Below are 112,184 nucleotides of genomic sequence, written 5' to 3'. Positions count from 1 at the left end.
GTGTCCGTCCGGCCCGGAACGACCGCGCCGCCCGCGGCGGGACCTCCGTCCGGCCGGCCCAGGTTACCGCGCTCCCACCCGTGCTCGCCCGGGCCCTGGCCGTCTCTGCCCCACGCCGCCACCCCGCATGGGCAGAGGATCCGGGCATCTTCCGAAGGGCAAGGGGAGGACGGGCCGAGCAGCGCACCGGGGCTCACCACCGTGACGCGCCGGGACAGGCGAGTCGAAACCAGCGAGCGGCCCCTTCACTGCCGCCTGGGCGCCCTGGGGGGGGGGGGCACGGCGCGGGTCGGGGGACGTGGACAGCCGCCGTGCGGACAGACGGACTCGGTCCCCGCGGCTGCCCGGCGGCCCGGGCGAGTCCCCTCCTGCGCGCCCGTCTGCCCGGGGAGCCGAAGCCGATGAAACGTCCGCACACGGAGGCCCAGAGCACGGGTCACAGTCACCAGCAGGGCAGACGGCGCGGGGGTCTGCTAGCGGGGGTCGCGCGGGCCGAGGGCCGCCTGTCCGCGTCGCGGCGCCCGGGCTGGCGGTGAGAAGGCGCTGGAAGGAAAGAAACAGGCCGTGGTACCCGGTTTCTGTGTGTTGGGTAGGAGACGGTGCGCTTCGGCGAGCGCCGGTGCCCGACTTCCCACACCGCGGGACCTAGCGTCCTCCAGTGAGCACAGCCCGAGCCGCAGAAGTGGTTTTTAAATTTCCCCGTTAGCCGCATTTCAAACATACAAAGAAACCAGTGTAACTAATTCTAATATGTTTAATTAACTTAATGTGTCCAAAGTAGTTACCTTTCAACGTTTTATCAAAATCAACAGTTACCAGCGAGATACCGTTTGTTCCTTTCCTCATAATGTCTTAAAACCCAGTCTGTGTGCGCTCGCAGCCCATCTCGGTTTGGTGCTAATTGTCATTGTTAAACCTTGATCTCTGCAACGTATAAAATTGACAGTGGGACACGTAAATTCACGTACAAGCGTGCTTCAGACGTTTCCAGTAACTGGATCAAGTATCAGATTTTTCCACCGCTATTTAAATTAAATTTTATTTATTTATTTATTTTTTTAAATATTGTATTTATTTGGGAGAGAGAGTGCACCCAAGCTGGGGGAGCAGCAGAGGGAGAGGGAGAAGCTGACTCCCCGCTGAGCAGGGAGCCCGATGCCGGACTCAGTCCTGGGACCCTGAGGTCATGACTTGAGCTGAAGGCAGACGCTTCACTGAGGTAGCCACCCAGTGCCTGGCACAGAACAGATCAATAAACGTCAGATGAGCCGGGCGCTTGGCCGGCTCAGTCGGTACAGCACAAAACTCCTGATCTTGGGGTCGTGAGTTTGAGCCCCATGTTGGGTGTGGAGATTACTTAGAAAATTTGTATAAAAGGGGCGCCTGGGTGGCTCAGTGGGTTGAGCCTCTCTGCCTTCGGCTCAGGTCATGATCTCAGGGTCCTGGGATCGAGCCCCGCATCGGGCTCTCTGCTCGGCAGGGAGCCTGCTTCCTCCTCTCTCTCTGCCTGCCTCTCTGCCTACTTGTGATCTCTGTCTGTCAAATAAATAAATAAAATCTTCAAAAAAAAAAATATGTATAAAATCTTTTAAAGAAAGTTTTAAAAAATCTTTAAAATCAAACAAATGTCAAGTGAAGCAACTTCTTGAATATCTACCCTTCCAGACAAGGTCCAATCATCTTTCCTCAGACCCACCACCAGATTCAGTAACCGTGTCTGGGGGCGCCGGGGTGGCTCAGTGGGTTAAGCCTCTGCCTTCGGCTCAGGTCATGGTCCTGGGGTCCTGGGATCGAGCCCCGCATCGGGCTCTCTGCTTAGTGGGGAGCCTGCTTCCCCCTCCCCCCCGCCTGCCTCTCTGCCTACTTGCGATCTCTGTCAAACAAATAAAATCTTTTTTTTTTTTTAATTTTTATTTATTTATTTATTTAATTGACAGAGAGAGGTCACAAGTAGGCAGAGAGGCAGGCAGAGAGAGAGGAGGAAGCAGGCTCCCTGCGGAGCAGAGAGCCCGATGCGGGGCTCGATCCCAGGACCCTGAGATCATGACCTGAGCCGAAGGCAGCGGCTTAATCCACTGAGCCACCCAGGCGCCCCCAAACAAATAAAATCTTTAAAGAAACAAAAAATAACCATGTCTGCTAGTTGCTGCTTCTCACTCCACACAGTCTGCATTCCAGCTCCAATGGAGCAGTGGAGCTAAAGGGAACAATTCAGATGCTGTATTTTCTTTTCTTTTTTTAAGATTTTATTTATTTTTTTAAAAGATTATTTATTTATTTATTTGACAGAATCACAAGTAGGCAGAGAGAGCGGAGGAGGCAGGCTTCCTGCTGAGCAGAGAGCCCGATGCGGGGCTCGATCCCAGGACTCTGAGATCATGACCTGAGCCGAAGGCAGAGGCTTTAACCCACTGAGCCACCCAGGTGCCCCAGGATTTTATTTATTTGACAGAGATCACAAGTAGGCAGAGAGGCAGGCAGAGAGAGGGAGAAGGCTGAGCTGAAGGCAGAGGCTTAACCCACTGAGCCACCCCGGCGCCCCTACACGTCGATTTTTAAAAAGAAAAAAAAAAAAATGCCTTAAAACATTGCTGATTTACGTGCTGAGGTTTGGGCCCCCCCTTTTTCTTAAAAGATTTTATTTATTATTTGACAAATCGCAAGCAGGCAGAGAAAGAGAAGGGAGGAAGCAGGCTCCCTGCTGAGCAGAGGGCCCAATGCGGGGCTCTATCCCAGGACCCTGAGATCATGACCTGAGCTGAAGGCAGAGGCTTTAACCCACTGAGCCACCCAGGCGCCCCCGGGGGCCCCCCTTTGATTTGGGGCTCACCTGCCCCACGAATGAACAAACCCTTTCTCTGGTTCCACTTGTGGAGGGCATCATGGAATTCCTACTTTATTCGAATATTTATTTATTTAAACAAGTATTTTGTTTTTATTTAGAGGGCACACACCCAAGCAGGGGGAGGCGTGAAGGGAGAGGGAGAAGCAGGCTCCCCCGATGAGCAGGGATCCTGATGATATGGGACTCGATCCCAGAACCCCGGGATCACAACTTGAGCCGAAGGCAGATGCTTTGCTGACTGAGCCACCCAGGGGCTCCCAATTTTTTTTTTTTTTTTTTTTTTTTAGCAGAGGTTTCTAGTTTTGACAAACTAGAAATCCAGAGGGGTGAGAGCCCGGGAAACATTCCCTGAGTCAGTGCTGAGTTCGGTCCTGGGCACTGAGAACTGGCCGTGCAGGAGCCCAGATGGATTCTCTCACTCAGCCTGTGTTGGGGGCGGTGCGGGGCCGACCCCCTGACCTGACATCAGAAGTATGACAAAGGCTTATGGGTTTCACTGTGTCCCCCCAGAACGGCGTGTTGAAGTCCAACCCCCCAGTCCCTGGGAATGGGCCCTTACTTGGAAAATAGGGTCTCTGCAGTCAGCAAGTTAGGACAAGGTTATATGCAAGAGGGGCATCTGGACACAGGCATAGCGGAAGAGGAGAAGGCCATGCGGGTACAAGGTGGACCCTGGAGAGGTGTGTGCACAAGCCAAGGAAGCGGGAGGAGACAGAGGGACCCTTCCCGAGGCTCGGGGGCGCAGGGCGCCGCTGACACTTTGGGCTTGGACTTGCTCCGGCGTACAGGAGCCGCAGCACGGAAGGTGTGGGGTGTCTGCGCTTCCCACAGATGCCCGACCTGATCTCGGCCTGTCACAGGTCTGTAGGTTCGAGATTCCAAGTGTCCTGACGTGTAAGTGTCTTGCTTTTGGGCGTGGCTTCCCATATCTGCTCCCGGCACCCTGGGTCTATCTCCTTCCCCCGGCACATCCTGGGGGCCAGTCACACCTGGCACTGTGCCTGGGAGCAGTCCAGGATCAACACCACGCCCGGCCCCTGGCGAGGCCGTGTGCAAATCTTAGCATGAGCCACAAAACAGGGTCGAGATGGTGTCCTTGCTGGCCAGCCAAGGTCACCGCAAAGTCAGTCTGGAGTCAACTCTCGAACACGAAGGAAGACAAGAAGAAAGTAATATTGGGGACGCCTGGCTGGCTCAGTTGGTAGACCATGTGATTCTTGAGCTCGGGGCTGTGAGTTCAAGCCCCACGTTGGGTGTGAAGAACACTTAAAACAATGTTTTAAAAGATTTTATGTATTTATTTAGTTGAGGGAGAGAGCGCACGAGCAGGGGGGACGGCAGAGGCAGAGGGAGAAGCAGACTCCCCGCTGAGCAGGAAGCCCGCCGCGGGGCTGGGTCCCAGGACCCTGGGATCACGACCTGAGTAGAAGGCAGACGCTTCCCTGACTGAGCCACCCAGGGACCCCACGCACGTCTCCTAAATAAGAGATGGTACGCCGAATCCATTGCTGTCTGTCTGCCTTTAAAAATGGGAACCTCCCGCCACACGGGCGCACCTGCCTCCTCCCCTGTGCTCTCCGCCTGGCCCAGGAAGCAAGAGGAAGCCAAGGGCAGGACCAGGGTGGCCGGGCGTAACCTGTCCCCTTGTGCAGGCTGTTTGCTCCCTCTGAAGGGGCCACCGTCCCCGACCCGAACAAGTGTCGAAGTAAATACCATGGTAAAACATCCCAAGTAGCCCAGGGAGGTACAGGATTGAAAGCACTTTGGGTAAATGCCCGCGTGTTTTTCAAACACGTCACCCGTATGTAATTTACAACATCGCTCCATTTGCACCAACGACATCACGTGATTCTGCTGCTCCGGTTCCTATTTGGAGGTCAGCCTTGGACTGCCCTCCCGTACCACAGGCGGGTCTTCCCGTCCGAGCGTCCCATGGCTAATGGATACGTGCACCCGTGCGGTCTAAGCTTCACCCCTGCGGACAGGTACTCCTCAGGTATTTACCTGCGGTGTCTCGGGGCTGGGGACCCACTTAGGCTGTGCGGGAGCCCGTGGGTGCTGACTACAGAAGTCACGGCCGGCAGCGGCACGTGCGGCGCTCGGGAGGGAGACTGACGCTACGGGAACAGCAGACGCTGTCGATGAGGGCTTCACCGTTATTTTCCGGATTGCCGCTGCACCACCACACCGCCGTGCCATCCCGGCGACAGCGCAGACAGAACCGCTGCTCTTATCCCAGTGGGGAAAACAGGCCATGAACTAATTAAGAAAAGGGTACAGGGAACTATGTAGATGCTATGGAGGAAAAGAAAACAGGGAACAGCATAAAGGGACATGGGGAGTGAGGTCATGATTTCAACACAAGCGCTCAGGCAAGCCTCGGTGAGGAGGTGAGGTACCTCGGGGGAAGAAGGTTCCAGGCTCCTGAGAGGCACATGCAAAAGTCCTGGGGCAGGACTGGGCCTGACCCTTGCAAGAACACTGAAGCGGCCTGATTGGCTGGAGCAGAGGGTGCCACTGGGAGGGACGGGCATGGCAGGTTGAGGGCCCTGGGGAGGACTTGGGCTCCCCACCCTCGGCCCACGCAGGGAGGGCAGCCCCGAGTGCTCCCCAGCCCCCTCTGGTGGCCTCTCCGGAGAGGCGGGACTCAGGGAAGGGAGATGGGGTTGGGGGGAGGTGCAGAGGGGATTGAGCGGGTCCAGGCAGGTGGTGATGGTGGCTGGGGGCACAGGAGGGAGATGTGGACAGATCTGGGGCCAATATTAAACGGATCCAACCCGGATGTTTTTAGGCTGAGCCCTTGAGTGATAGTTTCCACTTCCTGTGGAAACAGCTGTGGGGCGTAATGTGGGGAATCCTAAGGGCAGGCTATGTTTGGGGTGCCTTGCCACTATGCAAGAGGGCTGGGCTGGAGACAGGGCTGTGGGCATCACCTGGGGGTGGGGGAGGAGCCTGGTCCCCGATGAGCTCCCAGGAGGATGGGGGCTGGCCGGATGAGAGAGACCCCACGGGGAGGGGGAGGAGGACAGAGACTGTGACAGGTCTGGGGACAGGAGAGCCGAGCCTGGCTGGTGCAGGTAGAGGGGGAGGAGAGCCCTGGGAGGGAGGCAGGGTTGGCCTCTTCCAGGGGCTCTTGCTGGAGAGAAGCAGAAAGTGGGCGGGAGACAGAACCCGGGGATGCCACGAGGCCAGGAAGGCTGTGGGTCGACCTTCCCTTGTTTTTTGTTTTTTTTTTTAAGATTTTATTTTATTTATTTATTTATTTGACAGAGAGAGAGATCACAAGTAGGCAGAGAGGCAGGCAGAGAGAGAGGAGGAAGCAGGCTCCCTGCGGAGCAGAGAGCCCGATGCGGGGCTCGATCCCAGGACCCTGAGATCATGACCTGAGCCGAAGGCAGCGGCTTAATCCACTGAGCCACCCAGGCGCCCCCCTTCCCTTGTTTTTAAGAAATCCCCGCTGGTCTCTGCTGCTGGGCACAGGTACATCTGAGGAGAGCAGGGAGGGTGGCTGGTGGGCCCGTGGACAAGGTGCCCGTGACACCGAGGTAATGGGGAATGTGTGTCCCGGGCCCGGGCCCCGGCCCCTTTTAAAAGTCAGTAACTTCACAGGGAGCCTGGGTAGCTCAGTCGGTTGGGTGACTGACTTGGTTTCAGCTCAGGTCGTGATCTTGGGGTCGCGGGATCGACTAAGTGCCCAGCACGGCGTCGGCTTGGGGCTCTCTCTCTGCCCCTCCCCCTCGCTCTAAAACAAGTAAAAATAAGGTTTTGAAAAGCCTGTGACTTCCTGAGGGGCAGGGCCACAGGAAGGCCCTGCCACTGCACCTGTGTGAGCCAACCAGGCTGGGGGCCGCGGGCTCACAGGTGGCTTCAGAATTGGGGGCTGGAGGCACTTTCGGCCACATCCTTGACCCTGGAGGAGAGAGAATCACCAACGGCCACCGACTGAATCAACCTTGGGGGCACACGGAGCCGCCACAAAACCCGAGGGGCTCAGACAGCTGCGGGGTGGGTGAGTGCACCCAGTAGCGGAGGGAGCTGTGCCCCAAACTCCGCGGGAGGAAGCCCCCGGACCCAGGACCCTTCGCCTGGCTGCTCGTGACATTCTTTATACGGAACGGGCAAGTCAAGGGCTTTCCTGCGCTCTGGGAGCTGCGCCAGCAAATCATCACCAGTGGGGAGGGGACCCGGGGATCTGCGTGAATTCGGGCGGAGACCCCGTGCGCCTGGTGTCAGAAGGGCCGGGGACAGAAGGCATCGGTGTGGCAGACCCAGCTCACGGTCACAGTGCCCAAGGACCCCCACTCTGGGCGTCTACGCCCTCATGTGACCCGTCAGGGATGTCGCTGGCCGGCAGACAGCAGCAGGTGACTGTGTCCCATGTGAGCTTAGGCTCTATGGTCACGCCTGTTTTATGACCGTAAAACAGGGTGTTCCGCGCCGCACTGGACAACGAGGCAGGTAGCCGGGATGGGAACCCACGGCCTGGACTCTTAGCCATACCACTAAACCCCGACGGGGCTGGGTGAGAATGAGGGAGGGGGGAAGGCCAGGCTGGGGGCTGTTTCCCCCAGCCCCCCGGCAGTGGGCTGGCTGGAGAGGAAACCAGAGCCTGAGCCTGGAGCTCTGGGAACACCCCGACCCCCTCCCCGAGACGTTCCTTGACATGAGCCTGCTACAGAGCCCCCCACATTTTCTGAGAGTCCTGTCTTGGCCAAAATAATTTAATAGTTCATTTGGACCCTGGGGCCTGCTTGTCCCTCCCCAGCCCCCGAGCCCCTAACAACCTCCCCACCCTGCCTAGTCCCGGGCTAGGGAGTCAGAGGCCCCAGGCCCAGTGGGGTTGGGTTTGCCCACAGCGCCTTTTAGGGCACCCCTGGTTCCTCGAGAGGCTGGGTCAGGGTACCCCAACGCCCCCAACACCCCCTCAGACTCCCGCTCCCATGCGACACCCCAACCCCATAACCAGAAACTTGGGTGTGCAGCCCTGTGCCAGGCCCCCCTCTGTGGGGGACATGGGACATCTCAGGCTGGCCTTGGGGGAGTCAGGATGCAAAAGCAGCCAGATCGAGTCGAGCAGACAGCTGGGGGGACGGGGAAGCCAGACCCAATCACCCAAGCTCACGGGCCAAGCCCCGCAGGGCAGGCGCGCGGCTCTAGGAGGGGGTTGCGTGCAGCTGCTCCAGCCCGTCGGCGTACTGGAAGGCCGACCCGGTCTCATACTCGTACATGTCCAGCGCCACCTCGCAGCTCTCCCGCACCACGCGCTCAGGGTCGGACGTGTGGGCCCGCAGGGCGGCCAGACAGGCGGGCCGGGCGATGGCTCCCAGGGCCTCGGCGCATTCGTGCCGCACCATGGGGTTCTCGGCCTGCTGGGCCAGGGTCGCCATCAGCTGGGGCACGGCCGCCTCGTGCTGCAGCTGGCCCAGGACGTAGCCGATCTCGTGGCGGAAGAGGGCGCTGCCGCAGTGCAGGCCTGTGGGCACGAAGGACCAGGAGAGGTGGACAGGGGGCTCCCTGTGCCCAGGACACCCCGCCCCAGCCCCGGTGGTCAGTGCTGCTCGGGGGGAGGGACCGGCAGCCAGAGCGGCAGGAGAAGTCGGAGAGAGCAGAGCCCGGTAATAAGCTGCCCGCCAACAGGCACTGGGAACACAGCTCTGCCCTCCGCAAGGCCAGACGGGGCAGGTGTGGCCTTCCCGGGCCACGGTCCCCTGACAGCTGCTCCCACCTCTCCTCGAGCCCATGTTACGCTCTCGAGTGTTCAATGAGGAAACCGTCAGGGGCACAAGACAGGTCATGCTTTACACTGATGGGGAAACCACCACCAGGAGGGGCGCCGTGACTGCCCTGGACCAGAGGCCCCTGAGGCTGGGCCAGGGCTCAAGGCCACCTGCCTGCCTGTGGCCCCCACTCCCAAGCACCACCCAGCCCCACTGTGCTCCTGCCCAGCAACCCCGGGGACCCTCCGCCCCGCGGCCCAGGGGCCAGACGACCAGCCGGCATCTCCCTGCCAAACAGAAGTTCTGGGAGCGCAGAGAGGGCTCCAAGTCCTCTGGGGGCACAGCCCGGGCAGGGGGCACAGGGGACCATGACGGTCCGGGGAGAGGCCTGCAGAGAGCGCCCTGCAGAGCTGGGACGAGAGCGACTCAAGTCACAGTAGCGGAAAGGGGCCCAGGACACCGGGGCCGCGCTGCCAGGGATTGGCTCCCAAGTCCGCGGCTCGCCAACCCGCTGTCTGCCCAGGCAACCCCCCCTACCCAGCCTTCCCGGCCTCGGCTTCCCACGGAGAGCTGGGGGGAAGGCTGCCCACCCGCAGGGCCCGGGACGCACATTCCCCGGGTCACTCTGCGGCTCCGTTTTCGCAGATGCCGCTCCTGAGCAACCCCCGGCGCCCTGCCCGTGAGCCCCGCCCCCAACTCACCCTCGGCCAGCGCCAAGGCGGCCTCCTCGCCGCCGGCATCCCGCAGGGCGAACATGGCTCGGTAGCGCTCGAAGAGGGGCCGGGCCTCGTCCAGCAGCACCTCCCGCAGCCGCCCCACGTCGCGTTCCTCGGCGGCAGGAGCAGGGTCCACGGACAGGTAGGGCCCCGCGGCCGCCGGCTGCCCGCCGCGCTCCTGCAGCCACTCCAGCCGCCGGACGGCCAGCTGGCACGTCTCCGCCACCTGCGGGGACAGGGGTGCCCGGTGGACATGGGGACCCCCTTCCCCACCCTCGGGGGCTCTATCATTCTGGCCGGAGAGAGACCGCAGGGGCTTGTGCGACGAGGGAGCGACAGGAGGACAGAGGGCCAGGAGCGGAGCGGAGACCCGCCGGCGGCGGAGGGGGCGTCGGGTGGAGACGGCGGCGCGGAGTCCCTCCCGTGGGCCACATGGAGGGCGAGGCCAGGCCTGACCGCTCAGCCCCGCAAGAGGCGGCGAGAACCTGGGGCTCCGTCCTCGAGCTCATTAGGAAACGTGAGTGCTTTAGGTCTGAGAGGTCGGAGACCTCCGCTCTTGGGGCCGAGGCCGGGCGGCGAGAAGCAGCCGGTGGGACACACACACGCCCACCCGGAAACCCGCACGCAGCTCCCGGCAGCACGGTTCAGGGGGCCGGAAGGTGAGAACGACCCCAGTGTCTGTTGGCGGGACAAGACGTGGGCCCGGGAGTACCAGCCGGAGCAGGGGCGAGGCCCCCACGCAGCCCCGCGGCGGACCCCAAGCCCACGACGCGCAGGGAGGGAACCAGACACAGAAGGCCACAGGGGTGTGAGTCCACGCGTGTGACACGCCCAGACACTCCTCCACCGACAGAAAGGGGGCTCTGGGGGCCGGGGATGGGGAAGGGCATTCTTTTGCGGCGATGGAATGTTCTAGAACTAGGACAGGGTCGCACCTCTCCTAATGGTGGACCACACCTCCGTGGACGCTCTAGAAACCACCGAAGCGTACCCCTTCAGAGGGCGAAGTCTATGTTATGTGAATTCTATCTCAATAAAGCTGTCCCCTGAAGAATGAAGGGAGGCAGGCAGCGGGGAGACGGGCGAGGCGAGGTGGCTCAGCCGGGCAGGACATCGGTTTGGTTTTGCGGAGAAGGGCAGTGGCCCGTGACCACCCTGGCTGTCGCCCTGTCTCCCAGGACCCTGGCAGAGCGATGCCCTGGCAACCAGACACAGAGGGCGGCTGGTCCAGGCCGGGGGGAGGGGACTGTCAGGCCACGTACCTCGATGACAGGGTCGGAGGAGAACTGCTTCAGGACCTCCAGAACGCCGGGGTTCCCGATGGCCCCCAGGGCCTCGCCTGAGAAGAACCACACAGACAGCTCACGGTTGGTTGGAAAATGCCGCCAACAGGTTGGGGTGGGGATGGGGGGCACGGGGGGGGCATGACCAGCAACACCGCCTCCTTTGTGCCCTCCCCTGCCCCGCGCCCCACGGCTCTGCTTATATCTGTGACCCACACCCTGGAGCCGGAGCGTGGAACTGGGCTGGGACCCACCCCCACCCCCTGGCCCATGCCTCCCATGCTCCTGGTCTAGATGGGGAGAAAAAGACAAGCGTGACAACTTGGGGACATTGGTCACCATGGAGCCCCAAGAACACCCAGGGGAGTAGAGCTCGTTGGAGTGAGCCCTGGAGGAGGAGGTTTCATGCTGTGACATGGGAGAGGAAGGTCAGCAGAGCAAGGCAGGGCTTGGCGGGGGAGCCGGACCATCTCCCCGTGGGTCCCTGTGGGCCGACACCGGCACTGAGCGGGAACAGACCCGCAGCCAGCAAACACTCATGCCCACTCAATCCCTTTGCAAGCAGGTAGAGGACGCTGCTGCCCACAATCATGAACACCCTAAAGGACCTGAATCCGGGTCAGGCCTGCCCTCCTTGCCCACAGCCCTCAGAGTAAAAGCTGGAGTGCTCCCCGAGGCCCCCCAGGCCCCTCCTCTCCTCTTCTCTCCCTGTCACTCTCTTGGCTCCAGCCACAGGGGCCTCCTTGCCACTTCTCCGGGGAGCAGGCACGGTACAGCCCTAGGACCTTTGCACAGGCTGCATCCTCTGCCTGAAGCACCTTTCTCCAGATAACCGCCTGCCTTCATTCAGATCTCTGTCCGCCGACTAGAAAGGGTGAGCCTTCTGGTCCTCTCACCCTGCTCCCTGCTCGATGGCCTCCTCAGCACCCCACGTGTTTCCAACATCACCCAACAAGGCGTTCTGCAGTACTGGACGCTCAAAAATAGCGGAACTCACGGGAAAGGTGAGGTTTGGAGGATGTTCTTGGTGAGGACACCTCCAACAAAAACTATGCCTGGCACCCTGAGAGTTACGGGGGGCAGCCTGGGGACAGGGGGAGGCCCAGCAGAGCCGGGGACTACTTCAGAGGATATGAGAAATGTCTAAAATGAGTGAGATGGGAACAGAGCGCCCCCCCACCCCCGATCTGCCAAGGAGCTCACTGGTCACAGAGACGCAGCCTCAACAGCCCCGGATTGCCACGGAGTTTACTCCCTTCTCCTGTTTCCGGTGTCCCCCAAGGTCGCAGGGCCTGCTTCGCAGCAGGTACTCAAGAAACTGGCCCGGGGAGTGACGTGAGCAAATGAAATAGACACCAGGGGCTGGCAAACTCGCTGCCTGGCTTTGTGTGAGCAAAAAATGGTTTTTATCCTTTCATTTTTTATTTTCAAAGATTTTATTTGACAGAGAGTAAGTGCGCACAAGCAGGGGGAGCGGCAGCAGGAGAGAGGGAAGCAGGCTCCCCGCAGAGCAGAGAGCCCGATGCGGGGCTCGATCCCAGGACCGTGGGATCATCACCTGAGCCGAAGGCAGACACTTAACCCACTGAGCCCCCCAGGCGCCCGGTTTTCACATTGTTAAATGTCTTTTCTTTACAGGCGCCCAACTGGCTCAGTCAGGAGAGCATGTGACTCTTGGGGTCCTGAGCGCGAGCCCCAGGTCGGGTAAAGAAAAGACTTCAAAATAAAATCTTGAAAAAAAAACTATATATGTAAATTAATATTCATATATAGTATAAAATATATATTATATATAATACATATATTTATATATGTATATATATTTATATATGTATATATATTTATATATGTATTATATGTATATATACATAATATGTATATGTATACATACGTAATACATATATATACATATATATGTATATTATATATACATACATCTATACAAATATGTATATATTTATATATGTATAATATGTATATATATAATACAATATATGTATTGTACAATATTACAATGTATTGTACAGTAATACAATAAATATAAAATATAAATATCAGGTATATATATTTAATCAAAGGGATGCTATTTCCTGCCGTGTGAAACTTCCATGGAGTTCAAACCCGAGCGCCCACAGGGTCCCACCAGCACGTGGCCATGCCTCTCTGCAGACGGCAGTTTACGGCGGCTTAATCACGAGGGCAGAGGTGAGTCTTGGCAACAGAGACCGTCCGGCCCACGGGGCTGAACACTTCGCCACCCGCCCTTTCCGGGCAAAGGCCGCCAAGCCCTGCTCCAGCTCACGCGGGAGGGAGAGGGGGCACACGAGGCAGAAGGGACGGGGCAGGGGAGGGGGTGAAGGTCCGGCGCCCCCGGCCTGGCCACTCACCCGCCTCGTGGCGCACCATGGGCTCCTGCCGGGTGTCCCGCAGCACGTCCAGCAGCACGGGGATGGCCCGGGGGTCCTGCATCTGGCCCAGGCAGTACGCCAGCTCATGCTTGAGCAGCGCGGAGTCGTCGCCAAAGGCCCGGCTGATCCAGGCGACGGCTCCGGGGCCCCCGAGCCCGCGGAGGGTGAAGAGCGCCCGGAAGCGGGCCTGCAGGGGCTGCCGGGGGTCCGCCAGCGTCCGGCCGATGGCCTCCACGTCCTGCTCTGTCACCATGTCGCCGCCGCGCCCTCCTGCCCGCGGGCCTCGCGCAGCCCCACCTGAGCTGAAAGCGGGGGCTCCCGCGCGCCAGAACCTACGGGCAGAAAGCCAGAAGCCTGGGTGAGATGTTCTTTTTTTTTTTTTTTTTAAAGATTTATTTATTTATTGGACAGACAGATCACAAGTAGGCAGCGAGGCAGAGAGGAGGAAGCAGGCTCCCGGCTGAGCAGGGAGCCCGATGCGGGGCTCGATCCCAGGCCCCCGGGATCCTGACCCGAGCCGAGGGCTGAGGCTCAACCCACCGAGCCCCCCCGGCGCCCCCGGGTGAGGTGTTCTTCCCCCACCGGCGGAGTCGTTCATTTAAGAGCTCGGACCCGGGTGGGGCGGGCGTCTGGGCTGAAGGCCCGGCCTGGCCCCGCCACCTGCTGCGTGGCCTCCGACTTGCTGCGTCCCCTCCCTGGCCCTCTCGCCTGGGCGTCAGCAATGACTTCTGCTGTCCTGGCCTCCACAGGTCGCCAGGGACCCCACGACCCCCGCTCCCTGCGGCCCCTCCCGCACGGAAGAGGCTTGACTGGGGCAAGCCCCCGGGTATGGAAGCAGTGACGGGCCGGCTTCTGAGAGCGGGTCACGAGGGACGCCGTGGCGTCCTCCTCGCCCTATGGAGGGCCCCACGAGGCGAGGGACCGAGGCCTCTGGCCCCCAGCCGCGGGAGCGCGGGCAGCTCCCCCAGCCCCCGTCCAGCCTCCAGCCGAGGCAGCCCCAGCCGTGTCCCGACTGCCACCTCATGAGAGAGTGGACCCGGAAGCTCCCGGCGACCAGGCGCAGATCCCCGCACAGACTGTGGGAGAGCCGGTCTGCTGTTGCTCAGAGCTGCTAACCGTGGGGCAGTTTGCGACGTGACAGGTAACTGAGGCGCGAATGCTTTCAGCTCGTAAACTGGACCCTTGCACAATCCTCCTGCAGCACCTCGTTATTCCAAACTCCCTCACAGTCCCGAAGGCCCTGCCCTGACCCCTGCCAGCCCTCTCCTCTCTTCCCCCTCTACCCCTTGCTCATTCTGCTCCAGCCACATAGGCCTCCCGGCTGTTCCTCCAACATACCAGGCCTACCCCAGGACCTTTGCATGGGCTGTTCTTGTCCTCAGGAACACTCCTCCCCAAATGCCCCCCTCCCCCATGCTCACCCTCTCACTTTTTGGGTCTCAAATGTCACCTTCTCAGGGAAGCCTTCCCTGATTACAGTCGTCCCTATTATTCTTTTCCCTTGTTCTACTTTTCTTCAGAGCCCTTAGCCCTACGAGAAACCATACAGGACGTTTACCAGCTCAGCTGCCTACGGTGGGTCTTACCCCTCATCAGAACTCTGAAGGCAGGGACCGAGACTATCTTCGTCGCCACTATATTCCCAGCACTCAGTAGGCCCGCAATAAAAACCAATCCTACCGGTAACAGCGGCTGATGCTTACAGGGACCTACTATGTGCCAGGCCCCTCTGCTAAGCTCCTCACACTCATAAACTCATTTACCTCTCCCCAAAAACCTCTGAGATGGGCACAAGGCTCGTCACCCTTCTACAGGCGAGAATGCAGACACACAGGTTAGTGACTTGCTTACAAGCTGAGCGAGGAGTCATCAATCCAGGGAGCTGGGCTCCACAGTCAAGCTCTAAGCCACAAATGCTAGGTTGAGTGGACGGACAGAGACAAAATGACCAGCCTGGGCTGGGAGGAGGGGTGCCATCTCTGTCTTCTGGACCAGCGAAGACCTGGGGGACGCTTCGTAAAGCTTGCTGTGGCATGCCGGATCCCCTGGAGGGAGGGGAAGCTGCCTGAGCAATCCAGGGAGAGCACCAGAAACCAGGAGCGAGCGAGCCGGCCAGGCGTCAGGGGCCCCGAGCTTGGACTCTGCTACACGGACGAGCAGCAACTTGCGTGGGGTCACACGGCACGCCAAGGGCAAATAGGGCCCAGGACTCCTGACTCCTGGGCTCTGCAGGATCACCTTCAAGACACCCGGAAAAGGCCCTTCATCGCCTACCCAGCCCCAGAGTCCTTAGATTCCTGGGAATGAGGGGAATCTGGCCAACAGGGCAGCTCCAGCTCCAGGATCTGCGGCAGATCTCCAGGGCAAGACCCGAACTGGGGCAAGTCTCTGGGCTTGGTTTCTGCATTTGGAAGAAAACTACAAATAGCTCCCAAGTCGGGTTTCCCTCTAGTCTCTGCTCAGATATTCAATGTGCAGGCAGGAACTCTCTGAGCACCCGGCTATAGCCACGTAAGCCCTCTCTGTGCCGCACTCCCCTTCGGCTTCCCTGCGCATCTAACAGCACCTGGTATCCGGGGTATTTCACTGATCAGTTTCTTACTCTAGAAAATCGGTGCCTGGAGGACAGAACCTTATATGTATAAAAATAAAGAGAAATCTGGAGGCGCCTGGGTGGCTCAGTCGGTGAAGCGTTTGGCTTCGGCTCAGGTCTTGATCCCAGAGCCCTGGGATCGAGCCCTGTATGGGGCTCCCTGCTCAGTGGGGACCTGCTTCTCCCTCTCCCCCTGCTAGTGCATGTGTGCCCTCTCTGTCACATTAATAAACACAATTTTTTTTAAAAAATAAAGAAATCGCACACACACACACACACACACACACACACACAGAGGTATCTACGCTGCTTTGTGCACTGCTGTGTGCTCACTGCCTAGCCTGGGATCTGTCCCCATGGCAGGAAGTGCCCAAACTGTATTTGAGTGAACTGAACACCCACTGCATTCGCAAGGTGGGTAGAAGGGGCACCTGGACCTCACAGTTACTGCAAGTGAAGGTGTGCTCACGGAGGGGTGCCTGGCTGGCTCAGTCCATGGAGCATTGTGAGTTCGAGCCCCACATTGCATGTAAAGATTACTTAAAAACTAAAACCTTAAAAAAAAGAAAAAAAGGGAAAAAAAAGGTGTGGTCACGGAGCACCTAGTACGCACTTGACAAACCAGAGCTTAAATGTTCCTGCAGGGAGCCCCAAACCTACCTCTCTGTACCAAGGAGGGCTCCCCTAGCCTCCTGGAAGCCCCTGGCTCATACCTTCAGCACGTTCTTCAGTGGGAAGCAGGGCAAGGGTGTGGGCGTGGGGTTGAGGGGATCAGCCCCTAACCAAAGCAGAATCTGGAATCCGCTCAGCCCTATGGAAGCCTCTTGATGAGCTAGTAAGGGACGGAGAAAGGGGAGACCGGGCTCCTTGACCTCCCGCCCCCACCCGAGACCTGTCTAACTAACAATTCCCAACAAAAACATCTCTGGGAACCAACTCTCCCCCAGAAAGGGGTCGTCCCAACACAGGATTCCCCCAGGGATGCTCGCAGGATCCCTCCCCTCGGAAGAGACCCCGAGTTACCGGATGCCTCAAGATCTGTCTACGCGGGCCCCCAAGTACTGGCTCCCTCATACCGCTGGTTCTCCCAAAACTGGAGAAAGAGATCACCCCTCCCGACACGCGCTGGCTCCCAGGGTCCCCCAACCTGGGAATCCAATCCCCGGCGAAACAGGGTCCCCAGAACCTGGGGAAAGAGCTCGCCGGGACTCGAAACCCCTCAGGAGGATGCCCCCCGATCCCCCCAACCAGTCCATCCTAGAGACGGGACCTCCCCACGAGGCGTTCCCCGCTCCCGTACCTGCCCGCCTGGCCCGGGCCACGCACCGTGCTCCCTGCCGCCGAAACGCCCAAACGAGCTCCGGAGGACAAGACCGCCGAGTCCACCACCCGCTGTCACCGCCACCACCGGTGACTCACCAACCGCGACGCTCGCGGCTCCCTCTGGGGGCCGCCATCTTCCCGACCACGTGACCGGGCTGGCCGGCACCAACGCAGCGCTGGGGGGGGGGTCCAGCCAGAGACTCCGCGGCAGGAGGGCGGTCTGGAAGCACGAGTCGGCATCAGTGCCACAGCTCACACTCACACAGAAGACGGCGTCTAAGGGTGTCCCTCAGGGAAGGGAAGGGCAACGTCTACTCTTTCCGCGGAAGACATTCCCTCCCACTCTCTCCCCCCCAGGCACGTGCAAATGGTGTGTGCCAATCCAGTCCGGAGCCCGGCGCGGGGTAGCGACGGAGCAGGCGCCCAGGTCGTGGTCGAGCTCTGGGGGCGTGGCCGAGTTCGGGGGCGTGGCCGATGGCGTCAGGGGCCTGGACTCCCGCCGGAGAAGGGAGGACGCGGGTCTTTTTTTCCGACCCGATGGAGCCGTTCGTTCACGGTTCACTTAACAAATAGTTAATGGGGGCTGAGGACGAGACAGCCTGCCGTCCTTACCCTCGAAAACCTCACAGCCCGGTTGTCTGAGGGAGGCAGACAAGCAACAAAAACGGAAAATAATGGCAGGTGCTGACCCCTGTTAAGCCGCTGTGAGGTCTTAGGAGGCGTGGCCAGGGGCTCCGGTGGTGACGTGCGAGTAACACCTGGCAGGTGCGGGAAAGAGCCCTGGGGACGGTGGGGGAGAGACACCAGACGCAGAGAAGCCTGAAGCGCTCTCATCAGGGAAGCACACCTGAGAAGTGTCCTAACTTTGGAATGTGGAAAAGAAGTCCGGTTGCAACACTGTTTCTAATGGCAAGGGGAAAAATTGGAAAAACAGTAAAGTGCAGCCCCTCTTACGCCTCGGGGTGGGGGGTGTCCAGCCCCGCTCATTCACCGGGACCGGCGCCGTCCCTTTCAGCCTGCCTTCCTGGACGCTGTCCTCACCCCTCAGCGTCTGTCATCTCCGCAGCGGCCACCAGAGGCCACCTGTGGGCAAGTGAGCCAGGCCCCGCCCTCCTCTGCCCACAGCCCTCCAGGGATAAAAGCTCAAATTCTCCCCTGACCCCCAAGGCCCTGCATGACTTGCCAGGTTGTGAGTTCGAGCAGGAAGTGCCCAATCTGTGTTTGAGTGAACTGAACACCCGCGGCCACACCAGCCATGGTACGAAGCTCTTCATACACAGGGTAGATCCGCATCATTCCTAACGTGGTTGGATGCTGCTCACTCTGCTCCAGGCACACAGGCCTCCTTGCTCTTCTCCAACACACCAGGCGCAGTCCTTCCCCAGGGCCTTTGCACGTGCTGTGCCCTCTGCCTGGACTGTTCTTCCCCCTGGTACTCCCATACCCGCTTCCCTTCCTCCGCTGGGTCTCTGCTCACATGTATTTCCCTATGGCCTTGGTCACCCTATTTTAAGCTTGAACTCCCCTCTGAGTAGTCCCAACCCTTAGATCTTGGTACCGCCACCCCAATACCACTTTTTTTTAGATTTTATTTATTTATGTTAGAGAGTGCGCACACACATACACACAGGTGCGCAAGCAGGGTGGTGAGGGAGGGGCAGAGGGAAAGGGAGAGAAGTAGACTCCCTGCTGAGCGCAGAACCCGACTTCCTTCTTGATCCTACCACCCACGATCATGACCTGAGCTGAAATCACGAGTCAGAAGCCAAACCGACTGAGCCACCCCAGGAACACTCTTCACTTTCTAACCCAATACATCACTTACTCTAAGTGATTATCTTGAATGTCATCTCCATGAAGGCAGGGATTTTCCCAGGAGACGAACAGCTCAAGCAAAGGCCCTGGGGTGGGGATGGATATGCAAAGTAGCCAAATGGGGGGGCGCTGGGCGGAAGTGATTTGCGTTGTGATTAAGCCAGGCAGATGGTGGCCTTGGAGGAGCCCCAATCCTCTTACCCAAAGCCCCTAAATACTTCCGCAACGCGGGTCACCTCCGGGCCTCTCCTGCTCTGGGTGGCCATCATGTCAGGGCCGGCAGTCGAGGAGGGGACGGAGGGCTGGAGCCCGGCCCCTCCGCTGTATGAGGAGTACCGCCCACCACCTCTGGATACCATCCGCCTGCCCAGGTATGCGCTGTACCTGCTGCTGGCGGCGTTCCTGGTGGTGGCCGTGGCCTATGCCATTGTGGGGCATCTCATCAAGGACCTCGCCCACGACCTGGCCGGTGGGTGAGCTGCTGTCTGCCATGAGCCCAGCTTGGGACAGTGTCGGGCCCCTCTCGGGCAGGGGGAGGGCACTCCAGGGCCCCTCACTAGCAGGGGACGGGACGGAAGGTGGATGAGCCCCCGGGAGGTTCCTCACCCACGTCCTATTGCAGACTGGGCCTTCGGCCCGAAGCCAGATGAGGAGGACGCCCCCCGGGAGCTGCGCTCGAGCCTGGAGGGCGAGGATCTGGAGGAGCTCGAACTCCAGCTGGCCCTGGCCTGGCGGGGTGATGAGGACCCTGCCGGGGGGTGGCGACACGGCCCCTGCAGAAGCCCCCGCCCCGGCTCCCCGCCGCCCTTCCATTGCCTTCAAGGACCCGCCTGCTCGGAGCTCCTTCTGGAGGCTGGGCTGAGCCGGGCCCCGCCCTCTGGCCCCGGGACCTGGGTTTGGACCCCTTTGGGAGTTGTGTAGACCGGACTTGTGCACGCAGGATCCCTTGCTCCCCTGAGCAGCCAGACTTGGCAGAGAACATTGTCTTTCTTGGCTGGCGGGTTCCCATGGTTGATCGCTGGGACTCTCTGCACGCCTGCCCACCCCACCCGGTGGCCCCAGAGCCTGATTCCACCCAACCTCTGCTCGTGAGGTTCTTCAAAGAGTAACAGTGGTAACCGAGGCCTTAGTCTGTCCCTGCTCTTGTGCTCAGTGAGCCTTTTCCACGTATTACGCTGTTTAATCCCCACTGGCCGGATGGGAACGTGGAGGCGCAAAGCCTGGAGATGACTTGCTTGGAGCAGAGCAAACTTTTTGCACAAAGAGGCCAGTTCGGCGACCTGCCTCCGAAGGAAAGCCGAAGCCCCAGGCCGGGGTTCTGGCCCTGCTCCTCCGAATCTGCCCCAGCCGCACCCCCCCCCGCCTCCTCCCTTACACTCCCTGGCTCTGCGGCTCTGCCCACTGGACCTGTGGGTCTCTGGGGGGTCCCGGCTTCCCAGCTAACGTGAGAGCTCCTGGAGGACGGTGCCTGAGGCTTCCTCCCTCCCCTCTGAGCTGGGCACAGGACTGGGCACAGGGTCAGAGCTTCGCAGGTGCCACTTGGGGGGTTGAGATGGGCTCGCTTCGGGCAGCTGCCTGAGCTCGGCCGCTGCTGATGGCCCCCTGCGCGACGATGATTACCAGACCTCAGGGTGGCGGGAGTCTCCAGGGACGCACAGGTGCTCCTAAAGGTGTGTGCCATGGCGCCGGCACCCCTCCCAGCCCCCGAGGGCCCTGCAGAGCGGGGGGGGGGGGGGGGGAGGGGGAGGAGGAGTCCCCCTCTGGTGTAGGGGCTTCCAGCCACGTGCCTGGGCCGTGGCTGTCCGGTGGCAGCTGGGGTGGGGCACTCCTTCTGCTGGGCAGGGTCCCTATCTAATCAGCCAGGGACCAAGGTTGATGGACAGGAGAGCCTGGAGCCTGAGTCATCAGCTACCTGGGTGTCCCATTCTCCTGCCACCAAGGCGTGGCTGGGCTTGGAGATGGATAGTGGGCACGTGGCCGTCGCTTCTTGTCCCCGTGCTCATCCCAGTATTGGCTGTGGGTCCCCAGGGGTCCGGGAGCCAGGACATGGCCGTATAAGCTGGTGGCAGGGGGCAGACCCCAGCGCCAGCTGTTTCTGCGTGATGTCCATTCTCCTGGCCTCCTTGGGCTTCTCTGCAAAATGGGGACGGAGACACCTTGTGGGGGGTTCAGAGACGGAGACATAATGACGCCTGGCGGCCCGGAGCCCAGGCCCATCTCAGCCTGGCCGCTGCAGCACGGAGCCTGGGGGACCTGGAGGCTGGGTCCTGGGTCCAGGGTGGAGGGGCCGGACTCCCGCGTTAATTGTTATACCAGGTCCAGAGTCTGACCTGCAGGTCTGGACCGGCCCCGCCCCTAGGCCTGCCTGCTGCCATATCAGGGGCTGGGCAGGGCCTCACCCAGCCAACCTTGACCGTGCACCGCCGCGGCTCTTCCACGACCATGGAGACCCTGGAGGTCCTTCTCCTACTCAGTGCCCTGCTCCTGTCACCTGCAGAGGCTCAGCAGGGTAGGACCTGATCTGGACCTGGTGGGGGGGGTCGGCGGGGGACAGGGGTGGGGAGGGTCCTGGGAGGAGCTCACCCATAGGTTCACCATCTCCCCATTTTTCATGATGAGGAACCAAGACCTCTGGTAGGAGGGGCAGGCAGAGGAGGAATGGGCCAGACCCCTCTTGGAGCCCCCCCAATCCCCACACTCCCTCGGGGCCTCTCTCCCCATCCCTGAGATGCTCCCAGGCCCCTCCCGCTCTCTAGAACGCGTCTCTGACACCCAGCACCCCCATCAGCATTCCCCAGCACCCTTCCCCTCTCCCCTTCCGGGGTGGGGGGCAGACCCCTGGCCTGGCCCCACCTCTGAGTCCCACCCACTCTGCCTCTGGACAGCCTCGCAGTATCGCCCGAAGCCCTGGCTGGTGGGCCTGGCTGCCGTCGTGGGGTTCCTGTTTATCGTCTTCATCCTCATGCTGGTTAATCGTGTCTGGTGCTCCAAAAAGAGGTGGGAGCCCCTCTCCCCACTCCCCACAGCCACTGTCCCTGTCCTCGTCTTCTCCCCAAAGTGCTGGGCACCCATCCTGCTTCCTGACTCTCTCTGGTCCCCTCCCGCCTGTCTCCCCATTTCCCTGCTCCTGCTCAGGCAGGCCTCACAGCCTCATGGTGTGGGACAGCCATGCAGCCCAGCCCCCCTGCTTTGTGGGGTTCATGTGCCCCAGCCAGGGGAGACTCTGAAGGCGACCTCCTGCCCTTCGCTCACCTTCACCCCTCTGTCTCTTGCAGAGCTGAGGATGAGGAGTTCGCATTCGGTGTGGAGTCCAACCTCTATTATAACACAGCCCCGAGGTACTGCCTGTGTGAGCGTGTGTGGGTGTGTGCAGGGTTAGGGGGTTTGTGGGAGCCCCCTCGGGGAGGTGAGGAGAGATGGGTGTGCACAGATGACTTCTTTCTGTTCTTGAACTCCTCAAACACATTCCTGCCCCAGGACCTTTGTACACACTGTTCTCACTGATTGGAACAGCCTTTCCTGTATCTTCTGGCTGGCTCCTCCTTCAGTCCCTGTTCCGATATTTCCTCCTCGCAGAAGCCCACCCTGGCCACCAGCCTGCCTGACACTGTGCCCCACAGCTGTGCGTTCTTCTTTGTACTTACCACCAGCTGAAATTATCTTAGTCATTACACCCTTTCTTGACGCTAGCTGGTAGCTTCCTACCAATGAATAGAACCTAGCTTGGGTCCTAGCTGTGTTCCCAGGGCTCAGCATGGGGCTTGGCACACAGTAGGTCCGTTGAACAAGACCGTGGCGTCCGACTGGGTAGGACTCTGTGACGAGCATGTGATCTGGGATGGGTGATGCTCCTGGACTCCGTGTTTTCTATGGTCCCGACTGGTTCCAGACATGATTCTGGTGGAAGGCTCAGGGAGGTGGCAGGGCTGGGGGCCCTTTCAGTGTAATATCCCAGCTTGGGCAAAAGTCTGGGGTTGGGAATCGGAGTGCAGGAGATGGGAGGAAGCCAACCTGACCAGAAGATTCTCAGCCAAGCCCAAGATGTACTTTGAGGGAGAGATGTAGTCCCAATTGTTTGCTTTGTCTGAGACCCAGTGCAGTGCCTGTGAAATGTGATTCTCATTCCCAGGATGTGCTGGAGGTTCTCGAACCCACCCGAGCTCCCGTGTTGGTAGTTTTCTCCCTGCCCGTAGTTTTCTCCCTGCCCGTTCATTCCTCCACCCATCCATCCATCCACCCATCCATCCATCCATCCGTCCACCCACCCATCCATCCATCCACCCACCCACCCATCCATCCATCCACCCATCCATTCACCCACCCACCCATCCTTCCACCCATCCACCCGCCCACCCACCCACCCATCCATCCATTCATTCCCTTACCCACCCATCTACCTCCTCACCCACCCGTCCATCCACCTATCCACTTCTCCCACCCATGAGCCCAACGATCTATCTACCCATCCTCCCTTCTACGCTCCTATCCAACCATCCATTAGCCCATCATTCTTTCCCTCCTCTAATTAACCTCGCATGCTGTGTTTCTATTCGACCCTCCACTGCAACCTTCTGGTCACTTCTCTCCCTATCTACCTACTCATCCATCCTCCCACTCATCTCCATCCACCCGTCCATCCATGGGATGGTTGAGTCTTAGCTTCTGCCTTTGTGAAACGGAACTAGCAAGGATTCCTCTGTTTTGAGGACTGTTTTGAGAATTCAGCAAAGGTGCAGAACACCTGGCCCAGGTAGGTGCCAATTAAATGGGAGTGACTGTTTCTCATTGTGGTCTGGGCCCTTTGTATCCCTACAGTGAAGAAGGCAAGAGGAAGAGGAAAGGGGAGATAAAGGACCAGAAGGGCAAGACGGCTGAGAAAGAAGGAGAAACGAACTTAGGGCTGGAGCTGGAGCACAAGGAGGAGTCCAGAGGTGGTGGGAAGGTCGCGAACACGGCCATGTGAAGACTCGACACGCTTCCTCTAGGCAGCCGCCCAGAGATGCCCCTTCCACACCGTGTAAGCAGTGGCCCGGACGTGAAACCACCATAATAACTCCATGTAGAACCGAGAGCACCCAGTGAAGAGGCGTGGGACGTGCCCTGCCCCCTGCCAGGGAGGGCTCTGTGTGTGCACATGTGGGCTCTTTCTGCCCTCCGTCCTGACTTGTCCGCCTCGTGATTCTTCCTGAATTGGAGCGCGTTCTTGGTCGTGGAGAAACCCCCAAGCCGCTACCACCTCACGGCTCCCCCTACTTCTCCCCACTGCCTGATTTCTTTTCCCTCTCCCTGCTATCCGTTGGCCAGAACCTCCCCTTGTCCCACTCAGCCTCGGGGACCAACGCCGGGTAGGGCTTGCCTTTCTGAGACCTGATAAAGAATCATTAAAGATAAAGATAAAGATCATTAAAGAATTGATAAGAGCCGTTCAGAAGGGTTCCTGTTGTCTCTTGGACTCAGTTTCCCCCTGGGGGAGGCAGCTGTTGGGGTTGGGGTCAATGCTTGTGCAGGTATGGGAGAGCAGGCTGCACAGTGCCCAGATGCCCCCCACCCCCGCCGCCCTCTCCCTGCAATCTTGATTTTGCTCCCTGAGCCCTGGACTTTGAGCCCCGAGAGCACCATATGCTAGGAAATCCTCACTACCCCACCCCTCGTCTGGGGGTCACGTGACCCCATTCCCTGGAACTGGGTCGGGGAGGCTGCGTGCCCCAGGGCTCTGCCTTCCCCTGGGAAGGGGCAAGTACTTTCTCCTCCCAGTTTCCAGCCTCCCCTTTCACCTCACTTTCTCCGGGCCCTGGACCTTGCCCTGGATGTTAACTATTTCTTAATCAGGACCTTGACAGAGACTGGCATCGGGGCTTAGTTCTGGGGCTGGTCGCTGGGGTTGCTGGTCGGATGTAACCAAGGCTGCTAGAACACTTCCAGAATCGTCCAGCAGGGGGTGCAAAAAACATAAATAAAATCAAGATAATACAGGCCCTCAGAGATGCTCTGGGGGAGCCCGGGGCATCTCCGCCCTCCACCTCCATCAGAGCACGGTCAGTCCCGTTTCCCAGCTGGAAGTGGGGAGGCGCAGAAAGAGACGCCACCGGCCAGGTCTCGCCGGCTGCAGTTGGCAGAGCTGGGACGAAGGCCAGGCGGCCCCATCATGAGGGAGTTTATAGGCTCCGGCCAAGGTCGGATTTGGGTTTGGTGGTTAATGCCCTAGGATGGGAGAGGGTTGGAGCGTGTGTGTGTGTGTGGGGGGGGGGGGGGTTCCTGGCTGTGGTTCCTAGCTGTGTGTGTGTGTGTGTGTGTGTGTGTGTGTGTGTGTGTGTGTGTGTGGTTCCTGGCTGTGGTTCCTAGCTGGGAGCACGGTGTCCCTCTGGAATGCTGTGTGGCCCCGGCAAGGTGCCCTCTCGTCTGCACCCTGAGGACAAGAGTTAGGAGGCTTGAAGCAGTTTCCAGGGCCCAAGAGCCATGGCGAGGCCTGGCGCACAGTAGGAGCTTGGGAAATACGTTCCTCACCTTTCCTGAGCCTCTCTCGTAGCTCTGGCTGTGGGGAGTGAGGGGGCCAAGGGGGACCTTAGGGAGACAAGGTGCTGGGATGCCCTGGACGCTGGACCCCTCCCCAGCACACCGGGAACCGGGAAGGGGGCCCCATCCCCCCACTTCCTGCAGCACTGGCCACACCCTGCCCTGGGGTGTCTGGGGCAGGCCACTTCCTCTTCTAATGGGGTGGCATCCCCAGAACCCGCTGGCTGGAGGCGAGGACAGACGGACAAGGATGGACAGATTCCGGATGACCGCTGGCCCAGTCTCCCTTCTGGCGGCTCTGGTCCTGCCACCGGTTCAGGCCCAGCCCTGTTGTAAGGCCTCGGGAGGGAGAGGAGGTGGGAAGGGAGCTCCCCCCACCCCCCCACTCCCCCCCCATGGCCCAGCTGCTGACCCCGCCCCATCCTGCCCGCAGTGGCCCAGAGGAAACCGTGGCTGGTGGGGCTGGGGGTCGTGCTGGCCGCCCTCTTCCTCATCTTCATCCTCACAGTGGTCTACGCCATCTGGTGCAGCCAGTCCCGTGACAGGTGGGCCCCGTTCCTGCGTGAGTCCCTCCCCTGTGGAACCCACGGGGCTCAGAGCCCTCCCCCGCCCCGTCCTCGCAGAGCCTCCCAGGAGCCAGGGAAGGCCCCCGGGGGGAATTCTTTGATTCAGAACCCAGGGGACCTCATATAACCAAACTGTTTTCCCTTCTGACTCCCTCCCTGAAAAACAAGGGGGCTTCCCTGAGTCCCACGGCTCACGTGGGTGTCAGATGGGATCCGTGAGGTCCTCATCACCTCCCTTCAAACCCCGCGCATTTATCCGTCCCTCCGTCCATTCCTGTGAGTGTATCCATCCCGCTGTCTGCACCTCCGTCCACCTTCCCACCCACCCTCCGTCCGCGTGTCCATCTGTCCATCCGTCCACTCATCCACTCATTCCCCGAGCCGCCCGCCGATCGGCCCGTCTCCCCGGCTCTCTGCCGGTTCCCTCACCCATGGTCCTAAGACCCGGGAGGCCTGGGGCGGGGCAGATGTGAAGAGGCGGGTTCGGGCTCCCGCGTGGGCTCCCGCGTGGGCTCCCCCGCGTGCTGCTTGTTCGAACAGCACCGGTGCCCTAACCCGTCTGAGCTCAGCTGCTGACGGTGGGAGCCACAGGAGGGCCGGCTCAGAGGTTCCGGGGGGGTTGTGAGGCCTGGACACTAAATTCTTATGAAGTTGGGTTTTCTGGACCCTTCTTGTCTCCTCAGCAAGAAAGAGAAGGAAGAGGGGACCGCGAGAGAAGAGGAGAAAGAAGCAGAGGGCAACGGGGGGCTGGAGCTGGAGGACAAAGGGGGGCCTCCAAACCACGAGGGAGTGGAGAGCTCCTCTGAATGAAGGCTTCCCACCTGCCTCCTCCAGGCAGGCCTCCCAGGGATGCCCAATGCCTGTTCTGCACCCTATAAGCAAAGAGCTGGTCCTGGGGCCAGTGAAATGACCCCATGTGGGGTTCAGATGAAGGGTTCCTGAATGAGGAGGACTTAGGTCCCGCCCCACGTCCCCCCCCCCCGCTTTGCATTTACCTGGGCCTTTATACACCCCCTGCCCCAGTCCCCTTCTCAGGGGTAAGAGGGACGGTGGGAGGAAACTGCAAAGGCCCTGCAGTGTTTGCGGGTCCCAGATCAGGCCCAGCTGTCCCGCTGAGTGGGTCCAGCACATGGCGGTGTCCTGGGAGATGGGGGTGCCCCCTCTGGGCACTGATTTGCTGGTCACTGTCTGCAAGCTGTTCCCGGGTGCGGGTGCTGAGGTTGGGAGGGAACGCAGCGTCCTCCCCCCACCCCCCGGGCAGCTCCCCGTAAGGCTTGAACTCCCAGCGTCCTTGCTGTGCAGCCCTCAGCGTGTAACCTAACCTCTCTGTGCCTAAGCTTCTTGTCCAGTAAAAGGGCGGGGGGGGGGGGGGGGGGGTGTAACTTGATCCTTTATAAATTGTCCTGAGGATTAAACGAAACAGAGTCCATGAAAATCCGGAGCACGGAGCCCGGAACCCAGAAGGTGTCTAATAAACGTCAGCTTTTCGGGAGGCTGAGAGGGTGGGGATGCGGCCGGCGCGTGGGAGGCTCCCGCTCGGGGTGGGGGATCTGGAAGGGCACAGGGGCGCGTCCAGACCGCGTCCCCGCGCCTCTCCGCCTCTCGTCCCGCCGGGGGCGCGCGTTCGGTTCCGACGGGGGGGGGGGAGGGGGAAGGGGGGAGGGGCGGGGCGGGGGCGGCACCGCGGCCGCGGGGGCGGGGAGAAGGCGGGGCTGTGCGACTGCTCCCTCTCCGCGGGGGGGGGCAGACTTCTCCCCTGGGGCGTCTGGAAGTTGTGGGGGTCGTGTGGCTGTCGCAAGCCTGCACCCCTTTCCTGGCCTTGAGTCGGGGGCCCAGGGGCGGCGAGCGGCCTGCGGTGCGGGACAGGCCCCGAGCCCAGAGCTGCCTCACTCCGGGCGCCGGCGTCTGCGGAACACGGAGGCTTCCCGCGCGGTGGACGCCCCGCTGCCCCCCGCCCCGCGCCGGCCGAGCCCCGCCCGCCGGCTGCCCCTGCCCCCACCCCGGCCGAGCCGCGACCCCGAGCCCCCACGACAGGCTGGGCCTTCACCCCGCCAAACGAGCTCCTGCTGGCTCCCCCTTTCCGGCTGCGGGGAGCGGCTGGGCCGGGGGCGGGGGACGCGGCGCAGGTGGCTGCGGGCCCCTCCCCCCAGGACCCGGCTCCGGGTCGAGCCTCGCCCGTCCACCGGGGGGCGCCAGCACCTCGCTGCTGAGGCGGAAGCGCCCAGCCCTGTCGGGGTTGGGACGCGGGAAGGGGACGTGAGGGATCTGGGGGGCCTCGGACCGCCGCCCCCGGCCCGACGACTGTGTCTGTTCCTGCCTGGGCGGCGGCGTGGGGCCGCGCATCCGCGTGTGGTGGAGGGCGCTGTGCCTGCTGGTCCCTCTGTGTGTCTTGACTCCCCCGTCCCTGGGGTAAAAGCCCAAGACCTCCCTGAGGCCCCCGGGACCCTGCAGGACCGGCCCGTGCCCTCCCTGTCCTCCCCTCTTCCCCGGGCCCCTCACAGTGCTCCAGTCACGCCGGTCTCCTGGCTGCTCGTCCGACAAGCCAGGCAGCGTCCTGCCCCAGGGCCTTTGCACAGACTATGTCCGCTGCCTGAAACACTCCTCGGTCAGATTTCCAGGGGGCTGTGTCCCTCCTGCTCATCTCTGTTTAAATGTTAACTCCTCACGTGAGACCCACTCTCCTTTCCCTTACTTTGCTTTACTTCTTTGGCACTTACCTCCTCTGAAATAAATAAATATATATATATATACACACATATATATATTAAAGATTTTATTTATTTATTTATTTGACAGAGATCACAAGTAGGCAGAGAGGCAGGCAGAGAGAGGTGGGGGGGAAGCAGGTTCCCCACCAAGCAGAGAGCCCGATGGGGGGCTGGATCCCAGGACCCTGGACCATGACCTGAGCCGAAGGCAGAGGCTTAACCCATTGAGCCCCCCAGGCGCCCCTCTTCTGATACATATCTTACTTATTTTTATTTACCATGTGCCTTCCCAACTTGGAACTGTAAGGGCTATGAAGGCAGGTTATTTTGGGCGTTTTGTTCCCTGCTGTGTCCCCAATACTTGGTACTCAGCAGATGCTCAGGAAATCTTTGCTGAATGAATGGGAGTTTGCCAGGTGGAAAAGAGGGAAAGCGTTCTGTACATTTATGGAGCACTGACTGCGCGCCAGGTTTTGTCCTTGGAGCCGGGGAGGGGGGCGGGGTTTCCCAGCACAGAGCAGGTGCTGCACAGAGGCCCGTGGGGTTTGTTGACTGAAGAGCCTGGGGAGATCTGAGGCTGGTCCGGGAGGAAGCTAGACTGGGGAAAGGTGGGTGGGCCTCCTGGAGGAAGAGGATGTCCTTGTGGGGCCTGAAGGGTCTGCCTTGAGTTGGGACGCAGTGATGAGCAAAAGAACAGCAGGAGCCAAGGTTCAGGGGTGTGACACAGACCAGCGTAGGGGCAGGGAGACCACGGGCCACCGGGAGCATTGCAGGAAGGACCTGGACCCTGAGCTCAAAGACGTCAGCATGGAAAGGGTGTCCCTCCCATGGGCCCTGCGGACACGGATGTGGGGCCAGATCGCTCTCTGTGCGGGCGCCCTGGGTGCCTGGCCCCAGCCCTCAGTGCCAGGAGACCCCCTCCATCAACAAATGTCCCCAGCACCGTGGAGGGTCCCTGGAGGCTGCTGGACGGAGGTCAACCGCTGCCCGATCGCCCCGCGGTCCCAGCCCCTCCCTTCCCTCTCATACAGAACAACCCAAAAAGCACAGAAAGGAGGACCCAGGACAGTCAGCGAGAGTTGAAGCATAGCTTGTTTAATTTTTACACATTTTTTTTCTTCCTTTTGTCTTTTTTTTTTTTTTTTTGCTTTTTATTGAATCTTTTATGGAACCCCCCCTTGTTTCATTTTTTTTCATTTTTTGATTTTTTTTTTTTTTGCATAGGGAAACAAACAAACAAAATAATAACAGCCAGAGTCACTTTCTGTAAATGGTACGTAGGTAGGCGCATCCGCAAAACCCGAATGACTGCGTAATATACAAGGTTATGACCGGAATATGCTGCGGGGGGGGGGGGGGGGGGGCGGCGGCGGGCGGGCGAGGGGAAAGTCGGCCGGTCTGCCAGCCGTCCCGGGTCCCTGTCCCGGAGGGGAAGGGAGCCGCGGGCCGCAGACCCAGCCAGGACCTTCTCCCCACCTGGGTTCAGGAGCATGGGGTGTGTGCGTGTGTGTGTGTGTGTGTGTGTGTGTGTGTGATCCGGTGTGTGTGGCAAGCAGGAAGCAAGAGACAGAGTAAACTATCCTGGTAATATCAGTAAAATACAAAATGGGGGGGACCTCAAAAAATATCTCGGAGGGAAAAGAAAATGAAAATGAAAAGCAACACCACCAAAAAGTTGTTCAGAGAAAGTTAGGAAGGAAGGAAAGAAAAGGAAAAGGGAAAGAAGAGCAAATAACAAGGAAACTGGGAGGGGGGGGTGTCTCTGTCCTTCCTCCCTGCACTGTGCGCCCTTGTCCCTCAGACCGTCTAGTCTTCCCCCATGTAGGGTCCTGGGGGTAGGAGGGCAGGAAGCTGGGGGCAGAGGCCAGGACCCCCGGGATTTGAAAGGGACTTTGGTTTTGGAGGCCTGGCTGGGACCCAAAGCGGGCGGATGGGGTGGGGAGTGGACTTCAGGGGGGTCCCAACCGAAGGGGGCTGGGACAGCTCCCGTCCCCTTCCAGCCAGGAGGTGTGAATGGAGGGCTACGGGGAGGGCAGAAGCTTGGGGGTGCGTGACTCGCTTCCGGTCCGAGCCCCGACTCCTGTTGGATCCTACTGCCTCTTTCCTGAGGCCTGGGGGGGACCCCTGGGGAACAGGGGCGGAGAACCCCAAAACCACACCAGCAGACATGTGAGGCACTGCTTGGGAAAAGTCTTGTTTTGGTATCGCTGGCAACAAGTCCCGCTGGCGCAGCTTTGGGTCTGGTCCCCCTGCCTCGCCTGGGGGGTGGGGGGACGGATGGAGGGACGGACGGGGGAGGCCGGGTCAGTGCAGAGGTGGGGGCCTCAGGGGTCCGGAGGGGCAGAAGCGGGGAAAGATGGGGGCCCGCGGAGGAAGCTGGATGTAAGGACGGGTCTCTGGACCCCTTCTCCCAACACCCTCCACAAAGAAAAGGAGAAACCGGGGTCTCAGAGAGGGAATCCAGGTCAAAATAAAAAGTAGCCATTGTAGAACCTGTATTATGAGAAAAAACTCCAAAAATTATATATATTTATATATATGCGTGTGTGTGTACACAATAGCCCTAAACTGGGGGGGGGGGGGGGTCAGAGTACCATGGGAGGGGCCAGAGTGGGGAGAGGGTCCTCGAGCGGCGCCTTGCGGGAGACAGGAGCTGCTCCCGGCCCCAGACTCCCAACTAACTGGTCGCTGTCCCCGGGGACAGAAGGTTCCAGAGCGGAGACGGGGATGTGTGGGGCTGAGGCTGGACTTGTCTGCTGCTTGGGGGGTACAGACACCCCCCAGGTCTCCTTCGGGGTTCCTCTTGGGTCTGATTGTCTAGCTCAGGGCCAGGGGTTGGGGGTGGTCTGGGCTTCGAACTTGGCAGGAGCCCGGGGGCCCGGGACCCCCTTCTCCGCAGCGGGCCGGGGCTGGGTCTTCCCGCCCCTCCACACCTCCTTTTCCCCCCTCGTCAGGAGCCCGTGCCCTCATCCCAGCGACGTGCATACAGCCAGGAGGCCTCTCTGTTCTCTTCCTCGGCACAGCTGGAGCCCAAGGTCAGGCTGGGGGGCCTCCCACGGCGGGGAAGGAGCACGGATGGTGGGGGCCGCAGGCGCGGGAGGGGACGGGGTTTGAGAACACGTCAGTTTCACACCCGTGAAAATCCACGCAGGGCCCAGCGGCCCCTCCCCGTGGCTGCAGCACCAGCCCCACGGAGAGCTGGGGAAGGGGGTCTGGCTGGGTCCCCGTGTCTCCGCCTTATTCTGCCTTCGGCTTTCCTGGGGGCGGGGGTGGGGGACACATGGGCCCAGGACGGGACCACCGACTCAGCGAGGCACACAACTGGGGGCGGGCTGCGGAGGGACGTGGTCCCTGCGAAGACCCTCGGGGAGGGGGCCCGGGTGGGACCCATGCCCCCCCCCCCGGGTGTCTGCTCCCCGATTCTGGGGGAGAGGGGGAAGGGATAAAACCCAGAAATCTACCGCATGAAACATGACACGCAGGGCCTTGAGCTCTCGGACTAAAGGACAAATCACGGCCACGGCCACGGCCACTGAGAGTGCGACCTGCCCCCTGCCCCTGCCTTGTGGAGGCAACTTTTTAAAAGAAGGCATGGGATGAGTGTCTGATGGTGGATGGGAGTCGGGCTGGCCCGTGGGGCTCCTCCCTGCTCTGGGGGCGGCCATCGGCCTGCCCTGTCCCCACAGGAGATGGGGGGTGCCGGGGGGGCCGGAGCTTGAAGGGCCCGGCCCTCGGACACCCCGCTAACCGGCTGCTACTGTCTCAGCTTTGGTCGAGTAAAAAAGCAAAGGAAATCGGGAGAGAGAAGAAAAAAAAAAGAACAAGAGCCGAACCAACCAACAACGAAGAAAGGAAGGAAGAGAGGGTGTGGAGTGGAGGACGACCAACCGTGTGAGAGCCACCAGACGGAGCCGCCCGCGCCCAGGGGTCGTCCCCGCGCCCGCCGGCCGGGCCTGGGGTGGCCGAGCTAGGTCTACAGGGACAGACAGACAGATATTGCATATATTGGGTTTGGCTTCTGTTTTCTGTTTGTTTCATCCCAGATAACCACCCCTCAAAGCTGGAAGACAGAAGTGGGTGCTGGGGCAGGAAGGGAGGGCCGCCCCAGGCTGGTCTCCAGGGATGGGGGGGGGGGGTGGCTGGGGAATCCTTTGGCAAGAAGGGGGGTTGGGGGGAGAAGGAAGGGAGCCTGGGGGGGGGCGGCAATGGGACCCTGAGCCAGAGGGACGCCAGCCTGCGGGAAAGGGGAGGCAGGACGGCCACCCCGTGGGGCCAGGGCTCACCCCTGAGGTCCGTCCGCTGCGGTGGGCGGGGGCCTCGGAAGGGAACTCCTCTGGAGCCCAGGGGTGGGGCTGGGGGTGGAGAGCACCAGGGCGCGCCCCCACCGCAGCGGGAGGCGTGGCCAGGGGGGTGGGGGCCAGGGCTGGCCACGGAGCCACTGTTCTGTGGATAGCTTTTCTAAGCGTGGGATTTTCCTTTTTTTCTGTTTTTAATTCTTATTTTTTTTTTAATTTTAAATTTTTTTTTTTTTTTTTTTTTTTTTTTTTTTTACAAATAGAAATACATCCCCCTTCGGTTTGTATTTTTTATTTCATGTCACTGTTTCGTCTTTTCGTTGTGGGCGACGCGAGCAGGGCATGCAGCTGAGCGCGCTGATACTGTCTGAAGGTGATGCTTATTCCCGGAAGGCAAAAGGCACATCACGTGGTAGAAAATTTCGTGCAAATTAGGAAACATGGAGTTTTTTTAAGGTTTTTTTTTTTTTTGTATCTTTTTTTTTTTTTTTTGAAAGAGGAAGGGGGGTAGTGTTGGGGGGGGCAGGGCGGGGGGAGGGGGATAGAGCCAGGTACGATTTGCCATGCAGGGTCAGCCGCAGCGAGCTGGCCTCAGGAGCCAGGTCACAGGAATCCCCGACGAAGCACCATGCAAAGTTGGGTAGCTGGGGGCCGTCCGACGCCCTCCCCTACCCTGCCTACCCGCACCCGAAGGTTCCCGGCGGAGAAGCTTCCGGACACCCCAGCTGCACGACCCACCCCCTCCTGCCCTCCCAGAGAGCGGCCCAGGCTTTGGTTCCCCAACAGCTACCCCGTGGAGGGGGCCCCTGGGGACAGACGGACGGACCAAGGGTTCTCGAATGCCTCTGGACAATGGGAGGGGGCTTGGTGGGGAAGGGTCTTTCTCTTGATGGTTGAGTGGGTTTGCCAAGCCCCTTGGGCTGGTTTGGGAGGAAAGTCCAGTTTCTGGAGAGGCTGGCCAGGCCTGGGGTACCAGGAGAGGGCCAGGGGGGCCAGGCTGGGAGCAGATGAGGTGGAGGCCCAGCCCAGGGCGATGGCTTTGGCCCAGGCCAGGGGGTCGGGGGGCGTGGTGGGGAAGGTCTTCCCCAGCGCCAGGCGTGGAGGAGGCCGGTTGGGACTCAGATGGATAGGGTGGGAGGGGTCCCTGTGTTCGGGCCTCGTGACCCGAGAACACCTACCGCCCCCTCCCGGGCTCCCCCACCCAAGATGGCCATCCTGGGAGGGGGTGGGGATGGGGCCAGGGAGCCGGGGTTGGGGGGGCACCCGGGCTCCCCAGCTTAGTGTTTTTGGAGCAGCTCAACGGAAAACGTTTAGCAGATGGGAGGTCCCCCACATGGCCACAGGGGACCCCCTAGGTGCCGAACCCCCCCTGCCCCAGACAGAAGCCCCCGACCCCCCACCCGGGCTCATGCCCACCGTGGGTGCCCGGAGGCCCGGCTCTGATGCAACACCCGGGCTGTGCCCCACTTCGGCGGGGGGAGATGAAAGTGCAAACCGTGGCCCCCCTTTGGGCTGGGAGGCGCCAGGGAGGGGTCGCTCCAGGATGTAAGGCACTGGCAGGGGCGGCGAGGGAGGGCCGCTGGCTTCCCCGGGCCCCACCCCGCCCCGAGCGCCGCAGGGCTTGAGGAGTCTAGCTCTGCCCCTTGGACCACCTGTGGGGGGGCCCCCATCTCTCTAGCTCTGAGGGGAGCACAGCAATGAGGGTCAGCGACCGGAGGTGGCTGAGTCGGGGGAGGGAACGGAAGGGGCCCGCGGCCACTTCCCATTCCAGCTGGACAAAGGGGGGCGGACGGTGGGAATCAGGCACTTAAACCACTCGCTCCCACCTCCCACCTCCGTGGGCTAAGCAGGGGGGGGGGAGGGGGCAAGGGGGTCCTTCCGTCCCAGGGCTCGGGCAGATGGAGGCTCCAGACAGGGTGTCCCCTCCCCGGGAGCTCTGAGTCTCTCCACTCCGCCCCCCAGCCCCTTCCTCGGAAAGTGCATTTCTTACAGTGTGTGCAACGCGGGTCCCTTCCCGGGGCTGGGGTGCGGGGTACGGAGCAGGGCCGGCGGCGGGATGCGGGGTGGGGGGCCTCCTCTGCCGGGGGCGGAGCGGGGGGGCAATTGCATAGAGACTTTTCTTCCCAAACAGGGTAGGCGTGCGGCTGCGAGCCCAAGTCCGAGCCGGGCCGGCGGGGGCCGGGCGGAGGGTCCTCGGCCACGGGACGCTCCTGACGACGCTCCCGCCACGTGTCCCAGTGCCCTGGCGACGCCCAGGGTCTCCCCACAACCCTCTTTTGCCCGTGTTGTCTCCCCCCCCACCCGGGCCTCCACATCGGCCTTTGCTGTCTGCCACCCCACCCCAGGGCCCCCCCAGCACCGGCCTCCCCGCTCGGCAGACACCGCGGCAGAGGCCCGGTAGGCGTCCCGGCGGCGGGGGCACAGGGAGAGGCGGCCTTGCTGGGTGTCCTGCCCGGTGGGGCACTGGGCCTCGCTCACCTGGTCTGGGGCGGCGGCGGGGAGCGCGCGCCCGCCCTCGGAGAGCAGCAGCCGGAGATGAGTGAGGACGGAGGACGGCGCCCGGCGCGGCGAGCGACCTCGAACCAAACCGCACCGGTGGCAGGGCCTGGCCCTCGGGTCCGGCGGCGGCAGCCCGAGAGTTCTGAGAGGCGGCCGTCTTTACTGTTCGTCGTCTTGGATGGGTGGGTTTATTTTCATGGTGGTTTTTTTTTCCATTTGTCTTTTTTTTGTTGGTGGTGGGGTTGGTTTGTGGTTTTTTTTTGCCTTTTTTTCTTTTTGCTTGTTTCCCTCCTGCGTGTGTGTCTGTTCTGTCTTTCCGGCCAGGCTGGGAGTCGGCAGGGTCGTCTCGCTCGCTCTAACTTTCCACTGAAAACGTGGGCCGAGGCCGGCAGTGCGGCCCCCTGGGATTCCCGCGATGAAGGAGCAGGGCGTGGGAAGAAATCTTTCTTATCCCAGATACCAGGACTGGGTACCCAATGGGGGTGCACGGAGAGAGGAGAGAGAGAAAAATGGGGGTCAGGCTCCCACCATGGACCGCACTGGCCACTGCCCGCTGCCCCCGCCTCCCCGGGACCCCTGTCTCCCGTGTCCCAGACGTGTCATAACCTGCTAGGGGACCCCGGACAAGGCTGCTGGATGAAACGCGGGGGCCCGGTGACACCCGACTTCTGGAGAAACCGCAGGGAAAACACATTTGCGGTGCGACTTCTGGTCTATACTTAAAGCTGCACCAACTTTTGAAACTTATTTTTATCACTTGTTTGTCTGGGATTTAAACCTATCGGAGCCTCCTGGGGTTCTGCTTACAACTGGGTATCTGTGCCTCCGTGCCCTGAGTCTACAAAGTGGGGAACGGCTGTGGCTCCGGCCCGGTTTCCCTCTGCACCCCGACTCTGTACCAAGTACCACCCCGTCCAGGCAGCCGGAGCTGTTCACTTTGTTTCTGAACAAATGTTCTCCCATTTAAGGATCCCCCCCGCCAGATTCCCCGTGAAGGAAGGACTATGCCTCCCGCCATCCTGTTTCAAAGAAGAAAATATGGGTTCAGAGAAGTCAAGGAATTTGCCCGGGGCCACCAGCGCGGGGGCACCAAAGGGGATTCCAACTCGGGCCTGCGTGGCTCTGGCCCTTGCCTGGCCCTCACCCGGCCCTTGAGAGATCATGACCTCCACTTTCCACAGGGCGGAGGGGTGGGGGTGGGGGGGACTGGGGCACCGGCTCAGGGACGGCTCCAGCCTGGTCTCCACAGGGAAGCCACAGAACAGCCCTTTCCTGGAAAGGCATCTAATCCACCTTTGGGAGGCCGGCCCAGGGACCCCCCCCCCCCAACTGAGGCTGCCGCAGCGTCATCCCTCACCCCTGCTATCAATCAGTTGTGCCTCTCCATCCGGGCCGTCCCTGTGGGCCAGCCCAGTGACCTGGCGCCCTGGCTCCCAGCCCCCCACCTCCAGCCAAGTTCAAGTTCATCTTGGCCATTACCTCATGTCTGGTTTCTGTTGGCAACCAGACAGACTCTGGGCGTGACCCTCCCCCATGGTGGCCTCCCCTCAGCCCTTCCTCCTTCCTCCCTCCCAGGCCTCTGGTCCCTGTAACTTAACATCCTCCCCCTGGGCTGGGGTGTCCAGCCCCGGGCCCCCTGGCCCGGCTGGGGCCACCAGTGTGCCTCCAGCACGTGGCTTAGCCCCTGGCTTACTCATCTGCTGGGTGGGCGTCACGTGCTTCTGGGCAGAAAGGATCCTGGGACAAAATGTCAGCAGGGCCCCGGGGGGGTGGGGGGGTGGTCCCCAGCACAGTGGAGAGGGGGTGGAGGTGTATGGGCCCATGGAGCCCCACTCTGGGGACCAAAGTGATGGACGGCTCAGGACTTGGGGGGGCTTGGTGGGGGGAGATGAAGAAGGCAGATAACTGACCAGGGGGGAGGGGCCCTGATGGGGAGAAGGGGATGTGGATCAGGGGGAGGGGTACTAGTCTGGGAAGAGGATATATATATTTTTTAATATTTTATTTATTTGACAGAGAGAAATCACAACTAGGCAGAGAGGCAGGCAGAGGAGGAAGCAGACTCCCCGCGGAGCAGAGAGCCCGATGTGGGGCTCAATCCCAGGACCCTGAGATCATGACCCGAGCCGAAGGCAGAGGCTTTAACCCACTGAGCCACCCAGGCGCCCCTGGGAAGAGGATATTAACCAGGGTGTGGAGACACTGCCCCGGAGGCGACATTGAGGGGGGAGGGGCACTGTTGAGGGAGGGGCTGTTGATGGGGAGGAGGACATTGGCTGGGGATGGGCACTGATATGGGGGGAGAGGAAGACAGAAGACGGACGGGTGTTGGGGGGAAGAAGCCACTGGAAAGCAAACGTCCCAGGAATAATGACGGCGGAGGCAGAAGGGCTGACTGGGTCAGAAATGAAAGGCCTCGGGGCGCCTGGGCAACTCAGTGGGTTAAGCCTCTGCCTTCGGCTCAGGTCATGATCTCAGGGTCCTGGGATCGAGCCCCACGTCCGGTTCTCTGCTCAGCGGGGAGCCTGCTTCCCTTCCTCTCTCTCTGCCTGCCTCTCTGCCTGCCTCTCTGCCGGCTTGTGATTTCTCTGTCAAATAAATAAATAAAATCTTAAAAAAAAAAAAAAGAAAAAGAAATGAAAGGCCTCGAAGCTAAGAGCCCTTGGCATCAGGGCTCCAGGAGCGAAAAGCAGGGTCTCATGGTCTCCTCCCTTCCCTTAAGGGTATGCAGGGGGCAGGGGGCAGGCGCCTGACCCCACTAGGGAACTGAGGCGTCCTTAGTCCAGGGGTCAGGGGTGCAGCCGGCGGCAGGGACTCCCCTGGAGAGGCAGTCCCCGCTCACCCAGATCAGGGCCTCACCTTGCCCACGGCCCAGGCCCCCTCGGGAGCCTCTCACCCACCTGGCATCTCCCCTCCATGTCCTGTGTGCCCAGCACGCCAGCCCTAGAAAGTTCTTTCTCATTTCCAGACCTAGCTGTGCCCCCCCTCACTTAGAATCCTTCCATGGCTCCCCACGGTCCTGAGGACGAAGCCCACCTTCCGGATGTTTCTCCAGCATTTCCAGCCTTTGTCAGTGCCGAGCCCCTGCCTGGGCACCCCTGTTCTGCTCTCCTGCTGGCCAGCCTTGGTACCGGCTCCAATCCCTCCCTCCCCAGGCCGGGCGCTAGGTGCCCTCTCCTCGAGCTTCCTCCGCACCAGCTGGGGCCCACTGGCCAAGGGGCGGCCACGAGAAGCACAGAGAACCAAAGCACGCCCTGGCCTGCCTCGGTTTCCCTCCTCTTTCAGAACATCTGCTGGAAGGCAGAGGTTGAGCATGGGGCGGTGAGGGGCTGGGAGCCCGGAGAAGAGTTAAGCAGACAAGGCATCCCGCTGGCCACTTCGGTTTCTGAAGCAGGTGGGACATTCCCTGCCTCCCACTGGAGCCCTGGGGAACGGGGGTGTCCATGCTGGGACTGACAGAGGGTGGCCACGGGGTACCCAAAACCCAACGTGCGGAGTCCTGGAGTCGCCCCAGCTTGCTGAGGACCCCTGACCAAGGGGTCCCTGTCCGGATCCCGGCCAGAGCTCTGCCGAAGCAGAGTACTTAATACTCGGGAGGGGGCAAGGGTGTGTGGGGCAGTCTCTGCCCCCGGGTGCCCTTTCAAAGGAAACTGGTCCTGAAGGAGTGCTCCCTGGGAGGTGTCTGAGGCCAGAAGATGAGACAGAGGTTCAGAGTGGGTAAAGCAGAGCCAGGTGTGAGCTCTGGCCTCCCGACCCCAGCATCTCTGCTGAGGCCCCGGCAGGGAGGCAGGGCAACGGCTTTCCTGTACCCTCTAGTCCCTGCCAGCTGCCAGCTGCAGCCAGGTCTGCCCGGGAGGGTCCCCAGCTGACTCTGGTCTTAGCTAAGGACAGGTCGAAGCCACCTCTCCACCCCTTCCCAACCCCTGCCCATGCCCTGCGGCAGGAAACCCTCCCCCAGCGACTGGAGGGAGCACATGCGGCCTCGGGGTCCCACAAATGCGCAGGCTCTGGGACCCCGGCAATATGGAGATGCTGGGGAGCCCCGGCTGTTTGCCCTGCACATCTGGGCACTGGGGGGCCTGCGGAGCCTGGCTGTCTGACATCCTCCACCACCCTCCCCGACACATACTGGGGAACGGGGACTCCGGGCTCCAGACCCCAACCCCCAGAAGCTGAGCGCCACGAATCTTAGCTCTGGACCCATCAGGGCTCTGCCCTCCCCTCCTGTGTGGCCTCAGGCAACTCGCTCTTCCTCTCTGAGGGTTCGGGTCTGGTCTTCCGCTCCCCCCACCACCACCGCGCGGCACACTCGGCCCCATGGGGCACACTCAGCCTCGGCTCCCCTCTCCACATCAGAGACTGCAGCCCGGGGCGCGGGGTGCACAGGCTCTACTGGGGGGCCCCGTCCCCGGCTGCCTCCATTTCCCCGGCTGCCCCCGGAGTCCTCGAGTCCGCGGCTACCCTCGGCCCCCCTTTCACATGCCCCCTCTGGCCAGCAGCACGGAAGGGGACGAAGGCTGGGGGCTGCAAGCTTGGGCTGACGTGCTGTGTGATCCTGGGCAAATCCCCTCGCCTCTGCGGGCCTCGGGCTTCCCATCTGTACAAATGGGCCTGGGGTGGTACCAGCCCCGGCCTCGTGGCAGCTTGACCATGAAGGTCTCCCTGCTGGGAAGCGGCAAGCGGGGCTGGGGGCTGTGCCACGTCCCCGGGCGTGGGCTCGAGGCCCTGGAAGGTTACGGGCAGCTGGACCCCCTACCACACACAACGGCCACCGTGCCAGGGGTACAGCCGGAGTGGCGTGGAACCAGCAGGCCGGCCTGTCCCTGCGCCCCCAGGCGGGGCCCTCTGCCCTGCCCCGCCCTGCCCCCCCCCCCAGCTGGCCTCTCGGCCCCTACCTGTGCCTGATAAATGCCCGCTGGATCCCTTGGTCCTAATCCCACAAAGGAACGGTTTGCAGGGGACGTGCCGGGCGTAGAGTAGGCTGCGGGGAGGAGAGAGACCGAGAGCCCGTTAGCGAAGGGGGCTGTGCGGGAGCACCCAGAGAGAGTGGCCGCTGCCCAGGGTCACACAGCCGGGCCTCCGCACCCAGCACCCGGCGCCTCCAAACCTGCTGCCCTCCCCGGCCGCTCGGGGCTCCCCGGAGAGCCCACAGCGCCGGGCCCTGGGGTCCCGCAGGCGGGGCATCTGCTGACGGAAGGCGCGAGACGAGATCCAGAACCGGCGACCGCCCGTACGTTATTCAGGGGCGCCTGCTCCCGCGGCCTGCACCCCGCGCGGGGCGCGTGCGTAACAGAGGGCGCTTTACTGATTCCTCCTCCTCTCGGAGGCCGCACGGGGAAGGCTGGGTGTTTGCAGACACACGCGCACACACGTTTGTAGTTAGGCTCACGTTTACAGTTGCGTCTTCCTCCCCCCAGCTACGTTCCGCTGGCAAGCGAGTAACTCCCAGCCCGAGGCTGCCGGGAGGTTGGGGGCCTGGGAGAGGCTGGGCCCAGGGTGGCGGGAGGGTCCCTGCATGGGATCGGCCAGGCTGGGGTAAAGCGGGTGCATGGGGGGCAGGCTGCACGTGCCCCTCGAACCGGGTGCACAAGGAGGAGAGGGAGTTCACGGCCTGGTCCCGTGGACCTGCAGAGGCCTCCCCCTAGTGAGCGTGACGGCTGGTCCCATTGTACAGATGACAGGGGTCAGGGCAGGGGGTATCCGGGCCGGTGCTCTCCGCTCCCTGCCTGGCGTGGCGCTGAACGCTCTCCCTGGCCTCGCTCCTCCCCTCGCTCCCCCGCCGGCCGACTGGGTACCCCGTGACCTTGCTATTTTACGGCTGAGAAAAAGGGGCTCAGAGGGCGAGGACACTTCCGTGAAGACACACGGGGACTGAGCTGCAGGGACAGGATTCAAACCCGGTGCCCACACCACATGTGGCACAGAGAAAGCCTTCCACTCCTGCAGCTGCCCTGGGTCCCGGCTGGCCCCGGGTGGTGGGGTCAGGGCCGCGCCTGCGGGGGCCCCCCCACCCCCGGCCAGGTGTGCAGGTGTGGTGAGAGAGATGCCCGGAGTGCGACGGGCAGACAGAGAGGTCTGGGGTCTCGGAGATCACCTGCTCGGGACAGCAACTGAGACGGCGTGGGGGGACGGCCCAGCGTGAGGCGGCCTGGAGGAGGATGCATGGCCCCCCGAGCCTGCACTGGGGTTCAGGGAGGGCCACTGCTGACGGGGCTGGACTCCAGGGCTGAGATTTTCGGAGCCACTTCCCAGCCTGGAGCGGCCCCGGCCTGGGGGCTGCAGGAGGGGCCGGCGAATGGTCATCTGGAACCACATCCAGAGGACAGAAAGTTCTAGAAGGTGAGGCAGTCAGTCAACTCGGGGCCTTCTAAGGTCAGGTGGGCAGGTGGGGACTATCCCGTCTTAGAGGCATGGCCCAGCCTGGGTCACAGGCAGGAACAGGGCCCATCGGGGCTGCCCTTTTTTTGTCGAGAACCCACAACTCTGAAATTCTCACGTGAACTGTCCTGACTGCGACAAAAACAAATTCTCGTTTTCCACCAACAAAAGGCATCTGGGGCTACCTCTGCCCCCAAGGCCACCAGTCCGAGATCTTCACCTATGGCCACCTGCTTGCTGCACGGAGGAGGGCGGCGGGGCCGGGAGCAGGCACGCGGGGACCCCAGACGCCCCTCTGGTCCTCTCCTGCCACTCCCTAGGGCTGCCTTGGCCCCAAGTGGGCCCGACCACATGGCCCCCCCCCGGGCCTCTCTCCGGGGACCCACCAAACTCACCGGTACCCCGCGGGCTGGGCCCGAGCCCCTGACCCCAGCAGTCGGGGAGGGGGGGAGGGGGCCCCTCAGGGACGCCCGCCCTGCCACGGGCACCGCTTCCCGAGTGCTTACAGGGCGAGGTCGGCGACGTGCTTCCTCCCTCGGAGGTGGGTTTGGTGGCGGGGGGGAGCGCCAGCCGCGGGAGCCCGGGGGGCGGGGGTACCAGCATCTGAGCGGAAAGGCAGTGACTGGACATTTTGAGCTGACCACTTCCATTTAACTGGGAGGAACAGAGAGACAGGTGGTTAAGGCGGCAGGCGCCCCCTCTGCCTCGGGCGGCCGGCGGCGGCCCTGCCGGGGGAGGGCCGGGCTTGGCGTGACCAGGCGAGTTCGGTGGGTACTGCTGCCGCCCCCTCGCCTGGCCCCGTAGGCTTCTAGAAGCATCCTGGGACCCTGTGTCTCCTCCTGAAGCCAGTCTTTACCCGTCTGTCCCTTCCACGAGACGCCACCTAGACCTGACGGGGGTCTGACCCCACGGGCGGGGCTGTACACTCCCCTCGTCCACCTCGCCCACAGCTCCAAGATGCAGAGGGCTCCGAACCCCGAAAGCTAGTGTGGAGAAGGTGGCCTGCGCTGCGGCCCCGGGACCGTGTGTGACTGGGGAAAACCGTGTGCGGCCCCTTCCAGCACCTGGAACAGCCTTCGTGCTGACCTGGTCCGGCTCCGGGCACTTCGGGCAGGGGAACGCGGCCCCGCCGTCCACGAAACCATTTAAGACGGGGGCTGCCTGGCGGAGGGCCCCCCGGGGAGGTCCCCTGGAACCCCGTGTGGGGAGGTCCCCTGGAACCCCGTGTGGGCAGGCGGCCCCGTGGGGCGGAGGGGAGGCCCAAGCCCCCCAGACTCACCGGTCCAGGCTGCTGGCTGGCTGGGTCACAGGCCAGCGACACGAGATCTTTGAGTGGGTCCTGCGGGTTGAGGTGAGGCGGGTAGCGGATGGCCGTGTGCGGGAAGTAGGTGGAGGCCGTCTGGGGCAGGATGGAGGTCGTGGGGAAGTGCAGGGCGGAGGACGGGTGAGGGCTCCGGGCGATCCCTGCGGAGAGCAGGAGGGGCGGTCAGTGCAGACTCCGGCTGAGGACACGGTCTCTGTGCGACGACGGCACCGCAAATCCCAGCTTCACACGCTCGAGCCTGAGTACTTCTACCGTAAGCCCACGGGTTTCTGGTATCACCATTTTTTAAAGCAGACTCCACACCCAGCGCGGAGCCCCACGCGGGGCTTGAACTCATGACCCTGAGATCAAGGCCTGAGTTGAGATCAAGAGTCGGACGCTGAATCAGTGGAGCCCCCCGGGCACCCAGTTCCGTCTGGTTCTGAGACGGGACATGGTGGCTCTCTGAGGTTATGCTCCCCGCCCCAGACCACACCGCCGGCAGGTGGCAGACCCGGGGAAGCGCTGCCCCACAGCCCACCCCAGGGCTCAGCCAGCTCTCCGTAGACAGTGCACTGGTTTCTAGCACATTCTCTGGGCAACCAGTACGACAGTTCCTTTTAGGACACTCCCATCATCCTGAAAAGCAACCCCGTCCCCATCAGCGGTCACCCCCCTGTCCCTTCCCCAACAACCATGAGTCCCCACCGGCTCCCTTCCTGTCCATGGAGGAGCCTGGTCTGGGCGTGTCACATGCGTGGACTCACACCCCGTGTGGCATGGCGTTCTGTGTCTGGTTCCCTCCCCAAATGTCGTGGGCTCGGGTCCGCCCGTGGGGCACCTCACTCCTGCTCGCGAAGAGTAATGGGCCTGTGTCATACTTGCTCCCTTTTCTTTTCTTTCTTTTTTTTTTGTTTAAAAAGATTTTATTTTTTTGACAGACAGAGATCACAAGTAGGCAGAGAGGCAGGCAGAGAGAGAGGAGGAAGCAGGCTCCCCGCTGAGCAGAGGGCCCGATGCGGGGCTTGATCCCAGGACCCTGAGGATCATGACCTGAGCCAAAGGCAGAGGCTTTAACCCACTGAGCCACCCAGGCACCCCTCCCTTTTCTTTTCTTAAACCACCCAGTAACCCCTCGTACGTTCACTCTCTTTCTAGAACATTTCCACCCCCCACCACCCCCCCGCAATGGCAGCCCTGCTTCTGGGACCACTCCCTCCCCGTCCTCTCTCCAGCTGCCAGTGAACAGTGCGCACTTCTCGCTTCTCAGGCCCCAGGTTCTCCTGCCGCTCCCGGGCTCTGCCCACCACCGCCGGGAGCTGCCGCAGACGGCGTGTCCGCGGGTGGACATGGAACCCGTGTGCGCGTCCGCCCTCGGGCGCACCAGAGCATCCTCGTCGTGAAAACCGGCTCCCCGGCCACATTCAAGCCCTCCATCTAGCTCATTGGGTCCTGAACACAGTCCCCTGTATCCCCTGGGTGGCCTTCATGTGGCCTGGCCCGTGTCCACCCCCTCCCGGGATCTCCCGACCCTGTGCGGGCCGAGCATGAGATAAGGCGAGCAGGCGGAGGGGGCAAGCCCAGCCCAGAGCTCCTTCTGGTACAGACGGGGACACTGAGGCCCGAGAGACGGGTCAGGGCCAGGTGCCCCGAACCACGGCACCTCTGGGGGTGTTGCCTGGCCGGGAGGCGACAGCAACAGGACTGCAATGTTCAGAGGGCCGGAGGGACGTCCCTGGCTGAGGGACCTGGTCAGAAGGACCGCCGCGTGCTCACCGCTGTGCACGGCAATGACAGGCCGGTGGTGCTGGGTGAAGCTGGAGAGGCGAGGTGAGTCCTGGGGAGACGGGCTGTGGAAAGGTGACTTGTCCATCTCTGTCTTCTTTACCGGCGACGAGATGCCTGCATAGGGGGAGTCAGGAGGTCACAAGACCGCAGGCAGACAGAGCCCGGCCCTTTCTTCTCCCAGGAGCCCACAGGCCGAGGGAGGGGCCCGAAACCGGGGCTCCGAGCATAGGGCGGTGGGGGGGCTCCCGGGGTCACGTGGGCCGTGGAGCAAGGAGCCTGGTGCCCATGGAGGACTGCGGACATTAAGCCTGGCCCCCGCCTTCTCGCCTTCTGGACACAGGCCGGTCCGCTCGGGGCTGCCCCGATCCCCTGGGGGCCCCCAGGGCCCTGGATAGAAGGCCACAGGGTCCCTTGGGAAGGCCCAGTCGGCAGAGGTGAGCCGGCAGGACCTGTGCGGACCTCATCCTCCTGCGGTGAGGACAGAATTTCCGGTGGGGCCATCGTGAGGGGTAAGGGAGATGGGACACGACAGCTGTCGGACCAGGGTCTGGCACCCGCCCGGCCTGCAGGCCCAGCACGGGGGCCTCACCGCCTCCCCAGGGCCACCTGGGCGCCCCTGCCCCCAGCCCTCTGGGACCCCGACAGCCTCCTGCTCAGCCCCTGGCACCTCCCGCCACCAACAACCGCTGTCAGTCGGGCCTGCACAGACTCTGCAGAGACCCACGGGCACAGGCGTCCCCCTCGCCGCTGCTGGGCACCCGGCGGCCCTCCAGAAACAGGCGAGCCCCCTGCACCCCACTCCTGCCATGGCCCAGATGTGTAGATGGAAGGTGATAAGGGCAGAGTCCCAGGCCCGGCTCCACCCCTGCGACCAGAATCTCGGGGGGCAGGGTCTGTGGACAGATACGCTTAGAAATGATTTTTAAGGATGTTACTCAGAGCGACATGTACCCACAGAGACCCAGAGTGGACTCAGGCACGTTGGCGGTGCGCCTTCCCTCGCACCGAGCACGGCGGACTTAGGGGCCGGCCATCCCGGGGCGGGGGGCATCCTGCCTGCTGCAGGCCAGGGAGCATCCTTGCCCCCCCCCGCCGAGCAGCCCCCACAGTGCGACAAGCACACACTCGGTCCCCGGGCCGAGCTGCCCTGGTGGGAGCCACTTGGTTTCCAGGATATCCGGTCACACTGGCCCCCCAGTCCCCTCCTACGCTGTGTTCCCCCGGCCACGCCGCTGGGTCCTGCCTCTCGTGGTCCTTCCCACTGCCATGCTGGTGGTGACCAGATCTGGGAAGCAGCACCCCGCTCCACAGCCACGGGGGCAGCCAGCCGATTCTGCTGTTACGACCCCTCTCACTAGACCTGCACGCACACAGTGCGGGGAGCACGTGAGCCCTGAAACCTGGGTCGGTGGGCCCGGACGCTGGGCAGCCGAGCTTTCCCAGGGAACCACTCTGCCCCGAAAAGCCATCAGGTGCTAAGCGTATGTGATGCTGGGAACTTGACCAAGGGGACCTGGGGCCCCGTCACTCTCTGGGAGGGGCCAACGGGTGGGCTGAGCAGTGTCCCCAGCCCCAACACCTCGGAGCCAGGAGCCCCTTCCCAGAGCTGGAGCAGCGATGGCCCTGTCCTGTCATCAGCCTGGGGTCCCCGAGGGCAGAGCGGGCAGGCACGTCTGGGCCGGCTCCCAGCAGTCACCCTCACTCCACAGCTGCGGACCCTGGCTCAAGACCACAGAGCTGAGAAGCGGTGGACCTGACTCCGACCTCCACCAGCCACGCTCTGCACCCCTCCTGCCCCCGCCGCAGCTCGATGAGAGGAGGGAGAAGCCCCCCGACATGACAGAGAGAGCAGGGAGTCGCCCGCCTCACCCAGTACCATAACTGTATGTGGGGAGGCCCATGGCCCTGGCAGGACGGCCCCAGGAGCAGCAGGAACCAAGCAGTCTGGAGGGTGCCCCTTTCCGGCCCTCAGGGGTGTGTAATCAGGGAAGGCCTCGGGAGGGATTGGCCAGGAGGAGGAAAGGCACTCCTAACCTGGGCACAGACAGGGCAAAGGCCTGAGAGGTGGCGCTGTGGGGATGCTGCTGGGGGCAGGGGGGACATGACCCCTCCCCCACTCCCAGGCCTCTGCTGCCCAGGTAAGGGATGCTGGGGTGGGGGGGGTGCTGTTAGCTGAGCACTGCCCTTGTGGCCAGAGCAGAGGAAGGGGGAGAGTGCTCTAATCAGCTTAACCCTCTTAATGAGCAGCTAATTGGGGGCTGTCTAGACAGGAAGCTAGAGGAAGCCAGGAGGAGGAGAAAATGGGGGAGGGGGGAAGAGATGGGAAGAAGAGAAGGAGGAGGGGCAGAGGAGGGAGGAGAGAAAGGAAGAGGGTTGGGGGGAGGGCAGAAGGGGGAGGGAGGAGGAGGAAGGGGAAGAGGAGGGGGAGGATATGAATCTATCTTCCCCACCAGGCTGGGAGCATCTGCAGGGGCCCAGGCACCCACACAGCGGGGTTTATACTGAGGGCCTTGAAGGAGGGAACGAGTTTGCCATCACTGGAGGCAACCAACTGAGGCTAGAGGGGACAGATCCCCTCTGACATTCCCCTCCGGCCCTGTACACAGCAAAAGCGGGTGTGGGCTCCTCCCCGTCCTCCCCCACAGCTGCCACTTCATGCTCAAGGCAGGAAGTTCAGACCAAGCTCCAGTGACTCTCTCAAACATTTCCTTCCTTTTAATGTTTTTGGTTTTTTTGGAGCCTCCCGCATTGAAAGCTAGCTTTTTTACTTCCACCCCTTCTCTTTTTCTCACCCACAGACTCAAGGCTATAATTTTTCCTCTCGGGGCTGCGGTGGCTACATCACAGACCTCTGCCTCTAGACAGCATGTTCATACACAGACGTTCTCGCCAGTCAGAGCCAATGAAGAGTGCTTTCAGTTTCCAATCAGTAAATGCCGGGGCAGAAGTTAACAGTCTCCCCAGTATCTGCTCTAGCCTTCTTCCTTAGTACCAGAACCCTTACATTTGAGATGGGCACATACTTGCCGAAAATAAGATGATATCTCCTAGTCCCTTGGGGCACAGTGTGGCCATACGACCAACTCGGGGGCACAGAGATAAGCAAAGGAGGTTAAGTGCATTTTCTGAGCATTATTCTTAAAGGGCAAGGACATGCTCAGACTTGACCCTTCTTCTTTCCTGCTGGCTGGAAAGTAGACATGATGGCTGGAGCTCCAGCAGCTCTTGGACCATGAGGTGGGCACGAAAACCACATTCACTGGAGCCTAAGGCAGGAGCCCAAGTCCTGCACACGATACACGTCCAGGGTTGCTGATGGCTGAACATTTACTTTCGAGAGAAATCCCCCGGCCTTTTAGGTTTTCCATTTCTCACAATCAAACTTAAAGCCTATTAACCGCAGGATTTTAATAGAGGCAAACCTGTCAGAAACGGGGAATGCACAGAGCGAGTGAGCCACAAAGACACTCTGACCCATAAATCAGAGCGGAAAATAAGGAGATCCTCCCAAAGTTAGGTAGCTGCTCTGAGAGCCAACCCAAGGGCTCTCGGGGCTCGAATGCTACAACCAGATGTCTCAGAGACCGCTAGAGATGGGAATTTTATAAGGACACAAACAGTGAACTGTGCCCCGGGCACTTACCCTGTGCTTTAAGAAAGTTGCCTTAGGCACGCGCCTCCTTCCACCTCCAGGAGAGAACAGTTAGCTCATCGATCCCATTTGGGACATACGGAAACAGGGGGCTCAGAAGTCAAGTCACCTGCCCAAAGTTACACAGCCCATACAGCGAGCCAGCGGCCGAGCCGCATTTCAAATCCCGGTCTCTCTGCTGTCCAGATCTGCTCTCTCAACGGTAATGTGAACTACCTTCCAGGAATCCTGTGGGTACGACAGACACTCTGTAGAGACAGAGTTTTAGATTTTTTTTTTTTTTTAATTTATTTGACAGGCAGAGATCACAAGTAGGCAGAGAGGCAGGCAGAGAGAGAGGGGGAGGCAGGCTCCCCGCGGAGCAGAGAGCCCGATGCGGGGCTCGATCCCAGGACTCTGGGATCATGACCTGAGCTGAAGGCAGAGGCTTTAACCCACGGAGCCACCCAGGCGCCCCCAGACAGTTTTAAAGGCAAGCAGGCCCTCGGGGGACAGGGAGGAGGGACAGAGGGGGAGGAGCCAAGCAAACCACTCTTAGGGTTTCGTGGGCGCGCAGGCTGCACCAGGCTTGTTTTAGGGACACCAGATGCGTTAACTCGCGGAACCCCCCAACGACCGCAGGCGGGTACTGCAGGCACTAACAACCCCACTGCACAGAGCAGGACACCGAGGCTCAGCGCAGTGGGCTCCCCAGCGTGCAGGTGGGCAACCCCAGGCTAACCCGTGCCGTGAGCCCCCGTTAGGCCAAGGGTCGGGACGGGGCGGAGCTTCTGAGATCTGGGGCGCGGGCCCCGCGGAGGCTCTGCGCGTCGCCAGGGACGCCGCGCCCGGGGAAAGGCAAGCACAGGGGCCGCCCTGCGCCCCAGGTCGCGACCATCCCCGAGGCCGGCGCGCTGCAGAGCAGAAGGCCGGACTCCTCGGGGGACAGTCGCGGCGGAGACGGCGACCCCCGGGGAGGGAAAGCCGCGCAGGGGCCCCTGGGGAGCCGACGGACCCGCCGCCCCCCAGAACCGGACCCCGCTGCGGAGGGCCCACGCAGGCAGCAGCGCGACAGCGGACCCGAGTCCCGCGGGAAGAGCGACGGGGCCCGGAGGGCGCGGCACTCACTCGCGGGGATGCGAACTCCCCAGGAACACGAGGGCCCAGGCAGAGGGGACCCCCTTGACGACGGTCTGTGGCCGACCCCGGGGAGCGGCCCTGCTCATCGGAAGCGCTGCCGAGCCCACTCCGGAACCCGCGGAGACGGACCCCACGGGGATGAAGCCTCACCAGGCAGCGCGCAGGAAAGTCGCGCGAAGGACACGCTCCGCTCTCCCCGCCTCAGCGGAACCAAAGAGCTCGGGAACCACAGCCCGGACTACAATTCCCAGGAGGCTCCGCGGCTCCACACCCCGAGCCTCCCGCACCCAGAGGCCCGCGCAGTGCCTGCCGGAATATGTAGTCCCCGCCACCGTAAGGCCGACCCCGAGGCCGGCTCCGCCCCCACCGCCAGCCCCACCTCCTTCCATGTCCTCAGTCCAGTTGCGGCTGCTACTCGTGGGAGAGCTGGGCGAGGTGTAGTAGTCGCCGCCGGGGCTCGTGTCCACGTCTTCCTCCATCGAGCCCGATTTGTGCCGCTTGCTCCTAGAGGGGGAGGGAAGGAGAGAGCAAGCGGGTTACCACGGACACCCGAGGGTGCTGGGCGGGCGGCGCTGACTTCCGGGCCCTGGAGGGCAGGGCGAGCGGGGTGCTCTCGCGAGACGTCGCGGGAGCCGCGTGAACACCTGCCTCCACCTGCCCATTGCGCGGACGGGACGCGCGCGGCCGGGGGCGCTCAGGGGCTCGGGCGGAGCAGGGGGCAAGCTAGCGGGCTGCGGACGGAAACCCCGGAGGCCTGGCTCGTCACGGGGCCTGCCGCAGACCTCGGAACACCGCGGCCGGACCACGGTCCCCTTTTACAGATGGGGAAGCCCGCGCAGACGGTGTGACCTGCTCCAGGTTGCAGAGCGAGACCCGGTGTCTGCCTTCTGGGCTCACGGGACTCAAGGCCGGGGGAACGCTGCCTGGGGCGTCGGGGCTGGGGAAAGCAGCGCTTGGGGCTGGGTTTTGAAGGGTCAGTAGGAGTTTACCACGTGGCCCTTGAAAGCAGGCACTGCTGGGAGAGGAATGAACCAGCGGGGGTCAGGTGGGCGTGGGGGAGGGGTCGGTGAATGCCCCCGAGGCGGGGACCAGGCACGTACCCGCTGGAGGAAGTGCTGGGTAGGGTTCTTCTCATGCCTGTGCTGGCTGGATTCAGGTCGTAGGCCAGGTGCCCCTGGAGCTCCCCCAGGGAGAAGTTGGGTCCTGTCCCGGTCACCACGGGGGCTGCGGAGGGCAAGAGAGAGCAGATGAGAGAGGGCGCAAGGTCCAGGGTACCCAGAGCCATCTGGGGGCTGGCCAGTCCCAAAGGGAACCCCTTTCCTGATTGGCCTGGTTCCTAATTTGGCTGAAACTGTCCTTATCCTATGGATCAGAAGAGCAGAGCCGGCAAGAGAGGCCAGGTGCACACTGCGGGGCAGAGCCAGAGCTGGGGGCCAAGCTTCCCAGTGCTCTCCGAGGCCAGGCTCTGCTGATGGACAGGGAGGACGACGGTCAGGGTGAAGGCTGGACAGTGCCCAGGACTCCCTGGGGTGGAATTCAGTCGGGGTGTCACAGGAGTAGGTCCCCAGCAGGTCCATTAGGAAGGTAAGGGAACAGGAGGCAGACAGAGGAGGGGGGTGGGGCCCTTTGGGGTCTCCTGTAGCGGTCGGGAGGCCCCAGGAAAGGACACAGGGGCAGAAGGTTTTCCAGCACCCTCCATCCAGCATGTGGAGTCTGTTAATTGGGAAGGAGCGTGTCGCCCTGACCTTGGGCTCTAGGGAGGGCCTGGATGCCGCCCTTCTTAGGAACCCTGGCTTGGTGACGGGCGAGTGGGGCAGGGTGATGGGCTCCTCGCCTCTCCCTGAGACCCTTTCTCTCTCAGAGCCACCCCCCCCCAAAGCCCCTTCTCCTTCTCCAGTGCCCCTCCCCTGTGGGAGTCCCTCCCCCTCCCTATCCCAGCACAGGGTGGGCGGGGACACTCACTCCGGGACACTTGGATGAGCTCCGTGACACTGAACACACCAGAGGTGACAAAGCTCTCCTGGAAATCCGTGGTGTCTGGAACAGGGAAAGAACAGGGCTCACTGGATCTGTTTCCTTCTTCGACACGCCAGGTGCTGGAGAGGCCGCCTTGGATCCAGGTTCGAATCTCAGCTCTGCTGTCCAGATCTGATCTTGGGCAAGTCACCGCCCATCCCTGAGCCTCCCTGCTCCCTAATCTTGGAAGTGGAGGCCACACCCCCCGCCATCTAGGGAGGCTTAGACATAGAAATCAGCTGCTCAGGAGGGGCTGGCTGGCTTGCTTCCCGTCACTCCTTACACCACGTGATGCCCCATCTTCTTACCCCTCCCCCTCCAGACTGGGAGCTCTGTGATGTTCCGTGTGCCCAGGTCCCACAGTGTCCCTAGCGCCCAGACCAGAGCCTGGCCGGCAGCAGGAGCTCAGAACCAAAGGCTGAATGGAGGGTCCCCCTGCAGCAGATAAAAATCCCCAGTGTCCCCAGAACCACTTCTGCCTCATGTCAGAGGAAGAGGGACCTGCCTCTCTGGTGTGGGGTGGCCAGGACTCATTTTACGGGTTTGGAAACAGGTTGGCTCCGAGAGGGCGGGAGGCCTGTTGTGCCCCCAGAGGTCCACTCGGGCAGGACTCACTCACTGGACAAGCACTGACCAAGTGTCTTCAGGGTCCAGTTCCAAGCTAGGCGCTGTGGACACTGTGGGAACGAGGCAGACACAGTGGCCCGCTCTCCTGGGACTCACTGTCCAGTGTGGGCAGTGGACACCACGTGACATCAGTAAGGCACAAGACCCTGTACGTAAATGTGCACAGAGCCGTGGTTTACGACAGCCCCGACTGGAAACGATCCATCAGCATACTAATGGAGCCACAAAACGTGGTCCATCCACAGAGGGGGGCATCCCTTGGCCGCGAGCAGGAGTGAGGCGCCCCACATGCTGCATGGGGATGGACCCCAAGCCCATGCAGGGAGGGAACCACATGGGGTGTGAGTCCACGCGTGTGACACGTCCAGAACAGTCTCCTCCATGGACAGGAAGAGGGTTCGTGCGGGCTGGGGGTTGGGGAGGGGATGGGGTTGCTTTTCAGGTGATGGAATGTTCTGGAACTAGACGGTGATGGTTGCACAACAGCGCGAATGCACTTAATGCCACTAACTGTACATTTGCTGTTAACGTGAATTTAACCACAATAAAAATAAATTTAGGATCATGAAGCCCAAGGAGCCACGTGTCATGCGGTGGTAGGCAGGCAGGGCTGGGGGGCCTGCTGGAAAGGGGAGCTGCTTTACACAAAGGACTCTCAGGAGGCTTTGCTGTGGGTGACATTTTACCAAGACGTCCAGGTAGGGGTGGATAAGAGGAGCGGATGCACTAAAATCGAGGAGACAGCAAGGCTGGCAAGTGTTGGTTGCCATGACTGGAGTGATCTCAAACGTGCTGGTTTACTGCCTCCCCGGGTGCCACGGTATTCCCACCCGTGGCCCTTGCAAAGGCCCTGGGGTTGGAGGCCAACAGGGCTGGAGTGAAAGGAGCCAGGGAGGGTGGTCAGAGTGGGGACCAGACCCGCGGGTGGGCAGCTCTAAGCTTTTTGGGGTGGTGAGAGCAGTTCTTCTCCAGGCCCCTAGGGGGCAGCACGGGCCACAGGGAGCTGACCTTGGTGCCCAGTTTCCCCAGCTGTGGGAGACCCAAACCCGGCCCGTCCAGAAACTCCAGTCTCCCTGGTTAGGAGCTTTGTGAACACCATTTCTTATGCAATTACTATATTCCCAGCTCCGTGCTGGGGGGCTCAGGGCCACAACATCCCTGGGAGGACAGGGTGAAGGCCCCCCAGTGTCCAGGGGAAGTGGCCATGGCCATTTCCTGCCACCCAGCTGGCCAGCTGGTGTCAGCACGCCCCTCCGCCTTCCCCCCACCGGGGTTTCCTGTTTGTGCAGCACTCGCCCAGCTCCATCTCCTGGGGACTCCCTGGCGGGTGGGAGGAAGTGCTTTCCTCTGCCAGACGCTGGAGCTCCCCATGGGACCAGGCCAAGCGCCGCTGCCCCCGCCTGCCTTGAACATCTGGCTTGGAGGCAGGCGCCTGGAGATCACAGGAGGCCAAGGAGGACTCGGGGTCACAGACGCCCGGTGGTGAGCAGCCTGGGGGGCTGTGAACCTCCTGGAACCATCCGGCCTCCCTATGCTGGTCCTTCCTACTGGGATGTCCTCACCCACCGGCTCTTTCTTCCATTCTTCCTTCCTTCCTTTTCATCCCTCCTCCCTCCTCGTCCCCAGTATGCCATCTCTCTAGTTTCTCTTTCTCTCCGCTTCTTCCCTCCCTCTCTCTCCTTCTTTCTGCAAATAGTTATTGAACACCTGTTGTGCACCAGGTCCTATTCGAGGCGCTGAGGACACAACAGTGATCAGGACAGACAAAGCCTCTGCCCCAAGGAGGTGACATTGCATTAGGAGAGAGACACACGTGTGCCATCACTAGGCAACTAAGCAAATACATATGCAATCACTAACTTCCTCAGAAAGAAATAAAACAGAAGGTGGCCACAGAGAGCGGCTAAGGCTGCTTGAGATCAGATCTCTCTGGGAGGGGAGCATGTGAGGTGAGACTCGGGAGATTCAGAGAGAGAGAGAGAGCACAGTTAGCTGTCCAAATAGCAAGCAGAGCACATGTAAAGGCCCTGAGGCAGGGACTGGACCTGGACTGTTGGAGGAACAGCCAGGAGGCCCATGTGGCTGGGGCAGAAAGAGTGAGGGGGAGACAGGGTGGAGGGGAGGGCAGGGAGGGCACAGGGACAGGTCCTGCAGGTCCTTAGGGGTCAGGGAAGGTGAGAACCCTGGACGGCTGTGAGCAGAGGAAGGCAGGACCTGACTCAGGTGCTCACAGGTGCTCTCTGGCTGCTTTCAGGACAGATTGGGAGTGACAGGACAGAAGCCAGGTCCGGGGGCAATCATGGGAGCAGACCAGAGCAGACGCCGGGCCTCTGCAGCTTCCGAATCCTTTCTGTTCCCTGGGGCTCTGCTCCCAGCCCTGCCTGAGGCCCTCCCACTTCCCACCAACGCAGACATCTGTTAATGTCTCATGGGACTGCAGGGCCCCCCGGGGCCTCTCTTGTGGGGGGAGCACCTCAGGGACCAGACACTGGGAGCTGAGGGTCATGGGTCCCCACCCCATCTTCCTGGGTGCCCCAGGAAGGCCCTTTAACCTCTCTGAGCCTCAGCTTGTCCATCTACACAATGGATCAACAGTGGCACCTGTCCAGGGCATGGTTGCGGCAAATGAACCCAGGAATGTCTGTGAGGTGCCCGTGCAGGGCCACGCAGAGCACACAGAGGCCTCCCGCCCACCCTACGCCATCCCCAGACTCACCCAGTGTGATGGGCTTGCTGTCCTCCTGGTCGGAACCCATCCCTGCCCGGGGACTGCCGCTCTGCTCCGCGTCTGCAGAGAGAAGGGGGGGAGGTGGTAACATTGCAGGAAACCCCACCCCAGGGGGCAGGGGCTATGGTTATGCCCATTTTATAGATGGGGAAACCGAGGGCCAAAGAGATGAGTCCTTGAGCCCTCAGGCCCCCCCGTTCGGCCTCTGCCCTTGAGGTCCTGGGGGTCCAGCCCTTGGTCTTGGGTTGTCACGCAGGGGCCCCCAGGAGAGGGCAGAGGGGCGTCCCCCTGCAGCTACTCAACTCCCGCCCACCCCCCTGGCTTGGGGGCTCCCTCCCACCCTGGCGCCCGCCTCTCCATCTTATCTAAAAATAATCAGGCTCCTTGGCAGACGGGCGAAGCAGACAGACGCTGAGCTCAGCATTATCAGCTCCGGCGGACTGGATGGCGAGCAGCGCCAACCCCCCTCTGCACTCCCTCCACGTCCACCCAGGACCGATGCAAGGGTTGGGGGGGCCCCATGGTCAAGCCCAGCCAGACGGAACCCCCGGCCCTACCTAGTCGTCTGTCAGGTCAAAGACCAAGGTGGTGGGAATCACCATCGAAGGCCAAAGACAGAGAATCAGCCCCTTCCACCTGCTGCATCCCAAAGCCAGACCCAATTGCTGTGTGACCTCGGGCAAGTTGCCGAACTGTTCTGAGCCTCAGTTCTCTCTTTCAAATGGGTGCAAGCACCAAGAGGTGGGAAAGGGAGACTCCCGAGAACTGGCTACCTGGGGCTGTCCACACGTTGTTGTTATCCTTGGTGTCATGTTTCAGTCCCGAACACGACCGACCGCCAATGTGATGCTTCACTGTGCCCATTTCAGACGTGCCCTTAAATCCCTAAGAGCCACACAGCTGGCGACGTCACTGGACCCATCTTACAGACGGGAAAACTGAGGTTGAAACAACGAAGGAGCGCCCACTTCTCCCTCAGGAGGCTGATCTGCATCAGTCCGCACGCGCACCCAGACATCCCCATGCGGCCGTGCTGACGCGTCTGGCTTCTGGGCTCAGACGCTGGTGCCCATCCCAGCTCCGGGAGCCTCGGCGGTGAGGACGGGGCCCGCGGCAACCCCGGGGGCCGTGCTGATGCCTCCCAAAGCAGCCATGAGCCCTCACCCTTTGCCCTATGGCTTTGCACACACCGTGCATTGACACCTCCGGGCTGCCCAGACTGGCGGGGCCCTGAGCGGCCCCAGAGTGAGGACCCGTGCCTCGTTTTCCCACCCACGACAGGAACGGTCGAGGGCAGCCACAGTCGTGACCCACTGGGCGGGGCACGGCTGGGCGGCGGCTGAGGGGAGTGTGCCCGGCTCGGCCCCACGCCCTGTGGCTGCTCCCGGGCTGGGCAGCCAGTGGCCCCTTGGCGCTGGCCACTCCTGCTTGGACGGCCATGCGGCTGGGCACGGGTGACCCCTGCGTTGGGAAGAGCCCAGCCTGGGCAGCCGGCCGTCGGGCCGCGGGCCTCGGGCACAGGACCCTCTTGCGGAACTGGCGCCCACGTGGATTCAGCAGGCGGCAGTGCCTGCCTGGCACGCGGGTGCTGCCCCAGGAGGGGGGCGTGTTCCCCGAGCGCCGCCTGCAAGCCAACGCCGGGGAATCGGGGTGCTGGGGCTGGGGCTCACCACTCCCTGGGCCTCACTCTCCTCATCTGGCAAGTGGGCACAACTCCAGCTCCTCTCTCCGACGCCGCTCTGAACCAGAAGGGTGGTAATGGGGGCAACATGCTGGCCCACATGGTGGGGGGCTCACCGTCAGCACCCCAGCAATCGGAGGGGGCGTCTTATGACCACCAGTGCGATTTTCCCCGTTTACGTTCCGGGCGCTGGTACTTTGCACCCACCGAGAGCGATGGCCTGGGCTAAGGCTGGCTCCAGCTGGGAGCCCATATCCCTGTGCTCATTCACTCTGTGACCTCGACCGCAACCATGCGACCTCTCTGAGCCTCCGCTTCCTCAGAGTAAGATGGGGAAGACAGTGAAACCCACGCCCCGGCTTTGTCAGGGCGCCAAGTCAGCTAATAAGACATGCAAAAGGGCTGGCATGGACTGACATTCAAAAAATGGTAGTTTGGTGAGGCGCCTGGGTGGCTCAGTGGGTTACGCCTCTGCCTTCAGCTCAGGTCAGGATCCCAGGACCCTGGGATTAAGCCCTGCATCGGGCTCTCTGCTCAGCAGGGAGCCTGCTTCCTCCTCTCTCTCTGCCTGCCTCTCTGTCTACTTGTGATCTCTGTCTGTCAAATAAATAAACAGAATCTTTAAAAAACAAAAAATGGTAGTTTGGGGAGCGGCCGAAAACGACGGTGTTCTTAATTTTGGTCTCTAAGTGTTCGTTGCTGGCACGGAGAACGGGACCCAGTTTTGTGTGTCCATCTTGTATCCCGCAGCCGCGCTGGACACACTCGGTAGTTCTAGGAGATACTACGTTTGTACAGATTTCCTTGGAATTTTCTTAGCCCAGAGCCATCACATCCTTGACAAACACGTGCCGCTTTCTCTCTTCCTCTCATCTGTATGCCTCTGATTTCCTTTTCTTGCCTTATTGCTCTGGCGAGGACCTCCAGCACAGTACCCAACACAAGGGCTGAGAGCAAGGGTACCTTCTTGCTTCTGCTCTCAGCGGGGGGAGCTCCCTCAGCCTCTCACCACTGAGTGCGAAGGTAGGCGTGGCTCTCTGCTGACCCCCTTCAGTGGGCCGAAGGGGTTCTCTTCTCTTCCTAGAGTCCTGGGAGCTTTTTTTTTAATGAAGTAATTGTAGTTTCTAAACAATGATGCTGTAATTATATGCTATCTCATTAAATTTTTTTAATTTAGTTTTTAGATTGTGCTTAAAGATAAATAGCATACACTTTACCATTTAAACCATTTCTAAGGGCCGCCTGGGTGGCTCAGTCATTGAGCGTCTGCCTTCAGCTCGGGTCATGATCCCAGGGTCCTGGGATCGAGCCCCGCATGGGACTCCCTGCTCGGTGGGAAGCCTGCTTCTCCCTCTCCCACTCCCCCTGTTTGTGTTCCCTCTCTCACTGTCTCTCCCTCCCTGTCAAGTAAATGGATAAAAATCTTAAAAAAAAAAAAAAAAAAGAGAAAGGGAAAAAAATAAACCATTTCTAAGAGCACAGCTCAGCGGCATGAAGCGTGCTCATCCCATCCTGCAGCCACCCCCACCCTCCGTCTCCAGAACTTTCCATCTGTCCCCACAAAGCACGGACTCCCCATCCCTGCCCCAGCCCTGACGCCCACCCCCTCCTCCCTGTCTGTGGGGACGGGACTCCTCTGGGGACCTCCCGGGAGTGGGGTCCTGCGGGACAGATCCTTCTGGGTCTGGCTGCTCTCGCTGAGTCCCGTGTCCTCGGGGTCCCTCCACGTGTGGCAGGTGTCAGAATGTCCTTCCTTTTAATGACGCCGTCTTATGTTTAATGACCTCTCACCTTCAGAATCTTTCTCATCCATCGGCAGACCGTTTGCCTGTCATTCGGCTCCTGAGCGCCCCCACCTTCCGAAGCCATTCAGCATGGAGGCCACCAGCCACGTGTGACTTGAAATTCACTCCCGCTAAACTGAAACTGAGTTAGAACTTCCAGACTTCAGTGGCACGGGTCACCGCTCAATGCTCAACGGCTCACGAGCCTGCTGGTGACCGAGCCGGACGGCGCCGAATGTCGCCATCCGCACAGAAAGTTCTACTGGGCTGAGGGCCCCTGGAGGTTTCCTTGAAAACTCCAGAGCAAAGGGGCACAGATAAGCCCTCCTGTCCCGTCTCTGCACACAGCCGGCCCTAAAAACGCACTCTCCTCAGGTCTGAACAGATGTGCCCAGAGAGGACAATGTTGAAAGGACGGCTGGTGTCTGATGGCCCCACGACGCCCCAGGCCCCAGGCTAGGAGCGTTCATGAGCCGAGTTTCACTGGGTGAAAAATTTCCGGCACCATCAGATTCAAACCGCCTGGCCGGTGAGTTTGGTAAACTGAGGCCCACCTCAGAAAGTCTACTCCCCAAAGCTGATGTCAAGTTAAAGAAACTATGTACCTAGCACTGAGTACCTTCGCTGCTCAGGACAGTATCTGGGGACGTCCCTAGGTCGCCATGACGACGGGGGTTCTCCTGGCAGCAACTTAGTGGGGCAGGGATGCTGCTCAGTGCCCCTCCCCCCCAGAGCCCAGGACGCCCCTGCCCCTGAAGTACCAAGAGGGGAGACCCTGGTCTGGACACACCCATTTTCAGTGGGGGTGAAAGCGCTCTTGGCGGGGGGCGGGGGGGGGATGGAGGAGCTTGACAATTTTGCTCTTTTGTGTATAAAACATGAAAACATGAATATAAATACGGCACCAGAATAGATATGTACCTGTGATATGAAACCTTCACGGGGTGCGGGGATTAAAGGAAATAATGTCTACAAAGGATCTGCCGTGGCGGCAATGATGAAAAGAGGGGGTACGTTTTGTACCCTAGGGAATTTTTAAAGGACTATAAAAGGAGAAAGGAGAGTATGTGACAGAAACTGGATGAGACCTGCCAGGTCGTAGATATTGACCCTCTGGGCCTCTACTGAAAGTTGGTTGACTTCCCGCTGTGTGTCGTCCGGCAAGTTCTTGACATCTCTGAGCATCCTTTCCCTCACGCCTAAACTGGATGTGAACCACACGACACTTACTCCTTTCCTTTTGAAAGGAGCTGATTGCTGGGCACCTCCTGGGGGACACAGCAGTGACCAAGATGGACAAAAGGCCTTGCCCTCGTGGCACTCATGTCCTGATGGGGGAGCGACAGGCCGTGACTAAGTGAGCAAATACGCCAGGAGGAGAACCTCAGGCTGTGCCGAGTGCAAGGGAGGCCAAACCACCGGGAGGGAGAGGGGCCTAGGCCAGAGCTCCTGGGAGGGCTGATAAGGCCACTCCGCGTGAAATGGTCCATTCCGGTAGTTAATACTTAGTGAGTCATTTCTTTGACTACACTGGGCCGCCATGTTTCACCTCCGCTGACTTATTTAACCAGCAGAACTCCCCCAGGGGGACAACATGGATGGAGCTGGAGAGTAGGACGGTGAGGGAAGTAAGTCAGAGCAAGGGAAGCATCATAGGATCTCACCCATTCGTGCAATTAAGAAATAAACAAGCCGGGCGCCTGGGTGGCTCAGTGGGTTAAGCCACTGCCTTCGGCTCAGGTCATGATGCCGGGGTCCTGGGATGGAGTCCCGCATCGGGCTCTCTGCTCTGCAGGGAGCCTGCTTCTCCCCCTCCCCTCTCTGCCTGCCTCTCTGCCTACTTCTGATCTGTCTGTCAAATAAATAAATAAAATCTTTAAAAAAAAAAAAAAGAAAGAAATAAACAAGCCAGTGGTGGGGGTGGGGAAGAGAGAGAAAGCAGAAGACGGACTGTGGACTATAGAAGACGAACAGGTGGTCACCAGAGGGGACAGGGTGGGCGGCGGGGGACACAGGTGACGGGGATTAAGGACCGCACTTATCAGGACGAGCATGGGGTCACGTGCAGACTGCTGACTCACCGTATACTGTATCCCCGAAACTGGGTGAACTCCCCCAACACCGTGAGTTAACTATGTCAGAATTAAAATTAAAAACTTATTTTAAAAAGTTTACCCTGACTAAAAAAACAACAAACAAACAAAAACCCCAACTTCCCCGGGAGGGACATTCAATTCTCACCCCCATTTGCCAGAGAGGGAAACTGAGGCACAAGATAGCTTGGAAGCAGGCTCCTCGACGTTTCCCGTGCTGCTGACGAGGTGAGGCCTGGTGGGGGCCCAGGCCAGTGGTACCTGCCCTGCAGGGTCGGCTCCCCACGTGCCAGATGACCCCCCACATGCCAGACATCAGGTGATATGGCTGACACCCTAGAGCGGCAGTGGATGGAGTTACTCAGAGAGGGTGAGCAAGTTACCCAAGGCCACACAGCAAGACTGGTTTTATCTCTCTTCTCTTAGAAACACATATATGCAAACACCTTGTGGGGTTGAGACCACATCCACCACTAGCTTTAAAATGCCGTTTGCTTGTGTTGTGAGTTTCCTCGGGACCTGGTCGACTCCCCCACCGCCCTGAGCATGCCGTTCCTGCGGCCCACTTCCGACCCGGCCTTTCCACTTGGCACTCGGTGTTGCTCAGAAGGTCTTCTCCACATGAGGAAAACACAAAACCTGTCTCCTGTGTAAAAACTGAAGCAGGACATAGCCACCCGGGACCCGTGCTTGTGGTTCCAGACCTGACCGGGCATGGGCGTCACAGTCAAAAAGGAGGGCCTCTTGGCATCGGGGAGCCGCTGTGGGCTTTCCAGAGCTTTTAAAACACACTGGAGGCCCAAGGGAGGGTGGGCAGCTCCCAGGCTGGTCTCGGGCGCCTCATGGAGGCCGGAGACGCACGCATTCAGTCCTGGCCCCGGTGTGTGACCTGGAACTAGCCACATCTCCCCCCTCTGAGCCTCGGTTTCCCCATCTATAAAGGGAATATTCTCAAGGGGCTGCCTTCCTGCACCCGCACGCGGTGGGAGCCTGAGGCACTCTGGAAGAGGAAGGGCCCATCGCAGATAAGGGGTTTGGTGACAGTATTTTTCCAAACTCAGAATTTAAATGAACTGGGTCTTTGCTTTGCCAACCGCCCTCCAGGGGTCCCCTCTCCTGGGCCCCCCCCACCCCGTCCCCCAGGCTCTGCAAGACCTGCCCCGTCCCCTCCCTGCTCTTCCCTCCTCCTCCTTCTCCCCTCCCCTGTCGCCCACTCTGCCCCAGCCGCACGGCCTCTCTGGCTGGTCTTCCAACACACCAGGCAGCTACTGTCCCCAGGACCTTTGCACGGGCTGTACCCTCTGCCTGGAACTCTGTTCCTTCAGCATCTACATGGCCAACCCTCTCCCGTCATCCTGGGACCTTTCTCAAGGGCCTCCTTCTCCACGAGACACACGAGACGCTTCGGCTCCCACAGGAAACAGTTAACCACACTCATGCGTGTCGAAGGGACACTCTGGCCACCAACTACAGCCATATTGCAAGTGAGTCCCTGCGCCGGCCTGGGCCCAGTTCTCCCGACTTCCTGGGTCTGCAGGGCGTTCACGTGCGGCCAGAACGTCACCACCTCCTGGAGCCTTTCGCTCAAACAAGCACATGACCGCGGTGACAGCAGAAATGTACACTGGAACCCACTGACGGAGTGTACAAACTGTTCTTTCCTGCCCATGGCCGTGAGCCCAAATTTGGTCTGTCCCAGCTCAGGACAAAGGCGCCGCCGGGCCTCCGGTCCCGCCCTTCCCGCCCCGGGAGCACCCACCCCTTGGCACCAGATAACTCCCTTCAACCTGGTGGCTCCGACTTCCGCCGCTCCCAACTGGGAGATCACCGCACCGGGACGGTCCCCTCCCAGGCGTTTAGCGGTCCCCTCCCAGGCGTTTAGCGATCCCTTACGACTCGCCAGGCGTTGGCGGGGGGGGTGGGGGGGGGGGGGGGGGGGGGGGGGGGGGGGGATGGCAGTGCGCCAAGGGAGGGAGAGACAGGCAGGAAGTGAACACACAGAGGAAGATGGAGATCATTTGGCCCGGTTCTACGTTCCAGCGAGGCCAGAAAGCTGGGTGAGGGGACAGAGAGGGGCTCTGGGGGAGACTTTCGACACAGATGTCAGGCGGGGCCTCTAGGAGGGGCCTTAGCCACGGCGTCCTAGGAGCCAGGCAGAGGCACAGCAAGTGGCAAGGCCCTGGGGCAGGAATAAACTACTAGGATGTCTGAGGACCAGAGACAGGCCATGTGGCTCCAACATGGTGAGCCCAGGGGAGAGAGCTGGGCGCGCAGGCCACGTGGCTGCTGTGAGAGGCTCAGCCCGATGCTCGCGTGCTCGGCTCTGGTAGGTTCAACAGCACCACCGGCCAGGAGGCCAAGCAGAAGCCGGGAGCTTGACGCGTGGCAGCGGGAACGTGAGATGGGGCGGCGGCTCCCTCGGAAAGTTACAGAGTCCCCACACGACCCAGCAACACCACTGCTGCGTGTCTGCCCCCGAGAGGGGAAAGCAGGGACTCCCCGGGGATATTCACACCCCCCTGTGCACGGCAGAGGGGCTCACGGCCGCCACAGATGGACGTCACGCCAGTGTCCTCAGTGCGTGGACACGCACAGCTCGGTCCGTCCCCACGTGGGAACACGGTCCAGCCTCAGAAAGGAAGGGACCCTGACCTCTGCCATCACGCGGAGGGACCCCGAGGACACGGGGCTCGGCGAGAGCAGCCAGACCCAGAAGGACCCGTCCCGCAGGGCCCCATTCCCGGGAGGGCCCCAGAGGAGTCCCGTCCACACAGAGAGGAGGGGGTGGGAGCCAGGGCTGGGCCAGGGGGTGGGGAGTCCATGCTTCGTGGGGACGGAGTCTCCGTGTGGGGGATGGAAAGTTCTGGAGACAGAGGGTGGGGGTGTGAGCGTGCTTCAGGCGGCTGAGCTGTGCACTTAGAGACGGTTAAGATGGTACACTTTACGTTATATGTTTTTTTTAGCCACGAGAAAACACACACATTAAAAAAAAGTCTCTGGTGCTCGGCGAAGTCTAGAATCTGGGGGGCTGGGAGCCCAGGCAGGTGTCCTGGTGGACGTAAGAGCCCGGCCCAGGGTGATGGCTGGGGACGGACAGACGGGTCATTGGTAATTGGTCATCAGGACGTAGAAAGGACTGGACCTGATGAGATCAGAGCGACACGTCTCTCAAACCTGGCAGGACAGGACGGGGGAGAGCCCAGAGTTCCCGCCTGGGCCCCGTGGCGTGTCCGCCCGGCCGGCACGGGCTGCCCGGAGAGCGAGCCGGATTTACGTTCCAACCTTCGCGGGCTTCCAAACAGAGCTGGCTGGCTCTGGCGGCGGCCACGTCCGCTGCCCGACACCAGCCGGCGGGAGAGGAAGCCAAAGCCAGGCCCTGGAATTCCCAGCTCCCGGGAGTCACCAGCCATTTTTAAACATTAGCTCAGGTTCAACTTTCTCTGTCCTGGAAGGCCATGCGGCACACACGACCCTGGCCTTTGTCCTCCTCTCCGCTGCCCGCTGCCCGCTGCCTTCCCTGCCCCCTCCCCCTCGGGCAGGTGGGAGCTACCTTCCCTGGCCCCATTCTAAGAGCTCCTTCTCCGAACGCCCTCTCCCTTGGCCTCTTGTCCAAGCCCGTGCCCTGGTCCCCAGCACACCGGACTGAGTCTGGGCTATAAATATATGCAGTTTTCCAAAGTCCTCCCTCCCTGTGGCCCTCAAGGCCCTGCCTAAACTGCCCTTCCCCCCACTCCCCCATCCCCTCTCTGCCCTCCCCTCCTTCCTCTCTCCCCTTGCTCATTCTGCTATGGACACACACACACACACACACACACACACACACACACCCCCTCCCCACAGGTCCTTCAACATGCCAGGCCCGGTGCTGTCCCAGGGCCTTTGCACAGGTTGTGCCAGCTGCCTGGAATGCCTTTCCCGTAAATGCCTGGCTGGCTCATCCCCCTCAATTTACTCAAGTCTCTGCTCAAATGTGGTTTATGTGTCCACAGCCCCCGGGCACAGGATCTGGGCTTGACGTTAGTGAAGTTCGGGAATCTTCCACTTCCTCATGTCCCTCCCAAGAAGTGTGACAACAGACGCCCGTGTATGTCCAGTTATGTGACGACTGGCTTCATGCCCCTGCGCCTCCACCCCATCCCACACAAGGGTCCGCGTGAATCCCAGCACAAGACGAAACTGGGACCCTTTTATTCAACGCATGCACCGAACACTTACTGTGCGCCAGGCCCTGTTCTAGGCTCTGGGGACACAGCAACGAACAAAACAGACCCAAAGTCCTGCCCCACGAGGTTCATGGTCAAGGGTTTTGTGCCCAGCATCCCAAGGAGGGCCGGGGGTCGAGCGGCAGAAGGAGGGCTTCAGGCTAAACTTGGATTTCGCTGGGAGCCTGGCGCGGGAGCAGAGGCTAGACCGCCCTGGGCTGTAAGGAACTCCAGCCCGAATCCCCGCTCCCCCAGCAGGGCCCCGGGTGGAGGGGGGCTCAGAACACAGACTCCCAAACCCAGCAACGACAAAGTCGACCGGCTGTGTGACCTCCGCCGACGTGCTTTCCCTCTCTGAGCCCTCACATCTCCCTCCAGAGGATCCGAAACCCTTCTCCAGGGGCCACTTGGACAAATCGAAGGAAAAAAAGCGAGAAGCTGGACGTCCAAGGCCACTCGCTCATCGGCCCCCCGGGGAATCGTCTGGGAAACGCCGACAAGCAGGGGACCCGAGAGGCGAGGGAGGGCCCGGGCCGGGTGACCTCGGGGACGCCGGTCTCCGCCGGGGCCTCCCTCGCCTTGTGCTTCCTGACCCGCGTGTTCCTCGAGTCTGGACCACACTTTCCCTCTTCCTCTCCCTGCCGCCGGCCGCCTGGGCCCGAGCCAACCTGCTTCGGAGTCACTTTCAAAGAAAAGTTTCTGTTTTCTTCCCACCCAGCCCAGCTCCCCCGCCGCCCGGCCTGCTCCGTGGCCTGGCTCCGGCCCCGCCGGGCGCCCGTGGACACCGCGGGCCACCGGGTCAGGGTCACGGCCCTCCACCGCCACCCCCGGCCCCCGCTCCTCCCCAGCACCAGCCCGCGGCCCTGGGCTGCGCTTGGGGGTGCCGCCCCCGTCCCCGGACGCCCCGTGGGAGCTCCGGCCCGGCCGTTTCGGGGCGCCCGGCCTGAGGCCCTGGTCGGGAGGGTCCCCGCAGGCCCGAGGGCCCCCCCGGAGGCCTGCAGGCCGGGGCGAGTCCCACCCTGGGACGCTTCTGGCCGCCACGCCACCTCATGACATCATCCCTGGCGGCCATTTTCTCCCTCCCCCGGTTCCAGATGCTTCTGCCGGCCCGGCGGCCATTTTGTCCGCGCAGGAGGCCGCGGGCTGGCACGGGGCTGGGGCGGGGGGGGGCGGCCGGGGGGGGCCTCTCGGGGCTCCGAGGGGTGCAGCGCGCGCACCCGCCGGGCGGCCCTCGCTGCCACTCGCGCTCCGCGCTCCGGGTGGCACCGGGCCGGGAAAAACAGGTTAAAAATACCCACACGCTTGGCCTCCCCCCCCAGCCCGGTCCCCTCCAATGTCAAATGTGTCAACGCCACCGGGGAGGGGGCAGACTTAAAATAACTTGCTGTTTACATTTGGAGCAGATTCTTGGCTCCTCCAGCAGCCAAGCCAGGGCCTCCACCCGCCTCCCTCGCAGGCCCGCCTCGGCGGCCGCTGTGGAAGAACCAGGGGGCGAGCTGGGGGGGGGCTCGGGGGCCACATGGGCCCGGGCTGAGCACACATGTGCGGGCCCGGGAGGGGACATCTGTGACCGCAGGGTGGACGGCGCCGGCGGGAGCACCAGGGAGCACCCTCTTCCCAAAAACGGATGCCGGGGTGGGGGCCGCCTGGCCAGGCTGGGGGGCGTCCGAGGGGCCACGGCCCCTCCCAGCTCACCCCGGCTTCACACGTTTCTTGGGCCACGCACCCACTCAGCAGCCCCGGGGCAGTCAGGAGGCCGGAGGCCAGCAGCCTTGCCAGGGGAGGCGGGCACCGAGGGAGGGCTTCGGAGGGGGGCAGAGTCCTGTTCGGGGGGCTGTGTGGCCGCAGGCCAGTGCTGCCCCTCTCTGGGCCTCCCGGGAGAGCACTCTGGCCTTGGAGAGGGGTCGGTAGAATGGGCCTCATCCCAGCCTTGCCTGGGGGAGGCAGGGGGTCCCCGAAGGCTGCAGGCCCCTTCATGACTCTGTCCCTTCCTGCACAAAGTGAACATCAGGTGCAAACACCTAGGCCTTGGGCACTCCGTGTGACGGAGGGGCAAACCAAGCGCCAGAGACAGGCAGTGGCTTGGCCCAAATCTCACCACTGGTAAGCGGACAAGCAGATCCGAGCCCAGGGACCCTCGTTCCGGTGCCCACGCTGTAAACCCACTGCCTCGAATGCAGGCGGAGGTTGGAAACTCGAGGGCCCGAGCCCAGAGGGAGAGGCAGTGGAAAGACTCTCCTACTCTCCTGGCCTTCCTGAGACCACTCTTCGGGGAGCCTGGCACACAGTCGGTGCTCAATCAATGCTCACATGTAGTTGGCACTCGATTGATGCTTGCAGGCCAGTGATGACTATTCCAGCAGGGGCCAGCACACAGGAGGTACCTGATACACGCTTGCCGCATGAATGACTGCAAGTATCCTGATAGGGCTTGGCATACAGCAGGTGCAAACTAAATGCTTGTTAAAGGAATCAGAGGACTGCTGGGAAAACTGGGCGAATGTTCAGAGGGAGAGGCCAGATTGAGGGCGATACAGACTCGCATCGGTGTGACACAACAGGTTTCTGCCCAGGGCAGAGCGTGGGATGCCACCCAAACACTGCCCATCTCAGGCCCCTGGGTCCTCTGAGGAGCAGCAAAAATCCTCTCTTGAGTAGGTCCCCCAACTGCTCCAGGTCCTAAATATCAGAGGGGGGGACCTGCAGCTGGAGAAGCCCAAGGAAGTAACTGGAATCTGTCCCAGGAGGCCTAGGAAGGTTTCCTGGGGGGAGGGGACACTGCAGCCGGGGCTTTGATGCATGCGTAGGAGTTTGCCAGCCACAGAAGGGGCCTGCGGGGAGTGAGACTAGTGTACGAAGATAATCATCACGACTTCCATGGATCAAGTGCTTATACGCCAGGAGCCATGTACAGAAGGGCTGACGGTGCCTGGGAAGGTCAGGCAGCTAGGCCGGGCAGGAAGGATACAGGCCGCCCTCCAACCTGTGCAGGGAGGCTTAGCCTCACCACCCGCCGCCTCCCTCAATGCATCTGGCCCTTGTGGACTCACAGTGGCAAGATGGTCTTGCACCAGAGTGTCTCTACAGAGTGCATGAGGCCAGGTCAGCCCCCCCACTGCCCCCTGCCCCAGGGCCAGGCAGGGGCTGAGGTTCTCGGGCACGGGGAGCACAACAGCTCCCCCTCCATCAGCTAGAAAGCCTGAGCTACCTCGGGAGCCTCCAGGAATGTGCTCTCGCCTCTTCAGTTGGCACCAGAGGGGAACTGGCTGTGTGTGGCGGGGAGTGTTCTGGCATCCCCCGTGAGCCTCCCCAACACCCCAGGAGGGTGGGTCCAGAACCGCAGGCTGGCCACGTAAACCCTCGCAGCCTCTTCCCTGGGTGGCCGGTAATTCCTACGGAGCCCAGGAGTGTGCCCATTTCACAGATCTGCAGACGGAGGCGCGGTGAGTGGATTGGAGCAGGGGCTCTTGTTCCTGGGGCATCAGAGCCACACGATGAGACGACCCACGCCCCGTGTTGCCTCAGCTCAGCTGTGTGACTCCAGCCTCGCCCCCGGTTCACTCTGGGTCTCAGTTTCCCCAGCTGTCACATAGGGGCTGGGGAGCACACCATTAGCCTTGGCACCTTTTTCTGCTGGAATGTGGCCAGGCACCGTGGGGACTCTGGGTCTGTGGTCCCATTTTCTTGGAACAAAACAGGGCCTCAGAGAGGGCAAGTCAGTTACCCATCTGCGGGCCCATCTCAGTGACTATGGTGCGTCTCCACTTGCACACCTCCCGTGCCGGCGGGCTCTCTCCCTTCTGGGTCTCCTGCCTTACTGCTGCCGGTCACTGGTAAGGCGCCTGCTGAATGCTACGTGCTCACCGAACCCACCCGACAGTTACACGTCACCACTCCCATCTCACGGAGAAAGAAACGAGGCACTGAGCCAGGCAGGAGCTGGGCCGAGGTCCCCTACGGTGAGAATAGGGATGAAGACGGGCAGAATGCCTTCGTGCCACGGCTGGGCACCTGCGGCAGCTCCTCTGGCCCCCCAGAGCCCTGTGGGCCTCCTAGGATCATATCCAGCTTGTCTGACAGCAGCGCCCGGCTCCAGGAGAGCCCCTGAGCATGTCAGGGGCGCCCTGCCCTCACTTCAACCCTCTCTCCCCTGCATATGCCCAGGCAGGTGCCTCGTCGCAGGCAGGGGACAGGAGGCCCAGTGCCAGTCTCAGAAGGGCCACGTGATGCAGGTGACCAACTTGCATGGCCCCACTGAGCCCAGGCTGACAGCCAAGGGAACCGACTAGGAATAGGGCTCCTGCCTCTGCCTCCATTTTTCCTTTCCTGAACCCGTTGAGTGGCCTGGGTCTCTCAACTCTCAGCACCTCCCTTTCCCACCAGTGTGTGTGCTCCCCACAGTGGCCAGAGGGCGCCTGTGAGCCCTCCAGGGCTCCCACCTCCTTGGGGCAAAGGCCCAAGTCCTCCCAGAGGCCCCCAAGGCCCTGCCCATCACACCTGCCCCGTCCCCTCCTTCCCCTCCCCACCCCCTCCTCTCTCCCCTTCACCCACTCTCCTCCAGCCCTTGCTGCTCCTCAAACCACCAGGCCCAGTGCTGCCCCAGGACCTTTGCACAGGCGGTTCCTCGCACCTGCAGACAGCCCCCTATCTATTCTGTTGCCTTTATTTTTTGATAGTCCTCATCACCAACTGACATTTCGTTCTTGTCCTCTGTCTGTTTCTCCCGGGGACTGTGAGCCGCACACGGGCTGTGGTTCATCTGTCTGGTTCCCTGCGGGGCCCCAGGCCCCAGAGCTATGCTTGGCTCATCCTGAGCACTGAATCATATTTCCTGACTACCAACCGGCTGAGCGCGGAGCCTGTATGTGCTCCGTGCTGGCCTAGACCTCTCGCAGGTCTCAACGCATTGCTCCCTCGGCAACCCCACGAGGCAAGTGAATTTTACAGGTGGGGAAACTGAGGCCCAGGGAGAGACGGCGCTAAGCAACATCAGAAGCAGAGCAGGCCAAGCCAGGGCTCTGTGCCCCAGCCAGGGCTCTGTGCCCCAGCCGCTGACCTGCGGCAGCTGCGAGAGACGGGAGTCGACCGTAAACAACATCAACAGCAGTAATAATAATGAGGACAAGGTGGCAGCGACGAGCCCGGAATCAGCCTGTTGACGAGGTTCCCCCATGTGGGTTAGTGCAGGAGCCCCGGAGGGGAGACTGAGGGGACACCGGCCCCTTTAAGAGCTTCCCCCTCCCCAGCTGGGCGCTGGCCCGGCCTCCCCTTATGTAAGCAGGCCAGCTGCCCTTGCATAACCTGCTTACATAAGGAAGCAGGGAACAGGCTTGTCCATCCGGCAGCAACCTGTCCCGGGCCGTCTGTGGGGCCGGCCTGGGGCACAGGAGCGCCGAGGCCACCCAGAGTGGCCACCCGGTGCAGCCCCGTTCAAGGGCTCCTGGGGACGCCCCGGACCCGCAGACTCAGTGTCCTCTGTGCGGGCAAGTGAGAGGCTTCTAGTCCGCAGCAGACGGGGGCCGCTCCCATTGCTCTGGAGGGGAGACTGAGCCCCAGAGGGGGCAAGTGGGCAGCCCCACGCTTCCCAGTCCCGAGCAGAGGACGGAGGTGGCAGGCCTGTGGTGAGAGGCAGACGGTGTGGCCCCAGCCAGAACCTCTGCTTCTGAATTCCTCTGTGAAATGGGGCTGAAAATGGGAAGATTCTCCGCAGGGCCTGGTATGCAGCTGGTACTCCATAAATGCAGCCTTCAGCTCAGCACGGGGCAAGCTTTAAAAGCCTTTTAATTCTAGTCACCGGCTTGCCTCTTGAAAGTACACGTGGCCACCGGCCTTTCCACCCTGAAGCCACAGGCCAGGAGAGAGGCGAATGCCCGAGCCTCAGGTACCGCAGGACGGCCCCACGGGCTTGCGTAGAGTGCCAACTGTATACCAGATTCTGGCCCAGATGCTGTTCTGTCTGCCCAACAAGCCCTAGGGGGGACGCAAGGAGCCCCGGAGACAGACGGGGAAACTGACTGAGGCGCAGAGAGCCGGGATCTGTCTGATGTCAAACCCAGGCCCACCACACACGTACCGTCTCCATCCCCGGGCGGCCCCCGCCAGCCCCCAGCCCACCCGTCTGAGGACAAGAACCTGGGGATGTCTGGGTATGGAACCCCCCTCACATATCGGTTCTGCCATCTTTGGGAGGGGTGTGGCTTGCGAGCGGAGGCGGTCCCCTCCTTCCCCTTCTTGCTGGGCACTGGCCCTTTAAGGCAGCTGCTGCCAGGGCTTGTCCCGGGGTTACCCCAAGGGGCGGGTGTGGTCAGGAACAAGGGGCCCATTCAGCTGCTGCCGCCACCTCCGGGCAGCCCACAGGCTGGCCTGGGTGGGAGGCAGGGAGGAGATTGGCAAAGGCAGGGACAGACTCAGTGTGAGCAGAGACAGAGACAGGCACCAGGAGAGAGACAGAGAGACAGAGACGAGGAGAGAGGGACCCAGAAAGAGACACCCCAGCCTCGAGGCTGCGCTTCCTGCCTCCCTGGTTCCCCTGCACTGAGAGTTCGAGGCCGGTCCAACTCCCAGCCAGGAGCAGCCCCCAAAGTTGCTCCTTGATCCCACAGAAACTGGCACCCACTCACTAGCATCGAAGTCCTGTAAGCCCAAAGGGGGGATCCTGGGACATTCTGGGGAGGTCCCCGTCACACCTCGAACAGCCCCTTCCCAGGGGACCATTGTGGGCCCTCAGATCACCAGAGCTGGGTGTGAGTCCCGACTCAGTCTCTTAGCTATGTGACCTCAGGCCACTGGCTTTCCATCTCTGGGCCTCAATTTCCCCAACTGTTTTTTTTAAAGATTTTATTTATTTACTTATTAGAGAGATAGAGAGAGAGCACAAGTAGGCAGAGAGGCAGAGAGAGAGGGGGGGGGAAGCAGGCTCCCGGCGGAGCAGAGAGCCCAATGCGGGGCTGGATCCCAGAACCCTGGGATCATGACCTGAGCCGAAGGCAGAGGCTTTAACCCGCTGAGCCCCCCGCCCCCGGCGCCCTGATTTCCCCACCTGTTAAATGCAGTTCACGATCATCTCTACCTCGCCGGGATTATGATAAAACGAAACGGAGCTAACAGAACGGAACATCTGCTGAGATCCTAACTTGGTGAGCCCTCGGGCCACCCACAAGGGCCCCGTAGGTGCACTCCGCCGACCAACACACTCACTCCCATTGGGTGTCATGCTGCCTTCAACGGAGGACATACTGAGCACCCTTCCTGCTGCAGACAGGAGCTGCCCTGGTGCTGCCCTGGTGTCCCCTGGCTCCACAACGGCCTCCGGAAACACGCCCAGGGTTCCGTGTCCCCACATCCAATAACGACAGACACCTACCGGGGATCAAATGAAATCTCGATTCCTATTCCTGGGACGGCCTGGTTTTAGATGCTCACGGTCACACACCCCCACGAAATGCTCCCAAACATCCTGCCCGCAAATGGGGCCACCAGCCAGCCGGCTGCCCCGAAGAAGGCAGCTCCTGCCTCCACCAGTCTGGAGGGAACCTCAAAGAAATGAAAACCCGCCTCCTTCCCCTCCATACACATCTTTTCTGGAACATTCTGCTCAGTACCCTGGTCTTAGGACAGGCCTCCTCGACTGACCTGAGCGTTCCAGATCTTTGACACAGAGAATTCTAGAGCCTACCCGTGGGAGTTCTAGAACCCAGCTCAAGAAAATCCCAGAGCCCATCCTTGGGCATGCAAACACCCAATGTCAGGAATTCTGGGGCCGGGCCTCAACGCTCAAAAATATACTTAACAGGGGCGCCTGGGTTAAAGCCTCTGCCTTCGGCTCAGGTCATGATCCCAGAGTCCTGGGATCAAGCCCCACATCGGGCTCTCTGCTCAGCGGGAAGCCTGCTTCCCCCTCTCTCTCTGCCTGCCTCTCTGCCTACTTGTGATCTCTGTCTGTCAAATAAATAAATAAAATCTTTGAAAAAAAATTATATATATATACTTAACAGGTTTCTTGGGTATTGATGGAATCAGTACTTAATCGGAGAAGTGCTGCTGGGTTCACAGTTTGGGAGTCCTCATAATCCCGAGAACCCGGCTTGGGATATATGAGATCTGTTTCCAGATGCTGAAAAAATCCCCTCAGAGAATGCGAGAACCTGCCCCCCTAGTTGTTCCGGAACTCAACCTGCAGAATCCTAGAGCTCGTCCCTTGATTAGCAAAACCCAGCATAAAACATTCTGGATCCTGCCTGCTTCTTAGACACCCAGAAACCCCCCCTCAGGAAATTCCTGATCCTGCTCCCTGGCGGCCAAGAACACACTGGAGGAAGTTGATCAGGGTTCTAGATCTAGGCTCTAGAACGGTTTCCTGGGTCGTTAAATAACCCAACCTCAAAGAATTGTAAGGCTTCTCTTAGCACAGTGGTTCTCAACCGGGGTGATTCTGTCCCCAGGGACACCTGGTGATGTCTGGAGATATTTTTGGTTGTCACAACGGGGGGGCCGGTTAGGGATTGGGATGTCGATGACATCAGCGCTGATGAGGAGAGACCCTGCCTTTCTATAGTCAAAAGCCCCAAGGGGAGACCTTCTAGAACCTTCCCCTTGGATTTTCAAGAAACCAGCTGGGGAATTCTAGAATCCCTCCTTATATATTCTCATTTATCCAACTGGGGGCAGATTTGCGATCGGCCTTGAAATTGTCTAGACTTCAGACGCTCTGAAGCAGACCCCGAACCCCGACACGTGGCTGGTCAGAGTCGGGGCGTGAGTGTATCACCCGCTGAAAGTCAAAAACAGAGAACAAATAAAATCAGGTCAAACAGCTCAGTAACTTGTCCATACTGATTATGTGTCAAAACGACAACATTTTGGATGCCCCGAGCCAAATAGAGTATGTTCTTAAAACTCATTTCCCCTGTACATTTGTACTTTTAAGTGTGGGTACCAGGGAAAAAATGAAATTATCGATGTGGCCTCCACTATATTCTCCTGGAGGGAGCAATTCTGAAGCCCGCCTAGAAGAATTTTTTTTTCCTTAAGGAGTCTCTACGCCCAGCACGGAGCCCAACACGGGGCTTGAACTCACAGCCCTGAGATCAAGACCTGAGCTGAGATGAAGAGTCCGACGCTGAACCGACTGAGCTCCCCAGGCACCGCCCCGACCTAGGAGGACTGTAGAACTGCCTGGATGGTGAAGAGCCCAGCTTGGAAGATTCTAGAACTCCAGCCTTGGGAACTCCAGAATTGCCTCCTGGAGGATCTGGGAGCCACCTCAGCTATGGCATTCTAGAGTCCCCCTCCCCCAAGCGTTGAAAACCCCCTCCCCACATGCAAGGCATTTTCCCTGAGGCCCGAGAGTCCCCCCGACTCCCACCTCCCAACACCCTCCAAGTTAGCCTGGAGCACAAGACGGGTCAGGATGGACCGAACACAGGGCCCTTCCTGGGAAGCCCAGGGCCTTGCCCCCACCCCTCTCCGGGCCTCGGTTTCCCCATCCGGACAAGACACGCAGTGTCCCCGTGTGCCCCCTCCCTCATCCGTCACCAACTCTGACCATCTGTGACTTCCTGCCCACACCCAGCTGGAGGAAGAGGGGCTGGCCTGGCAGCTGGCTGGGGAAGGGGGGTGCCCGAGATGTCCCTAGCTGCCTTCGGCCTCCCCTGGGCTCCCTGGGCGGAGGGCCAAGGGGGCAACTGCAGCCTCGCCGTGCCAGAGAGGGCGGCCACAGGTGCCACGGGCTGGGCTGGCTCCCCCTCCTGCTGGCTCCTTGGGGAGCCCGGCCCTGCCCTGCCGTGTGGACACAGGAGCACTCTGCGGGAGGCCTGGGGAGCGTCCTCACCCCTGCCTGGGCCACAGGGGCGGTGCGCTCCCCCTCCCCTTCTGAGCGCCCAGCACCCGCCCGAGAGGTGGATGCTTCTCCGCTTCCACCGCTGACACTCCCTGCCCTCGTTGTGCAGAAAAACCGAAGCGCAAAGGTGGGCGCCGACTTGGCCCAGGGTGCCCGGCTGGCCAGAGCCGGGACCGGAGCCGCAAGCACATTGAGAGTAATAATCGCTGTTCCTAGAGGACGACGGCGGACGTTTTTACGACTTATTTATCGTGACAGATGCCCACAGAATACGCTATTATTTCTCGGGAACAGCAACACATCATTGCTTCCATGAGGGCAAAATACACACAGCACCATGTCCACCGTCCGACCGACCGTCTCTGAGCGCTCAGCCCGGCGGCGGGAAGCACGCTCACCCCGTTGTGCAGCCACCCCACCCTCCGTTTCTAGAACTTTCCATCTCCCCGCATGGAGACTCTGTCCCCACGAAGCACGGACTCCCCACCCCTGCCCTAGTCCCGGCTCCCACCCTCTCCTCTCCGTCTGTGTGGACGGGACTCCTCTGGGAGTGGGGTCCTGCGGGACGGGTCCCTCTGGGTCTGGCTGCTCTCGCGGAGCCCCGTGTCCTCGGGGGTCCCTCCATATGGTGGCAGGTGTCAGGGTCCCCTCCGTTCTAAGGCAACATATGACTCTGGAGTGCTTACTGTATGGTACCCCCGTGCTCTAGCACTCTGCACGCATTCCCCAAGTTAATCCCACAAGCCCTGCTCTTATCACGAGCACTTGAGAGGGAAGCAAACCAAGGCCCAGGCAGTGACGTCACTTACCAAGGTCATCCCCACTCTTCCAGACACTGCCAGCGGCCCCCTCGGGCTCCTGGCCTGCTCCGTGCGCACAGCCCTCACCTGCTGGCTGTCTCTCTGCTGCTGACCGTGAGCCCGGAGGCCGGCCATCCCTATAAATACACTGTCAGCTGGCGTCTGGGCCTCGGCCCCCGTGCAGGCACCTTCCCTGCACAGACAGACGGCCCGTACACCTGGCTGCCCGGCCCGGGAGGAATCCAGGCTGCCGGGAGCCCCTCACCCCTCCGCCGCCCAGACACCTAGAGCGGGTGACGCGGCCTGCTGCCAGTGGGGAGCCCGTCCTGAGTCACAGGTGCCCCCATGGGCTCTCTGGGAGGGGAGAACAAGGCCCAGGGTCCCGGAGCAGAACTGAGGTGCCCTCCCCGCCCCCCACTCTCTCCTGGAGCTGGGGAAGAAGACCCAAGAAAGGACTGAGCATTTATGTAGTGCTTCCTGTATGCGTTTTGAGGTCACTGACTCGGGTCCTCAGTGTGGTAGACACAGTTCTCACACTCCCCATTTACAGATGGGAAACCGAGGCTTGAGACCAGAATCCGTCCCACGGGGCCTGCAGCAAGCATGGGCATAAACGGTGTCCGTCACCCACATAAATGGGGGCCCTCCCACCCTCCTGCCTACCCTCCGTCTCCCAAGGACCCAGGGCTGGGATGAAGATTAAGAGGAGAGGTGGAGGAGGCAGGGGGGCCCTCGGTCAGGGGCCGGCTTGCTCCTCTCTGTGCCCCACAAGGCCCCACCTTCCTGCCTTCAGACCAGAGAGGGCAGGGCTCTGCCCTGGGTCACACAGCACAGCAGGGGCAGACCTGTGGCTGACCCAGGCCCCCTTGCTGCAGACTGAGGCCCCTTCTCCTGCCATCTGAGCCCGGGCTGCGCTTGATGGTGACCTTGGCCCCCCGGGCTTGCCCTCCTGTGGGCTCCGGGAGGTGGCTCCCTGCTCCTTACTCATTCATTCCCTGTGCGTCCGGCGCCCCCTGTTCTCGTGGGCGACGGGACTGGGAGGGTGTGGGTACCACCCAACAACCTCCAGAGTATTTTCCAGTTTTTTTTTTTTTTTTTCCTTTCAGGGTTTGAGGACTCAGGATTCTGTGCTTTTGAATTCTGCTCATCCTCACGGGGGCTGTATGACCTTGGGCCCTGGCGGAGGGTCTCTGGGCCGGCCTCCCCACCATGGCATGGGAGAAGCTGCCAGTCCCTCGCTGGCAGGCCAGTGGAGAGAATGGAACGCGCTATAACGTGCGGCGAGCTCAGAGCCGGGTGCACGGTGCTCGGCACACGCGACACGCGTTGGCTGTTACCAATACCTCTGTCGCGACGGCCTGCTTCCCGCTTCCAACCGGGAGGGCTTGGGGACCCTGCCCCGGGGCACCCCGGGAGCCCCTCCTGCAGCCGCAAGCTTCCCAAGCCGGCCCCTGCCCACAGCGCCATTCTGAGCGGTTGGCACCGCACAAGGCGGGAACGGGAGGCCAGCCCGCGGCCGCGTCACCAGATGGGCACCATCTGGGCTGGCGGCTCGGGGCGGGCTGGCAGCTGCCGGAGCGGGCGGGCCTGGCAGCCCCTCCCCCGCCCGGGCCTGGCACCGCGCCCGCCCGCGCCTCAGGTTTCTCAGGCCGCCAGAGGGGGGCGGGGAGGCCTGGCTGGGCTTCAGGGCTGGGCAGGCGGCTTCCCTCTCTGGGCCCCGGTTCCTCCAGGCTCCCTCCCAAACGCAAGGCAGGTGGAGGAGTCCGGGCTCGCCCGCTGCTGGCCTCTCCGCCACCCTCACTGGGAAGCCCCGCGGCAGGCCTTGCTGCCCCCCACAGTCCCTGGACGCCTTCCTGCTCTGTGTCTCAGGCTCCAGGCCGTGCTGGCCTCTGGGCCTTTGCACTGGCTGCGCTCCCCACCCCCTCCAACCAGCCCCGTGCCTGCCGCACTCACGCAGATCCCTCTGTGGCTCCCTTGAGTCCTTCAGGCCTCATCCTAAAAGCCATCTCCTTGGGGCCTCCCTCCGTCCTCACTCCTCAATCTGGGGCTTCCCCCTCCCTGCCCCTCTCCACTCTCTGCTCCTGCTTTGTTTTCCTGCCCTTGTTCTTGGTCACTGAACTGCAAACTGTCGGTTTCCGGGTCCCCCACTCAGCTGCACCCTCCCTGCCCCCACGTCGCAGGTAGCCCCCGTGTGCCCCAAGTAGAGCTCACATCACCCCCTCATCGTGGTCCCCCCAGCTGGCCCCTAGGCTGCCCCCAGGGCACACTGAGTCCAGCCCCTGGAATCAGGGCCCTAGGGTGTCCAATGGACACCTGGGGTGGCCCAATTTAGCCCTAGGAGGTGCCCCAGACTATGACCGGCCTGGCAGCCCCAGCAGAGAAAGGGCCTTATCAGAGCTCATCCCCAGCCCTCCATCCCCCAAATAAACCTGAGCCCCGGGGAGGTGCGCCCCACCCCCCAGAGCTCCGTCCTCAGCCTCCTCATTGAGCCCCTGGCCTCCCAGAGGGGCTCCTTGAAGGGGGTCAGGGCACGAACCCTCCAGACAGAAGGAGGAGGGCAGCGGGCAGCTGGCTATCTCGGCTGTCAGACTGACACCAGCCTGACCAAAAACAGAGACTTCACTGGGACCCAGAATGAGGCTGGAGGTCCTGGAGGGCGACCCCGGCCCGTGGGAGCCTAGACCACAGACCCGGCCCCGGGGTGCCGACAAGGCTGCCAACATTGTACCCCACGATGTACCTCCCTCCTCTTCCGCCACCATCCAGGGTGGAGGGCTGGGGGCTGTCCTCAACAGTAGAGGCCGCCACTCACATACCCCCTCTGTCCGCCCTGGGCTCTGGGACCTCGGGCAGGCAGGGCCCTTCGCTGGCCCTGTTTCCTCACCTGCGACATGAGCACAACAGTGATTCCCGCCTCACCAGGCTGCGGAGAGAATGGGAAAGAAGGCCCAGGCCCTCAGAAAAAATGCCTGGGGGTCGGGGAGAAAGTGGAGTTAGGAGTCAGGGCTCTCAAGCGTACGTAGGAGTTTTCCATACGGGAGAGGCCTGCCTGGCACGGGGAGCACCGAGGCACAGGGGTGGAATTAGCAAATGCTAACCGTGACGAGGAGGGTAGCTGGGCTGGGGGGGTACGGGGGAAATGCCCCAAGCCTGGCATTTCCCCCGCCCCTCCCCAGGGGCTGCCTGTTGAGCATTTACCACGAGGACCCAACCAGGCAGCTAATTTGAGCTTCCCATTTTAAAGACAAGGAAAGAAGGCACAGAGAGGCTAGGTGACTTGTGCCGGGTCACCCAGCTGGCCAGCCGCTGAGCCAGGCTTGGAATCAGCCCTCGCCTCAGTCCCAGCCAGCTGCGGCTCGGTTGGTCGGCTGGGGCCAGCTTGAGCAGGGGTTCCCATGGGGATGATGGAGCCCCGGGGGAAGCAGGGGCGGGTACAGCTTTGACCTTCCCCAGCCCACGAGCCAGGAGGCCGATCACGCTGGCCGCTGGCCTGGCCCGCAAAGGCATGGCAGCCGGGGGGCTGCTGGACGAGGAGGTGTCTGGGGAAGCCTGGAGGCCGGGCCTGCCTGCTGAGCCGAGGGGGGAGGGGAGGCGCCTGGAGATTGTGCTGACTCCGGCAGAAAACTCGCTTCAAAATTTTATCAGCTCAGCGCGGAGGAGGTGGGGGCGGGGACAGGCTTAGAGGATGGAAGTGGTGGGAGAGGCCTGGACCGCGTGGCAATGCGTCCGCCGCCGAGGCCACCCCTGCCCCCTGCCCGGGGCAGCCAGTCACCTTGTCCACCCCTCTGCCCCCGCGGGCCCTAAGGCAGCTCGGCTCCAAGCCCCCCCCCCCACCGTGGGTCTGCAGCTGATGGGTGGGGGCGGGGGAGGGGACAGAAGAGGTCAAGGTCAAGGAATCAAGGTCGAGACTGGGAAACTGCCCACAGCGCCGGAGACAGGGAATCCTACAACCTCATCGAATCCTTATCCCATCGCTGGGAGAAGCGCTGCTGTTAGCCTCCCTCACAGAAGAAACAGAACAGTGATGTGTCCCAAGTCACCCAGCCCGCAGGGGGCAAGACGCCTGCTGTCCCCGCTAAACCCCACCGGCCACCCCCTGCCCCCAGCCTGCCTTCGGTCTGTCTCTGGCAGTGTGCTCCGTGGGGTCTGCCAGGGCTGTGCTCGCAACCGGGGGCACCCACCTGACACGCTCAGGCAGCCCCCAAGGTGTGTACCCACGTGGGTACCAGACTCAGCCCCAGTGGGGGGTGTGCTGGTGGGCATGGGCCACATGACCATCAGGTTCTGTGAGCACCCCTGACTCTGTCCACATGAAGACACGCCTAGCTGACACCTGCCACGTGGCAGGCCGGCGTTCACATGCCACATGCATGATCTTGCGACTCCCCTGGGGCCTCATCCAGCTGGGAACTCTGATAATCTCCATTTGACAGATGGGGAAACTGAGGCCCGAGGCGGCCACACAGCCAGGAAGCAGCAGGGGCAACAGATCCTGCCGCCCTCCCAGCCAGGCCTGGGCCCTGGGCCACCAGCCCTGCTGACATCCAGAGGCCAGACCACCCCTCTGGGACACCCCACACTCAGCCCTGTCCAGCCACCCCGCAGAGCTCAGCTCTGCCGCCCCACTTCCTCCAGGAAGCTGCCCTTGGTTTCCCCCACCCTCACGGGTGCCGCTGGCCTCCAGGTGGGGCGCTGACCCTGGATCCAGCGCACACCCAGCTAGAACGGCCAGAGCCGGGAACACACGGGACCAGAGAGGGTGGTAACCCAGCCAAAGTCACACAGCACCCATCTTCCCCCTCTGCACGAAGCTGGGACCCGTCAGACCTCCGCTGACCGTCTGAGAGTCGATCCACTGGCATTCACAGCGCCCAAGGCCGGCCCTCTCTCAGATGTCTCTCCCAGAGGTCACCACCTCTATTCCCAACAAGGCCTTAAGTTGCCCCCTCGGACCTCCTGGGCCAGGATCTCACCTCCTGAGATCTCAAGAGCCCGCTTCTTACCTTCAACCCCCTGGGGGCTGAAGACCGCCTCCCCACTCAGACTCTCCGCTCTTGCCCTCAGACCTTCACCGCACAGGTGCCGGTCCTACCCTAACGCAGGCCAACAGGCCCCCTCGGCCCCGCCCACCGCACCTGCCTCCCCTCCCAGTCCAGCCTGATCCGCCTCCGCAGCCGGACACACGTGAGGGGGCCGCCATCCACCGCCCCCCCCCCCCCCCCCCCCCGGCCTCCGGGCCGCGCACGCGCACATCTCCCCACGCGCCCCCATCCCCGCCCCCAGACCAGGGGCGCCCGCGCGCGCCCGCCTCACCTCGCTCGCGCACGAAGTAGGCCAGGTAGAGGTCGAGCTCCTTGACCGCCACGCCGATGTGGTGCGGCTGCACGCAGAGCACCGGGTGGCCGCACTGAGCCGCCTTGACCAGGCGCTCGCCGTCGGTGCTCTCCAGCGGGATGCCCTTGAAGAGGATGACCATGACCAGGTCCAGCCGCCACACCTTGTCGGCCTGGCGCAGGCAGTCGATGCGGCGCATCTTGCCCTTCTGGTCGGGGTTGGAGAGCACGCAGCCCGGCGCCTTCTTGCCGGTGATGGCCAGCACGAAGTCCTCGCGGCACTCGGGCCGGATGTCCTTGCGCAGCTTGGCCAGCAGCCGGGACGCCCACTTCTGCTTCACTTCGGCCTTTTCGCCCAGCAGCTCGTCCTTCACCGCGCGCTCCTCGTCCTTGGACATGCGCTTCTCGTGCTTCTTGAAGTACTTGCGCTTCCGCGCCTGCAGGTTGAACCAGGTGTAGGCGAAGGCGCGGACGTGAGGCAGCAGCGCCTCGATGAACGGGTGGAACTCATCCTGCAGGCACGAGAGGCCAGAGGTCAGGAGGCGCTGGGGACCGTGGGCCCATTGCCCAGCCCGGGAGACTGAGGCCTGGGAGGGAGCCTCAGGAAGACACCCCCTCCCCCAGGGAGGACCAGGCGCCGGTGGGCAGGGGGCCACTGCAGAGCCGGTCACCTCTGGGGGAAACTCGAGGCCGGAGGGGACCCAGCAGAAGTGCGTGGGGGACAGGCCCGAACCCCTTGCCCAAATGGGGAGACCTGGGGCTTGGACTACGTGGGAGGCGCAGGCCAAGCAGAAGTTCATGGAGGGCTGTCTTGAACCCCAGTATACAGTCAGGTCAAGCTGAGGGTCCCCAGAGGCTTGGTGGGGGCTAGCGCATTGTATAGATGGGGGAAGGCGAGGTCAGGAGAATGGGGGATGTTATGGAACTATTCCCTGTCTACTAGGACGGGGGCGGGGACAGCAAACCCCAGTCTGAGAGCACCTTAAAGAACAATAGTATTTCATTCTGTTGCAACTACTCAGCTCAGCGTGGAATTAGCCCTAGATAGGACACACAGATGATGGGTGAGGCTGCGTTCCGATAAAACTTTATTTACAAAAACAGGTGCAGACACTGGGCCCCATGCCTGCAGTTTGCAAGCTCCTGCACTAAAGTACGAGTCCCAGGGGCGCCTGGGGGGGCCCAGTCATTAAGCGTCGGCTTTCGGCTCAGGCCGTGATCCCCTGGACCCCCCCAGGTCCAGGGGATCAAGCCCCACATCTGGCTCCCTGCTCAGCAGGGAGCCTGCTCCTGCCTCCGCCCCTCCCCCTGCTTGTGCACAGGCGTGCACTCTCTCTCTGACAAATAAATAAATAAAATAAAAATAAAGTATGCGCTCCAATGTCGAGAGCTGGGCCAAGCACACAGCAGGTGCTGGATGGCAGGAGAAACGAGGCTCAGAGAGTGTCCCCAACACCAAAGAAAGCTGACACTGTGTGTGGGGGGGGGCGGTCTGAGGGCTGCCTCTGCGGGCCCTAGGCACAAAGAAAACAAAAATGAGGCCCGGGGGTCATTTCTAGAGACCAGCTGTGCAGAAAGGCCCCCTCTGAGAGCAACATGGGGCCGTGGAGACCCCTGTCCCCTCCGGGGGGGGGGGGGAGGGCTGTCTCACTCTCCGTTTTTCATCCGGAGGAACTGAGTCTGCAGAGCGTCTGGGACCTGGTTTCTCAGCCTCCAGGAAAAGGGAGGACAAAGAGAAGCTGGGGCTCGTGCGGGCTTCCAGAACGGGAGCGCTGCGGTCTCTTCCTGGGAGATGAGCCCTGTCCTCGCCCAGCTCTGGAAAGGCTGCACTCGCCTCTTGGTACCATCCCTGGCATCACTAGAACTGTTCTGTCGCTCACAACCTGCCAGAAGCAGGGAAGGGCCAGGGCTCCGCTCCCCATTGCGTGATGGGATCCAAGGCCCAGAGAGGGGCGGAGACCTGACCTGGGGGTCCCACGGGGTCTCCGGACCTGTGTGAGGACCAGAGCCCAGGCCCCCCGGGCCCCGTGAAGATCATCGGCCGCTCTCCCCCATCGGCCCAAGGTCTCGGGGAGACCTTCTGGTTGGATGCGGCTGGGGCTGGTCCCACCTCCAGGCTGGACACTCACAGGAACCCCCACACAGTGCCCTCTTGGGGCTCTGTGCACCTCTGGCCATGGGGTACTGGGGGAGGGGAATGACCTCAGATTTCACCTATTACTGAGGCTCTGAAAATAGCCTCCCGCCCTCAGTGGGGTGGGGGGCGGGATGGGGCACAGGACAGCCAGCCCCGCTCCCCACTCTAATGTCCCCCAAGTGTGAGTCACCGTAACAGCTGTGGCGGGGGACTGGACCTCAGGGCTCTCTTCCTCTGTCTACTCCCCCACCCCGGCCGGTCTGCCGAGGCCAAGGGAGAACGGAGGAGCCTATCCTAGGCTGGTCCGTGTCCAACCTCCACAGGGCCTTCCGGTGCCTGAATGCCACCTGGCCTGCTGGCCCCAGAGACGGGGAGGCACTCGCCCAGGGTCACAGAGCTGGGCAGCAGAGCTGGGACCAGAGCCCGGGCTGCCTGGCCGGAGGGGCTGGGGGTGGGGAAGTGACAGAGGCCCAGGGCGCTGCTCCTGATGGCGGGGACGCCAGGGCGGCCAGAGGCCAAGCGGTGGTGTTGACGCTGGGCCACGGCTGCCACCCGAGGTATGGTGCTTTACTGCGACAGCGATAAGAGGTGGCTGGGAAGGGGCAGCTGGACAGTCAGCCAGGTCCCCAGCCTCCTCTGCTTGAACCGTTTTCTCTCTGAACCCCGCCCCTTCTCTGGGCCCTACCCCCTCTGGGTCCACTCTCAGCAAAGGTGCCAGGGAGGCGGGCAGGGGCGGGAGCCCACGTCACCAGTGACTCCAGCTGGCCCGGGAGGAAGGAAGACAAACAGTCTGTAACTGGGTCAGGGACCCGCTGCCCCCTCCTCCCTCATTCTCCCTGGGAGGTCAGCCCAGGTGAGAGGAGGTTCTGTCACTCTCTTTGTCCCACAAGACCTTCGAAGGCCCAGGCACTTTCCTCGGGCACCTCCCAATGCCCTCACTGGCTGACCAGGCAAAGGAGACAGTCGAGGCAAGCCAGCTGCCAAGAATCCTCCCGAACTCCTACCCATCCCTCAAAGCCCTGTCTCCAGTGTTCCTTCTCCTTCAGGCAGTCTTTCCCGCTCCCCTCAGGGATTCCCCCAGACCTAGCCTGGATCATACAAGCTGGGGTTCGGAGTCTGCCTCCCATTCCCACCCTCCAAACCTGAGGCCCAGGGCTAAAGCACTCGTGCCTGACTCCGGAGCAAATCATTGCCCTGCTTTGGGCCTCAGTTTCTCAGTCTGCACCACGGGCAGAATGAGATACGGCAGCTGCAGGGTGTTGAGGGTTTTTCCGGTTCCTGGTAACCAGAGGGGCAACGTTGGGGGAAGCGGGGAGCAAGGCCAGGCCTTTCCCAAAGACGCCACTTGGCTCCCTGGGACTCCCCGGCCAAAAAGAGCAGCAGCAGCTATAAGATGGTGGACGCCTGGGTCTGAGCCCTTGCTGGACGGGCTGGGTCCTGAAGCTCCTATTCACAAACCACAAGCTTTCCCGGAAGGATTCTGTCTCCTTCATTTGTTCAGTGACTCACCGAACGTTACTGAGAACTATCTTAGCCCCTCCTAAATTCGTATCCCCAACTCCTACACATCCTTCAGAGCCCTAGTTCCGACGTCTTTTCCACTAGGTTCAGGCCAGATTAAGTGGCAAATAGCAGAGCTCGTACTCAAACCCAGGTCCATCTGGCCCCAGAGCGGGTGTCCCTAACCTCGGGTAATTCCTCCCCTCCAGCTCAGAGCGTCACAGCTTAGGCACGACACCCACCTAACGAGGGCGAGATGCGTGTGACTGTTCGACGTTTACTGAGTGTGCCTGCTGTGCCGGCTTCATGCAAGGTGCTGTGGACCCAGCAGTGACCCGGGCTCAGTCCTCACCTGGATCCTGATCTGGGGCAGGGAAGGATGTGAAACAAGCAGACAGATACGTAATAAAACGTCACTTGGAACAAAGCACCCTGAAGAAACCTAAAGGCGTTTGGGGAGGGTAAGGGAATGCCTTGGGGTTGTTTTTTTAGCTGGCAGTGGTCCATGAGGGTCTTTCATAGGAGATGACACTTGAACAAAGACCTAAAAAATGATGGGCCAGGGTAGGAGCTTTCCAGATAGTGAAAACAGCATGTGTCAAGGGCCTGAGGCAGCACTGTACCCCATGTTTTGCAAGAATGGTGAAGACGGTGGCGTGCTGCAACAGAGGCAACAAGAAGGAGAGTGGAGGGGGTGAGGGCGGGGAGGTGCGGGGGGGCTGGTTGTGAAGGGTCTTGTGGGCTCCAGAAAGGAATCTGCATACACGGAGTAGTGGCAGTGAAAATGTCCCACCAAACTGACCAGGGAGTCTGAACTCTGGATCTCTTGCCTTTCCTCTCTGTGCTTTCATGTCCCGGGAGGATGACGGGGGTTGACCCAGAAGGCCAGGGAGAGAGAGACAGGGTGTGGGGTCATACCTTTCAGAGGCTGAGCATTTACTGAGCTATCAACTCTGCAAAATAGGGATTAGCCTTGCATCTGCTTTCTGGAGGGAGAAACTGAGGCCCTGAGCACCGAAACCACCCACCCAAAGTCTCGCGGCCAAGAAGGAGCCAGGCTGGGGCTTGAACCCATGTCCCCAGGACTGCGGACCTCCGGACTCCCCAGCCCCACTCCTGAGCCCTTCAAGCACGTGGTCTGGCCCCATCACTGGGACTCCCCAGAGATATGCATCTCCGAATCCCGTGTGACTAACTTCCCCTGCTCAGTCCCAGGTCACGGGCCGTCTCCTCCTTAGCCAAAGCAGCAGCCTGGCCGGGCCGCTGGACTGCGGCTCCTCCAGGACACGGATTTGGTCCTTCTGGTTCACTGCCGTGCCCTAGCACCCAGTGTGGATCCCTGGGGGAGCAATCCCATCCTGTCTAAGTGACACCTCTAAGTACCCCACACGACAGTAGATGCTGGCACTCCCCCCGCCCACTGGTTTGGTTACACTCAGGAAGACCCTGGACAAGACTGGGCAGGGGCAGGGGGAATGACCTCGAGCAAAACCCCTCAGGGCTCATGGCTGTTCCTGTCACCTAGCCCAGGCAGTGACCAAATGAAGAGCAGCGTATGTTGGAAATGCCTCCAGGACGTTTCATCCAATCATTAGCTGAGCGACCGCCATAATCACAGCCACATTTATTTGGCACCCACTGTATACCAGGCACCACGCCGAGGGTGAAGCCTCGGGGGAAGGCATGATTGTCCTCCCCAGGTCACACGGGCAGAGACTGAGGCTCCGAGGAGGTCCTTCTCTTGCCTGGCAGAACCGTCCACTCACTCCTTCCTCCCACAGACATTAGTAAGCACCTACTGTGTACCAGGCCCTGCACTGAGCACCTCACAGGGGCCCTGCCTCCCCAAACCGTCCGGCGGCACAGGCAGCTGAAGATTACTGTTGGCTTCGTTTCACAGTGAGGACCAGGGAGAACCGAAGGGCTCGGGGCCCTGCCCTGCACCTTGCAGCCGGAAAGCCAAGAACTCAGTTCAGAGCCTCCCCAGCAAGACAGACCTGTGTGCACATCCGAGGCGCCCTCAGTCTCTGCCTTGGTGCCCCCCCCCCCAATCAGGACCCATTGGTGGCAGGGCAGGGCCACGTCTTCACGGGCCGGGGTCAGTGAGCACGCATGTGCGTGTGCACGGGTGTGGTTCAGTCCCAGGGGAGCCCCTGCACGGGGGCACTAGTGGTCCACCGAGGGGAGCAGGGAGCACAAGCGTGTGCGGGTTGCCGGGAATATGTGCCTTTGTGTGTGAGGGCCGTGCGGGGCAGAAGGACCCAGGATGCGGTGAGTGTTTCCCGTCCATTTGGTGTGAGAACAGGGAGGGAGGATGGTTCAGGCTTGGGGCGGGGGGGGGGGCAGCGGGTAGGGACAGAGAGGGAGGAGGAGAGAAAGGGAGGGGTTGGGGGAGAGAGACAGAGACAGAGGGAGTAAGAGAAGGAGAGGAGGAGGGAGGGAGACAGTGAGAGAGAGAGAGAGAGAGAGAGCGAGAGAACGCTGACTCGGCCAGAATCCCGGCTTCGGCTTCATGATTTACAAGGCGCCTGGCCCTGGCTCACCGAGGCACCTCCGCAGAGCAGGGAGGAGGGAGAGACCCAGACACAGGGACGGAGAGAGGGAGCGCGACCTGGAGCGAGGCTGTGCTTTCTGCAGGAGCCAAGCAGAGGCCACCAGACCGGGGCGGGGGTGGGGGGGTGGCGGGCACCGGCAGCGCCCACCTGTCCAGGCTGGCCTCAAAAGCTAAGTGGAAGTGGTCCCAAACCCAGCCTCGCCAGCCATAGAGCTGTGCCACCCTGGGTGGGCCCTGGCCGTCTCTGGTCTTGGTTCCTCTCCTAGCCCCAAGATGCTGGGGGACCCCCATCCCCCAAAGCTCAGGCCAGGCCTAGGCTCCACAGAGGCACTTAAAAACAAAACAACAACCTACTAAACCGATCAAAAGTCAGGGCTGCCCTCCCCGCCTCGGTCTCCCCCCCCTGGAGAAAGGGCCGTGAAAGGGGTACCAGGCTGAGAGGGATCCCGGGGCAGAAATGAAGGGAGGAATGAATGAATGAGGGAGGGACCCTGGCGGGCTGGCGTGGCCAGGGCCGAGGCCCCGGGGAATCCTGGGCACTGCAGCCAAGAGGGATTTGGCCCTAAACCCGGAATAACTAACGTGGCGGTGCGGCGGGCGGGGGGAGGCAGGGAGGGAGGCCCGGAGCAGGGCCAGCGCAGGGAGGCTGGCCTTCCCGCCGCCAGGATTTATGGAAGTAACGGCTGCTCCACACAGTTCCTCTTAAGAGTAAAAGTGAAAATTCAAGCTCTTGAGTCACCACTGAAACAGGGACGGGGCTCCCAGAATCCTCCGGGGCTGCCGCCACCGCCACCCCCCCCCCTCAGCGGGCAGGGCCGGGGGCACAGGGCGCTGGCACCGGGGCACCGCTCCCCCCTGCCGCTCTCCGGCACTCCCTCCAACAAGGATCCCGGTTGGATCAGCTAAAAGGGAGCTATTTTTGGATGGGCTCAGGTTGTAAAATTAGTCGGGCAAAGGGGGGAGACGGAGGCCCAGAGATGGGGAGACACGCGGGAGAGATGGAATGGGGGAGAGAGACGCAGAGACAGAGGCACGGAGAGAGACACGGAGGCAGAGACAGGGAGACGCAGACCAGAGAGACGGAGAGTGATGGAGGAGAAACAGAGGGATGGGCCAGGGAGATGGAGATGGTCAGAGAGACATGGGGTGGTGGCCCGGACAGCCAGGAGTGCAGGTCCTGAGTGGGCAGTCGGGGTCCTCCCAGGGGGACCCCCAGCCGGAGACCCCAGACCAGGCTGGATCTGCAAGGAGCTCTGCCTGGGGGTGGGGGCGGTCCCAGGGATCTGCTCCTGGGTGGGGGACGCAGGAGTGGAGCAGGGGAGGGGAGCCCCCTGCATTTGGGCCACTCCATCCCCACCCTAGCGGGGGTGGGGGGTGCTCTCGGGCTGTCTCTGCCTATCGCTGTCTCCCATGTCCCCATCACTGGCCCAGGACAACCTCAGGCAGCATTCACAGTCCTGTCCACCAGGAGTCCGCCCGGCTGATCCTTGCCCTGCTCCTGGGGAAAGCCGAGTCCGACCCCGTGAGCACACAGGCTCACACGGGGGCTCAGGTTCTCGTTGCCACAGCCTCTCAGCAGCAGCGTGGATGGAGGCCTGTCTCCCAAGGAGTCCTGATGGGGGAATTCCAGGGCTCGGTGACAAAAGGCGGCCTTCCAACCTCCTCCCCTGGAATAGCCTCCCTGGCTCAGCCCCCCCTGTGTGGCTCTCGGGAGCTGGCAAGCCCAGGAAGGGCAGAGGGGGTGGGGGCACCCACAGCCACCCAGGCTGCCCTGCAAGCCGAGACTGGGAGGCCCAAGGTCACACAGCAACCCTTCCTAGAACCCTACTTGCCTGTGGGGAGCCTCAGGACAGCTGGGAGGTGGCAGAGTTGGGCCAGCAAGGACAGCTTCCGGGGGGGCCCCAAAGTTGTTCAGAAGGGGAAACTGAGGCCTGGACAGGGGCATGGACTTGTCCAAGGTCACTCAGGGGATCATGGGTAGGACAAGCCCTGAGACCCCCCCTTCCGCACCCTCCCTCTCCTTTTCTGGCGGGAGCCAGGAACTCCCCAGTGCGGCAAGAAAGACTGTACCCGAAGGAGGGGGCCCCCAAGTCCTGAATAGCGGATCCTTTCCCAAACAGGCGGTCCCTGGGGCCCAAGCTAGGCATCCACGTGCTCCCCATAAGGGAGAGAGGAGGGAGTCGGGACAGGCAGGTTCCCGCTGGACTCCCACCTCCCAGAGTCCCACACTTTGCAATCTGGAGGCCACACTGCCCCATCTCCAGAACCTGCCTTATTCCTCAGGAGAAACTGAGGCCGCAACCCCATCGGCCTGAAGACACATGAGGATATGGGGGAGCTGGAAGGAGACCAGCCCGGGGAGGGGGGGTGTCCCAGAGGGAGCCGGAGGAGGAAAGGAATTCCCGGAGATGCGGCCTGGGACAGGGGCAGCCGCCCTCTCCCCACACACCCCCTTGCCCGTTGCACAAGGGCTCAGCCCGGGGCAGTCTGGGAGCCCCGCCAGGGGTGAGAGGCTACCAGAGGGGGGCAGGGGCAGGTGCCTTGTGCCGGGCTGGCGAGGGCGTCCGCAGCGCCGCAGTGCCCGGGCCAGACCCCGGAACGCCCGGCCTCCCGGCTCCTCCCGGCGGCGGCGGCGCAACAATCCAGAATCGATGCGGCGAAAATATCGGATCGGTGTGGGGGGGCGGGGGGCGCGGGAGGCCGAGCCGGGATGTCAGCGCGCCCCACCCCCGCTGCTGGCGCCTTCAACTCCGCGCGCCCCCTCCCCCCAGCACACGTGGGCCAGTAATGGGGGGAAAGGCGTCCCGGGGCTGCGGTGGCCGGGCACATTGCCGGGGGGCGGGGGGCGCTGTCTGGGGAGCACATCCGACGGATCCTCCCCTCAACAGGGCCGAGGGGCCGGTCAGGACCCCTCGATTCCTCCTCGGGGCAGGCCCGGTCCGGGCGGGGGGGTCACGCAGAGGCCCGGCTTCGGCCCTGGGGTGGGGGGGAGCGCCCCCAGACCTTCCCGGGTGGGGTGGGGGCTAGCGTCCCGCCAGCCAGCTCCCCGAGTCCCGCGTCCGCGTGGGGAAGAGGCCGGGGCGCCCGGGGCGGGGCGGGTGTCCCGAGGGTGGGTCGGGGCAGGGGACCCCGGCCCAGCCCATCCCCCACCGGCCCCCGGCCCCGCGGCGGGGGCACCCCTGGCGGGGCGGCGGGAGGGACGCGCGCCTTTCCCGTCCCGCCTCCTCCGGCTTCGCGACTCCGGGGCCGGGCGGCGGGGGGCGCGGGGGGCGCGGGCCGGGCGAGGGGCGTACCTGGGTCAGGCAGAGCGGGGACGAATACATCCCGGGCGCGGCGGGAGGCGCAGGGCCGGCCGGAGCGGGCGCGCTGAACTTACTGAGTCATTTTTCCAAACCCCCCCCCCCCCCGCGGCCGCGGCCGGCGCGCTCCTCGCCGCCTCCTCCCTCGGTCTCCCTCCTCCCTCCCTCCCGCGCTCGCTCTCTCTCCCTCTCTCTTCCTTTCCTGTCCCCCCTCCCTCTCTCCTCCTCCGTCTCTGTCTCTCCGTGTCTCTGTCTCTCCTCCCTCTGGCAGCCTCCTCCCTCCTCCCCCCAATTTCCCTCCCCTCCCAGCCGAGACTCCCACTTCTCAACATCCAACTTTCAAAGAAACGAGGGAAAAAAGAGCGCGAGCGGGGAAGGAAAGCCGCTCCCCCCCCCATGCCCCATGAACCCCCATCATAGCTATTATTACGAATTACGAACCGCCCCGGTCCCGGGCACCGGACGGGGACCAACCGGCGGCGCAGAGCCCGGTAGCCGCGGGTCCCCCAGGACCGCCCACCCGAGTCAAGTGGGGAGGGGGTGCTGGGCTGGTGCTGGACACTTTGGGGCCGGAGGTGGATTTTTAAAGCCCCCCCAACCCTCCCCGCGCTGGCCGGGAAGTTGGAGAAAAGAGCCAAGTTGGGGGGGGGGGAGGGAAAGAATGAAGAAGTGACGTGTGCAGAGGCCCAGCGCCAGCGCGCGTCTTTCCCCTTAAAGATGTACGACCCGGGGTGCAGGGCAGGAGAGGGGGTGCCCCACAGCATCCTCTCCCTCTGCTCCCCTTAGAGCCGGACATGGGCTGCAGTTCCCTGAGCACGGAGCTTGGCTCCAAGTGCACTCCTCCCCCACCCCACCGGCCCCAAAGGTCCCAACTAACCCAAGAGCCTCCGGGAATGTGCTCTCGCTTCTTCAGTGAGCACCAGAGCGGAACTGGGTGTGTGTGGTGGGGGGTGTTCTGGCATCCCCCATGAGTCTCCCCAACACCCCAGGAGGGTAGGTCCAGAACCTCAGGCTGGTCACAGCCTCTTCCCTGGGCATCCAGTAATTCCTATGGAGACTAGGAGCGTGCCCATTTCACGGATCTGCAAACTGAGGCACCAGGAGTGGCTTGGAGCCCCAGAACCCACCTTCCTAAAGCTCCATTGTTCTCCCTCTAGAGTAACTGGGCACAGACCTGACCTCCTCCAGTCTAAGCCCCCAGGATTCCTGATGACCACGACCTCAAGCCTTCCCCATTCACCCCCTGAATCCTCCCAGCCTTGACTGCCAAAGCTCCCATTCCCACCCCACAGACTGCCCCCTGGCTGTCCCCTGTAAGGTGCACCAACAGTGCCCGCCCATGGGGTCCATGGGCATAAGGGTATGACACTTAGCAGAGCCTTGACCTTCTGTCAAATGCGCAGCAAGACATTCTTAGAAAGCCTGGTGATTTTCACTGGTCTCTCCCAGTGTCCTGATGCCAAATGATACCCTCTTGCCAACGTGGGGCAGCTGCCCCGTGCCCAGGGTAATGGGAGGGGCCAGGAATCCCGTTATTCTCCCGTGTTACCGGGAGGAAACAGGATCAGGGTCCCAGGGCTAGACTAGGAGGGAGCAGGGTTCCTACAGAAGCGGGAAGGCATATATCCTGGGCCACTCCGACTCCCCATTGCATTATTATTCAAACAAACTGTTTGAATTCAAACAAACAGTGCTTAGCATATCGTGAGCCCTTCACAAAGGTTTGAAAACCCCTGGCTGCCGTCAGGCGGGCGGGTGTGGGGGGGTGCATTTGAAACCCGGGGATGAATGGGGAAGGCAGGTGTCTAGGACTCCAAATGCCAACATAACATACAACAGGATTTTATTATTGGAAAGTGGCTAGGAGTCTACGGCTATACCACCCTGAACGCGCCCGATCTCGTCTGATCTCGGAAGCTAAGCAGGGTCGGGCCTGGTTAGTACTTGGATGGGAAAGTGGCTAGGAACACAGAGAGCACAAGATTCCAAATTCACAGACATTTACAAGTTACACTTGACTGCAGACGGTTCTCCCAGCTCGGCCCCCTCATCCCCCCCCCCCCCAAGCCTGCCACCTGAGCGCCTTTCCAAGGTGAGGTCTGGAGAGCACAGACTGCCCGTCTGTCTCCGAGCCTCAGTCTCTGAATCTGTAAAATGGCGACAGTGCTGGGACGCATGGAGGAGGGCTGGAGTTAGGAATCCTGAGGTTACTCGTGTGAACGCTGTGGACACAATGTGGAGAGGAGAACCTTCTGCAAATTCCTGAACGCCAGTGGACTGTTACAAACCTGCATATTCTAGTTCGGGTGGGAGGGGCCCCGCGGTGCACACAGTAGGTCCACAGCTGCCAGCCAACTCTAGCGCAGGCTTGCAGCCTGGTCTACGTCTCCTCCAGCGGCTACACTCCTTTGTGCCTCAGTTTCCCCTCGGTGAAAAAGGGCGAAGGGAGTTCCCACCCCTTGGGTTATTATGGGTGACCTGGAGGAGACGGGGCTGAAGTCAGAACAGGGCTTTGCACCGGGCAGTTACCTTAACAAAGCAACTGGTGGAAGGGGACCTTGTTTGTGCGAGGGTCCGGAAGGGGAGTGGGCCACGTGATTTAGCAGCGGTACTTGGGAGCACAATTGAGCTCACTGGTTAAAAAATTAAAAACGCACTCTCCTTAATCATTCATTCTGCCTTTTCTCTAACTGTCCGTGACCCAGACGCACAAGTGTGTCAACTACCACTCTCTACCACTAACGGTGACAGTCTGGGAACTAGCCAGGGCGTCCCTCTGCGGGGAGGCCAGGTCAGTAACGCCAGTGCGGGAACAGGCCGGACTATTACGCAGCTCCGTAAAAGAATAAGAGGTTCCCATCTGCAGATGCCACAGGGGGAAACAAGCTGGAGACCAGGGCTTCTGCCCCAAGGGTGCTCTGGACCATTCTCTGCCCAGGGATCCTGGACACTGTGGGGGAGGGGTGCTGAGCACCATCCCTGGCTGGAGCATGCCCAGTCCTGACCACCAGCGACGTCCCCAGACACGGCCCAGTGTCTCCCTGGGATCCCACACGGGTAGGGGTGAGGAGGTGGGTTGGCTTCCACTGGTGCTAGTTTGGTATATACAGATGTTCACGAATGGTCTGTGTCATTAAAAATAAACTTTTAGGGCGCCTGGGTGGCTCAGTGGGTTAAGCCGCTGCCTTCGGCTCGGGTCATGATCTCAGGGTCCTGGGATCGAGTCCCGCGTCGGGCTCTCTGCTCCGCAGGGAGCCTGCTTCCCTCTCTCTCTCTCTCTCTGCCTGCCTCTCTGCCTACTTGTGATCTCTCTCTGCCAAATAAATAAATAAAATCTTTAAAACTAAATAAATAAATAAACTTTTAAAAAAGTGCGTGGCTTTCACGGAGCAGCTGAGGCAGGGCAACACCCCCCCCCCCCCCGGGGCCCAGAGGGCACAGCACCATGCCAGGCCTTGGGAATTATGCTTGGGACAGCATCACCCCTCCTGGGCCCCTGTGTGTTCCCATTCTACGGAGGAGACACTGAGGTTCTAGAAGGGGACGTGAAGGTCTTTGGTCTTGGTAAGCAAAGGGAGAATGGGACCCAAGGTTGGCAGAGACGCACACAGCACATACCAAGTGCCCTGAAGAGACGCACAGACATGCAGGCATACACACCGCGCCACACGGACACCCATGTCACGTAGCGATACAAACACACAGGGATTCCCCTGAGCACAGGCCCACCCACAAACATGGACTTCCGCACACCTGGCCTCGGGCATCACAACAGAGGGCACCGGGGGACTCACGGACTCACAGACTCACACGAAGCACACGCATACACACAGACATGGACACAACACACTCCTTCACAATCACACACTCAACCCAAACACAACCATACACGCTCACGATCACACACGCCCACAAGCAGAACCCCTCCCAGTATCCCTATGCAGGTGCAAGGGCAGAGGGGGCACGTACTGGTGAAATAACCACATCCCTTCCCCCCCCCCAAACAACTCCCCCCCACCCCCAGCCGGTTCAGAGGTCTCCAGGTCTGGCTGGGGGTGGCAGGGTGGCTTGTCTCTCCAGCCTCCCAAGTGCAGGTGCCTGGCCACAGCCATGTCTGCGGGGGGGGGGGGGGGGGGGGGGGGGCGCGTGTGGTTGTGTGTGGACCTCTGTGTGCACGCGGAGTTACATACACCTGTGTCGTGGGTGTGTGCTTGTGAACGTTCCTGCTCCCCGTGTGTGCCACCGCGCTGGGCGGCAAGGGGAGGGGCTTGCTGCAGTCGGGGGCAGCCCAGGTGTCCCACTGCGCAGGAGTGGGGCAGGGCTGGGGTGGGGGGCGGTGCAGTGCAGGGGAGGATGAGGACTGGCAAGGGGGCGGGAAGTTTAGCAGACAATGCGGCCCTGAGGGATGGGGACCAAAGCATCCCCCTGTCCATGTAGGACTCCCTTTTCCCTTTCCCAAACCGCCCCCCCTCCCACAATGGGATGCAGGTTCAAAGCAAAAAGCAGAGACTCCGGCCTGGCCTTGGTGCTTTTATATTTAGAAAATTATATAAAGTGTCCTGGTATGGGGGTGGGGGTGCGGCGGGGATTCCCCTGCAGGGGAGAAAACAACACTTTGTACCCGCCCCGTCTGGCCTTGTAGGGGGCAAGTGCAGGGAGGCAGGGCCTGGGGGGGGGGCGCTCCCAGCATAGGGGGTGAGGGGGTTTCCACAGCCACCCTCCTGGGCCGGAGCTGGCCGGCGCGCTTCTGTAACCAGCCATCCCTCGGGACCTCCTCGGCCGCGGAGTCGGGGGACCCCCCCCCACCGCCCCGCCTCCCTCTGGGGCAGGTCCCCGCGCACGCGCAGCCCCTGGCGGGAGAAGGCGCCGCCACCGTGCGACCGTGTCCCGGCGCCACCTCGCGCCCGATCTTCAAGCCAGGACCACCTGGGGCCCCGCGGATGGGGTACCTCCGAGTCGGAGGGAAGTGGAGGGGACGGTGTGGGGTGATGAGGCGTGGTGAGATGAGGGGCCAGAGTTTTGGCATGGTAGAGGAAACACCCATTCCTCACTCAGCAACCCGGGTTACAGGAAAAAAGGAACCTGGTGGGGAGGGCGAGGAAGAGTGAGACCCATCCCCAGGAATAGTCACTCGGTGCTGATCACACGCACACAGCGTCACCCAACTGTCCCCCGGCACGCAGGCATACGACACAGTTCTCCACTCACCAGCAACCCCCAGGCCGCCACACATTCACATGGGGACACCCCACGGGTCATCCAGGGACATCACGGCCCTCGGGGACACACAACCCCGCCGTACAGCTTCACAACACCTTCCCACAGAGACGCACGGTTACCCAGACACACACACTGTCCCTTGGCCGCACAATGCTCTAACACATACGCAACACAACACACACAGCCACGTGGATGCGCACACAGACACATAAAGGAGAGGACTCGACGCGCCGAGACCCGCGACCCACGGCCGGCGACGGGACCACCCAGCCGTACAGACATGCGGGCGCATCCCCGGCATCCCGTGCGGACCCGTGTGGAAGCACAGAAGCCCCCAAACGCAACCCTCGAGTGCCGGATGCCACCGACGCCCGCGGACTGGCCACCGGAACCCTCAAGTGCAGCCACCGACGCCAGCGGGCCTGGGGCGCGCCGGGCCGAGACCTGGTGACCCCTCCCGGCTGGGACCCCGCGCGCGCTGCGGAGGGGCCCAGGGTCAGCCGGGGGGCGGGGCTCAGGCATCGCAAAGGCAGGCTGGGTGGCTGCCCCCGCGCGGCGCCGAGCGCAGCCGCCCGCCCGGCTCCAAGTTCAAGGCGCCCGGCGGCGGCCGCTGCGCGCTCTCCGCCCCTCTCCGCAGCGGCCATTTTCCGCTAGCTGGCGCGCCGCGCTCGCCCGGGCCGGGGCACCCTGCGGGGGCCGCCGCGACCCCCGCCCCGCACGGCCCGGGCGGGCGCCCCCTCCTCGACCCACGCTCCCCCGCGGGCTGCGCTCTCGGGGGTCTTGCGCTCCGGGCCGCGCCCTCCCGCCTCTGGCCGGAGCCAGGGAGGAGGCGGGAGCCGGGTCTGGGGGGGACCCTCTCCCGGGAGCCCCGCCCTCCCCGCCAACTCCGCTGCGCCCGCCAGGCGCCCCCCACTTGGGGTCCCCCGCTGAGCCCCGCGCGCCAGCTCCGCCCCCAGCCGCGGGCGGGGTGTGGGGGGGAGACCGGCGGGCGGGGGTCCCGCAGCCGCGGGCTCTGTTGGGGGGGCTCCCCGCCTCGGGCCCCTCCCCTGGGCGGCCCTCGCCCCCCGCCCCCCCAGACCTTGCAACTTTCGCCGGGAGCCCACGCACCACCCCAAAAACTCCCCGGGCGAAAACGAAAGTGGGGGCGGCGACGTACCATGGCGCTGCTGCGAGGAGGCGAGGCCGGCGCCGGAGCGAGCGCGCTCGGTCCCCGGCGAGGGGGGGCCGGAGGCGGCGGGAGGAGGCGGCGAGGGAGGGCGCGCGGGGGAGGGAGCGAGCGCGCGAGGGAGGGGGCGCGCCGCGCCCGCCCCCCCGGCCCGCAGGACCCTCCCCTCGGCCCGCCCTCCCCCCCGGCCCCGCGCGCCGCCCGCGCCTCAGGCCGCTCCGCGCCCGGGCCCCGGCTGCGGCGGCTCCCGCTGCGGCTCCATCCCCGGCCCGGCCCGCGCGAGGGGAGGCCGAGCAAGCGGCGGCCGCGGCGGGTCGTGGGGCCCAGGTCGGGCTGGCTGCGGAGGAAGCGGATCCACCTTCGCCGCGGCGCGCGCGCGCTCACACACACACACACACACACACACACACACACGCGCGCGCAGAGGGCTCAGGGACACTCGCGGCCCGGGCCTCCTCGACTCCGACGCGGACACACAACGCACACCGACGCGCGCAGACCCACACAGTCGCGCTTGCAGCGTGTTACAGACACACACAGCCTGCGGGCTCATCCAGACACGGGACCCACGCTCACAGCCGAGGGACGCACACCTCCTGCAGGATGCCACGAACACAGACCCACACAGCCTGCGGGTGTCACCCAGGCAGACACTCGGGGACTCACAGACTCACAGCCTGGGGGGTGTCACCTGGACACTCACGCAGATGGCCAATCCTAGAAAGACACTCCAGACCTCGGACCGACCTGCACGCGGACCCCCAGGACCCCTCCCCTAGGCGATCGCACCAGCTACCCGGCCCGTGAGTGCAGGTGTCCCGCAGTCACGCAGTCACAACAAACACGCATAGCGGGGAGACGGGACAGATGGGGACACAGACAGAGACTCGGACACCGAGGGCGACAGACCTGGGGGGCGGGGTCCCCTGGGGGTCCCGCAGGGGCTCCAGCGGGGCGGGGGGCGGGGAGAGCGCGCTGTGGCTTCACAGGGGGGGGGGTGGGCGGGCGCCCCCTCCCCGGGTCAGGATTAATGGAGGTGCCTCTGCAGCGGGGGGAGGGGCGGGGCCGAAGAGGTTCAACCCCCCGCCCCTGCCGCGCGGGCCAAGGTGAGATGGGACGCGGTGCCGCAGCGCCCCCCCCCCCACCCCGCCCCTGAGCGCTCTCCCGCAGTCCCCCTCCTCCGGCAGCCGCAGAGCAAGCGCCGCCCCCTCCCCCCGCCCTTCCCGGCTCTGCGTCTGGCGCAGCTGGGGGACGACGGGAGGGGTCTTGCCCGAGCCGGGTGGGTGGAGGAGGATCTGTTACCGTCCTACTGTCTGTGTTTCTCTCAGCCTGCGACCCCGGTTCCCCGCACTGGGGCTCCAGGACTCAGGGACCCCTTTGGAGAAGTGGTTCCTAGCTCCCCCGGGGAGGACGCCAGGGGTTAGCTTGGGGGTCGGTGGCATCTCAGGAGGAGAATCAGGCCCTGGACCGCCCTTCTGGAGCCATGGAGGACTCTGGGGGCTGCTGGAAGTTGATCTGAGGTTCTGTGTGCGCTGCTGGGCGTCCCAGGGCTGGGAGATCTCGGACAGATAAGATGAGACAGCAGGCCTGCCTAGTAGGTGCTCAGTAAGTCTGGGCAGAACTGATCACGTCTGCTTGCTCTCCCAGCTTTCCAGAAGGGACAACCGAGGCCCAGAGAGGGGGCCTCACCTTCCCCAGGTCAACCAGCATGTTGGAAGCCTGAGGACCCTAACCCCAGCTCCTTCTCCAGGGCTCCCTACTGCTGGGAGGGGGAGGTTCTGCAGGTGGCCTTCCCTCTCACAAATCTGAAGCCAGAGGAAGTAGGGTGGCTGTGGTGAGGGAAGGATTAAGTGGATTAAGTGGGATCCCCCCACCCTCTGTCTCTTTTACCCTCTCCCTCTTTCCACCCCCCCCACCATCTCTAAGCTGCCTCTGTTAATCCCCAGCTTGACTCCTCCACCCCTCCCTCTTAGAGACCTGAGAGGAAGAGAGAGGGAATGGGTTGATAGCTGCCAGACCCCAGGAACTGGGGTCCAGAAGACAGCCGGGAGGCACAGAAGCAGCCCCCGCCCATCATTTTTCCCAGAGGCCACCCCTGGGCTGCAGGAACGGTGCTTTAGGGAGCAGTTCTGTGGCGCTTCCCAGCAACCCAATGAAATGGGTGCTATTAACATTCCATCCCCATTTCACGAGTGGGGAAGCTGAGGCCCAGAGAGGTATAAACAAGGGCCCAAGCTCACCCAGCTGGTCTGGAGGACACTTTCCTGACTAACCTCCTCATAATTTTAGCTTCTTTTGTGATCTGAATAGGCTGAGAATCTCTCCAGTCATCAACTCCTGTTTCCTGAGTTTCTGCCTCTGCAGAACAAGCACCCCGCCCCCCCGCCCCGGCCCCTTTCCTCCAGATGTGTTGGCCCGGAGTTCTTTGACTCCATTACATTCCTGGGAGACAGACTGAGTAGTAAACGTATGAAAAGTATCCAACCTTACAGAGACCGAAGAAAGGGTAACAACCCTTAAGAAAATACCATGCTCTGGCACTCATCAAAGCAGGTAAAAGTTTTTACATTGATAAAAGCTAGTGCTGGTGAGGATGCGGTGAAACAGGCAATTTCATAAAGTGCTTGGAGGTGAATTGGGAAAGCAGGTTGGCATGCACGGCAGAGGCCTAAGACAAGTTCAGGCCTTGCGGTCCAGCTTCTGGGAGTCTGTCTCTAACTTAACATATGAATGCCCCTGGAGATGTCCCTTGCCCTATGCCTGTGCAAATTGCTCCAAAACCGTGTTTCACAGCCCTTTTATTCATGATACTCCCTCTTGACTTTTTCTTTCCTGGTTACCTCTCATGAATTTTATACCACGATTATACTGCATTTTTGTTTTTATACTCTCTGTATATCTCTGTTTTGTACAGAGAGTAAGATTTTAGGAGAGTAAAGATTTTTTACTTAGGATTTTTTTTTAAAAGATTTTATTTATTTATTTGACAGAGAGAGAGAGAGAGCGCGCTCATAAGCAGGCAGAGAGGCAGGCAGAGAGAGAGCGAGGGGGAAGCAGGCTCCCCGCTGAGCAGAGAGCCCGATGCGGGGCTTGATCCCAGGACCTGAGATCATGACCTGAGCCGAAGGCAGAGGCTTTAACCCACTGAGCCACTCAGGCGCCCCTTTACTTAGGATTTTAAAGATTTTAAAGATTTTACTTAGAGTAAGATTTTATGCAACCGCCCCCCCCCGCCCCGTCCCCTGGACCCATTTTTGCCCGTGTTGAGAAGGTGCGTTACCAATCATGATGTTGCCTTCTGATGAAATGTGATACGGTCCTTTATTTAAAAAGAATGAAGTTCCATTAAGAACAGGACAACTACTCGAAAAGAAAAGCGTGCAGAAGGAACGAAGAGGCATACTATGAATAAGGAGGCAGGAGTGGCCAGCAAGGGAATGATGCTGTCCAACCTCCTTAAGGATCAAGGGAATGCATGACCAGGCCGTAACAAGGCCCCAGGTCCCCTGTATCATCGCCATAAACTAAAAATGTCTGACAGGGCACTTGGGTGGCTCAGTGGGTCAAGCCTCTGCCTTTGGCTCAGGTCAGGATCTCAGGGTCCTGGGATCGAGCCCCGCATCAGGCTCTCTGCTCAGCGGGGGCCTGCTTCCCCCTCTCTCTCTCTGCCTGCCTCTCTGCCTACTTGTGGTCTCTCTCTGTCGAATAAATAAATAAAATCTTTTAAAAAATAAAAATAATAAAAATAAAAATACCAGCAATACCAAATGTCAACAAGGTTGTGGGTACACAGAGCATTTCCACACTCTGTTCGCTCTGGAAAACAGACCAATGTGAATCACAGCCCTGGCCACCCACAAGCCATGTACCATGGCCTTTCCTCTCCCAGAGACATATCCCCAAGAACCCTTCACTTGTTGCTTCCGGGAAGTATGGCCCCACAACAGTCATCACTGCACCGTAGGAAGGCAAAGACCCAGAAACCACCTGAATGCCCATCGCCGAGAGAATGGAGAGATGCATTGTGGGAAATTCACCTCCTGGAATATTAATCAGGGGCCCAGCTGTGTCCTCAGCCACAGGCGAACAGTATGGAGGGACGAAGCCACAGGACATCCAGTGGGCAAGGAGGCCCCAGTGTTCCACAGAGCATGACAGCCCCCTTATGAAGTTAGAGTACTGAAATGAAATGATATTTTTTTTTGGGTGGGGGAATAACAGTTGAAGATACACTTATTTTTAAGCAGGGGGAAAGGATGAATTCCAGACTGGGGAGTGGGGTCCCTTCCAGAGGGAGGAGTCACGCAGCAGGATGGGGTTCTTGCTAAAATTCTCCATATCCAGGTGGTGCTGACTTGGTGAGTATTTGTTCTATGAGCCAAGTTTAACTACGGATATATGGAACAGTGGTGAGAGTAAGTTGTGAGTCAGACCGGGGCTCAACTCGTGCAGGCATCTAAAGCCCAAACAACATGCTGAACCATTAGCTCAGAGGAGTGTGCGAGAGACGACGGTCATCACGCGGCCGGGTTGGGGGCGGGTAGAGGGTGTCCTTCTAGTCGGCTCCCAGCTGCGTCCCTGACCCTGACAACAGTTCCTGGTACATAGTACGTGCTCAATGAATCTTTGTTGCATGAATGAAAGCCTCAGAGGGACCCAGGGCCTTGTAGAATCCCATTTTAAAAGCAAATCACTGGGGCATCTGGGTGGCCCAGTCGTTAACCGTCCGACTCTCCTTGCTTCTGGCTCGGGTCATGATCTCAGGGTCATGAGATCGAGCCCCACATCGGGCTCCGTGCTGGGCGTGGGGCCTGCTTAAGATTCTCTTTCCCTCTCCCTCTGCCTCTTCCTGCCTCCCACTCTAAAAAGAAAAGAAAAGAAAAAGCCAAATCATGTGTATATGAGTATATAATATATTGACACGCACTATGTATTACATATGTATACAAAACTTATGTATTATTTACGTAGTGTATTTATATAAAATGTCTGTGGTTTAATATGTTATGTAGAATACATATGTATGTAAGCAACTGACCTTACATGAAATGTAAATGCATTCGAAACTATTATGTGTTCTTATATGTCCTATAATGCATTTCATATGGTATGTATGTGTGTCTATTAACTATGTTAATTAAATGATTAAACATATTTAAAGGAATCACACACACCTCCCCCGCAACCGTGGGTTACTCAATCTCAGCCCCAGCGTGAACGGATATCCAAGATGCTTTGTTATGGGTGGGGAAAAAATGAAAGCCAGATCACTGAATGATGAAGCCCGAAGCCGTACTTTATGCCAGATCAGGGCCAGAGCCCTGGGGGCGCCACGCAGCGGGTACCCCTGCCCCCCCCCATCCACCCAGCCTGTGGGACAGGAGCCGAGCCTAGCCCCATTCTGCAGTTGTAGGAACTGAGACCCGGAGTGTTACTGATTACCCAAAGCTCCCTTCTACTCACCCCTGCCCCCAGGAACACAGAAGCCGTCCCGGACAATAAGTAAGCCCAGGGGCGCGGCCATTCGCCTGGCTTCTCTCTCTCTGCAGCATTATTTGGAGGTTCATCCATCTGTCACATACCCCAACCGCTCACGTCTTTCTCTCGTGGGCTGGCGTTCCGCTGTGCGGGGAGTGGTCACAGCTCGCTCACCCGGCTCACCTGCCCACGGGCGTCCGCCGTGTCTCCTCACTGTTACAGTTTCGTGAAGCTGCTGGACCCACTGGGTGCAAGGCCTTGTGAGTGCTCCTTTCACTCCCCCCGGTGCATGTCTGGGAGTGGAACGGTCCTGGGCTGGGGGCGTTGGTGTGGACGTGCGCGCACCGCGGTTAGCTTTCCTTTCTCTTGGGTAAAGACCCCGGGTGAGACGCTGGATCCCGTGGTGGTAGGCGCCCGTCTGGCTTTCTAAGAACTTGCCAAACTGTTTCCCAAAGCGGTGGTACTGCCCACCAGCAGGGATGGGGGTGCTTGCCACCCCACCTGGGGCGGCTGAGCTTGAACAGAGAAGCAGATGGGACCTTTCAGACGGGGCAAATGAAGGGGAAAGGGGCCATGGAGGGGTAGGTAGCAGGCGAGATGACAGATGGGACCGAGCAGGGGCTGGTTTTGCAGAACACTGCTGGCCACGCCCTCCGGGTCCTGGTGAGAGAAGCAGCGGCCTGTCTGGGGCACAGCCACTGTGCCTGGATTGCAACGAGGGACTGTTACTCCCTACGCGGCGGGCAAGGCCCATTCTGCTGACCGCGCTGGGGTTCTGGGACCCGCCCTTGGGAGGCCCGTGTTGGGTTTCCAGCGTCAAACCTCACACTGGCCCTAAGTGACCTCCATATGCATACCGTGCATGGTGGGAGGACAGCGTGCCAGGGACCAGCCAGAACCTTTTAATCCTGTCTGCCTTTGATACAAGGATTTGGCTTCTGGCTCTCTACCTCAAGGAACCAGGACAGCAGTCAAGGTGCAGACAGGAGTCCCCCAGCCTGGGTTTGAATCCTGCCCGTGAGCCCCTGGGCCAGTCATGGCAACCATCTGAGCCTTCGTGTTCCCATCTGTGAAGCCGGAGGATCACAGTAGCTGCACAAGGACTAAATAGGGTTCCTATTTGCAAGGTGCCTGGAATGGACCCAACACGCAGCAAATTTTAGGGGAGTGTCTGATTCGTGAGACCAAACCCAGCTGGAGGTGTGACTCTGTACGCCACCAAGCTCTGCCTCGGCAACGGGGAATAGCCTGAGTGCCCAGCCGTGGGGGACTGTAAAGGAAATTCCGCAGGACGGGGGAGTCAGGCAGGCTTCCCAGAATTGTCAGTGGTGTGGGGAAAATGCTGGTGATGTGACATTTAAAGGAGGAAAAGTAGCATGCGATTTTTGTACAAATCACGTATTTCATAACAATAGCGAGTACAAGTTTACTAAGCTCATTTTGTGCCCCGCACTGTTTAAAGGTACTCAGGGGTCGAAGACTTCCGTAAAGAGCCAGAGACTAAATATTTCCGACTTTGCCAACCAGACGCACCAACTCAGCTCGGCCCTTGCAGCTTGAAAGACAAAAGCCACCAAGGATGGCCTATCAACCGTTGGGCCGTGTACCAATAAAACTTTATTTATGAACACCAGAGCGTAAATCTCACATAATTTTCACATGTCACAAAACCTTATTCTATAGCTTTCTCCCAACCATTTAAGAACGTAAAAATAATTCTTAGCCCGTGTCGCACACAAAAACATCTGGCCCCTGGGATGTAGTTTGCTGGTCCCGGCATTCACTCATGGCTACTGCCCCATGTGAAATATAACTGTCATCATTCTCATTGTACAGATGAGGAAACTGGGACACAGAGACCTGCCCAAGGTCACACAGCCAGTAGGTAGGAAGCCTGGGAGTTAGAGCTGGGCAGTCTGGTCACAAGGGCCATCTGCCTACCCCCCAGACAGTCTTACCTTCTGGCTGTTAGTCTGTAAGAGGGTAGGAGAAGGGAAAGGTGGCGGGGGGAACAGACCAGGAGAAAAGAGATTACAATCCCAACAATGGTGTTAGCGATTTTTTTTTTCTAAACTCTCCTTTTTGGGGTGCCTGGGTGGCTCAGTGGGTTAAAGCCTCTGCCTTCGGCTCAGGTTATGATCCCAGGGTCCTGGGATCGAGCCCCACATCGGGCTCTCTGCTCCGTGGGGAGCCTGCTTTCTCCTCTCTCTCTGCCTGCTCGTGATCTCTGTCTGTCAAATAAATGAATAAAATCTTTAAAAAAAATAAATAACCTCTCCTTTTCAATGTTGTTGGAGGAGGTGTTCCTATAATGGGGGGGAGGGGGGTTCACACTTTGCAACAGAACCCAGTGTCCCCACCAGAACTTTCTCAGCCCTCTGAGGTTCCTCCCACAAAGTCTCGTCATCCCCCTGCCAAACCGCCGGAACCCTGGAGGTTCGCTTCTGCAGCTATCATTACCCCCATTTTATAGATGAGGAAATTGAGGCCCACAGGTAGCCCTGGGGCTCTAATAAGAGCTCTCATTGTGTAGGCAGCCATTTCCGGCTATTAACCCATTTAGTGCCCAAACAGCCCTGGTGCAGGCAGGGGAGCCCTGATTAGTATGTTTGGTACGAGAGGCATCTCTCAGGCCAGGAGAAGGAAATGACTTGCCCAGGGTCACACGGTGGGGACGCTGGTGTGACCAGGTCCGCTGGGGTCCTGTTCCCTCGGGGAGGCTGGGATGGCCCTGTGCGCTCCGGGTCAAAGTTCTCCGTGTGGGGAGCCCATCACCCACTTAGGGGTCTCCACCGGGACCCCCCACTGCCTGGGGCCTCTTTCTCCAGGCTCTCTGCTCTCTGGTGTCTGTCTCCAGGACTGCGGGCCAGACCTGAGATCTCCGTATTTTCAGCCTGGCTGTCGCCGGCCCCTACACTCATCTACGTTTTGGACTGGGCCCAGCACAAGCTAGATCCTCAGAGCCGAAATGAGGGTGAGGCACTTATCGGGGGGCTATGACGTTGCAGGGAGGGAGACACCAAAAACCCAGCCCTCAAGACGACTAATCTCCGGCCACAATCTTGTTAAGAATCGAAATGGTCACGTTTCCGTGAAGAAAAGGTTAGAATTACTGATCGGTGATTTTTGGCCTCAGGCTTGCACCTAGCACCCCTCAGCCCTGGAGGTCCGGGGGGATGGAAGACCAGACCCCAGGGGGCTTGGAGGGGTGCCCTGCGGTGAACGGGAAGGGCAGCTCGGGCAGAGGGAAGAGTCCAAGCAAAGGTTTGGAAGCAGCTGAGTCTGTTGAGTAGCCAGTGGGAGAGGGGGCTGCGGCAGCGGGGGGTGGGGGGGGGTGGGGGGGGAGGGGGTTGCAGCAGCTGGGGGGAGAGGGGGCTGCGGCAGCGGGGGGGTCTTGAAGGTCATGTCCACTGTCCTTTGAGGAGGCTGCCCCCTTTTCTGCAAAATGCAGGGATGCACGTGGATGATGAGAGCCTCCGAACTCCCCTCCCACCACCCCCACTCCCAGCCGCCGAGCGCAAGGCCAGGAGTGTGATTTTCAGGGTGAGCCCAGCCTAGGCTTCGTTCCAATCCCTTCTTCCTGCCAAAGGCTCTCTCGCCTCCTTTTGATTCTGTTGGGGGAAAAAAAAAAAACCCACCCCCCCCACCCCCCCGCCCGCAACCGCTGCCGGGAGGAATCTGACCTGGCAGAGGGCCCGGGTCTCCACCCTCCCCCAAGCCATCCTCTGCCAAGTGCAACGTGGCCAAACCAGGGGACCCTCTGCCGATGGTATATCCCCCACCCTGGGCACAGAGGCGTGGAGGTGCTCCCTGCCTCAGTTTCCCTCCAGGAGGGCAGCAGGGCCGCTCCAGGGACCCCCTGGCCCCCTCCAGGGCTCAGCTCCTCACCCCCCCATCTCCTCCGCCCTGACCTAAGACCATCTGTTCATCATTGAGAAGCTCCGCGCTGGGGCTTCGTTGGCAGAGAGATGCTGGAGCGGCGGGCCATGGGCCCTGGGCCCAAGTGGTGGAGGAGAGAGCGGGCCCAGGCCTCAGCTACCTGACCCCCTTGGTCCAAGCTGGACTTCTGGGCAGGGTGGGGTTTCGAGACCCCACCCTTGTCTACACATACCCACACGGACCCATGTCCTCTGTTCCCCCGGATCCAGGCCGGGTGACTTCTAACACTGGCCACAACCAAAGCCCAGCTAACGGCTTAGCCAAGCCTCGCAGGCCGCAGAACCTTCCCACAAACACAAGCCGGAGGCCGCCTCGGTTCCTCCCCCACCTCTAATTCAAACAGAAACCCCGTGGTGCTATACGAGGGGGCCGGAGCCTGCCAACACATGGGGGTCCTGTCCAGCCTGTCGAGGCACAGAGTGGGGGGGGACCCCTGCCTGGTTTTCTGTGCCATGCCTGCTTCTCCCTCCCAATGAAGCCCTGGAGTTCCCCTGGGGCTGGGGGTGGGGCAGGACCGGAAGGGACACAGATACTGACTGGAGCGTGAAGGGGGGGGGGGGAACAAGGACAGTTACAGTCATCATTCACGAATTCATTCAACATTTGTTGAACGCTTGCTGTGTGCCAAGGGCCGCTCTGGGCCCTGAGGATGAAGCAGGGACCAAAAAGTCAACATTTCTGCCCTCACGGAGTTGACGGTCCAATGGTGGAAGACAGACGGTGTGCAAGTTGGAGAGGAATGAGAAGAGTTGAGGGGTGGTATGCCCCAGGAAAGACCCTGCTGGGGGAGAGAGGGAGGGGAAGTGGGGGTCAGGCTTGGGGGTGCACTTTGAAGGAGCTGAGATGTTGGGAGGTGGAGGAGGAGGCAGGTGGATGTCTGGGCAGAGAGGGTTTCAGAGCGAACTGTCCATGCAAAGGTCCTGGGGCACGAATGGGTCTGGCACGTTGGAGGAACAGCCAGGAGGCCCATGTGGCTGGAACAGAGTGAGTGAGGTGGTGAGAGGGACAGGGAGGTGGGTCATGCCGGGTCTTGGGCGCCGCGGGGAGGACTTGGGCTTTTACCCCCAGGAGGGTGGGAGCCCTGGAGGGCGTTGGCAGGGAAGGGCGGGACCTGACTCAAGGACTCAGGCGCGCCCTCTGGTGGCCGCTTCAGGGAGGACGGGCTGTGGGAGGCAGGGCGGGAGCCTAGGGACCCCGCCCCACGGGACTGCACTGCTCCAGGTGGGCGAGGACGAGGGCTGCAGCAGATGAAGGCTGGGCTGCTCCTATGTGCCAGCCCCCCTCACTTGAGCCTCTCCTCATGTCAGCTCGCCAAGCAGGCATTATTACTCCCCCTTCTGATGGACGAGGAGATTATGGCCCTGAGACGGAAAGGCCTTTGCCGCAAATCCCACAGGGCCTAGATGGCACAACGTATCTACAGTCTGAAGCCCTCCCCACAGCCAACAGGCCCTGCAGGGAGCCTGCCCCGTCCCCTCCCTGTCCTCCACCCTCTCTCTCTGCCCGCCGCCCCCTCACTCTGCTCCAGCCGCAGGGGTCGTCTGGCTGTTCCTCCAACACGGCCCGCCCAGAGCTGCCCCAGGATCTTTGCACGTGCTGTGCCCTCTGCCGGGACCCGCTCTCCCTCTGTTGTGGTGTATCAGTGACTTAATGAACTTTTAAGCATCACAGATGAGGTTTGCGAGCGCTCCCTCCAACCAACCCTCAGCGGCCCCGTATTAGGAAGCCGTAGCAGAAGGACGGTTGTAAGGGACCGACATGCGGGATTTGGGGGACCTAAGGGACCCACCCCCAACGCTTTCACCGCACCAGTGGGTTCCCCCGGGGGTGTGGCCTGACTCGCTGGGGCCTTCTCATTGGCCAGGACGTACCCAGCTTCTCCAGATAGGCCACGCAGCAGGGCGCAGGCTCCGCCCGGGCCCCGCCTCCCCCTGCCAGCCGGTGCCTGGGTTTCCAGCCTCTGTCCTGCCGCCCGCTTCCGAGTTGCCTTTTCTTTCCCGGCGGTGCCCGCGGGCCGAGGCGGTGGCCCTGCCCAGGCATGCCGGCGTGCCGCCCTCCGATGTTGCAACTGTGGCATGCCCTGGGCTCCTTCTGCCAGTTCCTGGAACCCAGGCATGGCCGGGGTGCTGATGCCCACCCCTCCCCAGGTGCGCTCAGAGTCGCGCGCAGGGCGGGGACGCCCCAGGCTGCAGCCGGGCTGGCTCCTCCCCCGGGTGCGGTGCGGCCCCTCTCGGCCCCTAGCCGCCCTGCCCCGCTGCTCGGGGCGCTAACGAGGCCAGAGAGCGGTGGTTTCCGAGGGGGCCGTGCTGCACCCCCCCAGGACTGGGCCATCGCTGGCCTGGTCACAACAGGGTTGCTCCAGGCAGGAGTAGGAGGGGGCTAGGGATGCTGCTGGGCACCCCCTACCCCAACCACGGTCTCTGGGGCCGCCCCGCAGCGACCCTGCGGGAGGTCAGACCGGCGGAGCAGGGGAGCGCTGGAGCAGGGGAGCGCGTGCAGGAGCGGCCTAGCCTTTAGGAGACAGGAAAGCATGGCATGAAGAAAGGCGCTGCCCGATTATTTACTCCACACGCGCCGGCTGCTGCCAGGGAGCCGGGGTTTCCTGTCGTGAGAGCTCTGCGAGGTGCAGACAAGGATTATCGCGCACCTACTACGTGCGTGCTGGGCACCGGGCCGCCTCTTCTGCCCAGGGGCTCGTCTCACACCCTCCAGCACAACCTAGTTTACAGTTGGGCAAACTGAGCCTGAAGCCAGTTTAGGAGCCTTCCACCTCAAGGCCAGGTCCTGCCTGGGGCTGGGTCCCCTCCCTGGTGACCACTGTCCTCCCCCCTGGCCCCTACCCCTGCCATGGGTTGCACAAGAGCGCGGGGCAGGCGCTCCTGTGGTCCAACCCCTATTGCTTGCCTGGGAGAGCGCCGCCGGTTTGACCCCCAGGGGCCCGTCCCCAGCGGCCACGGCCAGCGTCTGCTCTCATCAGTCAGCCTGGGCTCTGGTGGGTGTTGAATGCTTTGGGTGGCACCGAGCGTGTAGACAGACTCACTTACTCATACCGTAACATGAATATCAATAGTGAATATTGTCAAAAGCCTGCCGGGCGCCAGACCCGGAGCTATATCCTTTACAGGCTCTACCGCACGGCCCCCGTTTTGCAGATGGGGAGCTAGGGCCCAGACAGGCAGGCATCCGTTCTGGAGCTCTGCGGCCTCCTACGACACACGGGTTCCCAGGTCACCTCCGACTTGCCGCGGGCCCTGCGGGGCCCCATGATGGGACACCCAGAGGCTGCACGTCTACCCGGGTCTCTGTCGAGTCGGGCTCCCGGAGCCGCTCCGCATCCCTTCCCAAAGGTGGGACATATGGCCGTTGCTGTGCCCAGGGCTTCGGGGTTCCACTCCGTGGCCCTCGGAACAGCTGGGAGGGGGAGCCAAGCAGCAAGACAGACGGCAGTGAGACACCTGCCCGCACTTCCTGGGTTTGCAAATCCGTGGAGCAGGAGATATACCCCTGTTTCCTCCCCCTGGGGACACATTTCACGCCCTTGAAGGTGGAGCAGGTTGGTGAGGCCACTTTGGGGAGAAATAAGGAGACTGCGACCCAGGCAGGTGTAGCCCCTCGCCGGTGGGGGTTGGGACTCCCGGCAGCCCCTGGAGCGGGGGCCCTGAATTCCTTGGGATTCTGCAGATGCTGGAGTTTGGAGTTGGGCTGAGGTGCTTTTGCATTTGGTGGCTGTGTGGGACAGAGCTCGGGCTGTTCGGGGACAGCTGCAAGGCCGAGCTGCGAGCCGCCCAAGTCAAGCCCAGACCTCCATGGGGGAGACAGGGAGAGGCCTCCGCCCAGCTCCTTCGCACCTGGGTGTGGGCACCTGGGTGTGGGCCCGGGCACCGCCTGGCAGGGCAGAGCCTGCCCGCACACGCCAGCGCCGGGCCCAGCCTCCCGAGGCCTGCGCGCACCTTCAGAGGGAGGAACGGAGGCCCAAGCGCGCCAGAACCTCACAGGTGGGAGCCAGCAGAAGACACGGGGCCCGGGGATCCTGCCTACACGTCCCCCCATTACTGCCCAGACTGGGGATCCCCCCGTGGTGGGAACCTGAGCAAGTAGCTTCTGTGTTCCTGGCCTCAGTTTCCCCATCTGTCCAACAGGAACTCGCTAACAAGCCTGGCAGGGCTTGCCGCAGGGGAGAGAGAACGATCTGCTTCGGGGCTGAAATGTGGGGTGGGGGTTGCCATTGGGGTTTCTGGCCCCACAGAGCCCCCCAAGGCCTCCTTCCCTGACTCCAACCCCATGCCCAGGGCGGTCAGGGCTTGGGAGGGTCAAACCCCAGCTCTGTGTGGGTTTGGACGGGCTGCCCAAGTAGCAGGCTCGCTCCGTGCCTGTTTCCCCATCTGTAAAACGGGCCCAGCCACATGAAGACTGTGGCCATCCCTCTTGGCAGGACTGGGCTGGTGGCCTCCACGTTCCCTTCTGCAAGCTGGGGGACAATTTGTGCTTCTCTCCACCTGCAAAGGGGGCTCCCTGCCCTTTCCCCTCCAGCGGCAAGGAGAAGGCAGCCAGCCAGCAAGTGACCTCCCAGCCAGGCGGCAGAAGGGAGCGTGGTGATCCACGGGCACGAGGTGGCTGTTGGGGGGGGTGTCTCCTTGTTCTGCCACTGTGGGACCGGGGAGGGGGCGGGGGGCGGGTGGCGGGCACCCAAGGTGGGTCAGTAACGGCAGGAAGTGGGTTAAAGAGGGAGAGAGTCGTTGGCACTGTGATTTCCGGCTGCTGAGGGGCGGGGCAGCGGGGTGGGGGGCGGGCACCCGGACATCGCCACCCACGCCCGCCGGTCCCATCTGACCGAGGCGGGAAATGCAGGGTCAAAGCTTACTGTCTTGGGGCCGCCGGGCAGGGCAGGGCTTTGAATCCGGCCCGCTGGGGCTGGCCACTCTCCATCCCTCCTGGAGGAGCAAAGGCAGCCGGCTCAGTTCCTCAGCTCCCAGCCCTGCCTTTGACCGGCCGCATGAACCCCAGCCTCTGTGTGCCCGTCTGTCCACTGGGCCCGGCCTATCTATTTACTTGGGTATCTGTCCTAGCTTTCTTCTTCTTAGCACACTCCTGTCTGCCCGCGCCCATTCTAAATCCTTCCTGTGGATTTCTCAGGGACCCCGGAGGCGGAGGGGACACTTTCAAGATCCCCCCCCCCCTTTACAGACGGGGACACTGAGTGGCAAAGGGCCCGGGACGGCCCGGCTGGTAAAGGAGCTGAGATCCGAACCCGGACTGCCCTGTCCAGACTGCCCGGAACTCACACTTGGGGGGTTTCATATTGGCCTCCCCATTCCGCAGATGGAAACCCCGAGTCTTAGTGAGGGCCCCCAGGGCTGGGTGTGGACGGCATCCACACTTCTCGGGGTTCACAATGAGTGGACAACCAGCACTGAGTAAGCACCTATGGTTTGCTGACCACCAGGAGGTCGACACCTTCGGGACCCCGATTTTCCGGAGGAGGGAGAAACTGAGGCACAGAGACATGGCCAGGGTCAGAGCAGGGCCGGAGCCTGACCCCGGTGCCCTGGCTCTGGTCCCTCGTGCTGCCGTCTCTCAGACACGCTCGCCCAGACTGGCAGAGGCTGCCCCTCAAACCAGGTGGGTCCCATCTTTGGGCGGCCAGGGCCCAGACTTGGATTTCCATGGAGAGGGATCAGGGTGGCCGGGGCTCAGGGGGAAGGGCCGGTCCAGCTGCGGACCCCCCCCTTGAAGAGGCCAAGCCCGCAGTACACACCTGCAGCCCCGTGAACAGGACGATGGAGGGGTGACAGATGGGGGGGCAGATGGGGGAGGGGCCAGATGGGGGGGACAGACAGGGGGGCCTGCAAGGATTAAACAAACAAAGGGAGAGGCCGGTTTACTTGATCTCTAGTACGATGTGTCCTCTTGAGGCAGGATCAGGCACTGGCGTTCCCCAGGCAGCCCTGGGGGTGGGTGGCTGGCACCCCGCTCCCGCCCTGCCCGGCCGCCGCCCACCTTGGCCCTGGCTCAGGGAGGCTCCAGGTGGAGGGCCGGGCGCAGCTGGCAGGGTGCCCGCTCTGCCTGGGGGGGGGGCCCGGAGGCTCGCACCTGGCCGATCCCCTCCCAGCCCTGCCCGGCCTTGCACGACCCGAGACCTCACTTTGTCCTCCAGGAAATGGGCTCGCGGGATGACGCGTCCGGAGCGCGGTACACAGTCAGCGCTAAATAATCGCGTGCCTTGGAAGGCTGTGGGCGCGGGGATGCGTTAAGAGGGTACCGGGGGCGGC

The 112,184-nt window shown here is 61.5% G+C and overlaps 5 protein-coding genes and 1 long non-coding RNA gene across 14 annotated transcripts; 4 read left to right on the top strand and 2 right to left on the bottom strand.

Annotated features, from left to right (window-relative positions):
- Positions 1 to 7,550: 7,550 nt before the first annotated feature.
- DOHH (deoxyhypusine hydroxylase) lies at positions 7,551 to 17,042 on the bottom strand. Of its 4 annotated transcripts, none has more exons than XM_045990795.1 (5): positions 16,863 to 17,042; positions 12,949 to 13,301; positions 10,541 to 10,617; positions 9,264 to 9,504; positions 7,551 to 8,318 (listed from the first exon to the last, which is right to left on the bottom strand). In XM_045990795.1, the coding sequence occupies exons 2-5, from the start codon at positions 13,220 to 13,222 to the stop codon at positions 7,999 to 8,001; spliced, it is 912 nt and encodes a 303-aa protein (XP_045846751.1). In that variant the 5' UTR covers positions 13,223 to 13,301; positions 16,863 to 17,042; the 3' UTR covers positions 7,551 to 7,998. The 4 variants fall into 4 exon arrangements, with proteins under 4 accessions (XP_045846751.1, XP_045846752.1, XP_045846754.1 ...); XM_045990796.1 differs by having other exon boundaries at positions 16,889 to 17,035; XM_045990798.1 differs by lacking the exon at positions 16,863 to 17,042 and adding an exon at positions 16,276 to 16,403.
- Positions 10,627 to 12,936, top strand: LOC123932523. The gene is made up of 3 exons (XR_006816445.1): positions 10,627 to 11,565; positions 12,200 to 12,265; positions 12,640 to 12,936. It is a non-coding gene; the product is annotated as an uncharacterized LOC123932523 (long non-coding RNA).
- Positions 17,043 to 18,593: 1,551 nt separating the features above from the next.
- Positions 18,594 to 20,504, top strand: LOC123932521. The gene is given in 3 exon segments (XM_045990802.1): positions 18,594 to 19,169; positions 19,323 to 19,453; positions 19,455 to 20,504. Coding segments are annotated over 3 exon segments (540 nt in total). The 5' UTR covers positions 18,594 to 18,868; the 3' UTR covers positions 19,563 to 20,504.
- Positions 20,505 to 21,049: 545 nt separating this feature from the next.
- LOC123932520 (small integral membrane protein 24-like) lies at positions 21,050 to 23,758 on the top strand. The gene is made up of 4 exons (XM_045990801.1): positions 21,050 to 21,209; positions 21,586 to 21,697; positions 21,976 to 22,038; positions 23,516 to 23,758. Exons 1-4 carry the CDS (start codon positions 21,143 to 21,145, stop codon positions 23,661 to 23,663), a joined length of 390 nt encoding a protein of 129 aa, XP_045846757.1. The 5' UTR covers positions 21,050 to 21,142; the 3' UTR covers positions 23,664 to 23,758.
- A 950-nt stretch (positions 23,759 to 24,708) lies between these two features.
- On the top strand, positions 24,709 to 27,140 carry SMIM24 (small integral membrane protein 24). The gene is made up of 4 exons (XM_045992064.1): positions 24,709 to 24,735; positions 25,428 to 25,545; positions 25,647 to 25,758; positions 26,463 to 27,140. The coding sequence occupies exons 2-4, from the start codon at positions 25,464 to 25,466 to the stop codon at positions 26,587 to 26,589; spliced, it is 321 nt and encodes a 106-aa protein (XP_045848020.1). The 5' UTR covers positions 24,709 to 24,735; positions 25,428 to 25,463; the 3' UTR covers positions 26,590 to 27,140.
- Positions 27,141 to 29,561: 2,421 nt separating this feature from the next.
- On the bottom strand, positions 29,562 to 96,690 carry NFIC (nuclear factor I C). 6 transcript variants are annotated; one of them, XM_045989647.1, is made up of 11 exons: positions 96,490 to 96,690; positions 80,604 to 81,135; positions 54,881 to 54,952; positions 51,484 to 51,558; positions 50,622 to 50,745; positions 49,901 to 50,025; positions 44,739 to 44,864; positions 42,939 to 43,123; positions 42,166 to 42,313; positions 40,177 to 40,262; positions 29,562 to 35,746 (listed from the first exon to the last, which is right to left on the bottom strand). In XM_045989647.1, the coding sequence occupies exons 1-11, from the start codon at positions 96,490 to 96,492 to the stop codon at positions 35,729 to 35,731; spliced, it is 1,494 nt and encodes a 497-aa protein (XP_045845603.1). In that variant the 5' UTR covers positions 96,493 to 96,690; the 3' UTR covers positions 29,562 to 35,728. The 6 variants fall into 6 exon arrangements, with proteins under 6 accessions (XP_045845603.1, XP_045845602.1, XP_045845604.1 ...); XM_045989646.1 differs by lacking the exon at positions 96,490 to 96,690 and adding an exon at positions 90,108 to 90,262; XM_045989648.1 differs by lacking the exon at positions 96,490 to 96,690 and adding an exon at positions 84,503 to 84,624.
- Positions 96,691 to 112,184: the final 15,494 nt, after the last annotated feature.

Source organism: Meles meles, chromosome 20 (assembly GCF_922984935.1).
Source record: "Meles meles chromosome 20, mMelMel3.1 paternal haplotype, whole genome shotgun sequence".
In the NCBI taxonomy this organism is placed as follows: Eukaryota; Metazoa; Chordata; class Mammalia; order Carnivora; family Mustelidae; genus Meles; species Meles meles.
This window is presented reverse-complemented; position numbering and strand designations above follow the sequence as displayed.

Bases quoted from the DNA above. Each gene is read 5' to 3' on its own strand.
- DOHH (XM_045990795.1), bottom strand. From the start codon at position 13,222: ATGGTGACAGAGCAGGACGTGGAGGCCATCGGCCGGACGCTGGCGGAC. The intron at 9,505-10,540 runs GTACGTGGCCTG...CTGTCCCCGCAG, and splicing joins CCTCCGACCCTGTCATCGAG to GTGGCGGAGACGTGCCAGCT. The intron at 8,319-9,263 runs GTGAGTTGGGGG...TCGTGCCCACAG, and splicing joins CGCCTTGGCGCTGGCCGAGG to GCCTGCACTGCGGCAGCGCC.
- LOC123932520 (XM_045990801.1), top strand. From the start codon at position 21,143: ATGGAGACCCTGGAGGTCCTTCTCCTACTCAGTGCCCTGCTCCTGTCA. The intron at 21,210-21,585 runs GTAGGACCTGAT...GCCTCTGGACAG, and splicing joins ACCTGCAGAGGCTCAGCAGG to CCTCGCAGTATCGCCCGAAG. The intron at 21,698-21,975 runs GTGGGAGCCCCT...TGTCTCTTGCAG, and splicing joins GTCTGGTGCTCCAAAAAGAG to AGCTGAGGATGAGGAGTTCG.
- SMIM24 (XM_045992064.1), top strand. From the start codon at position 25,464: ATGGACAGATTCCGGATGACCGCTGGCCCAGTCTCCCTTCTGGCGGCT. The intron at 25,546-25,646 runs GTAAGGCCTCGG...TCCTGCCCGCAG, and splicing joins GGTTCAGGCCCAGCCCTGTT to TGGCCCAGAGGAAACCGTGG. The intron at 25,759-26,462 runs GTGGGCCCCGTT...TTGTCTCCTCAG, and splicing joins TGCAGCCAGTCCCGTGACAG to CAAGAAAGAGAAGGAAGAGG.
- NFIC (XM_045989651.1), bottom strand. From the start codon at position 90,137: ATGTATTCGTCCCCGCTCTGCCTGACCCAG. The intron at 51,559-54,880 runs GTGAGTCTGGGG...TCCCTGTTCCAG, and splicing joins CAGCAAGCCCATCACACTGG to ACACCACGGATTTCCAGGAG. The intron at 50,746-51,483 runs GTGAGTGTCCCC...TGCCCTCCGCAG, and splicing joins GCTCATCCAAGTGTCCCGGA to CCCCCGTGGTGACCGGGACA.